The following is a 137,614-nucleotide window of genomic DNA, read 5'->3' on the forward strand; positions in this document are numbered from 1 at the left end:
TGAAGGTGAATCAACTTAAAGAAAACTATTCCAAAATAGAAGAATCTCATTCTTCTCTTGCGAAGAAAAATTCCTTTCTTATTTCTTAAGAGAAAAATCTTCAGTATCGACTTAAAGGTTTAGTTGGAGATAAATTTGATGACGCAATGGACCGTTGGGAGAATATTTGTTTGTCCTTGATTCAACACCTTATTTCTCAAAAGGAAGGTAGTCATAATAATTTGACTGCCTTTACTATTTTTTCTTTGTCATATCTTTTTGAGTTCTTCATCTTATTGAAATTTTGTATTCTACCTTTCGCAGAGTCTGAGAAAAATCTTCATTCTTCCATTTCTGATCTGGAGGCTAAATATGCAAAAATTCGCAAAGGAATTGCATTACTTGTCTCTGTCCTTACTGGTTCTCGCAACCGAGCAGAAAGAAGACTTGATTATCTTGCTTATTTTAAGGATATTCAAGATAAGAATCATCAGAGAGCACTTCTTCGTCAAGTTCATCTCCAGGATGAAGTCCTTGTAAATGATATTTTATTGTCTAAATCTCTTCCTCCTACATCAATCGAACCCTTGGAAGTAGATGATGATGAAATTCCTCGTCCTGCTGATAGTGATTATGATTATGAAAGTGGTGCAGAGGATAACTTTTTGGAGGATGGAGAAGAAATTCCTTCTAAGGAGGCAACTGTTGGTGTTAATGAAAAATAAATCTCTTCTAAATAAGTAATTCTTGGCGATAACCAAGGTGCTAATCAAGGCGAAGATCATAATCGAAATGAAAGAGAACATGGTGCTAATCAAGAGGCTGGCGATAATGCGAACATTGGCGAAGAATGTCTATTATCTCCTTCTAATGGAATTAATACTGAAGCATGAGATTCTTGTCTAGTTCTATCTTCTTGAATTGTCTCATCTTTATAACTTTTTGCGAATAATATTCTTCAACCAACTTTGGAATCAATTTTCCCTTTTAGTATTTTGCTGGTGAGAAAGATAATGCCTCTTGTTTATTGATTCCCATATTTGCCTCTCATTATCTTTCTTGCGAAAAATAATATGTTATGAATACTTATAAATATGTGGTCTTATTTTGCCTTCCTAATTAAAGGTCTTATTATGCCACCTCTTGTCATTGCGACAAAATCGCAGGACGTTCTTGCACTTTTATGCAAGAACCCATTGATCTTGTCTTAACTTTTTCTTTTGTATTATGGCCTCTTCAGGAATGTTGCGACAATATGACAGGCCTAAATATTCTTGCGAAAATAAAGCCCCATGACATTGCCGTCTTGCGACGAAATCGCAGGACGTCTTCGCACTTTCATACGAAAACTCATTGATCTCGTCTTATCTTTTTCTTTTGTATTATTGCCTCTTCAAGATTGTTGCACAAATATGACAAGCCTTAATACCCTTGCGAGTAAAAAGCCTCATGACATTTGCGTCTTAAGACACTTATCAGGTCCCTAATGGAGGGTGCCGCCCTTATCTCCCCCCTGGATGCCCCTTCAAGGAGGCGTACTTCTACCATACAAGGTTAGCTCCTCCCATCCAGTCTTAACAACAACCAGTTGTTTTCGCAGCCTTTTATCCTTTTTACCTATAGGGCTTATGGTTACGAGACTGCACCCTAAGTGGGGTTTTCTTCGGGTCGAATGCAATATAAGCCAAGACTTGTCAAGAATGGCAAGGTACGCTTCAAACGCCCCTGGCACTCTTGACTCAACCGTGTACCTCAGCGCCTTGATCAGATTCTGCACTCCTTGGAAGAGTCCTTATTACCTTAGTCGCCCAACCTAAGTCATATGCTTAAGCTGAGAATCCAAGGTGCCTCTGCCGGATGGGATTTATTGACCCCAAATCTCCATGACTCAGGTTCCGGTGGCGGTGTAGCCTTTCCCTGAGCCACGTAACAGGTACCCCCTTATATGACGTACTTTAGGTCTTACATTTTCCTCTTGCGAAATTTTATTCGCGAACTAGGGTGTACGCCATAAAGGTTCGCCCCTTTCTTTTATGTCATTGTTCTATAATTATCTCTGCGAAAGTTTCGCACACCATGATCTTGTTTTGATATGAATAATCTTTCAATTGTTCTTTCATAGTTCATAACTTCTGAAAGCTTCTTACGGATAATATCTTTTTAAATACAACCTGTTCCATGATCTGTCAAGTCTATGACCAACATCTCTACCTTCTGGATCCATTAATTTATAAGTTCATGTTCCAATTATCTCCTTAATGATGTAATGTTCGTCCCATTTTTTCGCTAATTTTCCACCATTTTCTAGCTGATATATTGGTGTCTCTCGCAGAACTAAATCTCCTGGTTGGAATTCACGTACTTTGACATGTTTATTATATTCTCGGGATAATCTTCGCTTATAGTTCTCCATATGTTGTAAATATCTTTCTCTTTTTTCTTCTAATTCATCAAGTTTGTTTAACATCAAACCTGCACTAAGATTTTTCTCCCAAGCTTCTCTCTTTGTTGTTGGAATAACAACTTATGTTGGTAACACCGCTTCAACTCCATATGTTAAACAAAAAGGTGACATTCCAGTAGCTTCTCTTCTAGTTGTATTATAAGCCCACACTGCATTATGTACTTGTTCGCACCATGCTCTGTGATGTCCTTCCAATTTATTCTTTAATATATCTGCAATTTTTTTGTTTGTTGCTTCTACCTTCCCATTAGCTTGGGGATACAAAGGAGTAAACCATTTGTTTGTTGTTTCGCACACTATGATTTTGTTTTGATATGAATAATCTTTCAATTGTTCTTTCATAGTTCATAACTTCTGAAAGCTTCTTACGGATAATATCTTTTTAAATACAACCTGTTCCATGATCTGTCAAGTCTATGACCAACATCTCTATCTTCTGGATCCATTAATTTATAAGTTCATGTTCCAATTATCTCCTTAATGATGTAAGGTTCGTCCCATTTTTTCGCTAATTTTCCACCATTTCTAGCTGATATATTGGTGTCTCTCGCAGAACTAAATCTCATGGTTGTAATTCACGTACTTTGACACGTTTATTATATTCTTGGGCTAATCTTCACTTATAGTTCTCCATATGTTATAAAGCTCTTTCTCTTTTTTCTTCTAATTCATCAAGTTTGTTTAACATCAAACCTGCACTAATATTTTTCTCCCAAGCTTCTCTCTTTGTTGTTGGAATAACAACTTCTGTTGGTAACACCGCTTCAACTCCATATGTTAAACAAAAAGGTGACATTCCAGTAGCTTCTCTTCTATTTGTATTATAAGCCCATACTGCATTATGTACTTGTTCGCACCATGCTCTGTGATGTCCTTCCAATTTATTCTTTAATATATCTGCAATTGTTTTGTTTGTTGGTTCTACCTTCCCATTAGCTTGGGGATACAAAGGAGTAAAATTTCCACATTTTATCTTAAATGCATTAAGTAACATTTCAATGTTCTGTCCTTCAAACTGTTTCCCATTATCAGATACCAACTGCGCAGGAATTCTGAATCTGCAAATGATATTTTCGAATATGAATGTAAAGATATCTTTGTCGCGAATATGTTATACTGCCTTCACTTCTGTCCATTTTGTGAAATAATCTGTTGCGATTATTAAGTATCTTCTTTGTCCAGAACCTGGTAAAAATGGCCCCACAATATCTAAACCCCATTTTCCAAAAATCCACATATTGGTTGAAGATGACAATGGTGCTCCAGATGCATTATTTTCTTTCCATGCCGTTGACAATTTAAGCAACGTCTTGATATTTTTTTTTGCATCTTCGTGCATGTATGGCCAGTAATAGCCTTGCATTTTTTCTCTATGTGCCAAAGATCTTCCCCCGCTATGATTGCCAGCATCCCCACTATGTAACATTTTTAGCACTTTTTCTCCTTCCTCTCGTGTCAAATTCTGAGTGATGGTCCATTAAAGGATTTTCGGTATAGCATCCCATCTCTTAATTCATAATTTCTTGCGCGACTTTTTAACTTGTGTGTTTCCAATCTATTTCTTGGTGTTTCTCCTCTCGCCAAATATGCCTGAAGTTCTGTTCTCTAATTTGCGATATTGTTCGTTTGTTCTTCTTCTTCACCGTCTATTATCATCACGTACACTTCTTCTTCTTCTTTATTGATTGATGGTGACATAAGTGTTTGTATTTTTATGTATCTCATAGTTGGATCTATCATCATGCTTGAGATAAAAGCAAAAGCGTCTGCGAGTCTGTTATCCTTCCTTGAAATGTTCCTCCATTTTATTTTTTGGATTTTCGCTGACAATTCTTCAACAAGCTTCTTATATTTCTTCAAGGATGGTTCATTTGTAGTACACTCTCCCTTTATTTGGCGAATAACTAGCTGCCAATCACAAGTGATCCTGGCATTTTCTAGTTTCATTTCTATTGCGAACTTCAAGGCATGCATCACAGCTTCATATTCCGTTTCTTTATTGGTGGATGTGAATTCCAATCTGATTGAAAAAGCCATCTTCACTCCTTCTGGAAAAATTAAAACAAATCCAACTCCATTGCCTTCTCCATTTGATGATCCATCTACCAATATCTCCCATCTATTTGGTTCCGTTAATAAATCCTTTGGATCTCCGTGTTCTTCTTCTATATCCATCATTTCTTCTACCGCTTCATCTTCTTCTAAAGGAAATTCTGCCAAGAAATCTGCAACAATTTGTGATTTTGGTGAAGACAAAATTTCATATTTAATGTCAAAGTGGCCTACTTGTGCATTCCATCTCTCCACTCTTCCTGATCTTTTAGAATTCTTCATCACTGGTTCAATTGGTACTTTTGTTAATACCTTTATCTTGTGCGCTTGAAAATATATGCGGAGCTTAAATGATGCATAAGCTAATGCTAAGATTAACTTCTCAATCTTTGAGTAATTTTTATCGGCAGTATTAAAAGTTTTGCTAATGTAATATATGGATTTCTCCACTCCTGCGTCTATTCGCAATAACACAACACTTAATGCATGCGACGTCGTCGCAAGATAGATCAATAATTCTTCTCCTGATTCTGCCTTTTGTAAAATAGTTGTATTCATAAGATGTTCTTTTATCCCTTGAAAAGATTTTTCGCATTCATCAGTCCATTTGAATTTCACCCCTTTTTGAGTATATCGAAAAAATATTTGCATTTGTCTGATGATCGCGAAATGAATCTCTCCAACGAAGTTAAAAGTCCATTCAACTTCTGTACATCTTTTATTGTTGCGGGTATTGGCATGTCACGAACTGCTTGCACTTTTTCTGGATCAACCTGTATTCCTTACTTTGATACAATGTAGCCTAGAAATTTTCCCGATGCAACTCCAATAGTACACTTCTCAGGATTCAGTTTAATGTTATATTGCCGCATTTGTTCGAAAATCTCCCTCAGGTCCTGTACATGGTCTTTGGATTCTTTACTCTTTAATAACGTGTCATCCACGTATACTTCTAATGTTTTGTGTATCCATTTCGCGAACACCTTCTCTACCATTCTTTGATATGTGGCTCCTGCATTTCGCAAACCAAATGGCATTTTCGTGTAACAATATAAACCTCTTGGGACGAAGAAAGCAATATGTTCTTGATCTTCTTCAACGAGAGGGATTTGGTTATATCCTTTGTACCCATCTAAAGACGATACCCTATCATTTCCCGCTGCGGATTCCACAATTTGAGGAATATCTGGTAATGAAAAACTATCTTTAGGACAAGCTTTGTTTAAATCGGTGAAATCTATGAAAATCCTTATTCCTTTGTTTTTCTTTGGGACAATGACCATATTCGCTATCCATTCTGGGTATTTAGCTTCTCTTATGATTCCTGCATCAAGCATTTTATGTAGTTCTTCTTCTATTTGGGAATGGTAAGCTGTTGCGATTTTTCTTATTCTTTGTTTAAATGGTCTCACATTCTTGTTAATCTCCAACTTGTGACATGCAATTGATGGATAGATTCCCGGTATCTCATCCATGCTCCCTGCGAAATCGTCTTTATATTCTCGCAAAAGATTAACAGTTCTTTCTTCTTCTTCTTCTACATCCATCTTGGTTCCAATTCTCAATATTAGAGGTTCTTTTATAGTCCCAACGTTTACTTCTTTTGTTGGTTCTGCGACAGTGTAACTGGACTTGGATTCTCCCATTGGTGTTGGTTCTTTTATTGTTTTCACGGGTCCTTCTCCATCTTCCGAAATTTCGCTGGGTATTCCCTAGCATTCTTTTTCCCTTATCATGTATACTCTAAATTCTTCTTCTTTCTTTGCCAACTTTCTGCGAAATTGTTTCCTTTTTGCTTGTCCTTCATAATGCTTTACTTCAATTTGATGAAATAATTTCGCAACATCTCCTCTGATTTTACCTATTCCATTTGGTGTGGGGAATTTAATACATTGATGCAACGTCGATACTACAGATTTTATCACATGTATCCATGGTCTTCCTAACAACATATTATATGGCGATTCCATATCCACCACACATAGTGCCACGTGTGTTTCGATCTTTCTTAGTGGGATTCGTACTACTATTTCTCCTTTAGGTTTTGTTGTGGATTTTCCAAAGCCATGAACAAGATATGTTGAATTGTACATTTCTTCATCTTTAAATCCCATTCCCCTGAACGCATGATAGAATATTATGTCCACCGAACTTCCTGTATCGACTAAAGTTCTATTCAATATCCATTCTTCCGTGGATTTTGTTGTTGTCCCCTTCTCTTTTCGCGTAATAGGCACTGTAATAACCAACGGAGATGTGTGGTTCAAATTTTCTTTTGGTATTTCTGCCGCTATGAATGTGATTTTTTTTCTTTTCCCAATCTTTCAAGGATGATGTCTTTTCTACTGCCATAACCTTCCTTCCTTCAAAATTTCGTTTATGTATTCTTCCTTTGATGTTTTCATGGAATTCATTAATCATTGTTTTTGTTATCATATTTGGTGTAGAACGTTAGTACTAGGAATCACACAATGTATAAAACTTCTCAAAGGAAGAATATCATTATTCAAAGTCCGTCTTCTTTTCTTTTAGACGAGGACATATATAGGCCTTATTAGGCTTAAAGACAATATCTTCTAAGATTAATGCAAATAAAAGGAAATCTACCCAAATACGATATCATGCAAGATATCTCTTATTTCTTAACAAAAATAACAAACATGCAGATATTCTTGCATGGTTAACGAATATTCTTTCGCTGATCTCTTCCTTTCAAATAAGATTCTGCCATATCTTGCACTACATCATTCTCCCCGGGAAAGAGGAAATTCGCCCTCGAATTAGGCAGGTTAGGAAGATCATCATCGGACGAGTCGCCGTGGTAGGGAATTAGATGACGCACATTGAACACATCAGCCGTATGAATATGACTGGGAAGCTTCAGACGGTAAGCATTTGGGTTGAGTTTTTCAATTATTTCAAATGGACCAATCTTGCGAGGACCCAACTTGTTGTATGTACCCGCCGAAAAACGTTCCTTAATAAGCACAGCCCAAACGAAATCACCTTCCTCAAATTCAACATGACGACGATGCTTATCAGCGGCCGTTTTATATTTGGTAGAAGAAGCTACCAAATTTTGAGCAGCAATCTCATGAATGTGGTGAAGATTCTCCACTAACGCATCCGCAGTGGTATGCACCCGGTGTAGGTCTGGAACCGGTGCTAGGTCGAGTGAGGAACGAGGGTTAAACCCACAGACCACTTGAAAAGGACTAAACCCTGTGCTTCTATGAATTGCTTTATTGAAAGCAAATTCAGCTTGAAACAGATGTTGATCCCATTGCTTAGTGTGAGACCCAACCAAACTACAAAGTAAATTCCCAAGAGAACGGTTCACTACCTCTGTCTGCCCATCCGTTTGTGGGTGATAAGCGCTGCTGAATTTTAGCTCCGTACGTAATAATTTCCAAAGACATCTCCAAAAATGACTAAGAAATTTAGAATCACGGTCAGAAACGATGGATTCCGGAAGACCATGCAAACGGTACACATTTCTGAAAAATAATAGCGCCACATTAACCGCGTCCGTAGTCTTCTTGCATGCTACAAAATATGACATCTTGGAAAATCTGTCAACTATAACAAAAACAGAATCCATTCCATGTTGAGTGCGCGGCAAACCGACGACAAAGTCCATACTAATATCAGTCTATGGCTTCGAAGGAATTGGTAACGGCATATAAAGACCCGCATTCGTAGCTGACCCTTTAGAGATCTGACAGACGTGACAACGGGAGACAAATCGTTGGACCTCCTTAAACAGACGCGGCCAAAAATAGGAGAAATAGATCAGTTGGAATGTTTTGTCACGACCAAAGTGACCTTCGTTATGTATCTCCTGGATGATCTTCAACCTCAAGATACATGACGGGATGCACAGTCGAGTACCTTTGAAGATAAATCCGTCCAGCAAGGAGAATTGTGTATTATTGCCAGCACGTACAGCTTCCAATATGACAGAAAAATATGGGTCTGATTGGTATAATGTCGCAAACAAGTCAAACCCCAATACTTCAGTCCGCAGGGATGTTAAGAGGCTCCGACGACGACTCAGACCATCTGCCACACGGTTTTGAGTACCAGCCTTGTGTTTGAGGACGAACGTGAAATCCTGCAGATAGCTAGCCCACTTAACCTGGCGTGCATTCATCTTGTCTTGATTACCTATGTGCTTGAGAGCGTCGTGGTCAGTAAACAAAACAAAGTCGGAATGAATCAAATAATGACGCCAGTGCTTGAGAGTCTGTATGATGGCATAAAATTCCAATTCGTACGTGCTATAATTACGTTTGGCTCCATTCAACTTTTCACTGAAAAAGGCGACCGGCTTACCTGTTTGGCTTAAGACGGCACCAATACCCACCTTAGAGGCGTCTGTATGAACCTCAAATGGTAAAGAAAAATTTGGTAAAGACAATATAGGGGCAGAACAAAGCTTCTCCTTCAGCAAGATGAAGCTTGCTGTAGCTGCGTCTGTCCAAGCAAACTTGCCATCCTTCATGCAGTCGGTGATTGCTGCTGCAATAGTGCTAAAGTGGGGAATAAACCTTCTATAAAAGGATGCGAACCCATGAAAGCTCCTGGCTTCATGAATTGTTTGCGGACAAGGCCAAGTACGCACAGCATCAACCTTCGATTCATCCACGGAGATACCATCCTTGGATATTACGTATCCAAGAAAAAAAATGCGATCTGTACCGAAGACACACTTCTTTGTAGCGGCAAAGAAATTTTGATGGCGTAAGACTACTAAGACCTCACGAAGATGACGCAAGTGCATATCCAAGTTAGTACTATAAACCAAAATGTCATCGAAATAAACGACCACAAACTTACCCAAAAATGGTTTTAATACGTCATTCATGACACGCATAAACGTACTTGGAGCATTGGAGAGACCAAACGGCATCACCAACCATTCATAAAGTCCTTCCCTAGTTTTAAAAGCGGTCTTCCACTCATCTCCAGGCCGTATACGAATCTGATGGTAGCCACTACGCAAATCCAATTTGCTAAAAATCGTCGCACCATGAAGCTGGTCCAGGATATCATCCAGACGAGGGATGGGAAAACAATATTTTACCGTAATCTTATTAATAGCACGACTGTCCACACACATGCGCTATGAACCGTCCTTCTTAGGAATGAGCAACGCCGGAACTGCACAAGGACTAAGACTCTCCCTGATGAGACCCTTGGCTAATAACTCCCCTACCTGACGCTGTAGTTCCTCGTGTTCTCTTGGGCTCATACGGTAATGAGATCGATTAGGAAGAACCGATCCTGGTACTAAGTCTATCTGGTGCTGAATAGCACGAGATGGAGGCAACCCCTCCGGAAGGTCAACAGGAAAAATGTCTGCAAAGTCCGATAATACTCCCTGGATACATGACGGAACCTCCACAGCCGTCGCAGATGTAGGAGAAAGACCACACAAGATGAACACAATACCCTCATCCATCATCTCGGTCTCAAACATACGCCAAGACAGAAAATTGGAAGCCAGGTTAGAGAGTGGTTTGTGCACAGCCTCCTTGGCAGGGACTAACGTGATGCGAGTCGATTTGAACCGGAATGAATATGTGTTTATTTTACCATCGTGCATTACCTCCCTGTCGTATTGCCAAGGTCGTACCAATAGCAGATGACAAGCATCCATAACCACGACATCACACCACAAAGCATCTTCGTATATAGAACCAATGGAAAACTTCACAAGACAACGTTTGGAAATAGTTACCTCCGAACCTTTACTCAGCCAGTGAAGAGAGTACGGACTAGGATGTTTCTCTGTTGATAACTTGAGCTTTCTCACAGCTTCTTCAGACACCACGTTCTCACAGCTGCCTGAGTCAATGATCATTCGACAGACTTTGCCTTCTATGGTGCACGTTGTCTGGAAGATGTTCTTTCTGAGCCATGACTCGTCAGCGTCGACCTTCGGCGTCAGGAATGATGGTCGAGAAATCATCAAGCAGTCACCTTGGTCCCCTGGCAGAAATACTTCATCGAACTCAGTTGATGTCTCCTCCGCATCAGCAAAGACATCATCAGCAGCAGTAGTCTCTACGAGTAAAGCTTTGCCAGGTCGACCAGCCTTACGACAATCGTTTGCCAAGTGACCAGGATCACCACATCGGTAGCATTTAGGACCAGGCCTCTGAGACGTACTAACATTCTGTTGAGCGGAAGCAATCTGTGAAGGAGCAATAGTAGGACGGCCAACAGCTGCTCTAATTGACTTACGGGATAATTGCTTTTCCAAACGCAGAGCTCGTTGGTGAACCTCAGACACAGAAAAATAATCAAACATATTTAGTGTGTCCTGGAAAGTCTCACGCAGACCACCTATATAGCGGGATACAAGCTGATCATTGGTTTCTGTAATACCTGACCGAGTGACCAAATCATAGAACTCTTTCGTATATTCATCAATGGATCGAAAACCCTGACGAAGATTTCGTAAACGAATATACAGTTCTCTGGTATAGTTAAATGGCAAAAAGGCCGAACGCATACACTTTTCAAGCCTTGCCCAGGAAGAAATAGGAGGTTTACCTTTCTGAATTCTAGATGCTTTCAACTGACGCCACCAAACAGCAGCCCTTCCGCGAAAGCGCGTATCCACAAGCGGAACCACTCGATCATCAGGAACCCTCTTAAATTCCAGAACTTCCTCCACGGTAGAGAACCAGTCTATACAATCTTCCGGTGATAAACCGCTACCATGAAACTCAGGAATCTCTATGCGGAATGACGATTCCCAACTCCTAGAAGCACGCTCACGCCCAGCAAAGGGGTTTTCAGTATCAGTATCGTCATCGGTTCCATCCGAATTGGATTCATCCGTAGGAGGACGACGGCGCTCATGTCGTTGTAACAATGTTGCTACTTGACCGGCGAGCTGCTCAACCGTGCGTGATAATTCATCGTATCTAGTTCTCTCCATCACCTCATCAACTAGAGCTTCGCGAGGACCACCCTGACCTCTACCACGAACCATGTTGGAAGGATCGATACCCAGATTCTGAATACCAAATGGTGTAGACCGTTAGTACTAGGAATCACACAATGTATAAAACTTCTCAAAGGAAGAATATCATTATTCAAAGTCCGTCTTCTTTTCTTTTAGACGAGGACATATATAGGCCTTATTAGGCTTAAAGACAATATCTTCTAAGATTAATGCAAATAAAAGGAAATCTACCCAAATACGATATCATGCAAGATATCTCTTATTTCTTAACAAAAATAACAAACATGCAGATATTCTTGCATGGTTAACGAATATTCTTTCGCTGATCTCTTCCTTTCAAATAAGATTTTGCCATATCTTGCACTACATCAATATTACACTCCAATCTTTTGTCATGTTCATTGATTCTAATCATTTTTCTTTTAACTGGTTCGCTGATTTATTTAATCACTTTCTTGATTTGAATAATTTCAACAACAATCTTCAACTTTCGATCTTCATCTCCCTGTTTCTAGCGCCATTATGTAGTTGCAAGAAATCCTACACTACACCCCTCACAAGATTTCATTAACATTCAACTCATTTTAGATGAACAATCTTAATTTTATTGATGAATCTTTAAACAATCTTACAAGAAAAGATAAAGGAATCAAGAATAACCACTGCTCTAGGTTTTCTCTCTCCTATTTACTTGCTTCTCACCCAGAAAAAGATCTCTCCCTTTCTTTTACAGCTGAACGACTATTTATAGGGAAGTACATAGTGGATGACAGCTAATCTGTCCTTTATTTTCGGATATGGCTTGCGACATTCTCGCAACCTTACAAATGTTAATCTCGCAAACTTTCTAACTTTCGCAGGACTATCACATCTTTCTCATGATTTTAGCTGACGTCATTTATTATGTCGTTTCTGAAATTGTTCTGCGACGCTGTTGTGTTGTGTTGCTGATAATTTCGCTGAGATATTATCGTTGCGAGATTATGATCCTACATTGCTATCATTTGTAAGAACTATGAAAGTAGTACTGCCACTTCTGGCTCCCATACTGCAACTACTTTGTTGGTCTCTTAAGCTTTGTCTAAGTTTTTCTATTAAAAAAAAGAACTCCTATCTCCGTAATGGGAGGGACCATGCCAACCACCACACCATTTGGTGATTGGCCACAATCACTATTTCAGTTGGCTGGGAGCTGGATACTTCCTGACTCGGATTGGGCCAAGATAAATATTGATGGAGCAGTCAAGGGACTCCCAGAAGGGGGAGCTTATTTGTCTGAACTTCATGGCACCATGGATGACCAATTTACCATGCCGTTTGCAGCGAAGATGAGGGTAATGCTAATGGCAGTAAGGAGTAAGGACTATGACGGCACAGCAGTCAATGCAAGTATGAAACAAAAACATCACAAACTTGGTACGTTCAATTCAAAAGAAAACCACCTCGATGCTTGCTATGATTGCACGAGTACCCGCCTGATTCTCATAGCGAAAATAAATCAGGCATCAGATATTTTAGCAAATCATGTAGCATATAAAAATTAGGAAAATGTACAAAACAGTCCTATTATTAGGACCCGATTCACAAAAGCATCCTACTGTTACAAACTATTAACAAAATGATCATACTTCCGTTAAACAGAGAGTTAAGTGGTGACTCACAGTTAAATATGTTAATGAAATTACCTATGTGTCCTTCATATTTATTCCTTCATACACAATTTTAATTTTCACTTTCATTATAATTTTTTTGACAGTGGTGCTATTTGTAGGTGGTGGTGGTGCCGCTTACATATCGTTACACCGCATTCAGGATCGTAAAACCGCATTCAGGTTCGTTACACCGCATTAAGGATCGTTACACCGCATTCACCCAAAGGGTTCACCGCTTCTCCTTCGGGATTTAGCAGAGATTCTTAAGCTTCCACCACCACCACACCGCTTCATCACCACCACTTCAACCAATTAGTTAACTAGGAAGGGTATTTTGAAGGAGGGTATTTTCGAAAAAGATAATACCGTTTTATTCAAAAATGTTACATCGGATAGAGAAAGACCATTTTGTAAATGAATTACAAAAATATGATCATTTTATGACCGAATTACAAAAAAAAATATGACCATTCTGCAATTAGCGCTAAAAATTAATAGAAAAACATATACCACGATATTTGGGATCAGGTTGCCCGCCTCTAAAAACTTTTTAGTTTTAAAATTCACTTTTCTTGTTACGCTTTAAAAAATCAGAAAGCTGCTTTCAAAGAATTAAATGTCTTTTCTTGATAAGATTTTCAAGAATTGAAATGTCATTATACTGACCATACCTGTTTAAATAGTGTTCTCTTAATCTTTCTATAGTAAGGATTGGTGGGCAGCAACCACGTAATGCATGGTTCATCGGTTGTTTTCAAAAGGGCCAAAAGAAAATTCAAGCCATTCTATTCATTTAAGGATGTGACAGGAACAAATGAATATTGCCTCCCATTATTAATAGTAAAGCATTTTAAATCGGTGGTCAATTAAAGAATTTCTTCATAGTTGATTCTTTTGGAAAGACTCGTTGTCAAAGGTTCTCTTCTCTTTCCTCATAGTCGGTGGAATCCAACCTATTCCAAGTGTGGAAAAATCATGCAATGTCAAGTCTAATGACTTTCAAGTTGGGGTTTTCCACAGAAAATCCAAGCAAGATTCCACCGTTTCGTGGAAGGGTTCGTGGAATCCATCTGAACGCCAATAAGAATAGCCTCAAACGCTATTAAGAATAGCGTTTTTTTCTTGTCCGTAGATTTAGGATGAGTTGTTGAAATCTAACGGCTGAGAGAAAAACGCTATTTTTAATAGCGTTTTTTTAGCGCTATTAAGAATAGCGTTTTCACTATTCCACCACTACACTTGCACTTCCATCCACGGTTCCAAATGCTGAGGTGGCGTGGAAGATGGAAGATGGAACTCTTCCACCATAAGACTTGCTCTAACCCGGGATATGGAGTAAATCTCCAAAACCTGGTTCTTCCCAATAATTACCTAAGTATGCAGCATGTCAGTTAATGTCTCTTGGATATGGAGGGAGTGGAGGTAAGTGATGAAATGGTGGGTCTCTCAGCTAAACTTTTGGTTTCAAAATTTGCATGCATAAAATGTTGGTTAAACTTCAACATAGAAGTCACTAACAAGCTGGTTAGGACAAGATTAGGAAATTGATGTAATCCTAAGGGAATTAGAAGTCATCTAGTTCTAAGAAAAGGAAAGACATGTAATAAGGTAATAGGACTAGGAAAAGGAATTCATAGTTCTATATATATATATATGATCACCAAAGTTGTGGTTGATCATATGAGCAAGATTAGAGCTTGTGTTTAGTTTTGAGAGATTTTCTAAACATCAATAAAGAGAGTTGTCTTTGTATAAGCTAAGTTTCATCTTGCAGTTGCCATTAATTGGTATCAGAGCTTGTTTCTGAGCCATGGAAAACGAAACCACCATTGCGGGTGCAAAACAGTTCACGCCACCATCAATACAAGTTTCAATCCTCAACGCCACAAACTACACAGTATGGGCCATGAGAATGAAGGTACTGATGAAAATCTAGAAAGTTTGGGAAACAATTGATCCTGGTACATTGGACCCAGACAAAAATAATGTTTCCATTGGATTACTCTTTCAAGCAATACCAGAATGTCTTGTTCTACAAGTTGGTGAACAGGAAACTTCAAAGAAAATTTAGGATGCAATAAAGGCACGTAATCTCGGAGCTGATCGAGTTAAAGAAGCCCGTCTGCAAACCTTAATGTCTGAATTTGAAAGAGTGAAGATGAAAGACACTGATACTATTGATAGCTTTGCAGGAAAGATATCAGAGATAGCCTCAAAAGCTGTGTCACTTGGACAATCCATTGATGAAGATAAACTGGTAAAGAAGTTTCTCAATAGTTTTCCAAGATCCAGGTATATTCATATCATAGCTTCCCTCGAACAAGTCTTAGATTTAAAGAAGACTAGCTATGAAGATATAATTGGAAGATTGAAAGCATATGAAGAGAGAATCCTTGATGAAGAAAACAATGGAGAAACTCAAGGAAAACTCTTGTACACAAACTCTTACCAACAAAACTCTGCGACAAGAGGAAGAGGTGGTAGAGTAAACAGAGGCCGAGGAAGGGGAGGAAGGTTTAACTCACAAGATAGAACAACAAGTCAGAATGATCAAAACCAAGGGAAAGAAAAGAAGGATAGATCAAACATTATTTGTTAAAGATGTGATAAACCAGGACACTTCTCCTCTGTATGCCCTGAAAGAATACAAAAGATGGAAGAAGCAAACAAGAATGAAACAAGGGAAGCAGATACAGCTCTTTTCATGCACGAAGTTGTATTCTTAAACGAAGGGAAACTAATACCAAAGAACTACGAATCAAAGGATGGAGAAGAAGGAATCTGGTATTTAGATAATGGAGCCAGCAATCACACGACTGGTAAGAGGCACTACTTTTCTGAACTCAATGAGAAAATCAAAGGAAAAGTGAAGTTTGGGGATGGATCTTCTGTAGAAATTGAAGGGAAAGGATCAATTTTATTTCAGAGCAAGACCATAGAACAGAATCTTGTCACAAACATATACTTCATCCCAAACTTACAAAGCAACATTGTAAGTTTAGGACAAGCTACAGAAGTTGGATGTGATGTTAGAATGCGACAAGATTATCTAACAGTTCATGACCCAAGTGGAAGACTTTTAGTTAGAGTCTCACGCTCACAGAATAGACTCTACAAGATAAGTCTCATTATTGGAAGGTCATTGTGTCTGAATATGAGACTGGAAGATCAGACATGGAACTGGCACGCAAGGTTAGGACACATAAGTTTCAGAACCTTAAAAACTATGTCTCAGAACAAGATGGTTCGAGGGCTACCACAGATAAACGATGAATCAAGGATCTGTGAATCATGTTTAGTTGGGAAACAAACGCGTCAAGGTTTTTCAAAAGCAACAACATTCAGAACCTCAAAGCCATTAAAGCTTCTTCATGCTGATTTATGTGGTCCTATTACACCATATACACCACAACAAAACGGAGTGGTGGAGAGGAGAAACGGGACTCTAATGGAGATGACAAGAAGTTCTTTAAAGGCTATGCAGGTACCTAATTATCTATGGGGAGAAGCTGTAAGACACTCCACATACATAATAAACAGGATACCTACGAAAGCTCTGAAAGACATGACTCCATATGAAAGTTTGCGAAAGAGAAAACCAAACATAGATAATTTAAGAGTGTTTGGTTGCAAAGCATACGCAAAAGTTGATTCTGCAACTCTTAAGAAACTGGATGATCGATATCAGACTCTTGTGCATCTAGGAATTGAGCCCGGATCCAAAGCTTACAGATTATTCAATCCAACAACGAAAAGAGTAATAGTGAGTCGAGATGTGGTATTCAATGAAAAAGCAAACTGGAACTGGAAAGAAACTAATGATGGACCAAGTAGGGATCCAGGAATGTTTCACATGAGATGGGGTCAAGTAATTGATGAAGGCAAAGGACCCATAATCATCAATACCAATGGAAACAATGATGTTAATCAAGAAAAAGAAGAGAATAATGAAAACACTGATAATAACGAAGAAGTAGAAGAAGAAGAAGAGATCGATGAAATAACTCAACCCATTCCACTGCGAAAATCAACAAGACAGATACAAAAGCCACAATATCTGGAGGATTATGTTCTTCAAGCTGCAGAAGAATGTGAGATTATGCTACTTTCTGTTAATGATGAACCAAGGAATTTTCAGGAAGCAAAGGTCTCGACTAAATGGACACAAGCATGTAGAGAAGAAATTATTTCAATCAACAGAAACAAGACTTGGTTTCTAGTTGATAAGCCAGGTGGGGTAAAAGTGATTGGTCTTAAGTGGATCTTCAAAATAAAACGGAATGTTGATGGTACTGTCAATAAATACAAAGCAAGGCTTGTAGATAAAGGATATGTACAAGAATCAGGCATAGATTTTGATGAAGTTTTTGCACCAGTTGCTAGAATTGAAACAATACGCTTATTAATTGCAGAGGAAGCATCAAACTCATGGGAAATTCACCACTTAGACGTTAAGACAACATTCTTATATGGTGAATTGCGAGAAGATGTGTATGTTGAACAACCAGAAGGTTTTGAAGTAAAAGGACAAGAGCATAAGGTTTATAAGTTATCAAAAGCTCTATATGGTCTAAGACAATCTCCTCGAGCCTGGAATACAAAGTTAGATCAAATCTTAAGAGAAATCAGATTTGTTAAGTGCTCTAAAGAAACATCAGTATACAGAAGAGAAGAAAAGGGAACGCTTCTTGTGATTGCAGTCTATGTAGATGATCTATTTTTGACTGGCAACTCCCTTAAGGTGGTCAATGAGTTCAAGAGAGAAATGTCATCAAAGTTTGAGATGTCAGACCTCGGAAAACTCACTTATTACCTTGGCATAGAAGTCCATCAAGGAGTAGATGGGATTCAGATTAAACAAGAAGCTTATGCAAGGAGAATTCTGAAAGAAGCAGTACTTGAAACTTGTAATCCAACTAAGATACCAATGGAGTTTGGACTTAAAGTTTCAAAAGCACAAGAGGAGCCTGAGATTGATCTAACAAGTTATAGAAGAAATGTTGGATGCCTTAGATACTTATTACACACAAGACCAGATTTGTCTTTCTCTGTGGGAGTAGCAAGACGTTATATGCAGAGTCCACGAAAGTCTCATGGTGATGTAATAAAGCAGATATTGAGATATCTAAGAGGAACAATCAGATGTGGATTGAAGTATGGTCGAGGAGGATCAAAAGAAATTGTTGGGTATAGTGACATCAGTCATAATATTGACCAAGATGATGGAAACGGTACAACTGGTCATATATTTTATCTAGGTGAAGCACCTATTACATGGTGTTCATAGAAGCAAGACACTGTAGCCCTCTCATCCTGTGAAGCTGAGTTTATGGCTGCAACAGAAGCAGCTAAACAATCAATATGGCTTCAAGAACTGTTGGGTGAAATCAGAGGAAGAGAACCTGGAAAAGTTCTCATCAACATTGATAATAAGTCTGTAATTGCACTCACTAAAAATCCAGTGTTTCATGGGAAGACGAAACACATTCACAAAAGGTATCATTTCATACGAGAATGTATCGAGAAGGAGATCATCAACGTTGAACACATACCATGAACTGATCAGAAAGCAGATATATTGACAAAGGAATTAGCTCAGATCAAGTTTGAAGAAATGAGACAATTGATTGGAGTACAAGATATGTCACGGGTAAGGTTGAAGATTAACGGGGAGAATGTTGGTTAAACTTCAACATAGAAGTCACTAACAAGCTGGTTAGGACAAGATTAGGAAATTGATGTAATCCTAAGGGAATTAGAAGTCATCTAGTTCTAAGAAAAGGAAAGACATGTAATAAGGTAATAGGACTAGGAAAAGGAATTCATAATTCTATATATATATGATCACCAAAGTTGTGGTTGATCATATGAGCAAGATTAGAGCTTGTGTTTAGTTTTGAGATATTTTCTAAACATTAATAAAGAGAGTTGTCTTTATATAAGCTAAGTTTCATCTTGCAGTTTCCATTATAAAACGTTTTCATAAAATAATTTCATCATTCATAATTCTACTCAAATACTTGGATTAGGAATCAAAAGAAATACGTTTTTTTAACAAATTAAAAGATAAATCATAATACAGAGTTGTAAGGTTACACTTTATCAATCTTTTTTTTTTTTTACTTAAATCTGTCTAACATAAACAAAAGTAAAATAAGCCCTACATAATCTTGTTCAAAGCATACCCATTTTTGTTCGACAGGTTTAGAGTGACAACCTTCAATAAACTACTCATCATAAAAGTTGTAATACATAAATTTACTCTTCAAATTCAGATGCTCTTCCAGTCTTGTTATGCTTCCTTGTATACCTTTGGTTCCTCAAAAACTTTGGATCCATTCCTTTGGTTGAAGTGTGTTTTTGCTTCTTAGGTTTCTTAATTCCATTCTTGTGTGCCTTATGAGACTGGTTGTGAGCTGTGTGATTGTTTGACTTGGCCATTTATGTGTGCCTTACGATACTGGTTGAAGTGCGTCTTTGTTATACTCTTTATCAATCTCCTCTCTTCTTCTTTTTCTTTTTCTTTTTTCTTTCCTTTCTCTCTGCTTCTTGCCTCCTTTCTTTCTCTTTTCTCTAATAGGGATTGTCAAGATACATACGATAACCATAGGCTACATCCAGTTCCAAATATGCTCTAGTGGATCCAACTGTTGTAATATTGAAAGTGGTAGTAAAAGTTTGTTGCTCGGACTTGTAAAGATTTAAAAATAAAAATATATACACAATATTTGTCACAATGGGCGAGAGGTACTGGGACTAGGATTCCGCCAATTTCATTTCTTAAGGTTCAAATAATAATTCTTTTATCAATAATAGCTCGAAAAATATATTAAATATATCGACTCTAATTTATTGCCAAGATTGATTCTCAAAATATTAGGTGTAAATGTTAAGCATGGGACATCAAATCATCTAAGCTAAGAATGACCCATCAAATCAAATCACAACTAATTAATTTAAATCATAATTTCAATTAAAATTAATGCAAAAGTCATGAAAAGAATTAAATATAATTACCCAAGTGTGAAATAAGGCTTCCTCCTTCATCCCAGTATTGGGGTTTAGCTATTCATATCAAACACACACTCAAAATAATAATTCAAGCTCACAAGGTGTTCAAAAGATTGAAAAAGGATAAAAACAGTGGATCTACGACCCACGCTGAGCGTCCAGAAAACAACGACAATAATTTGATGCTGTAAACAACGACACAAGCCTACTGTTGTTGGTGCTGCTGAAAATAAGACTGTCCTGGATTGTCTGTTCTTCGTGTTCTTCAAGCTCTTTAATGGCAGCAGCAGCAGCAGAACCCGTTCTTGGATATCGATTGTTTCTGCTCCTCAGAGGCTCTGCTCGACCCCCAACTCTCGACAACCTCTCTAGTACTCCAAGGGAACATATTTATACACCTACAACTCGTTGAATCTCCCTCAATTACTCCATATAATCTTCATTACTCGGTGTTTAAAGAAAATATCTTCCGAATATTTTCTTCTCTGAAATGATTCTCCACGCGTTATAAGCTGTATTTCTTTCCTTGTTTAACAACTACACACTCCTTCCTACTGCTCGGGACATCAATCATGCACTTAACACGCTAAAAATCTTCTCCAAATCACGCAATCCCGTGAACTGTTCTTATTATGCTCGTGCTGCCCTGATTTCTTCTTGTGAGTTATTTAGCCAAATTTGATCGATATAAAGACCCATAACCTTCCTTTCTAGCCCATAAGAAGATACCCAATGAGTTTCAGCCATTGAATCGGCCTGCCACTACTTCATTTCTTCGATCGAAAATTCTCCTGTGCTGTGAACATTTTTCCCGCCAAAATCGATATTCAAATGAAGAAGAGGGGTGTCCCCCTATCCTGAACTGGGGTGCGAATAGAAGCTGCCTTGGGGTGACCTGGGGTGACCTGGGGGTGCCCCTTAGTAATTAGGTTACCCCTTATCCAAAAGAGAGAGTCTGAATAACACTTGTCCTCCGAGTGCCAAAATCAACTTTTCGAGCCGAATTTTCTAAAAATATTTATTTCCAAAAAATACCTACAAATACATAAAATAACAAAATTAGTACAAAATCGAGTGCCAACAATATATATTATTGAGATCAAATTAGACACAAAAATGTGTCTATCAAATACCCCCAAACTTATTATTTGCTAGTCCTCGAGCAAAATTTATTCTTGAAAAGTGACCGAGTTAATCTCGGGTGGGTTTATCTGAGGTGTACCCACAAAAACCAATACTCCAGACCCTAGCTATCTACGCAGAACCTTGGAAAGCACTAAAGAACCTCCTTGGTTGGCATACAATTGTTGACTCTAAGAGGAAGAACCCTGATGCGAAATTCCAATTGTTGTACACGAGTTTGCACTCAAGCATACTAAAATTCATATAAGTGACAGATCTCTACAAAGATAGTTTCACGATGGACATCATACTCGGAGTCAGACTAATCACATGAAAAGATTAAGAAGATGGAAAAAGAAAAATGTAGATGGTTGAAAAGTGAACGGTGTTTCCCATATCTGTCTGAAGGCCTATGCCTAGGTGAACCTAACCTAAATGACTGAGATACCGGTCTGACTAATATTAACACACTGGCATATACAAGGGAACCAACGACCAATAACTTAAATCTAGATCAACAAACTGGCTAATACAAGGGAACCAGCAGTTGACTACACAGAACAATAACCATTTTTTTTTAACTTAACGGCATGAATAGATCTTTTTGATCCAAGCGCATGCTTCTTGTCAGCAGATTACACGATAGTTCCCACGGGTCCTGCATTCCACGCTTGCTTAGGCGACGGAAACAGGTAGAACACATACATATTGTTATCCAAGTGTTAGTATTTATTCCGATTGGTCTACTGGTCTGGTCTAAATTTTTTTTTTTTTTTTTTTTTTTGAAAAGGTAACTCAGTCACTCTATTTCACCCTAGCAAAGGTAACAACTTGAAATTGTGTGCCCCACCAAATCACTTGAAATAAAAGAAAACTAAAAATAGAAAGTGAAAAGGACTCGACGAGATATGGCGAAACTATCATGTTATTTCTAACACCTGAGCTCTGTGCTTTTATGAATAGACTCTATAGATGTTTCCATCTAGTCAGATTGGTTCCTCAACTCCTAAAACAAAAATGTTTCCATCCACTTAGATTGGTTAGTGCTATCCTTAATAGGCGTAAATTTCTAGGCTCTGGAGTTTATTTATTGCAACTAAAAAGTTTCTCCCATACCCCCAAACTTAAATCTAACATTGTCCTCAATGTTCTAAAGATGAAACTAAAAGCATGAACAAGGAGAAACTGTTACCATTTGAAGCGGAAGAGTTAAGGGAAGATATTACCTTGTTGCATGAGCATTGGATACCTCCCAAGAAGTGCTAAGTTTATAGTCTTCAGCCAGACTTAGGAAAGGATCAGTCAACTCGGATCGTATAATAGTAGCCGGAATAACTGTGGGTCTTTAAAACCAAATAGATCTGACCAAAGGAAATTGCAGTAAACCAAGAAAGTGAACAAGACTAGCGTGCCCTTACCTAGTTTCCTGATTAAGATATTTATATCTAATTTTGGTTCAGGTTCAGGTTCTATGAAAGGGTCTAAATAAAAAAAATTCCTTGGATGCATTTCCTCATAGATTGGATCCAAATTACTAGGTCCTAGAGTCTGGAAAAACTCAAATAAGAACTTAGAATCACAAAATAATAATAACCTAAATAACTGAGGATCCTCTAAGTCAATAAGGTTTGACTTACATAATTGACCACAGTGAGAGTAGTGGTCATTCTTAAGCAAATGTGTCGACTCTATTTTCCTAAGGCATTTAGGTTTAGTCTCACAACTTAATATTCGACACATTTGAAATCTATATGTTCCCAGATTTGGAAGAAAACTATTTGGTGGGAAAACAAAATCAATCTTGGTATTATTTCCTGGGTTAACCACATCAACCAGAGGATGGGTTTCTAACAGTTGAGACTCTTGTTGGATATCATTAGGTTCTGGAAAACGAATACGAAGATAGTCTCGTAAGATGGGTGAGGCATTGATGTCAAGTCCCAAGTGAGGGATATTTTTAAGAGTTAAAGAACATGGAGAATGATAATCACCCCCAAACTTAGAGTTTTCGGCGTCTCTAGGTAGACTGGTCATAATCTCCCTAATTTCTAGGTCATCAGATTCCTGAAAGTGGGCGATTGATTTTTCTAAGTCAGGTTCATCCCTGCTAATCTCTACGAGTTCTTCTAAGACTATTTTTTCTAAATCGTTTGACTCGAAAACAGTACTCTCAAGATAAACTGGTTCCTCTAAACCATCATCGGTTTCGTAATCATCGTCTAAAACGGGGGTATTTCTAGTCAAATCCTCGTCCTTTTGAATAGGTAAATAATTATTAAAATTATTTGGATTTGAACTAGAAATATCATTATAATCATAATCACCATCCTCCTCCTCATCATCATCACAATATAATTTTTGATATTCACGAATTCTCAAGCTTTGTTCCCAACTACATGGTCTATGTTTATAATATTTCTCATAGATCGTTAGAGGTGATTCCTCAATAAAAGTTGGAGTATCCATATATCGCTGCCCACGCATATATTCACCAAGAGTCATTTCCGAAGACGTCTCTTGATAACGAGAATTTCTAGACATATATTCTCGCAACGTCATCGCAGGTGGCGTCTCCTCAAAAGGATTCATCACTGAAGAAATATAAACTACAGAGGGATTCTATACAATCACAAACAAGACCGACTCGACTCCACCAAAGCAAACCTAAATATTTCTAGCAAACAAAAAGCATGATGGCTCCACTTAGATTGTTTTCTAGACCAGCTTCTATTCCTTCGAAAAGGAATTCGTTACAATTTGAGCAAACCCCTCTGGAATCAATCCGAGTCAAAGTAAGTTGAATTGAGGCGAGGGAAGCTCAGTGGAGCTTTGATACCCAAGGCCTCACCGCTATCACAAGGCGGCGCAGTCACGCATTCAACTCACAGAAACCATATGAACTTTGGAGTGTGCTTAAGAGCAACCAATATTTTTCGAACGAGTTTACTATTAAGCTCTTACCCTATCGGTCTCGTTCTATTCCAAATTTTAAGCTTGGGTTCGCGTTTTTCGTTTTCCTAAGCGGGCAAGATGGGAGCGGTGATGAAATCCAAACCCTTATCTTGTATTGGCCAGGCCTTGCCTTTACTAGGAAATAAAGACAGTCTGGTTCGTCCTCAACAATTATCACCTTAAGGCAGACAGTAACCCGCTTGCAGGAGAATTCGCGGGTGTTTCGATTGGACTTACTCTCCCGTACCAGACGGCGATGAACCGTTGTCGTCGATCTCGGCCACGACTCCTATGTCGTGTGGCGAACCCGAGGGGCCGAGACGAGATAGTAATCGTCGTCCTTCCATGCACAAATTATATAATTTTATTTTTTTTTGTGTTTAATATACCCTTCCGTAGGGTTTAAAAAAAACAAAGTCCAATTGTCCAAAGTCCAAGTCCAAATAAAGAAAAAAAAATTAACAGTTTTCCTCACACACTCTAAAATATTACAAATACAAATTAAATCCTAAAATTGTCCTTTTTTTTCTTCTCTTTTCGCTTTAAGATTTTCCTCTCCAAGTCCTTAGTTTCACTTTGATATGCAAAAATAAAGACAAAAAGAAAACGTAAAAGGAACAACAATTCTAAAAAAAATAATAAACCTAAAAAAAAAAATTCAATCTATATACAAGTCCGCGTCGGCGCCATTTGTTGTAATATTGAAAGTATGTATAAAAGTTCGTTGCTCGACTTGTAAAGATTTAAAAATAAAATATACACAATATTTGTCACAATGGGCGAGAGGTACTGGGACTAGGATTCCGCCAATTTCATTTCTTAAGGTTCAAATAATAATTCTTTTATCAATAATAGCTCGAAAATATATTACTATATCGACTCTAATTTATTGCCAAGATTGATTCTCAAAATATAGGTGTAAATGTTAAGCATGGGACATCAAATCATCTAAGCTAAGCATGACCCATCAAATCAAATCACAACTAATTAATTTAAATCATAATTTCAATTAAAATTATGCAAAAGTCATGAAAAGAATTAATATAATTAACCCAAGTGTGAAATAAGGCTCTCCTTCATCCCAGTATTGGGGTTTAGCTATTCATTCGAACACACACTCAAAAATAATAATTAAAGCTCACAAGGTGTTCAAAGATTGAAAAAGGATAAAAACAGTGGATCTACGACCACGCTGAGCGTCCAGAAAACAACGACATACTTTGATGCTGTAAACAACGACACAAGCCTACTGCTGTTGGTGCTGCTGAAAATAAGACGTCCTGGATTGTGTTCTCGTTTTCTTCAAGCTACTTTAATGGCAGCAGCAGCAGCGAACCCGTTCCTGGAATATCGATTGTTTGCTCTCATAGGCTCTGACTACCCCCCCTCTCGACAACCTCTCTAGTACTCCAAGGGAACATAATTATACACCTACAACTCGTTGAATCTCCCTCAATTACTCCATATAATCTTCATTACTCGTTCTGTGTTTAAAGAAATATTTTCTTCTCTGAAAGATTCTCCACGCGTTATAAGCTGTATTTCTTTCCTTGTTTAACACTACATACTCCTTCCTACTGTCCGGACATCAATATGCACTTAACACGCTAAAAATCTTCTTTCAACATCAATCCCGTGAACTGTTCTTATTATGCTCGTGCTGCCTGATTTCTTCTTGTGATTATTTAGCCAAAAATTTGATCGATTATAAAGACCCATAACCTTCCTTTCTAGCCATAAGAAGATACCCAATGAGTTTCAGCACATGAATCGGCCGCCACTACTCATTCTTCGATCGAAAATTCCTGTGTTGTGAACATTTTCCCGCTAAAATCGATATTCAATGAAGAAGAGGGGTGTCCCCCTATCCGAACTGGGGTGCGAATAGCAGCTTCTTGGGGTGACCTGGGGTGCCCCTTAGTTAATTAGGTTACCCATGTCCAAAGCGAGAGTCTGAATAACTTGTCCTCGGGTGCCAAAATCAACTTTTCGAGCCGAATTTTCCAAAAATTTATTTCCAAAAAAACCTACAAATACATAAAATAACAAAATTAGTACAAAATCGAGTGCCAACAATATATAGTATTGAGATCAAATTAGACACAAAAATGTGTCTATCACCAACATAAGGGATTATAGCATTTTGTGGACTTGGTACAAGTCTGGCGGCTGATCGTTCGGCTTGATCTCTGTAATTATCCCAAATTACTCTCTCCACCCGCTCTAATGGAATTCGGCATCGATGTCGCTTGCCGGCTGGTGAGGTCAGACGAAGCACAAGAATCTTTCTCTTACCCATCTTTCTTAGAAGAAGGGATATGGAGTGAGGATCCTCATTCAATACGAATGAGCCTCACTCATTTTGGTCTAATTTGGTGCAGCTATGGGCAATGATTAAGTCCACTTTCCCCCATAATCACTCATACACTCATTGAGACGAGTGAGTGTTGGAAAGTCTTCACTGAACGGGTGATGTTCAGCCTCCCAAGAGAAACAGCGAAAGTGTGCCGTTTATTAGAGAAACAAATGGAGAAACGACTTATCGTTAGCCGTTTATGGTAATTTTCATCTCCAAGCGGCAGATTTTTAGCCTCTTAAGCATATCTTTTAGTTTTTCAATTTAGTTTAAACTCTTTTACTGGGTCCCACAGAGATTTTATAAATAAAAAAAACAGAATATATATCTAGGAGGCTGAAAATCTGTCGCTTAGTGTGATTTTTTTTTGTTCCCACGGTCAGAAACCCCTCCTTCACCTAGTCCCTCATTCATTTGGGCAGTGAATGAGTGTTAAAAACACTCATTCCATAGACCTTGCTCTTAGGAGTATAAGCCCTGTATTGAGGAGATGACAGAATAACTTAGGTCTTGGAGCATAGAATTCCAAAGTTGGGTTGGGATTATAAGGCATTCCCAAAGGAATTGAGGCGGCTCAGATTCTAGATTCATGCATGTTTTGAAATCTAGTTTTAAATCAACAATTAAGGCTTTAAACAAGGCGCGGAATTTTAAGAAAAAAATAAGTTTTACGGTTAGAATTCTGTAGGATCAAAATTTCGCAATGACAATGTTTCAGCGAAGTTATCAATGACATAGCATAACAGCGTCGCAGAACAGTTTCAGAAATGATAGAATAAATGACGTCATCTAAGGTCACGAGAAAGATGTGATAGTCTTGCGAAGATTAGAGAGTTTGCAAAATTAACATCTGTAAGGTTGCGAGAATGTCGCAAACCATATACGAAAGTAAAGGACAGATTAGCTGTCATCCACTATGTATTTCCTTATAAATAGTCATCCGAGTTGTAAAGAAAGAGAGAGATCATTTTTGAGTAAGAAACAAGTAAATAGAAGAGAAAAAGTTCAGAGCAGAGGTCATTCTTGAATTCTTTATCTTTCTTGTAAGAACATTCTAAAATTAATCAATAAAATTAAGAATATAAGCCTAAAATTAGTTGATCAACAATGAAATCATATGAGGGGTGTAGTGTAGGATTTCCTGCAACTACATAATGGCGCTAGAAACAGGGAGGAGTTGAAGATTATTCTAGAAAAAAGCTAAAATTGATATTGAGATTTGTGAAAATTTAAAGTGATTGATTAAGAATTTCTCATAATTTCTTGCAATACTGTTAGCATTGAAGAAATGGCTAGAAGAAGAAATACATTCGAACAACCGACTACTATTAGAAGAAGCAAAACAATTGCTAGAAGAGAAAGAAGTGAAATGGGAGAATCTACTAGAATGAGAAATAGTAGAGAAAATCAAATTCAACCGACAATTCAACAAACACTAGTTCAAGAGAGGAATACAGATTATGATAGGGTGAGCATACACACTTGGCGATCAAATTCAGCAGAAGAAATAAAAGAAGAGCAACAAAACAGAAATTATAGACAGGAAGAGAGAAATCAAGAAGGATGAAGGAATAATTCATGGAGGTGAGGAAATTGGAGCGTTAGAAACATTGAGACGAAGAATACATGAAGAAAGAAGAGCTGAGCAGAAGAACGTGAATTTAACAAGGCAAAATCACGAATTAAGGATGGAGAATATAAGACTACAGAATAGAAGATCGAGAAGTATTACAAAATCATATTCAAGATCGACTAGAAGAGAAATGAGGCGAAATTCACCCACAATCAATGCTGGAAAATATTCAAGAAGAAATATCAAATCCTAATGAAGAATATCGCGAAAATAGAGAAAGAACTGATGATCGTTACATTCCACAAAATGAAACTTTTGATGATGGGAAATTGGAGGAAATCAAGAGAACGGACAAAATCAGGACAAAATAACCAAGATGGCGAAGGAAATCAAGAGGAAGGGAAGAATTTTACATGTGAGAGAAACTCAAAGAAATCAACAGACAATTGAAGAAGAAATTGAAAGACATATGCTGAACAAGCACGTTTAATCTGCGAACGTGAAAGATTGAGAGCGGAAATGGAAGAACAAGAGCTTCAGGAGACAATTCGCCAGAACAATCATGACAATCGAGAAAGAAGGCGTACAAAACCGGAATAACGATAATCTCAATGAGGAGTATGATAGAGTAAAGAGAATGGCTGAAAGACAGCGAATTGAATTGATAAGAAATGAACAAAATTATGGAGGGGAAAATGAAAGACATCATCATTTGCGAATTCAAGATAGGATGAGGAAGAGAATCGCAGAAGAAGACGAGATGAGGATAATGAAGAAGAGATGCAAAATTTCGCGAGAGAAGATAGACGTGAACGCAGAAGAAGAGAAGCAAAATTAAAGAGACCAATGGATCAAGATTCAGGTGTAAATAAACAAATCTTGAAAGAATTAGAAGAAATGAGAGGAATGCTAAATAACAGAGGAGAAGTAGGTAGAAACAATTGGATGAAGCAATAGAAGAAGCTGCGAAAACTCCATATTACAAGGGAAGTACAATTAGGAGGAATACCACCGAAATGCAATTTGCCCGCATTAACCAGCATTTTTGATGGAACAACTTGTGCAATTCACACATTAAAGCTTATGTGAGGTGCATGTTACAATGGGAAAATCATGATGCGGTATTGTGCAAATATTTCGCATCCAGCTTAACAGGAGAAGCGTTAAAATGGTTTGAAGTTTACCAAAGAATACAATAACCTCCTTCAATCATTTGCAGACTACATTCTTGGGAGCATACATAAGTAAATTCCTCACGACCTGGTATAAAGATGTGTTTGGATTAAAACAAAGGATTGGCGAAAGTTTGAAACACTTGACTAAAAGATGGAGAACTATGTGTAGCGAAATGGCTGGCCGTGTAGATGAGAGATATCTCATATTATCATTTATCAATGCTATGTTTGCAACAAACCTATTGTATGTCCAAATTTTCAGAGTCAAGAATACGATTACAATGACTGAATTGCGAGAACTTCAAGAAGAATACATTGCTAGAGGAAAGAAAATGAAATGGAATCATATCCAGTTGCGAACACCAGCTCACAAACAGCGAATGCAAGCTTATTACCCAAGCTAATAAACACAGTGGCGAATACTTCGCAAGTACAACAAGAGAAGGTGACAAGTAACAATCAAGAAATTGGTAGCTATGGGAGCCTCAAGAAGAGTATGAAAGAGAAAGAAATTTCTACAATCGTGGAGGAAATAACAAGATTCAAAGACTCGATCAACCGCAAGAAACTTATGGAGGTCAAAGACAAACTAATAAGGACAAGGAGTCACAAGGTAATATGGGAAGAAATCAAGATGCCACCTCTAAATGCAAGTGTGGAGAAGATATGGGAAGCTATAATCTTGATGGAAAATACCAACACCATGGAACATGGGAACGGAACCACCTCCAAACCACAGAAGTCATGAATTTTGTTCTTATCATCATTTTCATGGACATACCACAAATGATTGCAGAAATGTAAAAAGAATTATTTTGAGAATGATAGATCAAGGAAAACTAAACGACTTTCTGGTAGGGCATCGCAATCTCAACCATTACCACCACCACCACAGAACATCACAAAGTGAATACGATGAAAAAAAGAAACATTCTTCATAGAAGTTGGTGCAAAAGCAAAAAATCTATTCTGTCACTCTATCGTACATTCATATAAGACAATTGAAGATTTTCATGATAATGTTTTGAGTAGAGTGTTCGCAAGAGATAATGATGGAAGAGAAATTATGAATATTGCGAAAATCTCGCCATAGAGGAATGGCAGAAACAAATCATTTTTTTACCGCAGAAGAAATTCCCGAAGGAGAAGAGGTGCATGACAATCCATTGGTAATAAAATTAGAAATTAATCCAAAACCGAAAGAAGATGAGGATGATGAAGCTGAAGATTCATGGGCAATCAATAGAATTCTAGTCGATACTGGAAGCTCTGTGAACATCTTATTTTATCATACTTATAAAACCATGGGTGGAAGAGATGATGATCTTATACCATCAACATATAAGATATATGGTTTTAATGGTACTGCTAACAAGCCTAAAGGGGAGGTTACTATGCAAATTCCATTGAAGGGAATATCTTCTGAAATCTCATTCTGTGTCGTTGATGTAGAATCACCCTACAATGCATTAATTGGTCGACCTTGGCTACATGGGATTCTAGGTGTAGCTTCAACTTTCCACCAATGCATCAAATTCCCTCACCCCAATGGTGTAGGAATCATAAAGGGAGATTGGGTTGAAGGAAAGAGATGTTACGAAACTGAGATAGAATCTTGCGAAGGAAGAGCAAACAAGAAGGAAAACTGGCGACACAAAATCAAAGATGTACAAAGAAGTGAGAGGTTGATGGTGGATACAATCGAAAGAAAGGAGAAGAGATGTTGCGAAATTAATGCTAGCTCAGAATAAAAAGATGAACATACCACTACCAAGGAAGCAGTAGCAGAAAATAATAAAGACAGAGGATGGCAAAGGTAATAAAAACAAGAAATGTATGAATGATTAAGTTGTTGCGATAATCTCGCAATAAGTAAAATTCTCAAAAATACATTTGATTGAACAACAAAATTGAGATTGCGAAATTCAGATACAATATAATGATTTGCGAGACTCTCGCAGAGATAATGAATTTTACAGAAAATAATCAGAGAAGAATGACAAAGAGAAAGAGGCGAACCTTTATGGCGTACACCCTAGTTCGCGAATACAATTTCGCAAGAGGCAAATGTAAGACCTAAAGTACGTCATATAAGGGGGTACCTATTGCATGACTCAGGGAAAGGCTACACCGCCACCGGAACCTGAGTCATGGAGATTTGGGGTCAATGAAGCCCATCCGGGAGAGGCACCTTGGATTCTCAACTTAAGCATATGACTTAGGTTGGGCGACTAAGGTAATAAGGACTCTCCCAAGGAGTGCAGATCTGATCAAGGCGCCGAGGTACACGGTTGAGTCAAGAGTGCGGGGCGTTTGAAGCGTCCTTGCCATTCTTGACAAGTCTTGGCTTATACTGCACTCGGCCTGAAGAAAACCCCACTTAGGGTGCAGTCTCGTAACCATAAGCCCTATAGGTAAAAGGGATAAGAGGCTGCGAAAACAACTGGTTGTTGTTAAGACTGGATGGGAGGAGCTAACCTTGTATGGTAGAAGTACGCCTCCTTGAAGGGGAACCAGGGGGAGATAAGGGCGGCACCCTCCATTAGGGAGCTGATAAGTGTCTTAAGACGCAAATGTCATGAGGCTTTTTATTCGCAAGGATATTAAGGCTTGTCATATTTGTGCAACAATCCTGAAGAGGCAATAATACAAAAGAAAAAGATAAGACGAGATCAATGGGTTTTCGCATGAAAGTGCGAAGACGTCCTGCGATTTCGTCGCAAGACGGCAATGTCATGGAGCTTTATTTTCGCAAGAATATTTAGGCCTGTCATATTGTCGCAATATTCCTGAAGAGGCCATAATACAAAAGAAAAAGTTAAGGCAAGATCAATGGGTTTTTGCATGAAAGTGCAAGGACGTCCTGCGATTTTGTCGCAATGACAAGAGGTGGCATAATAAGACCTTTAATTAGAAAGGAAAAATAAGACCACACAGGAATGAGATTTTGAAAAGAAACAAAATTCATTTCGCAAAAGGTTGCGAAATTATACAATAAGAATTTTTTTATGAAATCTCTCATTTGGATTCAAATAACAGAGGAAAGTATGGGAATGTATGAAATTAGAAAGTGTTATTTGTCTCCATATGAGAGATTTACCCAAAAATTCAAGAATTGATGATTATATTGATTAACTATATTGCAAAGAAGAATTGTTTTAATTTACGCAGGTCAAAATGAAAGAAACACAAATATACAGAAAGAAGAAATAAATGTACAAGTATTACAAAGAATCAAAGAAAGAAGTAAAGACTATTTCTTGGATAATCCTTCATTATCTTCTCCAGACTTTTTTCCTTCTTCATCTGGGTCAGAATCTTCATCACCATCAGAACTTCCATCACTATCAGATTCTTCATCGTCAGCTTCGCTATCAGAGATAATCAAACTAGGAGTATTCGGTGGGATTTCTTCTAAAAGACAAGGATAATCAGAATGTGGGATATTATGATCATCACAAACCATTTGGATGGTTTGATTGCGAAAATTCATAGCGTCATTCTTAAAATTCGCAATTGTGATCTTGGTTTGATTCTTTAATCTAGAATACTTTTCGTTGCGAGAAGAAAGATTCTTTGCGAGTTCCTCCTTTTCAGCTTCAAGTTCTTCAATCTTTTCACGATATTTATTTTCAGAATCTGCGAACAAAAGACAATCAATTATTAACTTGGTGAAAATTCATAAGAAGCAAAAGATTAGTAAAGAAGAGCAATTAGCAACCTTCTCTGTCGGAAATCATATCTCTAATCAAGGTTGTATGTTCAACTTGGAGACTAACATTTACGCCTAAATCTTTTCTAGCATCATCTAAAATTTTCGCAGCCCAGACAAATTCATCCTCACTACTTATGAGAAGACGAGAACGAATTTGATTTCCCTTTCGCAGAGTTCAATATTCTTGCGGTTAGCTTCATCTCGTTCAAGTTGAACTTCAAGGAGAGCCTCTTGGAATTTCGCCAAAGCCTTGGCACCTTGATCAGATATACGATCCTTATCATCTATGAGACCGCTAATTTTGGTTCTTAACTCATTGGTTTTATCTTTGGAATCAATAAGGAGACGCTTGAATCTGTTGGCTAATCCTAAACTAGATCTATGATCAATTTCTAAGAGGCGAAATTTCGATCTAAGTTCATTTAGAGAAAGAGATGAAATTATATCATTTGAGAAGCTATTTAAGGAATTGTTAAGACGTTCAAGAAGCGTATCATTATCCAAGGAATTAGGAAATGAGCGAAAAAGGGTAGCTTCATCAGAAAGACCATAAATTTCTGCAAAAAGGATCATTTAAATAAGATAAAACAACAGGATGAATGAATAAAGAGAAAAGAGAAAAGTAACATACCGTAAAGATGATTGTTAGCTTGTTGAAGACTAGAAATTTTGTTCTTACACGAGGAAGAATCAATTTCTAATTGTCTATTTTTCTCGCGAAGACCTTTAACTTCAGCTTTCAATTCTTCATTCTTTTTGCGAAATTGAAGATTCTTCTTTTCAAGATTTTCGCGTATTCTCTCTAGATCTGAGGCAACAACAAAAGAAGCTTTTCCAGCCTGCGAAAATATATAAAAAATATTAATATAGAAAGAGATTTTGAGTTTTAACAATGAAGAAGAAGTAAAAGGATAAAAGTATACCAGACTATTGAGAGAATGCAAGAAGTCGAGAGTCACTGATCTAGAAACTCCACGAAGAGAGCTATCACCATCTAGTAAAGGAACATCACAAAGGGTAGCGAGAGCTTTGCAGGTATTTGCGAATTGGCTATCTCCCATTCCTTGTAGAGAATCATAAAAGAGACCAGATAACTTATCCATAGAAGATTCAGGTGGAGAATCTTCACTTGCAACAATATCATCGTTGTCCTCATCACCCTTATCACTTTCAGAATTTTCATGAGGAGGAATATTTGAAAGGGAAGAAGAACGAACTTTCATTATCTTTGGAGGAGGACCAGTTAATTTTTCCTTGCGAAGAGTACCTTTACCTTTATCACCAATCTTCGCAGCATCAGCAGATTCTTCTACTTCAACAATAATCTTCGCACACGGATAGAAATAAGAAATGGAAGCATGGAAGTAACAGTACTATTTAAAATCATAAGAGAAAATTTCTTACCTCATCTGTGTATGAGCGAAGAGCTAACAGAGTACTAGATTTCCCAGTCCTATTATAACTATCTTTCAGTTTTTGGATCTGCGGAACGTCGCAAGAGTTAGCGAACAGAATAGAAAAAATAAATAAAGAAATATAAAATGAGTTAAAGGGGAGAAACATACCTCTTTCTCCTTCTCGGTCCAAGAGAAAACCCAAGGTTGATATGCAGCGAGATTCGCAGGAAGAACGTTTGATCCAGCAATGTTGGGTCCCTTTAGCATTAAAGGAAAAACACACCATTTATCATCTTTGGATTGGCGAGGAGTTGTGTTTTTACCAGAATGCCAGTCAATATCTTGCATAAGAATTTTGGCTTCATCAATATTAGCTTTCCTTTTTAATTGAATACCCCAGCGAGTATTCTCTTTCTTCATGGAGATAAGTTCGTAGTTCTCAAAGAAATTCGCCACTGTATACTTCTCAGCAACTATCTCTAGGTTTGCGAATTTTGGATCCCTAAGTTCTTTGGAGTAAAAAGATCCTTTACCAGCACCACGATTAGCGAACTCTAGCATCAGGCGGATGCAGTCCCCTCTTAGTTGGAAGATGGCTCGCGAAAGTCCCGAATGAGCAAGAATTTCATAAAATAAAGGAAGATCTGGGTTATAAAGAGGAATAGGGAGACCTGCGAGAATCTGACCTAGCGAAATTATGATTGATTGATCATCACAATATTGATCAGAGAAAAGCTTGACAGAAAGAATTGATTTGGCATTCTCACCAGGAATGGTGGAGAGTGTGAAACCTTTATCAGCAAGATCTTTTTGGACATCTTGTAAATTCTTCTCATATCTATGACCACTTGGAGCCATGTTTGAATATAGAGTATGGGAATGTATGGAAAGTAAAAGGACTGAAGGAAGAAAAAATTACAGCAGCAGAATTTGCAGAAGAATAACATAGTTGCAGAGATGAGAGAATAAAAATAGAAGAGAAAGTAAAAAGAAAAGTGGGAAAAGGGGTAAGAAGAGTATATAAAGAAGATTTTTTACTCGAAGAAATAAACACCATTAAGACGAAGAGACATGAACGGTTGAAAAGTAGCGGTTACAGAAGACGTGTCAAGAAATAAATGGAAGAGAGAGTACGTGTGATAAATCTGGAAGGTTGAAAAGTAGCGGTTACAGAAGATGCAAAATTAACATCTGTAAGGTTGCGAAATTAACATCTGTAAGGTTGCGAGAATGTCGCAAACCATATCCGAAAGTAAAGGACAGATTAACTGTCATCCACTATGTATTTCCTTATAAATAGTTATTCGAGCTGTAAAGAAAGAGAGAGAGATCTTTTTTGAGTAAGAAACAAGTAAATAGGAGAGAAAAAGTTCAGAGCAGAGATCATTCTTGAATTCTTTATCTTTATTGTAAGAACATTCAAAAATTAATCAATAAAATTAAGAATATAAACCTAAAATGAGTTGATCAACAATGAAATCATATGAGGGGTGTAGTGTAGGATTTCCTGCAACTACAAATTCTCTTAAAAATTCACAAAACTTACCAAAACTCTTGCAACTGCTTTGAAACCAAAGCACGTTCGTATTAGGCTAATTAGGTTTATCGGTAGGAAGATCCCAATCTGTTTTGGTTCATTCAGCGAAAGTTTCAAATTTGGGAGTTTCTTTTTAGTTCAACGATCGAAAATCTGAGAGGAAAAAAAAAAGAATTGTTCACTGGAAATTTAAATTTCAAATTCTCGGGTCTTAGTTTCAGATCCGGTTTTTCTAATTGGGACAGGGTTTATCGCTACCCATTTGCAAAATGGGTCTCTTAAGAGGATAAAGACGATAAAAAAGGGGTACAGTTTATTGGTTAAAAAAATATTTACTTTCAACTTACTTTATCCATCTATTCGAAGGGTATTAGGGTTTTTACAAAAAGAAAAAGCATAGTACGTTATTGGTGGGGGATAGACAAGACCCTTTTATACACGTGTCGTAAAAACAACGGTGTACCACTATTTAGACAGCTTGTTAACTAGACGTGTCTCACCTCGGCTGGTGTACAACAACTTAGCCTTTGCATTGGCTAGAAACAGACCCAATAGGGGTAAAAAGTTCCTCTCTTTTCAATTTACTTTTAATCTGCCTTACAAAAGAAAAACAAGAAGGTAGAGAATAGGGGGATTCAGTTAAAGATGTTCCTGGAGAATGAATACTCATTCTCATTCTCTGAGTGCTCAGCTTTAAAGAATAGAAGCTTCCTCATAGTCCTTTTCTCTCTATTTTCAGTCATAAAGTTTCTTCAAAACTTATCTTTAAAGGGGTGATATAAAATGACATGGTTATATTGACATAATCACGACATGGTTTGGCCATTTTTCTATAAAATCCAAGCGACAATGTATTTGAAGCTAATTTTTTGATGACATATTGCTCTTATATAGCTCTACATTCCTACCCAAAATGAGAGCATTCCGAGATGTATAAGACTACCATCTACCATTTTGAACATCAACCGCCGAAGATTAACGGTTGAAATTAAAATTTGTGGATGGTGAAGTTTCGTGTGTCGAAATTCTCTCTTTTTTGGCAGGAATATAGATCTATAAAAGTGGAACATGTCACTAAAAAATTAGCTTCAAACTCATTGTCGATTAGATTTTGTAGAAAAAGTGGCCAAACCATGTCATGATTATGTCAATATAGCCATGTCATTGGATTCTACCTCATCTTTAAAAGCCGTTTTATACTTTTACTTAGCCGTAAGAGTTGAGATCTTTTCTCAGTGTGAAAACTGTGGTAAAATGATTCCATAGTCACAAATTTTAACTTTCCCTAAGATGAACGGTACCCCTGCCCCTGTGGGAAAGGCAACATAAAAAGAAGACTTTTCAAAACCCAAAAACTACCCTTTGATGTACCTGCTCTTAAAGGTTTTACACCTGAAAACTCAATCATAGGAAGGATTTTTTCATCCTCTTCTTTTAACAAAACCCACGTTTCTAGAGCCTTGAAATTTAGATGGGTAAATCCACTAGTTTTAAAATAAAACAAATTGGGGTCAACGTTTTCCTGATCTCTTTTGCTGATAGGGAAATTTCCTGATCTCTTTTGCTGATAGGGAAATTATGGTTGGAATTTTAACAAATGCTCCTTGGCACCTTTATGGTGATGCTTTTCCAATTACTAACTGGTTATCGGGAATGCAAATAGAAAGAAACATTTTAAAAACTATTGTTGTTTGGGTGAAATTTCTTTATTTGCATCATTTCCATTTTAATGAATACATCATAGCTCAAATAGGAACCACTTGGGTTTTGTGATCAGTATTTCCCCTACAAATGCAATCCTTTTGCCTGAACATGATGTTTTTGCTCGAATTGATATTAACATTGAAAGACCTCTGGTTACAAATGCTAGAGTTAAGGTCGGCAATAACCCGGAAACCACAGTGTCTTTTATCTACTTAGACCTGCCATTTAGAGTTTGTGACTATTGTCATGGTTTAGGTCACATCGAGGATGGTTTTGCTATTAAATATATCTTTCCATTGGAGGATATTTATGATGATGGACCGATCTCAGGCTCGGAGCCTGAGTCACAGAGTTGGGCCACCGATTTCAAAGTGCTCATTAATGAGCAAATCGATAGAGAAACGGTATCAGACGCCGCATATGGGTTGCCAACTTATTTTATTTCACCAGACTCGGTGTTGTAACCTTTGGAATCTCTCCCATCTCCCTCTTCAATCAACTCAGTGCAGATTATTTCTTCTGATGAGGATGGAGAAAAAAAGAAACTTTTGGATCAAGTGGATTCAATATTGGGTAAGAGACAGCGCTACTGGGATTCTCCTCGTCATCGCCTTTTCTCTCCAGCTTGTTCTTACCAACCCATCTCAGATCTAGATTTCAAAGCTCAGAGTACAGGCTTACTTCAAGACGTAATGAATCAAATTCTATCTTCTCCGGATAATGCGGATGATTTTTTACCCTTAATAGACGCAGCAGTTATGTTGGAAGATTCGATCGAAGAATTCTTCACACCAGAGGAAGATTTGTCTCCGAGTAGTCTACCAAAGCCGGCTTTCTGCATCACTTTCTCTGATTCTTCTGAACCAAGTAGCTCTCTTAAGCCGGGTTTTTCAGTTTCTATCTCTGATTCTCTAGTTTCTATGGATTCCCCATTCTTCCATGGCCTCAAATAGAGCTGTCAACGGGGCAAGCTAGGGTCAACCCGACCCTAGCTTGACAAGCCATGGACGAGTTAGGGTCAACCCTAGCCCTAGTATTGTTCATGTACAAGCCCAAAACCCCAACCCTAGCACTAGATGGGTTGGCTCTGACGGGTTGCGGGTTGGCTTGTCAAATGGGGTGGCTGAAACGTAAAATCACTTAAACGTATAAAAAACTCAGTGGGCAGAGGGATTCGAACTCATCCCATCTTGGTTCATATCTGAAAACTATAGCCACTCTTCCATTTCGTGGTTGTTGATTACTTTTGCTTGTTATCTTATACATAATGATATATTTGTGTTGGTCAATGTTTTCCAAAATGCTAAGAAAGCACCCACTACTCCGTAACCCTAAATCAAATGAAATTTGGATTGTATTAAATCAATTAAGGAATAAATGAACTTTGATTTCTAACAAAAAAAACTCTAAAATCATCCTAAAATTCCTAAATTAGTAAATTAAAATTCCTAAATTAATAACTCACACGAAATTGACGGGTTGGGGGTAACCTGCGGGTTGACCCTAGCCGGCTTGTGTTTTACTAGGGCTAGATATGACAACCCTAACCCAGCTTGTTTAGACAATAGGCCAAGCCGAGCCGGGTTGAAACAAGCCAAGCTAGGTCCAACCCGCAAGCCAGGTTAGAAATTGACAGCTCTACCTCAAATGACTCCTTCACTATTGATGTTGAAAACTCATTTTTTTCTGCATCCCAGGAAATTTCAAATTTTCTTGCATCTAATTATGTTTTTGAAACAAATAATATTAATCAATTTGGGACTTTTGCTGAGGGAACATCATCACAATCTAGGGATACCCTCTCCATAAATGAAAAGATAGAACAATTGAAAGTCAATGCTGCATACAAGGGTAAAGGGAAGAGCCATGTATGTCTCATTCATTTCTATTTTACTGGGAATTTTATAACTTTGACAACTCAACATTTGTCATCTAACTTTTCTTCTAGATTCTTAAAGCTAAATTTTCTTGCTCTTATTCATTCTTAGTTTTTCTCACATTCTTAGGATAGACACATACAAGATTACTGAGATCACATCTTCTAGTTTATGCAAAAACACCAAATTTCTTCTACTTTAGACTAACTGTTGTTACAATCACAATAACAGACACTTAAGATACTAACGTATAATTTATTATCTAATTCTGGTAAGATTGGCTTTTATCTATTGTTGTTAACCTAGAGTTACTTCTGAATTGCTATCATGAAAATTCTGTCTTGGAACACACAAGGGTGTGGCCAGAAAAAGACTCAACAACATCTTCAATCTATTTTAAATTTTGAAAAACCAGATGTTTTATTTTTATCAGAAACTAAGTCTCATAGGAGATTAATGAGAAACATTCTTTCTTATTTCCCTAACACCCACATTGTAGACCCGGACGAAATAGCTGGGGGACTAGAAATTGCTTGGGTGGATGGTTTTCATTTTGAAGTGGTTCAATGGAACCTTAACATGATTAACATCATTGTTAAAAACAATTTTCATTCACAAGAATGGCTACTAACTTGTTTTTATGGGGCACCAAAACATGAACATAAATTAGAAGTCATGGGATACTTAGAAGATATAACACAGAGGGTAAATTTAATAAAAATGACTTGGTTAGTGATAGGGGACCTAAACATAATCTTTAATAGTGAGGAAAAATTAGGGGGACTTCCCTTTAATAGGGAAAAAGTTGAACCTATCTTGAATCTAATTCAAAGAACTGGTCTGGAAGATTTGGGATTTAGTGGAAATATCTTCACTTGGAGTAATAAGAGAGAAGGTACTGCTAATATTAAACAAAGGCTAGACATGGCTATGGCTAATGCAGAATGGAATATTGAATTCCATGATGCATCACTTCAACATTTGGTAGCCATAGGTTATGATTATGGACTTATTAGTCTGTCAATTAACTTTAATCAGGTCAAGCTTAGTCCAACTTTCAAATTCTATGATACTTGGCTCAAGGAGGAGTCATGTTTACAAGTCATACAAAATTCTTCGAGACAGGAAATAACAAATAACCCTGACATGGATCTCTTAAACAACATTCAAGCTCTAGGTGACAATCTAGGAATTTTGAAAAGAGATATTTTCTGAAAACCAACAAAAAAGATCAAAAATCTACTAAGGATAATTGAAAATCTAGAGGCAAAGAAACATAGTGAAGCAAACACTAGAATGATAAGTAAAAATCCGCTAGAAATGGAATCTTTGTATGACACACAAGAAGAAATTGCTAGACAACAATCTAGGAATAATACTATCGCCTTAGGCGAAAGAAACACTAAATTCTTTCATGCCACAACTCTAAAGAGAAGAAAGAGAAATAACATAGATTGTTTACAAGATAGTCTGAATAATGTAGTAACCTCTAGAGATGAAGTACAAGTAATCTTAACTTCTTATTTTTCGGATCTGTTTAGGGAGACCTCTGTGAATGATGAAACAAACATCTTCTCACTTCTTCAACCTAGTGTTTCTCTTGAAGAAAACGAACAACTAACAGCTATCCCTTCCTCTAAGAAAATTTGGGATGTTTTAAAGAAACTTAAATCCAATAAGGCACCTGGGGCTGACGGATTCCCTGTTAGTTTCTATAAACACAATTGGGAAACAGTTGGACCTCAAATGGTGGCTGTTATCCAAGACATCTTCAAAACCAGGAAGCTAAATCCAGGTTTAAATAAAACTTTCTTATTTCTTATTCCAAAATCTAAGAACCTAAAGAACCCTGATGAATTTAGGCCAATTGGTTTATGTAATACCCTATATAAGGTCATTGCTAAGCTATTGGCAAATAGATTCAAAAAAATCTTGGAAAAGATCATTTCACCGCTTCAATCTGCCTTCCTTTCCTCAAGACAGATTTCAGACAACATCATTGTTGCTCATGAAGTAGTGCATTCCATGAAAAAAAGTAAAAAAAAAAACTGGGAACATAGGCTTAAAAATTGACTTGTCAAAAGCATTTGACAGGGTCAATTGGAGTTTTCTTATTAAGACTTTATTTGCCTTTGGTTTCTCTTCCGATTGGTGTGAACTAATCTTTCAATGTATTTCCTCTTCTTCAATTTCTGTCCTTCTAAATGGTAATCCCTGTCAGGAGTTCATTCCAACAAGAGGAATCAGACAAGGGGATCCTTTATCCCCTTATCTATTCATCTTATGCATGGAAGTTCTCTCTAGAAAACTTACCCATTTAGAAAATATCAAGAAGGTTCAAGGAATTAAACTAACTCCTAAATCGACTCCTATCTCCCATCTACTTTTTGCAGATGATCTTCTCTTATTTACTAAAGCGGATTTAGGTAGTTGTAAACATCTATTAGATGCCATACACATTTTCAGTATAGCCTCAGGACAAGTTATAAATTTCTCTAAATCCGGTTTGTTTTTTAGTAAAAAGGTTCATAAAAAACACCAAGGTATCATCTCTAGACTTATGAAGATAAAGAAAATCAACATAAAAGATACCCATTTAGGAGTGCCTCTGTTCATAGATAAATCAAAGCTTAAGACTTTTGATAACATCATTGAAAAGATGGAACAAAAAATCAAGATTTGGCTAGCTAAAATCTTATCGCAACCTAGCAAAATAGTGTTAAACAAATCTGTTATGTCTAGCATGCCTGTATTTAACATGGGCTGTTTTGTGCTACCAAAAAAAATCACTAAGAGAATAAATGATATACAAAGAGATTTCTGGTGGGGAAAACACTCAAATTCCAAGGGTAGCTACATTAAATCTTTTGACTTTCTCTGCAAACCTGTAAATCAAGGAGGTTTAGGCTTCAAAGAAGCGAACAAGATGAACCAAGAAATCACCCGATCAACAGGAACAAGAAATTGTTGAATAACCTCGAAGAAACAAAAGCGGTAGAATTGCTAAGTCTTTTGGCAAAGATTTTGTAGCTTGTATGTCAGAGGATGAACCTCAAACATTTAAACAAGTTATGGCTACACCAGAAGCTTCGTGCAGGAAAGAAGCCACTGATAGTGAAATCGATTCCATCATGCAAAACCACAAATATGAGATAGTGGATTTACCTCTAGGTTGTAAACCTTTAGGTAATAAATGAGTTTTCAAACGAAAATTGAAAACTTATGGAACGATAGACAAGTATAAAGCAAGACTAGTTTTCAAGGGCTTTAGACAAAAGGAAGGTGTAGACTACTTCGACACATATTCATCGGTTACAAGGATTACATCCATTAGATTGCTTATTGCAATTGCGGTATTGTATAATCTAGATATACATCAAATGGATGTTAAAACAACTTTCTTAAATGGAGATTCAGAAGAAGAAATCTACATGGAACAACCTGAAGGGTATGTGGTACCCGAAAAAGAAAAGAAAGTTTGTAAGTTGGTGAAATCGCTCTACGGGCTAAAGCAAGCACCAAAACAGTGGCATATAAAGTTTGATAACACATTATTATCAAATGGGTTTGAAATCAATAAGTGTGACAAGTGTGTTTACACAAAAACAACACCTACAGGGTTTGTTATTATATGCCTATATGTAGACGACATGCTGATTATGGGAAGTAATTCATAAATTATAAAGTCTACAAAGAAGATGTTGTCTAGATATTTCGATATGAAATATTTAGGTAAAGCAGACATCATTCTTGGAATTAAAATTTCTAGAACTCCGGAAGGGATTAAATAATCTCAAGAACATTATGTCGAGAAAATTTTAGAGAAGTTTAATAAGAATGATGACAAAGTGGCTAGTACACCTTTAGACATGACTGCCCGTCTCTTCAAAAATGAAGGACATGTTGTTGATCAATTAGAGTACTCACGAGTTATTGGCAGTCTAATGTATCTAACGAGTTGTACTAGACCAGACATAGCATGTGCAGTGAGTAAATTGAGTAGATTTACAAGTAATCCTAATAACACTCACTGGCAAGCCATAGTAAAAGTCTTGAGGTACTTGAGAAAGACAAAGGATTATGGGTTGCATTATACAACCTATCCTGCGGTTTTGGATGCCAACTGGATCTCATACTCAGATGATACTAAAGCAACATGTGGCTATGTATTTACTATGGGTGGGGATGTAGCATCGTGGAAATCATCCAGACAAACGTTGATATCAAGATCAACAATGGAGGATGAGTTTATCGCACTAGATAAAGTGGCAGAGGAAGCAGAATGGCTTCGAAATTTCCTAGAGGACATACCAATATGTCCTAAACCGGTGCCTGCAATAAACATTAACTGTGATAATACATCAGCCATTGCAAAGGCACATAGTAAGATGTATAATGGTAAGTATTTACACATACGTCGAAGACATGATACCATTCAACAATTGATCTCTCAAGGAATTATATCAGTGGAGTATATAAGGTCCAAGGATAACCTAGCGGATCCGTTTACAAAAGGGTTACCTAGAGAGGTCGTAATTGCATCATCAAGGGGAATGGGATTATTGCATAATATAGAGTAGTATTTATAGCAGACACCCAACCTAGCGATTGGAGATCCCATGGTTATCTAGGTTCAAAAGGGACAACCAAGTTATAAATTTATACTCACCGGAAACACTGTGAGAGGTTACTCTTTTTCCCATTTCTATGATGAAATAGTGTTGTCTGTCAAGAGAGAGGTTGAGAATTTCTCTTAATGATTCCTATGGCTTAGTTTTTACTAAGAAAGTATGGAAGGATATTTTTTAAATAGGAGATCACCTATATGAGTGAAAAGTGGTGCCGCTTCTATGATAATTATAAGGCTAATTTAATCTAGAGCACTCATGAAAAACCAACATCGTTCAGGGCCGAAATGAACACAACCGAGAACCGAATTTGTAAGGAAATAAGCTATGTTGCATTTACTGCATCGGTTTACATTATAAAGTTGAGCAGTTCAAGACATCGCGTTCACTGAGCAACTAGTAAACCCGGTATATGTTCACTATGGAAGATTCAAAGCCAAAAGCTATCTCTCCTTATGTAGTGATGTTCCGCGCACAACTCTCTAGTGTCTGCATTAGAGATTAGGATTAACATTCTGCATTTTTCTATTCAATTTCATTCATGTGGGGGATTGTAGGAAATATGTACTAAGTTGGCCACTTAAGTCTATTTCCAAGGATGAATGAGAATTGGGTTTAGTTGGAAACATACATCAAAAATCAGTTAGAGAAATTGATTAGTATGGTTCATGTTGTTAGGAAACATTCATGACGGTTTGGATGAATAGATGTGTCCCGAGTGAAAGCTCGCAAAGGATTCAACCAAATGTTGCCTTGGTTAAAATAAAAACCCATCTCTTTCTTCCGGTACAAAAACAGAAGAAGATATAGAAAACCAGAAAAACCTTGAACTTTCTCTGCAATTTTCAATTGAATGCATTTCTTGTGTCCGTAAGAGAGTTTGTGCTACAAATTTCGTGTTTGATGTTCGGTGTAATCGAAGTGATGCGAAATACATCGAGGTATTGTCGAATGTTGAAGACATGTGCCATTAAACTGTAACAACATTCTATACAGGCATCAAATATCTTAAGCAAAGAGACTACTCGCCTCAGTACACCCATTTGTTTGGTTACTGATTCGATTGTCAAGGTGCACATTTTCCCTCTCTACTTGTCTAATTATTTTTGTTTGATTTTGGAAACAGTTTGGTTGTGATTTTGGGCTTTAGTGTACAAATTGTGTTTCCAACTTTATAATTACTGTGCTGCTTGCGTTTAATAGTATATGAGATATAATCAAAACCTAGGATTGCTAATTGTCCAGTCCTAATTAGTCTGCATACAGAAGTGTTCGTCTTTATGCCAAGGAGGACTCATATTACAATTGTTACAATTGTTGGAAAAACTGTTTTGCATGATAGCACAAACGAACGATAACCAAGATTAGTATACTAATTTTCCAACGGTGACATTTAAACTTCCATTCCATTATATGCTACAAAAAGATTGAAATAAAGAAAATTAACAAATGGAAATAAAGAATAAGGAATAAAATAAATAATCCACTGATCCCACACTCTTAAAGCACAGTTGACCATTGACCACCCTTACATTACCGACTACCCATTTGTAGTTTTTGTTGAGTTAATAATGGTTTGCAGCGTCTAAAAATTTGCAGCAGCCGTCTTGCCAGTACAAAACTATCCGAGGAAGAATCATGAGTCCGTTTCTGTTTCTCAGCTGCACATCTCGAGTATCCGAGCGATGACAAATCCAGGAAGACACGTGAGGCTTTAATGTTTTGAGATGATTACTAAAAGCCAGGCCAATAAGTAAGTGAGGTACCCATTTGTAGTAAGACATTAAAGCCAAATCCGGTTTTGAAATTATTTTTGCGACTCAACCAAACTCAGGTGTTTGGTTAGGCAAAAAAAATTCTTAGCCGAACTGTTCTTCGTATTCTTCATTTTTAAAAGTTCGGTTGTAAAATTAGGGTTTTTTTCAAAATTATCCTAACCGAACTTACTACTGTAACCTCCAAATTCAACATATTTTGATGACTACGGCTCAAAATTTCAATCAAAAACGAATTAGAAGTAATGGGTTTGTGGGAAAATATTTATGGATAGGTTTCTTTATAAAAGATTGTAATTGACGATGAAAACTCAATGAGTCGACGACAATGAAAATTTGATGATTTTGATTAGATTTGTATACGATCAGGTTTAGATGATCATATATTGATGAAGAAGAGAAGAAGAAAAATTGTAGAATAGAGGAAGAAGAAGTTGTAGATTAGTTTTAATTTTAATTAGGTAAAAGGATAAACTAGTCATCTCCACCTTTTAGGACACCCCTTATAATTATAGGGAAGGTGGCCTCATCAAATTATGGTCCCCTCAAAAAGCCCATGGTCCCCAAAAAATGATTCTTTCTATTGACTTACCCCCACAACCACTACCTGAGTTGCACAGACGCGGACACATAGATGCGGACACGACAAGACGCGGACGCGGACACTACAAAATTCTCAGAAAACTAGGACGCGTACACGTATATACATATTTTATTTATATATTATTTGTATATACAATCATGTATTTATACATCAAAGTCAAGTGTTTAGATCCTAAAAATTAGAAAATGATGCTACATGTGTATAAATTTCAAAGGAAAAAGAAGACATCGTTAGTTAATACACGCCAAAGGTCAAGCAATTAATCACTATTAAACACATGACACAATCAAAATGCATTCTTAGAGCAACACATACCCAACAAAAGATATACATGATGTCATTTCCAATAACAAAATCCTAATAAAAACCTAAATAATTGATCTAAATGATTGTCTGTCTTAATTTAGTTAATAATAGTAAAAATAAAGGAAGAAGTTTAACAGAAAATGAAGGGAAAAAACGCGTCAAATCCGAGTTATTGGTACGTCCAAACCAGACGCGCGCAGGACGCACAAATTGATCCGTCGGACACGCGTCGTGTCGACGTCCCATGCGCGTCCCGTGTCCAACGCGAGTCGGACGCGGACACGGCTCGGAAAATGGAGCGTCCGTGCAACCGAGGCCACTACATATGCAACATTAAATAAGTGTTGGGATATATGTTTTTTAAAACATTAATTAATTTCCAAATTTTTATTCTCTCAATTAAATGACTTTAAATGTGACCATTATTCTTTCCCTTAAAGAGTGAATTTATTTTGTTTTAATACTAAAAACAATTTTTTATTGAGTGAGTTAATTAAGTTAATTAACATCCTAATAATGTCTTTCATTTACTCACATTTATCTCCTAAAAATAAGAATTTTTTATAAAAAAGGATTAGGAGAATTTTATAAGATTTTTCTAATGAGTGAGTTTTCTAATTTGTTTCATGAGTTTAAAATCAAAATGAATGTCTTGTGAGAAAGAAAAACAAGCATGTGATCATCCTTGGTTTTTCTAAAGAGTTCTGAGCAAGAATGAAGTGTAGAAGTTTCACATCCTCTCATCGTGCAAGAGTGATTGTGAAAGAGATACTGATCTCGGCTGTTTTATCCTGGGGACGACGCGCCATTGAAAAACTGCTTGCACAATCTTGGGCAGAGCCGCGAAAAGTCTTAAAGAAAGCGACCTAGTCCACGACTCAACCATAACGTTAATTGTTTCGTATTTGATTTTATTTGTTATGCATGCATAAGTCAGCAATGATTCCAACAATAAGTGAGGCCAAAGAAATCAATTTTCGCCCCCACACTCGACTAATACAGTATGTCACTACAGTATCAGATTCAATTGTTGCATTTAATATGCAGAAAACAGAAGGAGATACGCAGGCAGATAAAAAAAGAACAACAGTCTGTCATCTTCCATTAATTAAAGATGGACTGATATGGAATCGACTCATACGAGTCTTTAATATTAATCCCACGCCTACCTACCAACAGTGGTTCTATTTCAATGTTTTGATTTATGTATTTCATCACTCAAAAAATCTAGGAAATTTTACACGATTGAAAAATTAATTTCAGATGCATATATATGTTTGGAAGAAGATTAATGGTAGAGTTTAACCTCGATAAATCTATTTTATTTGTTTTTAAAAATGGAGTTTGGATGGAAAAGCTGCACAAATGATAGAACAAAAGAAATACAAGCTGGTTGAAAAGGAAGATTGGATTAAATCTATTTTAATGTTGTGGGATTTGGATTCAAAACATTTTCTGTAACAATTCAAATTAGTTATGTATTTTTCATCGGAAAATCTTTTCATTCGTCGTTAACAAGACTTTGCAATCTTTTGTATGTTTTCTTAATAAATTTTCGAGCATAATAAAAAAAAAAATCAACATGGACACAAAGGTCAATCCTTGCCAGTCTTAGGGATGGGACCGGAGCCCATCAAGACCCACCCGCTAAACACATGAGACATTACTTTTAATGTTTTTACTCTCAATTTGTCTTTTTTTTACGTTAAATTGTTATCCTTTTTCTTTAAGAAAATTTCAAATATATATAATAATATCTATGTTTATGGAAAAAAGATACTACTATTTTTTCTCATTTCAACTTGGTTGGAAAAGTGATAATGACTCTTTTATAGAAACAGAGAAAAAAAATATAAAAATCTGCCACTTATTTCTGCTTTTAATGAATCACAAGCCTAAACTCATAGGAATAAAAATACCTCAACAGATTAACAGTCATAATCACCGTTTCCATGGACATACTTGAGAGTTGAGAACAACTTGAAAGTCTTTTTTTGGTAACCATGTGACCTTTAAAGTCTGAAGGACGTACTCTGGTGAAAACACTGTTGGCATATATGGCACAAAAAAAATGTAAACTTTAAAAGGATGGCCCGACCAAAAACAATGAATAAATTGAAAAGCACTCTACTGATTAAGATGGAACAACAATCTGTTGGAATATTTTCAACACCGCTTACCAAAGGGGGGTCCTGGGGGGCATCGCCCCCCAGGCTGTGGTCGACCTGACAGGTCAGGTCGTGGGGGTCCAGGGGAGACCGCCCCTGGTGGGGGTTTCAAGGGGGCAACGCCCCCGGAAGAATTTTTGAACTGAAGGTTTTATTTGGCCGATAAAAGCCTGTTCGAAAATTTCGAATCCAAAAGACACCATTGATGTCTGTTGATGAAGGAACCTGACGGTTCGTGAATAGAAACACCTATTCCCAACAGGTGCAAAACCCTTTATAAATAGCTTCTCCCAGTTTCGTTTAAGATATAAGAAAAATCAATCTGTTTTCTCTGTTTCAAAAAGCATCATCAGAAATCAGAAATCTCTTTGTGTGTTCTTGATTGAATCAAGGGGTACAAACCTTGAATTTAGTTTTCGTTGCAGGGCTTTCATTGTATCCTGAAGGCAATATTTCGCATACCTGTTGTAATCGCCAATTGTTATTGGGAGGGTAGAAATATTTGTCTAAAAGAAATTTATACAAGCCTTGAAAGTTTTGGAGTGCAACACTTTCTTCTCTGATTCATTCATCCTTTGTGAAACCCAATTATTTCCAACACAATCATCTCATTTCTACTGATTAAGGAGTTTATATATTGTTCTCTCAATCTTTGTGTCGTAAGGATTGGTGGGCAGCAACCACGTAATGCATGGTTCATCGCTTGTTTTCAAAAGGGCCAAAAGAAAATTCAAGGCATTCTATTCATTTAAGGATGTGATAGAAACAAATAAATATTGCCTCCCATTATTAATAGTAAAGCATTTTAAATCGGTGGTCAATTAAAGAATTTCTTTGAAAGTGATTACAATCACATCCAAGTCATTTTCACTGACTAATTTAATCATATTATTTCTAACTTTAAGCCTTTTGCGTAAAAAAAAAAAGAAAGATATAAATTCTAACTTTAAGCCAATACATTATGTCAAGTTGTTATGTCTTGACTCAGTTTAGAGTTTGGTCAAGTAGTCCATCCTAACCTTTGATCTGGTCTTTTATAGGAACAGAGTGGTTTTGGTCTTCTTTTCGTTTGCAACGAATCTGATTGTTTCCACCAACCTAGCTAGATGTTAGACGATACTGATTTCATCAAATATCACATTGATGGTATCTACTATCTATCTCTAGGAAATATTTTGACAACTCGTAGAATTTTCTACCATACAATCGGAAAACACTAAAGCTGGGACGGATAATATGGACCAGATCTGGGACAATGGAACCAAAACACTAAAGCTGGGACGGATAATATGGAAGAACCATCAGACCAATTGATGGCTCTCTAAAAAAGAATTCGCTAGAAACAGGGATTGAACCTGTGACCTTGTGGTTAAGGGCCACACGCTCGAACCAGCTGAGCTATTCCAGCTTTGTTAAAAACTGTAAATAACTATTTGTACAAGCTCCAAGTCTTGGATGAAATCATTCGGATTGTTTTGGACATGTAAATGTTTGTCATTTCGTCATGCTCTCAAGGAATCACACATCCAAACACGGCCTAAACTTAGGAGTAATAATACCTTAACAGAGTAATTAAGAATTATAATCACCATTAACATGGATATACTTGAGAGTTGATTACAACTTTTAAAGTTTTTTAGTTTTGGTATTCAGTAAAAACTTTGTTGGCACAGAAAGGTGGACTTGAGAAGGAAGGCCCGGCCAAAAACAATGAATAAATTGAAAAGTACTCTACTGATTAAGATGGAACACCAAAAGAAAATTAAATCCCAGAACGGACAGACTGTAGTAATTGTCCAGAAAATAACTTTGAAGGTGAACCAGAAAACGAAAGTAGTGTTGGGCTAAGTAAACACGTTTGCTTGTAAGATTTTTCTTACGTCATTTGCTTGGAAAAATTCAACTTGTTATTATAAAAACAAATTGCTTAGAAAAACCAAATTAATCACAACCACTATTTCAGTTGGCTGGGTGCTTCCTGAAGCTGATTGGATTAAGATGAACAACATTACGAGTCAAGTGACACCCAAAAGTTACTGACGGGGAGTTTATTTGTCGGACATGAATCATGGCATCAATAATCAAGGCTACAGCAGCCTATGAGGATTACCATGGCTTAGCAGCCTAGACTTGGTCTATGTTGACTGCTCAACAATCGACACATCGAAAATATACTCCACAAACTTGATACGGTTTATTTGACACCAAAGAGAACCACCACGATAAGGACTGGTAGGCTGCAACCACGTAATGCATGGTTTACCAGTTGTTTTCAAAAAGGGCCAAAAGAAAATTCAGGCCTTACTGATAGTATGGCATTTTAAAATCCTAGGATCGCACGGAACATGAAGATTTAGGGTTAATGTTAACGGGATTGGAGTGTTTAACCTCTTGACCAATGGAGTCTCGCCAAGTATCCTTTCCAGGTGTATTCTATAAACTCTTTAGAGCATCTCCAAGTAAGGGTGGATCTATTTATTTTTAGTGACACATAGGATTTTAAACCCCCATTTGCATAAATTCATCTCCAACAGTAGGGTCCTACAAGTTAGGAGGGACCAATTACTAATTATGAAGGTGTTCAAGAAAGTGTTATCTACACCTCCGGTTGCACCTCCACGTCATGTTTTTAACCAATTTTCTTTTAATTCTAAGGGTTAAAATTCTCAATGTTGGAGATGGTTTTTTAGATATGAGGTCCTATATTTACTCTATGTGTAGACCTCATAAATAAAAGGACTAAATAAAAAATTCACGTAGGATTTTTTACACCTTCTGTTGGAGATGCTCTAAGCGATATGTAAAAGAAAGAAATAATAATGCACCTGAATGAAGAATATTTGGAGTTGGCTGGGTACTTTCTGACTTTGATTGGGTCAAGATGAACATTCATGGTGCAGTGAAGGGACACCCAGGAGATAGTGAGGGAGCTTATATGTCGGAACTTCATGGCAGCAATAATCAAGGCTATATATAGCACTGCACAGCCTCTGTGGATGTGGATTATCATGGCTAAGGCGATAATATGAGATCAGGTTGTCCCCGTTTTCTTGACTCGAATTCGCGTTAAACTGACTCTATGGGTGCAACACACCCGCCGATAACAAATTTTAAGTTTTAATTTTCCTATTATGCTTAGAAAATCAAAAAGCTAATTTCAAAGAGTTAAATGTCTATTCTTGAAAAGATTTTCAAGAATTAAAATGTCATTACACTGACCCTATAACAACATTTGTTCGAGTCTTTCTATGGTAAGGATTGGTAGGCCGCAACCACGTAATGCATGGTTCATCAGTTGTTTTCAAAACGGCCAAAAGAAAATTCAAGCCAGTCTATTTATTTAAGGATGTGAAAGAAATAGTAAAGCATTTTAAATCTTACAGTCAATTAAACAATCACATCCAAGTCACTAACTAATTTAATCATAGTATTATTTTCTACTTTAAGGGCTGTACATTATTTTCAGGTTGTTCCGTCTTGACTCCATTTAATCCTCTGGTTTGATCTGGTCTTATTATGAATAGAGTGGTTTTTTTTTACTTCTTTTTGTATGCAATGGTTTCCACCAACCTGGCTAGATGCTAGATGATACTGATTTCAAATATCACATTCATGGTATCTTCGAGATACCCAAATGTTTACGTTGAGGATAATGATCACGGCCATTAGTGTTAGCAAAATTTCCACGGCAGTTTCAGCATATACAAACAATGATGCCTCTCGGTGTAACATGCTAGTACTACATATTAGAAACCTATTTTGAGGCATGCTAGATTTTTTTGAGGCATACTAGATAATGTCAAAATAGGATCACTAAATAAAAAACAACATCACTCCCCATCCACCATTTTTGATAATGGCATAACTATCCTTATATAATTAGTGTAAATGATTATGATTAGAATTGATTAAGTATGAATTTTAAAGATTGATTAAACATTAAATTATTAGTGGTGAATTAGTAGAAAAGTCAAATTTATGTGAGAGAGTTGGGATTTTTGAGAGGAAGAAAAGGAAGTGAAGAAAAAAAGCTTGGGTTTTGACTTTTGAGATTTTAGTGATTAGAAGTGACCAAAATGTGTGATTCAAATCAGAGGTAAACTTCTATCGAGGTTTAATTTCCTTTTATAAGTTGAATCTGCCAAAAAATTGAATTTTTAAAACCCAGATCTGCTGACCAGATGAACAGTTCGGATGATAACTTTTGAGCCGAACCTCTGTTTTTTTGAAATTATACCTAGGTTCGGCTGATAACTTGTCAGCCGAACCTAGGTATAATTTCAAAAAAAAAAACAGAGGTTCGGCTCAAAAGTTATCAGCCGAACTTCACTCAGAAACTGAATCATCCACTAGGTTCGGCTTGAAAAATTGAGGTTCGGCTGGAAATATTGTAAAGTCGCATTAGCCGAACATAGTGTTTCTCTAAATCATACACTAAGTTCGGCTCAAAATTGATACTGCAAGATCAGCCAAACTGATCTTCTGAAAACCCTAATTTCATCTTTGAAATCATATTTTACCGATCAAACAAAATAAAATCAATCAAAAACAAGATGGGTTTGTTACGCATACATTCTAAAATACATCTAAGAGCAATTGAGATTTGGATTTCGCATTCCAACATCGCTCACTTCGATTCGTGTTTCCTTTGTTTGATTAATTTCTTTATTGAATTGGAGTCCTAGATGTTTAAGTTTAAAGTTTATTTTGATTTTTAATTTTAGGTTTTTGAGGATAAGGGAACTATGACAAATAAAAATTATTTAGGGATATAAAGGTAATTACACTACCTTTAGACACCCCTTATAAACCCACCCTAGATAATATAATGGATGAGTATGCCTCAAAAAAGAATGATTTTTTAGGGACCATGGTTTTTTTGAGGGGACCATGGTTTTATTAGGCCACCTTCCCTATAGTGATAAGGGGTGTCCTAAAACGTTGAAATGACTAACCTACCCTTAACCTAATTTAATTTAAAACCAATCTAATAACCACCTATATATATATATATATATATATATATAACCACCACCACCACCGCCCACCACAGCCGATTACCACCACCACCACCTCCGATTATCACCACCACCAACCACCTCCTCCCACCACCACCACCACCGCCTATTTAAGAAATGTAACAACATCAATGCAATCACAATTAAGTTATGTTACATGATAATTTTATCGAGTATAAAAGACGCCAGCCGCTGCCTGATTCTGCCATGGGACCACTCCAGAGGTATTTTCCAACAAACCCTTCACTTTAATTTGATTTTGATTGCTTCAATCGAATAGAAATCATCAAAATAGGGTTTTAGTAGGAGTTACAGAGCCATGTTCGGTTAGGCCGATTTTCCAAAAAACCCTAGTTTACCAACCGAACTTCTTGAAAATGAAGAACACGAAGAACAGTTCGGTTCTATTGGATTTAAAACTAAGTCACCGAACTCTCTGTTCGGTTGTTTCGCAAATTTTTTTAAAACTACAAAGTAACCGAACTCCACCCTTAGAACCGAAAAAATAACAAATCCAGTCTAACCGAACTGTGTTGTTGTGGCCACTATCTTGAGTTCCAAAATAACCGAACTTAGCCAATAGAGTTCGGTTTTTTCGCAAAAAATTTTAAAACTACAAAGTAACCGAACTTAGCCAATAGATGCTGGAACTTCACTTTTTTTTTTGTTTGTTAAGTTCGGTAACTGCACAATTTTATCGCAGAAACCGAACTCAAAATTCGGTTGGTTAGCTGTTAGGTTCAAGTTTGCGAAAGAACCGAACTTTGTAAACTTATATACTCTTATATTACGTAAAGTTCGGTTAGATCAAAAGTGCATGCAGTTTGCGAACCAACCGAACTTTGTACACCAAAGTTCGGTTAGTTGAGAACCAACCGAACTTTGTACACCAAAGTTCGGTTAGTTGAGAACCAACCGAACATAACGCTGTAACTCCTAGAAATTATATTATTAGAGAGTTCGGTAACCTGCGTGTTTGGAACAAGTAACCGAACTACACTTTCAGATGAGTTGGGTTACTTGTTCATCTCACGGGGCAACCGAACTACAACTTCAGATGAGTTCGGTTACTTGTTCTTCATATAAAGTAACCGAACTACAACTTCAGATGAGTTCAGTTACTTGTTCTTCATATAAAGTAACCGAACTGTTCAAAATCCAATTCAAATCCGGATCATTTTGAAGATTAACAAATATTCTAGGAGAGGATGGAGACGAAGAATCAGATGAGTTTTCATCATTTGAATACTCAAACTTAGTGAATTGGAAAAAAAATCTATTTTCCATGTTTTTCTCCTTCATCTTCTCTAACTCTACTCTCTCAATAATTCTACGCAGCTAATAATAAACCCATCTTTTAATTTAATCTCACTAATTGTTTTTAACTAAATCATTCACTAATCATCACCCAAAATTAATCAGAAGGGTAATTTAGGTATTAATATAAATATCTAGAGAAGGGGTGACCTAGATTTACTTCTAATGTCTTTACCCAAAATAAAACCATGATCCCCTCAAAAAAACCATGGTCCCCAAAAAATCGTTCCAAAAAAATGAGTGTGCCTCAAAATAGGTTTCACATACTAAGTACTAACATTTGGTGGAATGGTTTTAGACTCAGGCCCAAATAAAAAACTTAATTCTCAGGCCCAGAGTTATAAAAGAGGATAGCAGCCATGTTTATGTGTCCTCTGAAAATATTGCTGCACACATACAAACAAAAGGAAAGCGTTTTTCTCACATTCATAAAACCAGAAGAACTTGTTGCATGCACCGAAAATTACAATGTGATCCACTACTGCAGTCTACAATGCGCAATGTGAGATGCAGCAAATAATGCAACAACCAACCCAGTACTCAATTTTTACAACTTACTGAATGGAAAACTCAAAGGGATAGAAAAGAACCGGAAGTCATAAACAGTTAGAGACGCACAAGCGACTAAAATTGAAAACTCCCCGACTTATTGTCTAGTCTTGTAAGCCTATAAATGGCGTAATCGTTGTAGTACCTACGAACATTCTATGTACATTGTACTTATATACTGACATGGCCTAGTATGATAAGAAACATACCCAAATCTGCATAAAAGAATCTTAAAAGAGTGGATGATTGGAGAACAACTTACTTGATCTCCTAGCTTAATCTTAGACTGCTCGTGAATTGGTCTTCCAGTGACTGGTTGTGTTTCCTTCTCATGCTATTGTTCTTCTTGATGTGAATCAGTTTGTCATAAACACACCAAGGGAAACTAAGGAAATGTTCCCGACTCTTCTCTTGATGGTAGCATCCGAGGTAACTTGGATGATACGTGACGTAATACCACGCTGAAGCCTTTGCATAGATACCGTCATCTTCCTGAGAACCTGAGTTAGTCCTACTCTTTTTATCGAACCATGTCCTTGCTTCTTTTTTTAAAGCTCTAACTGCCAGACTAATTGATTCTGCGTCCCTCCTCATATTAAATGATTTGGACAACTTCATTACACTCCCACCAAGGATCTCAGCCTCCGTTTTGATCCCGTAATAATCCATCAGGTTAGCCAACTTGTAATCAAATTCTCCTTTGTGTAAGAAAGCATCTTCTAAGTAATCCTCTAACCCATCAACTTCCATATCTGTATCAAATAATTTCTTCGCCACCTCCAAAGTGAAGGATTTTATATGGCTGGTGTGGGGAGCAATATCTTTGACCTGCCTAAACAGTTTGCCCATCACTCGCTTTGACTCATAAGTTGGTCTATCAAGCTTTTCCATGAAGTCTGGGTATTCTTTGACGCGTAAATGAGGAGGAATTTCTGCGGGCACACCTGTCTTAGGGAAGTCGACAGCAATTGAAAATAGCTTGGCGAGTTCTATGCATTCCTTACTCTCTGCCTTCAGCTGCTCCTTATCAGCAAAGGCGGTGTGGGTATTGGCGATGACTCCTAAGCTGTCATTTATCATGTAATTTGCGAAGTACTCCTCAACTTCCTGTAACAAACACATCAACAACCATCTATACATAAATCTGGCAATTCAAAAAATGAAAGTTTTCATAAAAAGAGAATCATGGTGAATGTCTTTACTTTTGAAGCGCCAACTTCTACATACTATATAGGGAAAAAGAGAAACAACTGTTGTTTGTTATCTTTTATAAAATTTTCCCTTTTCAGTGAAAAAAGCTGTTGTTTGTTTTGTCAGACAAAATACATTTTTGTCTTTCCGAAACAAGAACGAGTATGACCAAATCTAAATGCGCAACAAGATTGTTTACAAAAATCATAAAGTGAATAACTCATACCTCAATCTGAACATCGTGATGTAATTCAATAGCAGGTGATGCATCATAGTCCATGGGCTCGACTTGACGAAGTGGAATAAGTTCTTGGTCCCAGCAGACAAAGTATACGTCACCATCCAAATCACTCCCAGAACACTCATTTGGATGGGGTCTACGTCAAAATGTCAACTAATATCAGCAAACCTTTAAAGGGAACTTTCAAAAGATTTCACGAATGTGAAATTCGTTCATATCTATAAAATACAACACAAATTAGTTACTGGTATGCTCTCACCTTTGCCCTTTTTGAGGAAATACAACACAATCCACCATATGGTGCAATGCTGGCACATTGACAGCCTGCAAGACACGCATATCACCAGGGTGCAGGCATGGATTTTTAGCAACGACTACCTTCCCAAGTACAAGAACAGTGTCTGTTGGTCCATTCCCATTAAGCATAGAGAAGGAATCCCCACAAAGTTTATTGCGACCAACGCGAGAAACCTGGACAAATACCTGTCCATACTCCAAGTTCGCTGTTTCATCTAGACATCCCATCATTGATCTTCCCTTTGGAACAAATATCCATGTCCTAGTCCGCAACTCTAACAGCTTCGCCGCTCGAAATGTTTGAAGCATCATTGAAAGGAATGGCTCTTGATCAGGCTTGTAACCACACAAAAGCATTTCCTTGAGGATATTTGTGGTTTCTGCTGGTGACATGATCTCAAGTGCTTCGTACGCCTTTAACAGGTCGGTTAAAATTGAATCCAGTTGATCGACTGCTTCTTTTTGCTTCTTTTCAAATACGTAATCACTGACGCCTAGAGTAGACAAAAGGCTGATTACCTGACGATTGAGGAAACACGGTTGAAACTTGCTCCACGACAGAACATCTAGTTTGGTTACCTTTGACTTGAACTACGCATGCTTGGTCTCAAATATAACTTTTTCACTGTTCTTGGATCTACAGCGACAACACCTTTGTATCCACCATACCTAATTTGAAAGGCAGACGGCGTACATTTCAAACCACACTTACTTGTCACCTTATGTGCAAATTCAGAAGAAATCTTTCCAATCCCATCAGAAAATGTGTATACAGTTCCATTACTTTCAATCTCGACATCATCTATCTTTTCAATTTCATCCCTAGAAACACTTAATGTTTCTGTTGAGGAACCAAAAGATTGTCCTAGTCTGGCTGCATATTTTGCCACATTTCTAATCTTGCGAAAATCACCCATCCAGTCCCTGATACTAGCTGCTGTTAGCGAACCTTTTGAAGCAAACATCCATGCAGAATTACCACGTAGCTGACTTGCTGAGAAGGCAAGAAATTCAAACTTCTTATCACCAATAACTACGCCATTATGCAAAGTAGAGAGTATCCTTTCATAAAGCAAAGTGTGCTTTTTCTCGTCATTCATTGTTGCACGCGCAGATAAATCAGTTGAACGGATTTTCTCTGAGTCTTCATCAACAAAAGAAATACGGATAAAATTATCGATGTGTTCACTATAATAGCGTAAAACTCTGTTGGAAACATTAATCTCTGGACCCAGAAAGTATACTTTCAAGGGTGTTACTTGCACCCTGCGAACATATACCAGCCCATCAGACAAGGAAATCGAAGTTGATCTAGGAGGGTTTGCTGATAAGCTGTACTCCAAGTACTGCCCAGAAAGCCAGTTAACAGGTTCATAACAACAGTCTTTCAAGTGAAACAGTTTCTCCAGGGCACATATTATGTAGTTGACAGAGTGAGAGAAAGGGTCAACCATACGGAAAAATTTTGCGTCAAGCGTTGGACCAGAAAGGCAGCCAGTCTGAACCAAGGAATTAACCTTAAACAGAATATCATATCGCAGCTTATGTCCGTCAGGAGGCTCAACAAAAGGAACTAGATCCAAGCTTCGAGAAACTGGCGAACCGGGCTGCATTGTGAACAAACCCTCATCTTCCGTATAATAATGGAAATTTTCACGGAAGTTTGGAAGCTTACAGCCATATGGAATTTTCAAACACATTGCGGAGGACTGCCCAATAGAAAACGATTCAGTGAAATCAGTAGTTCTTACCCACTGATCATCCAATGTATGCATAAAATATTGTAAATCCCTGCCTGGATTTCCTAACGAGGAGAGTGGTTCCACATAAACTCTAGGAGCAGCATTCATCTGCAAACATTAATCTTTATTAAATTAGTGGTATAGTGATGACAAGTACTGTTTTATACGCCAATATTTATACATAAAGGAACAGATAGAGTCTCGATTATCGTCTGACATTGTATGAAGTAAAAACATTGGTTGCATCTCATTCAGGCAGGATAACTACCACTGAGATTTAAAGTAACCACCAAAAAATATTAACCAGCATGTCAGTATATTGGTGTCAAATTGTTTCTAAAGCTAATTTCATAAAGAATTTGTGAATCTTGCATGCTTATTATCTTTTAAGAGAAAATGTTTTAGCACAATGAGAAAATGAAAATATGCTAACACAACTATCTGCTCAAGGAGTGTAAGGAGGACGGCATTAACAAGCATTATGGAAGAACGAACTTATTTAAAGAACTCAAACCTGAATTATGAGAAATTGTGAGTTTAAGTTCTTCGGTCGGCGCAACTGGATTTCCCAAATGCTCTCGTAAGAAAGTTCAAGCTTATAGTTCACAGGCTTTATCTTCAAGGGATCTTTATAAGACAAGAGACAGCACAATTTACGGAATCCAAACCCAAAATCCACTGAAACGTCCTTAGTCTTGCAAAGAGTATAAAAACAATCATTTGAAACCTGGCATCCAAAATGCAGAGTTGGAACCTTGAGATGGAACATCGAGACCCTAGGCTTGGGTATGATATCCCGATCCCTGTCAAAAACTTTGAGATAAGATGTGTCATAGTGTAGGCGTTGGGGTTGACTAATCAACAAAGACATATAATCAGCATTCTGGGTAGTTGTGAACTGTATATCTGCATATGCTCTGGGGTTTGGCCCCTTATTTTTTGGTATCGTAACTTGTAGAGCATACACAGTTCCCTTGCCGGTGTAATCCTCTAGGAAGTCCTTGACGAGTTCCGCTGTCACATAAGCAGGAAATCCATAAATATGAATTGTCCTTCCCATATTGGTGGTGTCTCCTGTTGCATAACATAAAGCAAATTATCATGGGGAAGATATATTTCCACTTCTCAAACAATGCACTATACGTAATATACTTAAACAAAATATTCTGCAGGCCGTGATAGAGAATTTCAAAGAAGAGTAGAATTTCGGACCCTTTCCAAATAGCAGCAAAGTAAAATGTTATTTCAGTTGAAAATTGTCTAGTAGAAAAATGATTGTCTTTAAGTTGATCACCCTGACAATGGACAAAAGATACTGGATACTTCAACTAGACAAGAAACTCCACTTAACGAGACTCGATACCCTGACGAACATTTTTCTAAATCTTACCCATCTATCAAATTTGATTTCCTAGAAATTGAGACTTTGAACATAGATTAGTGCTCCTTAACTTGTAAGCGAAAGATGAAGTAAGTAAATCCTTACTGAAAATTGAAAAAAAACTCAAAGAAGAGTAGAGATTTCAGACCCTTACCTTACCTTTGATCAAACTTTTTTTTATCTGTTTGAACTAAACTATTTCAACCAATTGTGTTATTTCAGTTGAAAAATTGAAACTCCTAGTACAAGAACTTGTTTTCCAACATGCAACAATGAATTGGTTAATACACGGTTGTCTATAAGTTGATCATCCTGACAATTAACGAACTCCACTAGAAGATTTTGGATCATATTTCCAAAATCTATCTACCTATCGAAGTTAGGCTTGATCATAGTTTTCTCTAACTAGTAATGAAATTTCAAAAGACAAAATCAATCAATAAACCAAAAAAAAAAAAAAAAAATCATAGATAGTAGATTGTATTTTACCTTCTTCCTGTTACTCCTCAGATAGAAAGAATCCTCGAATAGCTAGTTAGATCAACTCTGAAGCCATAAGTAACTTCAGTGCAGACATATATACATACACAGTGATAGTAACCCAACTTTATAATACTAAAAGGGGACCAACGAGGAATCTTAAAAGCAAATTACGTTGTTTTGCTTTTTTCTCTGATTGGGTTGTGAACTATTCACTGTCATCATCTTGTCGTCCGGACAGTCAAGTAGAAGTCAATAAATAATAGTTTCCGGATGAAATGGGACCATAATGTTATTTTGGCCCATACATTTCCCAATGGGAAACTTTTAGTACAATTATTGAAATACGGTGACATCGGCAAGATGTTCCCCATAAGCGTCATTGTTTTGTGGTGGCCAATTCCGTAACACACCCTGTAATTCTGAATCATGAATTAATGAATAAGGGAGAGAAATCATGAATTAAGCGCCATTCTGTGACAGTGCATCCGAATTTTCTCTTCTCAACCCATGACATTTTTCAAGTCTTTGTATACCTTCGAATTTTCTCTGCTCAGTTCTAGGGTGGATTCCCATCTCATTCCTCTGGGAAGATGAGGGAGTTAGACTCTCCCTCCCCCAATTCATGTTGCAACTTGTAATAATATTGAATCAAAAGTAAAAGAAAATTTTATTTACAGCCACCAGCACTTGGCCATAAAACATAAAATTATAAATACAAATTTTTTAACCACCGACCCAAATTAAAGAACAAAATTAGACTACACTACCTTTACTTTACCAATAAAGAAATTGAGTACGTAAATTTGGCATAGCTCAAAGAAAAAAAGAAGACAAGGCCCAAGAGTCAATTTACCTTCTCATTAATGTCCAATATTACAGTGAAGCTAAATGGATAAAGTCAAATGTTGATGGGGTAGGCATCCTATGCTCAAATCCATAGATGCAACACGGGTTTACCTTAAGAGCAACCACAGTCATGAAACGGACCAAAAGCCAGACTAAAAACCAAAAATTTTTGGTATTTTGGGTGACCCAAGCGCAGTGGGATAACACCAAATTTGGTGAAGCGTAACTTACACTAACGCCCGATGCCAGACGTAACTTATACTCACGTCTGTTGATGAAGCGGATTTTTATTATGCGTTTGAATGAAACGGAGGTATAATGCCCGCTTGATTGAGGCGCAAGTATAACTAACGCCGGATATGGGACGGCGATGGAAAGTGCGTCTACTGGGACGGAGATGAAAAGTGCGTATCACTCGTACGGAGATATAAAGTGCGTATGTTTCGGGCGTTAATGGATTATGCGTATGTTTCGGGCGTTAATGGATTATGCGTCTGGGTGAGACGTTTATAGAAGAAGCGTCTGAGTGGAACGTTTGTAATACCTGCGTCTATGTGGGACGTTTGTAATACGTTCGTGTGAGAGGGACGGTTGTAATACGAGCGTCTGAGTGGGACGTCTGTAATACATGCGTCTGAATCAAGCGATTGTAATACGTGCGTCTGAGTGAGGCGTGCACGGAAAATCCGTCTGGATATAGACGTCATTATCTCTTCTTCTCCTCCTCCTTTTACATAAACAGTTTACAGAAGAAAAAAAAAAGACGAAAACAGACGAAAAATCTAGGGCAAAACCTAAATCGAATGTGACGGAAATTTGATTGGGTGCGGGGAAACGAGTTCTTGCGAAAGAAACGAGTAATCTTATTCGTTAATTGGGTGCGGGGAAATTTGATTGAAGATTAAAGGTATGATTTGTTTTTGGGTAATTTGTTTTTGGTTGGATTGAAGATTAAAGGTATGATTAATTAGGCTGTTTTTGGGTGGAATGAGTGGATTGCATGTTGATTTCATTAAGCATAACCGTGTTTGTTTGATTTCATTAACCATATAACATGAGGTTACTGTTACTGTTCTTTGTTTGATTATGTTTGATTATGTATAGAATGATTTGAGTGATAGAATATGAATAATTTGTTTGTTTGATTATGTATGAATAATTTTACTGATAGAATACAAAGGGGAGATACAAAATGTTGTTGTTGATCTTCACTGATAGAATAATTTTACTGATAGACTAAGTTCACTGAAATCCATTAAACATGAATTGTTGTTACTCACAAAGGGGAGATACAAAATGTTAAACAGTTGTATTATAAAGACGGTGTCTAGATTTTTTCTGTAAATTTTTTTGATCTTCTATACTGTAAGTAAATAAAATATAATCTTGGGGTTTATTTACTGTAAATTTTTTGGATTTTCTATACTGTAAATTTTGATCTTCTATAATATAGAATAGAACTTTTTATGGATGCTGTAAACTCAGAAAAAACAATTACTAACTTGTATTTATATCGTGCTCAGATGTTGAGCAGAATAACGTCGAGATTTGCACAAGGAAAAAAGATGAATAATAAGAAACGCAAAGGTAAAGGTCCAATGGAGCCTGAAATAGACCCTAATGTTGGAGATTTGGAAGTTCCAGATACCGGGTTCGATGAAGATAGCGAAGATGAAACAACACCGTCCGTGGTATCCCTAGATAACTACAATTGCCTGGAAGATAGTGACAAACACGCTTCTACAGATATTACATATTCAAGCGATCCAAAATTCAGGTACCAACATCGTGGTTCACTCTTTTCGGTCATTGTTTATTATAAGGAGATAACAAAACATAGTCCAAAAATTAAATACATTATCGACAAGGCAGGATGGGGACGTTTATTAGCCATGGAAATAGGAGAAGCATCACACCCAGTGATTGATTATCTTGTTGAACGTTGGTGGGATACAACGCATACTTTTCACTTCCCTTTTGGTGAAATGGGATTCACGCCGCTTGATTGGGTAGTGTTGACAGGATTGAGTATTGGAATTGGGGATGATGTTCCGTATAACCCAGTCAAGTACAAATTTGATTATGTCCGTGAGCATGTTTTTCCAGAAATAGAAGAACCCTTAGATTATGAAGATCCCCCAATCTCTGGAAAAAAACGCCCCCCGGCACAGTGGATTTTAGATGCAATCACAATTAAATTTTTGACTACGTATTTCAAAGAAGATATCTTGGCTCCTGCAATGATATTAATGTAATGAATCGTTCTTATATTTTTCGAAAACTTATCAACGGGAAAACACCACCGGTGAACTTTGAAGTAAACGGGCATGCATATGATATGGGATATTATCTCGGTGATGGCATTTATCCACAGATTGCTACTATTGTGATGGCCATTAAACAACCAGATACACCGAAAAAATATAAATTTTCATCGATGCAAGAGGGAGCACGGAAAGATGTAGAGCGTGGATTTGGTGTACTGCAACAACAATTTGCCATTGTCAAACAACCTGCACGAATGTGGAACCCGGATGTGCTTGCCTATATAATGAAAACGGTTATTATTTTACATAATATGATAGTGGAGGATGAGCGTCTTCCCGGTGATTGGCCACATGAATATGACTCACGTAGCAGGTCGGCACCGGTGAATATATCGAGGGTAGGTACTGAGGAACTTTCCAGAATGAGAGCTGCACATCGGCGTCATGCTATACACAATAAAGAAACACATTTTCGCTTGCGTCAAGATTTAATCGAACACATATGGTCAAATTTTGGAGATAATTATTAAGTTGGGATTGAAATATGTTGTATCGTATTTCTTCATCGGAAAATATGTTGTAACGTTGCTTACTAATGTACTATTTATCATATAAAAATTAAAATTCACTAAAATTGACTAAAACTCACTAATTTTTTTATTAATGATAAATATTAAGGTTCAACTAATTCGGTCATGCTTTAAGATTGGTTTCTTTTGCGTTGTAGTATTTCCATCTTTCGAAGTTCGAAGTACTCTCTTGTTACAGGGTCCAATGTAGAGACATCCTTCAACATTATGGCCAAGTCATCGTCCGCTTCTTTCTTTAAATCGAGTTTTTCTTGCCTAGCTTGTTTCGCCGCAAACTTTGCCGCAGACTTAGCTTGTATTGCTTCAAACTCAGCTTGTCTCTGTCCCATCTTCATTAGTGATTGTGCTTTGTAATGTTCATTGAAACTTTGCTGCTCCTTAATTATATCCTCTAGCATTTCCTCCTGGGCATTGGATTTTGCTCTCCCTGTTTTCTTTAGTTGTTTCGATGCTTTCTTCCCCAACTGACGCTTACGTGTGTTCTCTATATCTCCAATATCTAGATCATCACTGGACTCGCCTGGAATTGTTTCCTCAATATCAGCGTTTTCCTCACCACTCTGAGAATCTTCCATTTCTTGGCCTGAATCAAACACAAACGTCGACCGTCCTGAATATTTGATACTATCTTTTAGAATTTCGTAGCACTCTTCGTGCTTAAATTTTTGGTTACCATTACTTTCTTTGAATCGCTTTCTTATCTCTTCAACCTGTTATTATTTTCAATACTCATCAGTTCCAATTACATGTATATAATTATTAAGGGTGCAAAAATTGACGATTACTTACCCTCGAGACTTCATTCCATCCGCTATGATATTCACCATCAACTTCCAACACTTTTGCAGAATAAAGTGAAACCTGTCTACTGATTCCCTGAAATCGACTCTGGATAGAAGTCCAAGTACGTTTTGGTTTACAAGGCAGGGCTTCTTCCAACTTATCTTTGATCCGACTCCATAATACTCTTTCTGGTTGATCGGTTCCGGTAGCAGAATCTTGAGATATGGCTAAATGGATTCTACATATCATTGTATCTTCTTCTGTTGTAAAATTGGGACCTCGTGGTGCCATATTTCTATATTTCTTGAAATAGAAATTATAAATGATAAGATTATGCAGAAATAAGTTTGTCAAATGCTATATATAGATATACGAAAGAGCCGTTGCAATCTATCAAACGGTCGGAAAATCAGAAAACCAAAATCAGAATTCCAAAATATAACCGTTGGCGCACGTAATACATGCGCCTGGTACGGACGCTCGTAATACATGCGCTCCGAACAAACGCTCATAATACGAGCGTCCGTCCCAGACGCTCGTATAACATGCGTCCACACCAGACGGTCCTAATATATGCGCCCATCCCAGACGCTTCTAAAACATGCGCCCACTCCATACGGTCGTAATATATGCGCCTCACTCATACGCCCATAAAACATGCGTCTCACTCATACGCCCATAAAACATGCGTCTCACACAGACGTTAATAATACGCCCGTCTCCTACATACGGTCATAATACATGCGCCCGGAGCAGGCGCTTGTAGTAACTGCGTCCAAACCAGGCGTTTTTAATAACTGCGTCTGCTATGGGGCGTAGGTTTTATCTACGTATGGCCCGGCGGTGTTTATAATAACGCCTAACTCAAACGCTCTATATACATCCGCCCCATTATCATACGTTATTTATAAGTACGCCCGATGTGGAGCGTCCACTATACTTCCGTCTGAAATCATACGCCCACTATACTTCCGTCCCACTATAATCATTTTAGTCTCGGTTGGCGACCACATTTGGTCGCAAACCCTAATTAACTGGACTAAATATGGTTTTAGTCAGTACCACTGCGGCTGAATTTGGGACCAAATTTGGGTATAGTCCCCAAATTTGGTCATGACTGTGGTTGCTCTAAGAGTACTTACAAATGAACCCACCAACCATATTCATAAGTTTTCTCAAGTACTTACAATATGGTGAAGATAAAACCAATTATATTCCCATGTCAATCAATTAGAAGTGATCAAATATTTGCAAAGAAAGGAAAGACGTTAGACGTACCAGTAAGACATAATTGCAGGCTGATTTACAATGCTCTCACATCCTCCAAAGGAAAGGGCAATGTATGGGGTTTTTAGTGCATCAATGCATGTCTTGTAGTTTCCAAATCTCCATCAATCTGCAAAAGTTGCATGTTGTGATCAGGTAAGTAGACCTGGAAACCACCACATTGCAAATGCAAATAGCTCAGACAAACATCCAGCTCATAAATTTTAGCACTCACCTCAAAACTGACGACTCCTGCAAACCCTGCCATTTGCTTCATGGCAATTTTGTGTTCCGGGTGACTTGGCAGACCGGTATAATGAACACGTTTCCGGGTGACTTGGCAGACTGGTATAATGAACACGTTTCAGCTGAAGATCAGATCAAGTTAGCATCCTTACAAGATGAGCCTGCTTGAAAGAGAAATTATTGTTCTTATTTACCTGTTCTATTGATTTTCAAATTTGATTAGACTAGGATGTGCCTCTAAAATCTCGGTTATCCTCAATCCTGTTATGTTATGCTGCTGTGCACAAAGATGCAGTGTCTTCATGCCTCGGATGACTAAATAAGCGGCATTCTGATAACGTAGAGCATTAGTATCATTCTCAATCAAGTCTTTTTTGCAAACTAAATCCACATGGGAGGTCAAATTAACAGTATCATTCTCAATTAGACAGCTATGCTTTATTTAATTTGCAAGCTTAATAAACATGAAAGGTCAAACTAGCTGTTTAAAACAAATAAGGTCATTTCCAAATTCTGGACTACAACAAAATAACAAACTGATGAATTTTTGTGGGTATTGGTTTCTGAACAAAAGCATGTAACAAATTGCTCTCCGGATTCAGAGTCCCACCCAAAACGTGATGCAACTTGTGAATCTTAGCAGTCACTTCCTCAGAACCACTTATGCAACCAGTGAGAACCTGAAAACAGAATTTCATTTGTCACTCACTAATTCATCTTATACTTTAAAAGAAACCGAAGGCAACTAAATGTCAAAACTTACAAGGTTAAATCATAACTTACATCATTGTGTCCTCCAATAAACTTCTTTGCCGAGTGCAGAACAACACAAACCAGTGTGCCTTTGCTGTGGCAAAGCTTTGAAATCAACTAAATGTCACACATCGGAGGTAAGGCTTAGTTGGCGATTCTGTAAAGAGAAGTGTTACCTGCATATAGATTACGCCAGCAAGTATCAAACGATCATGTCCCCCAAGTTAGCCAAAACAAGAAAATTTTGAACAACAATCTCCTATTTTGAGTACTCACATTATTCTTATGCAGTGCAGATTTCAGGCCATCCATATCGGCAGGGTCAATGACATGGACCTGCATTAGGGAAATGATAAATTTAGATACTTCATAAAAACATAAAAAAATAAGTCTGGAACAAAACGCCAAATTGACATAAAGGTCTAATAAGGCAAGTAGCTGAAAATCCATATCTTGTCTACAGCCAAATCCACTGACATGATTAATTAAATCCAATGAAGAAGCACAAAGTTTGTTAAGGACCATCACAATTGAATTGTCAATTTATGAAGCATGTCATCTCTAACTGCATCAGCACTAACAGGATCCAAAGAAAAAAAAAGTAAGGGAAAGCATACCGTTATATTCATGTCGGGAACAAGAAAATCGTCAATGAAAATTCTCATCTTCCTATAGCAATCCGTAGTTGTTATTATATGCCCACCCTTCTTTCCCAATGCAAACATCATGACCGTACTAGCACACATGCCAGATGACATCAAAATAGTTGATTCTGCCCCTTCAAGCGCACTGCCCCAAGTAAATAGAACAAAATACATTCAGCCTCCCATAATATACGTAAAAGACACTCGAGCAATAGCTACAATTGTATTGATACTCATCGCACAGACAAACCTTATTTGGTTTTCTGCAACTATTGTGGTTGGGTTCCCATAGCGTCCATACTCAGAACTTGTATGGCATCTCTCCTATCAAGACAACAACAAGTTAATCAACCAAAATTCCACGAAAAACCTAGCTGACCTAAAGAAAAATCACTCAGTTATGTTGATGAAAGGTGCTAATATAGCTGTGATTGACTTCCAAGCATTCTACACACTGACAATTGCATAAACCTCAGATTGAAAATAAAACTGAAATTCTCTGAATAAAATTCTCTTCCTATCTAAAATTCTCTGAATGTACAATTGTACATTCCTCTTCTTTGAATAAAATTCTCTCTTCCTAAAAAAAATAAAAATAAATAAGAACTGAAATGAAATGAAATATGAGGAACGGGAGATTTGCATTAAAGATTTAAATTCTGTAAATTCCATTAATTAGCAGCTAATGGATGAATCAGGTATTCCACCCATGAACAACAAGGCACAAATGGTATGATTTAATTCAAACATAACCTCTGAATCTTTGCAATACAACACAATAGAAAACTAATCTAATCAGCAACATCTAGTTGTAGCAGCTCAATCAATCAAACCACATGTACATTTTTAACCAGGAGAAATCTAGCATAACAATAAAGTGCAAAAAGAAAAAGGGAATGGCCTTCAAAAAAGAAAAAGATTAAAAAGAGTGCAGTGGAGACCTTGAAATCGATGATTTCATTGGAGTTCTTGAACCAGTGAGCAGAAGTACTGACGACTGGAGTAGTGATTCCATCTGTAGCAATTCCATGACCTATCAGAACATACTTTTTTTTTTCTTCTTCATAGATTTTTAAGTGGAGAAACGAAGTTTTTCATGAGAAAACTGTTGGTGGTTGTCTTGAATTAATGGAAGAGAAACTAGGATGATTTTTGTTAGAGGGAGAGCAGAAACGGATCCGAGAAGAGCGAAAATCCTAGGCGATCCCCTAAATATGATCTGTCCAATATATTTTTCTGACTTGAACCAAACAGTCCCTACTAAATACCCCGTAAACCACACAGTTCCCTCCCACACTCCCCAAACAACACCTCCACCACCGGTATCTAAGAACCCTGTGAAGACGGTGGTGATAAAGTTTTTTCCTTTCAGTTGGTTAAGGAATGATTTGGGAGTATAGGGTAGTTTGGTCTGAATCAGAAAAATATATTGGACGGGTCATATTTAACGAGTCGACTACGATTTTCGCTCTTCTTGGATCCGTTTTTGCTCTCCCTCTAACAAAAATCAACTAGGATGTTTTGGGGGCCAGGTTTAGCTAACCTTATTCACGACCGAAATTTAAAAGGGATTGATGGGTTATGAAGCATTTTCTTGAAACTAACGGGGAGGTAGTCAATTGAGATTTATATAGACTTTCATGGAGTTTTTATTTGAGTGACTCCCGGAGATTCTATAAAAATATAGAGATTTCTAAAAAATTGATATTCGTAAAGAGTTTCTGTGATTTGTAGAGACAAAAATATGTATAATATTCAATCAAAACTTCAAAACATCTACCGGTTACTTTATTATGCACGTTAGAATCTAAATAAATGTACCATGAATACCTGGTAAAATACGTGTTCTTTGTTAAAATAAATCTCGTTGTTGCCTTATGCATATGTTTTCATTTTTTATTTTATTTCACTCATCCCACATTCATTTTATTTTCTATGCAATCTCGCCACAAGTTTACTCCGCAAATGGCCCGTTACTTGTTCATCAGCTCAAAAAAAAAATTACAAACATAAATAAAAATAAAAATTGTTCCTACTCTAAAAAAAAAAAAATTCCCCAAGTTTTCAAGTCTCCAGAAATATCACCTGTTGAGGAGAGATTTCTACCATGCCTATTTTCCTAAAAAAGTCTCTCCAAATTTCTGAAAACAATAAATCAATGACTTTCAATTCTCATTCGAATAACATGGATGTTGGAGTGACTCTTATGAAATCCTAATTCAATAACATGGAGTTTCAGAAAATTTAAATGACTTTAAAAAAGTCTCTAACCAATAACAAGAGACATTAGGAGACTCATCAAAAGTCTCAATGGACTAACAGTGGATTTGAGAACTCTCTGAAAATCATTTGAAATCTCATTTGACTAGCCCACTGTAATTTAGCCATTTTAAAAGATTAGGATGGGTCCGGGTCCTCCCAGGTATCACTGGACCCAGACTCGGACCCCTACTTATAAAAGTCGGGTTCGGTTCCTAAATTTTTGGACTCAGAACCGAACCCGTTAAAAAACCCGGGTACCCGTCGGTTCCGGGTACCCATTGGGTATCAAGAAAACTATGAAAAAGAATTCAAAAACTTAATATCTTTCTCTTTTTTTGGCTTGAATATAAATATTTTTTACAAAAATTTATTATTGTTTCTTTATTAATGTATTAAATAAAGATTAAATGTAAGAAAAAACGAAAAATGAAAAAAAAAAAAAAGTCTAAGCCAAAACTAAGAAAATACTTATAATTTTGCTAAAAAGATGAATAAAAGTTAGAATAACCATGTACCCATTACCCGTGGGTACCCGACGGGTATTATCCGTTTGGACCCGTTAAGATTCGGGTCCAATCGGGAAATTACCCGTCGGTTCCGAGGTTGTTAATGGATCCAACTTTAGGACCCGGACCTGGACCCATTTTCATATGGTCCGGTTCCGGGTAATGGGTACCCATTGTTAGAATACTGGCATCCAGCTCAAAACCAATTGGAAATGAGTGGAGAGGCCCTAAAGATTATAAACCGCAGGATCTTAGATTGCCCAAACAATGTGGGACTAATAATCTCAACACGCCCCCTCACGTGTAGCCTCGTTGGGTCTAACACGTGGAAATAAATCGGGTGACGCGGAGTAAAGGTGCGGTCAAATGACTCGACACAAATAGCCTGCTCTAATACCATGTTAGATTACGGGCATCCAACTCAAAACCAATTGACAATGAGTAGAGAGGCCCTAAGGATTATAAACCGCTAGATCTTAGATTGCCCAAACAATGTGGGACTAATAATGTCAACACGCCCCCTCACGTGTAGCCTCGTTGGGTCAAACACGTGGACAAATAAATCGGGTGACGCGGAGTAAAGGTGCGGTCAAACGAATCGACACAAATATCCTGCTCTGATACCATGTTAGAATACGGGCATCCAACTCAAAACCAATTGGCAATAAGTAGAGAGGCCCTAAGGATTATAAAACGCAGGATCTTAGATAACCCAAACAATGTGGGACTAATAATCTCAACACGCCCCCTCATGTGTAGCCTCGTTGGGTCAAACACGTGGACAAATAAATCGGGTGACGCGGGGTAAAGGTGCGGTCAAATGACTCGACACAAATAGCCTCCTCTAATACCATGTAAGAATACAGGCATCCAACTCAAAACCAATTGGCAATGAGTGGAGAGACACTAAGGATTATAAATTGCAGGATCTTAGATTGTGCAAACAATGTGGGACTAATAATCTCAACACCCATTGACAACCCTAAATTTAGGATCAAAACGTGACGGGTTACGAATAAAATTGGGCTTTTTACAAAAATAGGCCTCTTTTTTATATGATTTACAAAATTAGGCCAGTTCTTTTATTTCTTACAAAACTAGGCTAATTATGAACAAAAAAGGTGGATGGAAAATTAGCCCAGTTAAGGGGACCTAAAAAAACCTAATAGTCCTTTGTATCGGCGATTTAAGCCTGTATTGTTGATTTAACTCGGATTAATTAGGATAGCTTCAAAAGCATTTTCACCTGGAAACTGATCATTTCCATTTGTAACAACCAAATTCATCTCCTAAAATTTCACCATCTCAGCTCAATTTTTGTCTGCAATCAAAACAAATCCACGGTTATATTGACACATCCTACTGCCATCTCTATTTCCCTGAATTCAACCTAACATTCATCTAATTATGCAGCCAAATCAGTTCAAGTACCACCATAGAAGCACCATTACATTCCTTTTCTGTATTGCTTCATTATCTCAAGTCAACAACATCAACAGACTCAAGCCAACACCCCATTTCTCTGTAATTAACAACAACTGCTCAACTTCTTCTTTACATTCTCAGCAGTGCACCTGCATCTTCACTAGAATCGGTTACACAACTGCAATCTCAACCATAAACTGGTAGCACAATCTCAGACCCACTTGCGTCTCAACTCATTTAATCTTCTCTATTGTTCCTAATCATTATTCGTTATTCATTCACTCCCTGCAGACCAACAACAAACACACTTTCCAGAATTTGCATCAACTCAACAGCACCAGCATCTTGAGTTCCATTAATAGAACGCTGTAGAACCAAATCCAATAACAATTTCCGTATCTCCAGTTCTTCCTTTATCTTCTCAAATACCAGTAGCAACATCTCATTTCTGTGTCGTCTCGTTGAATAATCATGTCTAGATCTTCCTATTATTGTTGAATCTCTCAACACCCCACAACAACAGTGAAAACAAACTAGTTTCTCAGCTGAAACTCAGATCAAATCCCTCAGTATTCAACCACATCACAACTCAAATCCGCATCTGAATCTCCACCTTCTCAAAATACCCATGATAATCAACGAATTTGATTACAGATAAATCCGCAACAACAGCCATATCTTCAATTGTAGAGAACCCTCTTAAAACTCAATTTCTTCTCAGTAGTTTCTTACTTCAAACCCCCATCAACCAATCTCTTTCTCAGCAGAAACCACCCATGTCAGTAACAGCTCCAACTTGGCTGCAAAACCCAAACTTGATTCAAAATTCCTTCTTTGGTCTCTCAAACCCTTGAATCTCTTCAACGATTCTCGACCATAACATCAGATTTAAAACCCATCTTCACCAGAAAACACACCTTAGTTTGTTGCCTGACCTCAAGCTAACTCAACCTCATTCTTAAATTCGTAACAATCCCTAAAAATCCCTCTCAAGCTCTACCAATTCATCTATCTAATTTCAACATCTGTAGATGACTGAAAATAGAAACAAATTGGGGAAGAAATGGTTTTCTTCTTCGAGGTTTAGGGAAATGATATTTTATATTGGAAATCATAACCGTTCAAATATCTTAGAGATTTCCGAATCTTGGATTTAGGCTTTCTGATCGACACATGTGGGCGAAAATAACACACGTACGGAAAGGGTTGTACGTAGTTTAATCAATTAGATAATCCAACCTTTGGTTATTGATATTAATTGATTGACACTTGAACATTGGTTTTTGGTACCGTTCAAGTTGTTTCACATAATAATCAGGCTCGCGGATTTCTATCTGTTTGATTTGCTGATTACATTGTAAAACAGAGATACAACTCTTGGATATATTTCCATTGATTGAGTCTGACTGTCTAGTTGATTCTCTTGGAATTATATTGGAGTTTTCCACACAAATTGCTCAGCGAAATATTAGGTGAGGTTGTTAGACCCCCGCTTTTTCAGAGTTCATCAGCAGTGATAGTATTATCATTGATAAGCCTTCCAACAACATAAGTAGCCTGATAAGGGGACACTATCTTAGAAATATAGGGTTTCATTCTTCTGACCATAATTTCAGAAATAATTTTATAAGAAGTATTGCAAAGCCCAATTGGTGTAAATTCAGAAGGAGTAGTTGGTTTCTTTGTTTTGGGAATAAGAGAAATATATGTCATGTTCAGGACTAACTGTGTTCCACTGAGTCTTATAAAAGCGTTCTTGAAAACCTTTTGGTCCAGGTGCTGACCAATTTTCCATACTCTTTAGAGAAACTGCAGTGGTGCGAGTATAACCAAATATTAAAGACAAAAAAAAACGACCAAATTTGAGTTTAGTCTGGTGTGTGACGCTACGGGTAAAAGACTAAATTTGGTCGAGCGTGCACTATACGTTCGTCTGGTGTGGGGCGTAAACTATACGTATGCCCGATGAGATTCCAAAAAACAAAAAAAAAAATAAACAAAAAAAAAATGGGGCGGAGGTATAAACCCCTCCCAACCAAAAGAAAATAAATAAATAAATGGGGCGGAGGTATAAAACACGCCTGGTGTGGGGCGGGGACTTTATGCACGCCTGGTGTTGGGCGTTCACTATACACCCGCCTGGTGGTGGGGCGTTAACTATACGTTCGCTCGACTATATTTGGTTTTGGTCTTGGTCTTGGACCAAATATAGTCTGGGATTTGGTCTTTGGTCCGGATTTTAATCGACAGTCTGTCCGCTGTGTCTCGTTTTTTGACCAAATATTTGGTTATACTCGCTCACTGTGGTTGCTCTTAGAGTAGTTAAAATCTCCTCATCAGTTGGAGGAGAAAGTAGGATCATGTTATCCTCGTCAGTAATTAAAGTTGACAGAAGATTGAAATGATGTTATTGAATAATATGAGACATAGAAGTACTTATATCTTTAAAATGATTAGTTAACAGATTAGATAAATCACCTTTGAGTATAACCAATTGCCGTCAGAATCTTTTAATGAGTTTGTGAGGGTAAATCACCCGATGACCACGTGTCAACATCTCAAGAGATGATATCATGATGAAATGATAGGATAGAAGCACCGAATCATCTGGTGAAAAGGTGATTTCGTCTGAATCGAGACACCTGATACAAGCGTCACATGAATGATGCGTGTAAGGAGCAGTCTAATCTGCTCAGACGGTCAAGTCTAAAAAGGAGCGGACTGCATTTAATGAAGAGATAAGAGCGGATCTACATCGTGATGGAAAGCTCGGACGATCTATACTACAACCCAGAGGTGATGCAACACGAGGCTCTACAAGGAAGAGCTACACGATGGCGAGTAGAGAAAGACAATTCGGGAGGAGAACCCAGCAAGCCATCATGAGGGACAGTATAGAACTCGCCCGAAGCAACCAAGACGATGTATAAAGACTCCACCAGCTCGACGAGGCCAGACCTTCACGAGCTTAGTTTTCCTATAAATACCAGTCTATGTAGAAGGAGATGGACAATTTATGTATTATTATATGGTCTTTCTCCAGAGAATTCCTGAGAGAGATCTAGATAGAGAAAGAGTAAGAAATCTGAGTGATATTTGTAGCTCTTTCAAGTGTAAGACCTTATAATCAATAAAGAATACATCTTCTTCCCGTGGACGTAGGTCTCCATTGCCGAACCACGTTATATACTTGTGTTAATCTTTACATTTCATGTTCTTTATATCTTGTTTATCTTGAACCTTGAATGTTTAGATAATTTATAACCTTTAGATTTACTTGGGTGTATCCATCAGAAAAGATGCAACCACATTTTGGCGCTAGAAACAGGGAGGTATGAAGATTTAATCTACCTCGCTAATACAGATCTATATCATTTTCATAATCTCCGTGATAGAAATGGTTTTCATACCACTAAGTAGAACTCTGTTAAGGTTTATGAGTAGAGCTCGGACTCAAATATGGTCTACACGATCTGAGAAATCTAGAAGACCCTCAAAATCAACAGATCTAAAGGTTTTTACTAGTTTTCCATAAGATTTTTCGTTCCTTTACGATTTTCTTTACCTTCCTCGAGATGCTCAGGAGAGTTGAAGATCTGAGTAAAAATGGAGTTTAAACACTCCGGTGCTCAAACGATCTCCTCCATAAAAGAGCTGGGAAGAGATATAGTGAAAATATCTTCATATGAAAGTTGAAAAGACAAACTTTTCATGATGTTATTCATCTTCAAAAGAACTCAAGATAATCCACAAACTTCTTCTTAGAAATCTAACTCTAAGTGAAGAGGAAGGGTTAACTAATACATAATCATTCATCAAACTCAAAGTTTGTTCAAAATCAAAAGTTTAAAGACAATGAGAAATATTTCCTAAAATGGAAAGATATGCTCAATTATCATTATTTGATTTTTTCCTAACAAAGGTATGACGTGTAGAAGGAGGTGTTTTTCTCGAAAGGGAGACAAACAAAACGCCTTTTTTCCATCACTAAAGCCTCATACAAGTAGGGAATGTTTTGACATTTTCACATGTCTCCAAAATTTACTGCAAAGTCTTCCTGTACTAAACTGTTCAGTTTGAACTATGACTTAGTAATTGCACGTGACCTGCAAATCTAGGGTCCCACTTTTCTGGTAGAAGAGACAAATTAACTATTACTGCATATATCGCAGGTAAGGCGATGGTGACGCGGCGATCTGCTTGCACGATCCAAGGTGAAAACGGTGGAACCTAGCCAGAGGGACTAGATGACATCGAGTCAGGTGAAGCCATGAACAATGACGTGATCCCAGGAGAGGGACAACCCAATGACCATTATCGGGAAGGATTAACTGAAAATTCTATCTCCGAAAAAGAAGGAAACCCCTTCGAGAGACATGATGATGTCCATCTATCTCAACCAGGAGGGTTGAACCATTTGCCAAGGCAAACAACGAACACTGGGGACAAGAAGGATGATCCTTCTACCCTCGGCGATGCCAATGCTACCATCGCAGCCATCCTGAAAGTACAAGATGCTCGGGATGAGAGAATTAAGAAACTAGAGAGATGTAAGAGGAGTCTAGAACGTAGAAACCGCAGGCTGAAGCATAAAGTGAAGAAAAATGTGCCACTTGCTACCATTGAGGAGACTCCCGAAGAGGAAAATCCATTTGAAAATTTACAGGACGACGAGCGAGTCCTTATCCCTAACACCTCTAATGAGGAAACAACAGATCGCTTTCCCAAAGGAAGACGAGGCGTTCTAAACCGGGAGGACAACCCATCCGAGGGATCATCACACATTGATCCCAAGCACAGACGAGAGAGGAATATAAACGATGAAATTCAAACTAACTGTGAGGCCGAGAATCTCTCAGCTGCAAATTCTAGACGAGGGGAGACCTCGAAGTCGATTCGTTCCAAGATTGTATCGTACGCCGAACAATCGGACGAGGACTCTGGACGATCAAGATATCGCCAACCAGAAGCTTCTTTCTCGCCCGAGAGAGCACGGGGAAGGAAGAAGAAGGCTGAAACAAGACACAATGATGACCAATGACAAGCCTGATTCTGTCAGCTCGAAGCGATGTGCAGAGAGCACACAGGGAAGCAAGAAAGTAAGAAATTAACAGAGGTAGTACAAGAGGCAGGAGAATCCCCCTTGTCCAAGATTTTGTTGGTTCAGCCATTTCCAAGGAAATGTTCGCTTCCAACATTCACTACCCCATTTACAGGTACCGACGAAGCAATTGAGCACCTTCGATCATACCGAATGATACTGACCCAATGAAACCAGTACGACGTGGTGATGTGCAGGTTCTTTCCCGTTAGTCTAAAAGACGAAGCCCTGATGTGGTTCAACAATTTACCAAAGGCGTCGGTTAGGTCATTTGACCACCTATCCGAGTTATTTCTAGAAACATACATACATAACATCCGAGTCAATCCAGGGGTGGACATGTTATTCCAAATGATCCGAGGACCAAACGAGTCACTCCGATCGTTGGTAGATCGCTGGAGGAAGCTATGTGTTGAAATCGGACGAGTCCCAGAGGCCTACGCGATCTTGCGGGTTCAAGAACAGTCATAGAAAGACAGATCCCATTTTTGTCCGCATGTACGAAACCATGCCTCGCAACCTGGGGGAAATTGAGAGAAATACAAGAGGACTACATAGCCCTCGAAGAACTCCAAGATGGTACTTATGACAAACTGGTAAAAGGAACCAGTAGAGGAGAAAATATGGTAGAACCACAGGACCCTCAGGCACCAGTCCGAGGAGCAGGGCGATCCAATAATGGACCAACCCAGTTCGATAAACATCGGAGTGGAGGATGGAAAGGGAGAGACCAAGCCCAGTCGAAGAAAGGAAAATTTGTAGACCCAGTCTACACGAAGTTAAACACTTCCATATCTGAGATCTTCAAAAAGATCGGGGGAAAATATAAAATCACATATCCATGGAATAGGGGACAGCATCCCGATCGGGCCAAAAACATAACAGAGTTTTGTGAGTTCCACCAATTCCATAGTCACACGACAGACTCGTGCAGAGACTTGAAAAAACATGGTGCAGGACATGTTCGACGAAGGCAAGCTTCATGAGTACATCGCGCGACCAGAGACTCAACTAGCCGAAGGCGCACCCATACATCCACTACACGAAATTCCCGGATTCGTAACATCAGTTCGTAACGGTTTTGCGGCCGTTACAAAAAGTCCCGTTACACAATATTCGTAAAAAGCTGGAACCGTTACTAATTTTTTGAAAATTCGTAACAATGCCAAGCCGTGCAAAATTGTTTATAGGCATGCGAGTCACACGCTTGGTCACACTTGGGTCGTAACACCTTTAGAATGTGCGTATGCCATTAACATGCGTGCTATTGAGTTTCATCTACACCGTTTATTCCTAAACTAATATCTTTACCATTCATTTATTCTCGAGATGTGTCTTAATCATAAAATTTCTATCTAACCCTAGTCCTCTCTCGAAGGTCTTTCTTTTCTTTTTTCTTCAGACGAAAATCTCGAGCCAGAGAGGCGAAAAAAAGAAACCTCTTTCCCTTCTCAGTTTCTTTCGTCGATGTCTGGATCAATCCTCTTTCTCTTCTCTTCTTTTCTATTTTATCTCCTTCTTTTCGGAAATCATAGAGAAAGTAGAAATTAGGGTTTCAATCTCTATTTTATGACAAATATGAATCAATGGTGGTTGATGGATTTCGGAGAAATTAGGGTTGGATTTCGGTGAAAAGGGTATTGGTTCCTCTTTAATTCAAGGTATTGATAAATCTAAATAGATTTTATCTTTCTTCCAAGGCTGGAAATTCGATCTATAGGTTTTTTTTTCCAGTTTTGAATCTTAATTTTCGTTTTCTTCTTTGTTTTCTGATGATTGGTGAAGCAGATGTAAGAGAGGGGTGTTGTGATCGATAGATTCTGATGCTATGAAGAACATAGGATTAGAATTCAGATTTCTGCTGATGATTCATGGCGAGAAAGAGATGAAGAACTGAATATTGAATAGGTATTTCTTCTGGTGATTGAGTTACAGAGATGGGTTCAATTGATTTTAGGGTTTTGAACTAATTTGGATTGAGCAACTGATGGTGATTTAGGGTTTCTAGAAGATGGATCTATGCTCGATTTGTGAGAAGAAGAATTGGCAATTTATGTTTGCAATTGGGTCATTCTCAGATTTCGGTTAAATCTTAAACCCTAGCTTCTTTTTCTTGAATTTTGTTTCGAGACTTTTTTTTTTTGTTTAACTGTGTGTATTGGTTATCTGTTGATCCAACCCTTGAGCAGTGGGAGAAAATCAGGCAATGAGATCGCAGGTGTGGCTACCTTTCTTTGACAGTGCTTATCAGGTATACTCAAGCTTACCTGGATTTCAACAATTGTTTCATGTCAAATTGTTTGATTTTGAATAATAATTGTTTCATGTTAAATTTTTTATAACATAAGTCATGATGACAATTCCATATGGGCACTTACTGAAAAATATTTTTGGAAACAGGTTATGACAACAAGACAAATGGTTTCGTTTGAGTGTCACGGTACCAATTACATCTTCACAGTTAATCAGGCTGCGGTAGAGGGGGGAGAGAAATCGAACTACCTCGAGAGAGGGATGATACCAAGTGAAACGTATTTTTTCTTTGAAGCATCCAATGCGAGTAGTATCAAGGTCGTGTTTCATTTCCCTCATAACATGCGAGTGGTATGCAGATTATTAACCAACGTGAAGACGCCAGCAGCAACATTATCCGGCATAAGGAGTTCAATCTCCCGTCACTAGGTATACGTGGTCTGATATCTTCCAAAGAGCATTTGCTTCCCGTGTTTTTCCTGCCCATGTGACCAATAAGAAATCTCCGCTTAGACGAAATTAGTCTTTTCTTATTTAACTGGTTATATGGGCCTCTCGATACTGGAAAGACCCTTATGGCTCGTCAAATTGGTCAAATATTAAATGGAAAGAACCCAAAGGTATATAGTCGACTCTCTTGCTTCTTTTTTTTTTCGTACTTATATATAGACTTGAAGGATAACATATTTTGTGTGAACTATGTGGAGATTTTAAAATTATTTCTATTGTTCTTTGGTTTTCAGAAAAAGTATTATGAATAGATTTTGCATTTCGTTTCAGTGTTAATCTATATGTTAAACCTACAAATCCCTAAATTGATTTTTATGTATACTCTAGATTGTGAACGGTCCTGAAGTGTTAAGCAAATTTGTCGGAGAGACTGAGAAGAACGTTAGGGATTTATTTTTTGATGCTGAGAATGATCAAAGGACTCTAGGTGAGAAAGGAATTATATATAACAAGTAAGTTTGTCTGTGACAATGAATAATTCTTCACTTTATGCTTTCAGGGGATCAAAGTGAGCTGCATGTTATCATATTTGATGAGATCGATGTTATCTGTAAGGTAGGGAGCTCACAAACCTGTAGATTGTTTTTTTCTTTCTGTTACTTATACATGACTTGTCACCTTAAGGCAAACTTGATAGCAGCAGATCCTATAACTTCAGGCCACTTGCTTTCTTGTTTTCTGCATCTGGTATATGCATTATGTAGTTGATTGGATGAGGAGAGTATAAAAGTAACCATGGATGACTTTCTGCATGCTCTTCACGAAATCATTCCTGCTCTCAAGCCGTTTGAGATTGTTCATTTTCTTCTGTCATTTTGATGTTTAACTTAACTATTTTCCTTACAGGTCAATGATGGTCGATTAAGGACAAGTGGTGAGGCTTCTCCAAGGAGTACTAAGAAAGATTGGGTATAGTGGATGAGGCATTTTGTTATTGAGCTTCTTAAAGAATCCCAATCTCCATCTTTTTTTCCTTGCCTTGTGCGGGGCTTGCGCAATTACAGGTGGTACCTAAATGTTTTATAAAATTTCTTCTGGTTTCTGTGCATCTACTTTTGGTCCTGAGGATTGACTTTGTAATTGCAGACTTTGTGAGTTGCTTGGCTCAGTTGACGATAAATTTTTATGAGAAGCTTCTAGTACCTGGTCTCAAAGTGGATGGGTGAAAATGAGAATCGATTCTTTAAGTGGCCAGCGCGGGGAAGGAAATGAGAATGAAGCTTCTCGACGGATCAAAACGGAACTTCTTGTACAAATGCAGGTATTTGTGATGCTAAATTGTGAAATTGACTCCTTTCTAGTTTAATATGTGATTGTTGGCCCTGACCTAATTATGTTGCTGTTAACGATTTAGAATTTTAATTTTTGTTGAAGACGCTATACATGTGTTCAAGGATAAATTCATTACTTCCAACATCTAAGTTTACTTGTCATAATAATGCAGCCTGTTGTATTTTTCAGGATTGCCTACATCTAGTTTTCTGATGCCCAAGCTTCCAACAAAAGCAAAGCCTGCAAAGGATATAAAGCTTAGTTGCGGTTATTGAATAATGTTCTATTTCATCAAAAAGGGTGGAGAACAAAGCAGCTAAGATTTGTAAGTTCCATGTATTCAAGTTTTGTAGGCAGTTAGTAAGTTTCTATGTGTTCCCTTAGAAAATTGATACTTAACAAAAAAAAAAGTTTGGTACTTAGAGAAACGGTGCGGATATGATGTGGTCGGGCCGCATACTCAAAGTATGTGGCCCCTTTTCCTTTTTTGACACGTATATAAAGTAAAAAATAAAGTGAAAAACAGTTTTATTACAAAAGTATTTAACTAACTTTTTTTAGTTAACTTCTATTTTTTCTCAAAAAGTGAATGTTTTGCAGGGATTTGGAGGGGGCAGGGTTTAAGTTTATATACGTGTTAGAAAAATAAAGGGACCGCATACTTTGAGTATGCATCCCGACCACATTGTACCCGGCACCTTAGAGAAATTTCAGTTCTTCTGTAATTTATATGTGGTCAGTTCTTTTGTAATATAAATCTAATATGAATTGAATGAATGTGATATGAATAGATTAAAAAAATTGTTGTTGAGTGTGGACGATGAATGTATGCAGGGTATTGAATTTAGAACTCCGGCTTATTTCCGGCAGTTCATTTTCAGTAATTTTTTTGATGTTACAAAAAAGTTCGTAACGGCTTTAGTTGTTACAATCTGCCACGTAGTAACGGCTATAAGTTGTTACAATCTGCCACGTAGTAATGGCTCGAGGACATCCCGACAACTCTGTTACAAAAATATTCGTAACGACCCTGAGTTGTTACCACGTGGAAAAATAGTAACGGCTGACATCTATTAGGAGGGCCGTTACAACCCAAATTCGTATCGTCCACAAAGCCGTTACGAAAAAATGTAACGCCCCGTTTTGCAACAGGAGGCAGCCGTTACAACCCGTTTTAGTAACGGCTCAGGTCTGTTACGGATCCCAGAATTTGGTGTAGTGATCGTGTGGAAATTCCTCGTGAAGCACAGTACTTGGGATGCAATACAATCTCCCACTAGGCTGTCACAACTCCCATGCATGAAGGAAATATCACAGGAAGAATTCATAAACGCAACTTCGAGGGCGACGAGGTTTTCAGCGTAGCAATCGAACCTCCCATGCAGGAGTGGATGAAAATACCTATCAGCTTCTCAGCATCCGAAGCACCTGATGGAGGACGAAACCACAACGATCTGCTAGTAGTCACGATGTCTATAGCACTCCCCGAACACGAGGGAGAGAAGGATAAACCCAAGGCACTGCCTTGGGCCATGCCTAAAATACTCATAGACGGAGGAAGTTCTGTCGAAATCCTGTTTTATGAAACATTCAATCAAATGGGTCTTAGAGACGAATGCCTAATACCCTCAACCTATAACATATTTGGCTTTAACGGCTCATCAACCCGCCCAAGGGGCGAGGTCACTCTAGAAATTCGGGTAGGCAAGATCCTTACCCTAACCACTTTCTGTGTAGTGGATGTAATTTCCACCTACACGGCTATTGTCGGGCGGTCCTGGGTCCATGGGATCAAGGGAGTCGCCTCGACTTACCATCAAAGGCTAAGATTCCCAACTCCAGATGGGATCGCCAAGATCATAGGCGACTTAGGCGAGGCCAAGTACTGTTACAACATGGACATACAAAATAATGAAAACAGAGTGAACTCCTTTAAGGCAAAACCGAAGAGAACCAGCAAAACTGAAAACCAGGTTGACATCGTCACCTGTATGGTAAAAATAAGCGAGATAGGGAGTCATAGGGGGTCCCCCCTTCGGATGACGTTCCCATCTTGGACTTACAAATAAAACCCTTATAGCAATCAAAGCGTCTCTCCGATGTCGGAGAGCGCCAGCCGGATTACTCGGAGAACTCAGAAGCAGAGGAGATTGAAGCCAGTATGATGATAACCCTGAAAGAAGTCGAAAAAATACGAATGCATACCGATCCCTATAATACTTTCCAGGAGAGCAGATTCTCACTCCCTAGCACTAGTCAGCTTATAGATATAACTTCTTGGCATGGACTATTATCCCTAATATATGGATACTCGGGTTATAGCCGAACCCACCATATTAACAGTCAATGCATATGAGCTCCTGCAAGATCGTGCAAAGGAGCCAACATGCATCAGACACCAAATACTTGGAAGAAAAAGGAAGGTTAGGTCGACTGGCCTCAAACCTAACCTGGACGCTTGGCCATGGATCAAGAAAGATATCAATATTGGCGGACCACCTCAAGCGAATCCAAGACATCCAGAACACCCGGCCATGGTTACAGACTACTTTACAAGATGGATAGAAACCTCAACATCCGAGCACAATAGCTCAACACGAGCCAGGAACCAACCCATTGCCGCTATGCTAAAATTAAAGCTAGACGAGCAGAAGGATAGCTGACATAGTCATTTATACAATGCCCTATGGACATATCGGACTATCCAAAGAAAAACAATGGAGATGATTCCCCTCGTGCACAACAGCTACGAAGAAGCGTTCACATCATCCAGAGCACTAACCCTAGTAAAGGAGACGAAGCTAAGAAAATAAACCCGAGATCGAATACGGCGATAACTGAGCCAAGTGATCTCGGGGAAAACCAAGGAATGATTCCACGAAGAGCGGAAACCCACCATCGGAAACTAATCTGAAAACACATCAAACGTGTTCGTCAGAGGCAACTTAACCCAGGCGATAAAGTCTGGCGCGAGGTCCCACCATACCAGCGTGAGTTTGGAAAGTTCACTCCCACTTGGGAAGGGCCACTAACAATCATAGCCAAGATAGACAGTGGAGCACACAGGTTGCTCAATCCAAATGGGGAAGAACTAGAACACCCATGGAATACCAAATATCTCAAGCAATACAATGCTTAAACAGCTCATCGCTTAGAAAGATATATCATGAAAATGGGACAATACCTCCTACTTGTAAAAGGTCATGAAACCTTACTTGAATGTACTAAGGGCTCATAAGCCCTCTTTTGGGAATAATAAAACTAATCCTTTTGTGTACTCTTCTTATTTATTTTCTTATTTCACCTTTTTCTTTTCGATTTTCGTTTAATTTTTTGCTTTAGCTTTTCTTTTTTACTTTCTGCATATAGCATCATCATATAATCATATCATAATTTCCAAAATCCCATCAAGACCATGGCACGGTGCTAGCCACACCTTCCATTCCACAACGAATGATGCGATTAAATACCTAAGCTGCCCGAGACGGACACAAACCTAAGGCAATGCCATCTATCCCATTGGAGCAAGATGAAGCGGGGGACACCCTAAGCTACCTAAGACGGAAATAGACCTAAGGTAATGCCATCACGATTATGAATCGGATGATGTCCTGCCATAACAAGAGATATCCAGAATCAAGGAACTTACCTTTGGCTAAGGCAGGAATCACTTGACCGAGATATCTCCCTCTAAACAATGGTACACAACCACCTAACCATGGGGCAACTGTAACCTAAACTGGACACTATTAAAGCCAAAAAAGGAGTGTGCCATACTCAAAATCAACACTGTAAGAGATGGCTTAGCAAACTAAGGAACTGATCATTCCTTGGCTCTGTAACCCATGGTTGAATCCAAAACATGCACAAAATCTCCCGGAAGCCACCAAAAATACACACCATGTGACACAATTTAACAAAAGAATTTGTCATTCATATAAACAACTACTTCAAAAGAAAGTATTGATGCCTCCCACACATGAGGACTTACTAAAGTGTAAGTAGCAAAATAACGCCTCCAACATATAGGAGAAGACTTGGTTAGCATACTAACTAATCCAAGCAAATATTTCCTCGCTAGGAGCACGAGGACATACCAACAAAATAGAGTTTGTTAAAAAGAACAAAAAAACAAAAAAAAAACACATCACCTCCACAACATGAGGCCTAACCTCAAACTAACAGCAATAAAAAGTTTCTCAAAGAAAAGAACTGCACAAGCAAGAAAATCCACAAACTTAAGCTTGTTCATCATTAACAACACCCTGATCAGTGTCCATCTGATCCTCGCCCTCGACAACATCAGGAGCAATTTGCTCGGGCTCGCGCTCGACGGGTTGAAGAGGAACCACCACATTGGCAGCAGCAGCAGCGACCCTTTGACGCTCACGAAGGACGGCGGACTTTCAAGCCTAGGTTATTAGGACCTTGTACTCAGCACGAAGGTCGTTCAACTTTTGGTTCTTATCAGCACGTTCAGCCTCCAGCTCCTCCTTGTGACTGTTCACCAATTCATTAAGCTCTTCATCAATACCTTGCCTTGTTGCCTTCACTTCCTCCAATTGCTTCTCCAACTTTGCATTGCGCTTACGAGCCTCTGCAAAAAAAAAAAGATAGTCAATACCGCATAACTAACAAAATCCAGGTGATGGGAAAAGTCAAAGCCACTAATAGGCAACCTTCATGCTCAATCAAAACACAAGATGAAGTCTGTTCCACTTGGGAATTTTGATTATCTAAAGCACTAATTTGCGCCTACGCAGGAGTTATGGCAACATCTCCAGCCGGGCACGATAGCATGTGCCTATCATGATCTCTCTCAAGTTGAGCATAGTCTCGCTTAAGACGAGCCAATTCCTCTCTATCATCTTCCGCCGCAATAGTAAAAGCTGATGATCGGATTGCCACTCAATCAATCCATCCTTTTGAGCTCGCAGAAGCTTAACCTCATCTGAACGAGCCACAACCATTTTCTTAGCTTTATCTAACATCACACGAAGTTCAATAATCCAATCTGGATGAACTTCCACATCTTGATGAAGTTGAGCATTTTCATCTCTCAAAGAATCAATCTTGCACTGACAAGAACTCACATCGAGCTTCAGATTGAAAATTTCCCTAACATGTCTATGGCCATTATTATCTATCTTCTACTCTAAACGTTTGACGGTAACTACCAATAGAGGGACTATTTCAGAACTCTAAAACCTAATATGAAGTCGAAGAAATTGGACAAAGGAAAACATAAATACTTTTCAACTTCTTCTTATCCTGACGAAAAGACAAGGCTTCCTGCTTGGCCATTTCCACAGAACGGCGAAGATTCTGGTTTTCATGCTCTACCGTCCTAATTCGCTTCCTTCCTAGCAACACGAGTCTCGGACAGCATCCCAACCCTCAGATTGTTGCTCTAGCAAAACAGACAACAACACGAGTTAGATAAGCCTTTAATTGGAGCAACAACATACTAAAATGGACTATTACAACAAAAAGCCAAGATTTTAACACATACCCATTGCACAAGCTGATGCTGAGCGGACTCAGATAGAGAAGATAAGATACGAGCTTGCTCGTCCTCGCTCAGCTTAGCATACTGTTCCGAGCAACACATCTTCATCGCCTCGGACTCGCCACCAAATATGGAGGTAGACGAACTAGAAAGACCACTGGAGCAGGAGGAAAACCACTAGCAAAAGTACTTGGTACGCCACCACTCGGAACCACAGGTACAATGTCCCTAACACCACCGCCAGCCCGAGCACATACATCGGGAGTAACACCCTGGTCAGCGAGATTACTCGCCTGGGGCATCCTCGCATCCGATAAATATCAGTGCTACCAGGATTGGTGGGATCATCCAACAAGGCTTGGTCAAGATCATCAAAAAATGCATCACCAAGATCCACCATCTCACCCTCACCAAACAAAGCATTAATGTCGACGTCAAGAGCGTGCTCTTCAATCACATGGGGTTAGATGGCCCAGACCATCAGCAATTCTCCTTTTGCACACACACTCAATAACATCACATGCTATGGCATAAAACATGGGAAAGGTATACACGCTAATAACAAGTATATTTTATACCTTAGCATCCTCAGCGCACGAGCAGTCTGTGACAAGCGCCTACGAGAAACGACCCATTTGAGCAACCACGACTTATAAGCCAGAAAAGATCATGCATCTCGGGATCCCGGGAAAAGCATCGCCAACCTCATTCCAGCCAAGATGTAAGGCCCCACAATGCGAATAGGAGCCACATACCATTTGGGGTCATGAGTCTTACGAAGTGTGAGTTGAGTAGAATGAGGAGAGTCCAAATCGGACATAAGAACAGGACCTTGGATAGGTTTTCGAGATCGAGATTTACCCACCCCAAAGCCTTCAAAAGTATCGGACTGTTGGCACCAATAGTTCTCCACGTAGGTCGCAGGCGTATACAAATTTTTCTGCTCTGAGACGAACTCGTTCAACTCGTGATCAGTGACCTTGCCTAGGCTTCGCCGAGCGCACTCTCGAGCAATCCGATCAAAATTACCATTGGGCTGAAATATAGATCGTTGGGGGTTAAGCTTAGTGAGTGCCTCGTACTGGAAAGGATCAAGCGGGCAGTACATAGGAAGACGGAGCCCAGCATCAAATTGACCCACCGCCACGATGATCTCGTTGGGACCACAAGGGTTATTCTCAAAAAGCTGCTTTGATAGAACACCGTCCTGACCCTCCGGAGTGGCAAAACTGATGTCAAATCTTTGAAGATGATGTTTAATCCTCACCATACTCAAAAAATCGGCGTCAGACATACCCGAAGAACGGTTAGTGCTCGGAGTCCTCATCGGCCCCTTACCAGTATTATAGAAGAGAGATCGGAACTTGAACCGGTAAAAGCAACCGGCGAAAAAATACCAAAAGGAGGCAAAGACGGAAATGTTAATCTCCACAGTAACTTCGCAATTGAGAAGCAATGGCAAGAACTATTGATAATCACACAAACAGTAGAAACCATTAAAATGGCGTAAACCACCGACGAAAACGAAGAACAGTGAGAAGAATAAAGGAAAAGAACCTTACCGTCTCTGAGGTCGAGAGGGAGAGTTTCTCACAGACATATTAAGCTTCTTTATAGGAACAAGAGGTTAAAGAGAAACAGCAAAAACAGAGAGAGAAAGAATGAAAAAGTTCTGAATCCTGAACAGAAGAAATAAAGACGACATTCTCTTTTCCCAAGAGATTTTATAAGAGACCGATGAATAACCAACCGGCGCCTCAAATCCAACAGGTAAAAGTGCAGAGGTGGCGAAAATCTTGGACGTGGCGAAAAAGACAGGACAATTACAAAGTATTCTTCCCATCATACCCTTGGAAAGTTGCAAATAAAATGAACAAAATATGAGGGTAAATCACCCGATAGCCACGTGTCAACATCTCAATAGATATCATGATGAAATGATGGGATAGAAGCACGAATCATCTGGTGAAAAGGTGATTTCGTTTGAATCGAGACACCTGCTACAAGAACATGAATGACACGTGTAAGGAGCAGTCTAATCTGCTCAGACGGTCAAGTCTATAAAGGAGGACTGCATTTAATGAAGAGATAAGAGCGGATCTACATCGTGATGGAAAGCTCTGACGATTTATACTACAACCCAGAGGTGATGCAGCACGAGGTTCTCCAAGGAAGAGCTACACGATGGCGAGTAGAGAAAGACAATTCGGGAGGAGAACCCATCAATCCATCACGAGGGACAGTATAAAACTCGCCCGAAGCAACGAACACGATGTATGAAGACTCCACCAGCTTGACGAGGCCAGACCTTCACGAGCTTAGTTTCCCTATAAATACCAGTCCATATAGAAGGAGATGAACAACTTATGTATTATTAGATGGTCTTTCTACAGAGAATTCCTGAGAGAGATCTAGATAGAGAAAGAGTAAGAAATTTGAGTGATATTTGTAGCTCTTTCAAGGGTAAGACCTTATAATCAATAAAGAATACATCTTCTTCCCGTGGACGTAGGTCTTCATGGCCGAACCACGTTATATACTTGTGTTAATCTTTACATTTCATGTTCTTTACATCTTGTTTATCTTGAATCTTGAATGTTTAGATAGTTTATAGCCTTTAGATTTACTTGGGTGTAGCCATCAGAAAAGATGCAACTACAGAGTTAATATTGTTTCTTGCGTTTTTTTCTCTTTGTTAAAGTATGGAAGTATTTGGTGTTATTATCCATGTATTTCAAGAAATTATCTCTGGATTTTTGCTTATGAAAGTCATGTTGTATCTGGTGTCATTTCTTAAGCTCTTCATTTATTTCAAAAGCTTTGGAAGTGTTGTATGTTGAGTGAGGTAGTCGTTGTATTTCAGACAGTTGATTTTGAAGCATATCAACTTTTTGATGAATGTCACCAAAATGTGTAATGTTCTATCTAGAGAGAGCAATTCTAGTGAATTGTAATTTTTTGATGAGCTTAAAACCTGCATACCCTTGTACTTCTTTTTCCCAAGCTTGAACTATCTCAAAAGCGCAAAAATTGTCATGCAACCATGTTTGAAAAAACTTGAAAGGTTTCCATAACTTTGGTTGATTATAATATGTAACCTTCATTATTGGACAATGCTCACTACCATTCTGAACAAGATGCAGTAATTTAGAATCAGGGAAATTTGTATTCCATTATGAATTACCTAAAGCCATATCAATTCTTGATCTCTTTTTGCCCGTCCCCAAATTGTTGCTTTTCCATCTATGCTCCTTACCAATAAAACCAATATCTTCTAGACTAACTGATTGAAGAATAGAATTTACCCATCCATCACCTGAAGAAGAAGAAGAAGTGTTATAAGTGATCAGATTTATATTTACATCACCCAAAAGAATACATAGTTTTTTTTTAATTACAATAGCCATGCATACAATAAAGAAGCTATTCAGGTTGACTTGGATCATCTTGAATAAGATCATGAATCATGTTTTCTTCACAATTGAGAATCTCACAACTGAATCGATCCATTTTTCCACATAAGAATTAATCCTCTAGAGAGACCTACTGGTTCATGATATTTAATACTTGGATAATTAAAAGAGACTAATAAAGGCGTTAACTTAGCTTTTTCTAATTTGGTTTCACATAAAAAAATCATGTCTGGATTTTGAGTCCTAATTAGATCTCTTAGATGGTCTCTAGTATTTATGTTTTTAAATCCTTGGACATTCCAAGAAAGTAGTGTTGTGATAACCAAGGTATAACAAAAAAATAACTTAGATGGTCTCTAGTATTTATGTTTTTAAATCCTTGGACATTCCAAGAAAGTACCTTCATAGTGTTGTGATAACCAAGGTATAACAAGAAAATAAGTGCCAATTTTTTTGTTACATTCATAGTGTTGTGATAACTAAGGTATAACAAGAAAATAAGAGCCAAATTTTTTGTTCTGAGGGAGAGTGTAATGACCCATCTCTCCACCGATATTGTTCCCACTTAGCAACTGCGGTTATCCGACAGTGTGGGGTTTTTAACGAGCGGAAACTTCCCGGGAGGTCACTCATCCCTGGATTACTCCTGCTCGTACACGCTTAACATGCGAGTGGTATGCAGATTATTAACCGACGTGAAGACGCCAGCAGCAACATTATCCGGCATAAGGAGTTCAATCTCCCGTCACTAGGTATACGTGGTCTGATATCTTCCAAAGAGCATTTGCTTCCCGTGTTTTTCCTGCCCATGTGACCAATAAGAAATCTCCGCTTAGACGAAATTAGTCTTTTCTTATTTAACTGGTTATATGGGCCTCTCGATACTGGAAAGACCCTTATGGCTCGTCAAATTGGTCAAATATTAAATGGAAAGAACCCAAAGGTATATAGTCGACTCTCTTGCTTCTTCTTTTTTTCGTACTTATATATAGACTTGAAGGATAACATATTTTGTGTGAACTATGTGGAGATTTTAAAATTATTTCTATTGTTCTTTGGTTTTCAGAAAAAGTATTATGAATAGATTTTGCATTTCGTTTCAGTGTTAATCTATATGTTAAACCTACAAATCCTTAAATTGATTTTTATGTATACTCTAGATTGTGAACGGTCCTGAAGTGTTAAGCAAATTTGTCGGAGAGACTGAGAAGAACGTTAGGGATTTATTTTTTGATGCTGAGAATGATCAAAGGACTCTAGGTGAGAAAGGAATTATATATAACAAGTAAGTTTGTCTGTGACAATGAATAATTCTTCACTTTATGCTTTCAGGGGATCAAAGTGAGCTGCATGTTATCATATTTGATGAGATCGATGTTATCTATAAGGTAGGGAGCTCACAAACCTGTAGATTGTTTTTTTCTTTCTGTTACTTATACATGACTTGTCACCTTAAGGCAAACTTGATAGCAGCAGATCCTATAACTTCAGGCCACTTGCTTTCTTGTTTTCTGCATCTGGTATATGCATTATGTAGTTGATTGGATGAGGAGAGTATAAAAGTAACCATGGATGACTTTCTGCATGCTCTTCACGAAATCATTCCTGCTCTCAAGCCGTTTGAGATTGTTCATTTTCTTCTGTCATTTTGATGTTTAACTTAACTATTTTCCTTACAGGTCAATGATGGTCGATTAAGGACAAGTGGTGAGGCTTCTCCAAGGAGTACTAAGAAAGATTGGGTATAGTGGATGAGGCATTTTGTTATTGAGCTTCTTAAAGAATCCCAATCTCCATCTTTTTTTCCTTGCCTTGTGCGGGGCTTGCGCAATTACAGGTGGTACCTAAATGTTTTATAAAATTTCTTCTGGTTTCTGTGCATCTACTTTTGGTCCTGAGGATTGACTTTGTAATTGCAGACTTTGTGAGTTGCTTGGCTCAGTTGACGATAAATTTTTATGAGAAGCTTCTAGTACCTGGTCTCAAAGTGGATGGGTGAAAATGAGAATCGATTCTTTAAGTGGCCAGCGCGGGGAAGGAAATGAGAATGAAGCTTCTCGACGGATCAAAACGGAACTTCTTGTACAAATGCAGGTATTTGTGATGCTAAATTGTGAAATATTGACTCCTTTCTAGTTTAATATGTGATTGTTGGCCCTGACCTAATTATGTTGCTGTTAACGATTTAGAATTTTAATTTTTGTTGAAGACGCTATACATGTGTTCAAGGATAAATTCATTACTTCCAACATCTAAGTTTACTTGTCATAATAATGCAGCCTGTTGTATTTTTCAGGATTGCCTACATCTAGTTTTCTGATGCCCAAGCTTCCAACAAAAGCAAAGCCTGCAAAGGATATAAAGCTTAGTTGCGGTTATTGAATAATGTTCTATTTCATCAAAAAGGGTGGAGAACAAAGCAGCTAAGATTTGTAAGTTCCATGTATTCAAGTTTTGTAGGCAGTTAGTAAGTTTCTATGTGTTCCCTTAGAGAATTGATACTTAACAAAAAAAAAGTTTGGTACTTAGAGAAACGGTGCGGATATGATGTGGTCGGGCCGCATACTCAAAGTATGTGGCCCCTTTTCCTTTTTTGACACGTATATAAAGTAAAAAATAAAGTGAAAAACAGTTTTATTACAAAAGTATTTAACTAACTTTTTTTAGTTAACTTCTATTTTTTCTCAAAAAGTGAATGTTTTGCAGGGATTTGGAGGGGGCAGGGTTTAAGTTTATATACGTGTTAGAAAAATAAAGGGACCGCATACTTTGAGTATGCATCCCGACCACATCGTACCCGGCACCTTAGAGAAATTTCAGTTCTTCTGTAATTTATATTTGTTCAGTTCTTTTGTAATATAAATCTAATATGAATTGAATGAATGTGATATGAATAGATTAAAAAAATTGTTGTTGAGTGTGGACGATGAATGTATGCAGGGTATTGAATTTAGAACTCCGGCTTATTTCCGGCAGTTCATTTTCAGTAATTTTTTTGATGTTACAAAAAAGTTCGTAACGGCTTTAGTTGTTACAATCTGCCACGTAGTAACGGCTATAAGTTGTTACAATCTTCCACGTAGTAATGGCTCGAGGACATCCCGACAACTCTGTTACAAAAATATTCGTAACGACCCTGAGTTGTTACCACGTGGAAAAATAGTAACGGCTGACATCTATTAGGACAACCCAAATTCGTATCGTCCACAAAGCCGTTACGAAAAAATGTAACGCCCCGTTTTGCAACAGGACGCAGCCGTTACAACCCGTTTTAGTAACGGCTCAGGTCTGTTACGGATCCCAGAATTTGGTGTAGTGATCGTGTGGAAATTCCTCGTGAAGCACAGTACTTGGGATGCAATACAATCTCCCACTAGGCTGTCACAACTCCCATGCATGAAGGAAATATCACAGGAAGAATTCATAAACGCAACTTCGAGGGCGACGAGGTTTTCAGCGTAGCAATCGAACCTCCCATGCAGGAGTGGATGAAAATACCTATCAGCTTCTCAGCATCCGAAGCACCTGATGGAGGACGAAACCACAACGATCTGCTAGTAGTCACGATGTCTATAGCACTCCCCGAACACGAGGGAGAGAAGGATAAACCCAAGGCACTGCCTTGGGCCATGCCTAAAATACTCATAGACGGAGGAAGTTCTGTCGAAATCCTGTTTTATGAAACATTCAATCAAATGGGTCTTAGAGACGAATGCCTAATACCCTCAACCTATAACATATTTGGCTTTAACGGCTCATCAACCCGCCCAAGGGGCGAGGTCACTCTAGAAATTCGGGTAGGCAAGATCCTTACCCTAACCACTTTCTGTGTAGTGGATGTAATTTCCACCTACACGGCTATTGTCGGGCGGTCCTGGGTCCATGGGATCAAGGGAGTCGCCTCGACTTACCATCAAAGGCTAAGATTCCCAACTCCAGATGGGATCGCCAAGATCATAGGCGACTTAGGCGAGGCCAAGTACTGTTACAACATGGACATACAAAATAATGAAAACAGAGTGAACTCCTTTAAGGCAAAACCGAAGAGAACCAGCAAAACTGAAAACCAGGTTGACATCGTCACCTGTATGGTAAAAATAAGCGAGATAGGGAGGTCATAGGGGGTCCCCCCTTCGGATGACGTTCCCATCTTGGACTTACAAATAAAACCCTTATAGCAATCAAAGCGTCTCTCCGATGTCGGAGAGCGCCAGCCGGATTACTCGGAGAACTCAGAAGCAGAGGAGATTGAAGCCAGTATGATGATAACCCTGAAAGAAGTCGAAAAAATACGAATGCATACCGATCCCTATAATACTTTCCAGGAGAGCAGATTCTCACTCCCTAGCACTAGTCAGCTTATAGATATAACTTCTTGGCATGGACTATTATCCCTAATATATGGATACTCGGGTTATAGCCGAACCCACCATATTAACACAGTCAATGCATATGAGCTCCTGCAAGATCGTGCAAAGGAGCCAACATGCATCAGACACCAAATACTTGGAAGAAAAAGGAAGGTTAGGTCGACTGGCCTCAAACCTAACCTGGACGCTTGGCCATGGATCAAGAAAGATATCAATATTGGCGGACCACCTCAAGCGAATCCAAGACATCCAGAACACCCGGCCATGGTTACAGACTACTTTACAAGATGGATAGAAACCTCAACATCCGAGCACAATAGCTCAACACGAGCCAGGAACCAACCCATTGCCGCTATGCTAAAATTAAAGCTAGACGAGCAGAAGGATAGCTGACATAGTCATTTATACAATGCCCTATGGACATATCGGACTATCCAAAGAAAAACAATGGAGATGATTCCCCTCGTGCACAACAGCTACGAAGAAGCGTTCACATCATCCAGAGCACTAACCCTAGTAAAGGAGACGAAGCTAAGAAAATAAACCCGAGATCGAATACGGCGATAACTGAGCCAAGTGATCTCGGGGAAAACCAAGGAATGATTCCACGAAGAGCGGAAACCCACCATCGGAAACTAATCTGAAAACACATCAAACGTGTTCGTCAGAGGCAACTTAACCCAGGCGATAAAGTCTGGCGCGAGGTCCCACCATACCAGCGTGAGTTTGGAAAGTTCACTCCCACTTGGGAAGGGCCACTAACAATCATAGCCAAGATAGACAGTGGAGCACACAGGTTGCTCAATCCAAATGGGGAAGAACTAGAACACCCATGGAATACCAAATATCTCAAGCAATACAATGCTTAAACAGCTCATCGCTTAGAAAGATATATCATGAAAATGGGACAATACCTCCTACTTGTAAAAGGTCATGAAACCTTACTTGAATGTACTAAGGGCTCATAAGCCCTCTTTTGGGAATAATAAAACTAATCCTTTTGTGTACTCTTCTTATTTATTTTCTTATTTCACCTTTTTCTTTTCGATTTTCGTTTAATTTTTTGCTTTAGCTTTTCTTTTTTACTTTCTGCATATAGCATCATCATATAATCATATCATAATTTCCAAAATCCCATCAAGACCATGGCACGGTGCTAGCCACACCTTCCATTCCACAACGAATGATGCGATTAAATACCTAAGCTGCCCGAGACGGACACAAACCTAAGGCAATGCCATCTATCCCATTGGAGCAAGATGAAGCGGGGGACACCCTAAGCTACCTAAGACGGAAATAGACCTAAGGTAATGCCATCACGATTATGAATCGGATGATGTCCTGCCATAACAAGAGATATCCAGAATCAAGGAACTTACCTTTGGCTAAGGCAGGAATCACTTGACCGAGATATCTCCCTCTAAACAATGGTACACAACCACCTAACCATGGGGCAACTGTAACCTAAACTGGACACTATTAAAGCCAAAAAAAGGAGTGTGCCATACTCAAAATCAACACTGTAAGAGATGGCTTAGCAAACTAAGGAACTGATCATTCCTTGGCTCTGTAACCCATGGTTGAATCCAAAACATGCACAAAATCTCCCGGAAGCCACCAAAAATACACACCATGTGACACAATTTAACAAAAGAATTTGTCATTCATATAAACAACTACTTCAAAAGAAAGTATTGATGCCTCCCACACATGAGGACTTACTAAAGTGTAAGTAGCAAAATAACGCCTCCAACATATAGGAGAAGACTTGGTTAGCATACTAACTAATCCAAGCAAATATTTCCTCGCTAGGAGCACGAGGACATACCAACAAAATAGAGTTTGTTAAAAAGAACAAAAAAAACAAAAAAAAAAAAACACATCACCTCCACAACATGAGGCCTAACCTCAAACTAACAGCAATAAAAAGTTTCTCAAAGAAAAGAACTGCACAAGCAAGAAAATCCACAAACTTAAGCTTGTTCATCATTAACAACACCCTGATCAGTGTCCATCTGATCCTCGCCCTCGACAACATCAGGAGCAATTTGCTCGGGCTCGCGCTCGACGGGTTGAAGAGGAACCACCACATTGGCAGCAGCAGCAGCGACCCTTTGACGCTCACGAAGGACGGCGGACTTTCAAGCCTAGGTTATTAGGACCTTGTACTCAGCACGAAGGTCGTTCAACTTTTGGTTCTTATCAGCACGTTCAGCCTCCAGCTCCTCCTTGTGACTGTTCACCAATTCATTAAGCTCTTCATCAATACCTTGCCTTGTTGCCTTCACTTCCTCCAATTGCTTCTCCAACTTTGCATTGCGCTTACGAGCCTCTGCAAAAAAAAAAAAGAGATAGTCAATACCGCATAACTAACAAAATCCAGGTGATGGGAAAAGTCAAAGCCACTAATAGGCAACCTTCATGCTCAATCAAAACACAAGATGAAGTCTGTTCCACTTGGGACTTTTGATTATCTAAAGCACTAATTTGCGCCTACGCAGGAGTTATGGCAACATCTCCAGCCGGGCACGATAGCATGTGCCTATCATGATCTCTCTCAAGTTGAGCATAGTCTCGCTTAAGACGAGCCAATTCCTCTCTATCATCTTCCGCCTGCAATAGTAAAAGCTGATGATCGGATTGCCACTCAATCAATCCATCCTTTTGAGCTCGCAGAAGCTTAACCTCATCTGAACGAGCCACAACCATTTTCTTAGCTTTATCTAACATCACACGAAGTTCAATAATCCAATCTGGATGAACTTCCACATCTTGATGAAGTTGAGCATTTTCATCTCTCAAAGAATCAATCTTGCACTGACAAGAACTCACATCGAGCTTCAGATTGCAAATTTCCCTAACATGTCTATGGCCATTATTATCTATCTTCTACTCTAAACGTTTGACGGTAACTACCAATAGAGGGACTATTTCAGAACTCTAAAACCTAATATGAAGTCGAAGAAATTGGACAAAGGAAAACATAAATACTTTTCAACTTCTTCTTATCCTGACGAAAAGACAACGCTTCCTGCTTGGCCATTTCCACAGAACGGCGAAGATTCTGGTTTTCATGCTCTACCGTCCTAATTCGCTTCCTAGCAACACGAGTCTCGGACAGCATCCCAACCCTCAGATTGTTGCTCTAGCAAAACAGACAACAACACGAGTTAGATAAGCCTTTAATTGGAGCAACAACATACTAAAATGGACTATTACAACAAAAAGCCAAGATTTTAACACATACCCATTGCACAAGCTGATGCTGAGCGGACTCAGATAGAGAAGATAAGATACGAGCTTGCTCGTCCTCGCTCAGCTTAGCATACTGTTCCGAGCAACACATCTTCATCGCCTCGGACTCGCCACCAAATATGGAGGTAGACGAACTAGAAAGACCACTGGAGCAGGAGGAAAACCACTAGCAAAAGTACTTGGTACGCCACCACTCGGAACCACAGGTACAATGTCCCTAACACCACCGCCAGCCCGAGCACATACATCGGGAGTAACACCCTGGTCAGCGAGATTACTCGCCTGGGGCATCCTCGCATCCGATAATATATCAGTGCTACCAGGATTGGTGGGATCATCCAACAAGGCTTGGTCAAGATCATCAAAAAATGCATCACCAAGATCCACCATCTCACCCTCACCAAACAAAGCATTAATGTCGACGTCAAGAGCGTGCTCTTCAATCACATGGGGGTTAGATGGCCCAGAACCATCAGCAATTCTCCTCCTTTGCACACACACTCAAATAGCATCACATGCTATGGAATAAAACATGGGAAAGGTATATACACGCTAATAACAAAGTAGTATTTTATACCTTAGCATCCTCAGCAGCACGAGCAGTCTGTGACAAGCGCCTACGAAAAACGACCCATTTGAGCAACCACGACTTATAAGCCAGAAAATGATCATGCATCTCGGGGATCCCGGGAAAAGCATCGCCAACCTCATTCCAGCCAAAGATGTAAGGCCCCACAATGCGAATAGGAGCCACATACCATTTGGGGTCATGAGTCTTACGAAGTGTGAGTTGAGTAGAATGAGGAGAGTCCAAATCGGACATAAGAACAGGACCTTGGATAGGTTTTCGAGATCGAGATTTACCCACCCCAAAGCCTTCAAAAGTATCGGACTGTTGGCACCAATAGTTCTCCACGTAGGTCGCAGGCGTATACAAATTTTTCTGCTCTGAGACGAACTCGTTCAACTCGTGATCAGTGACCTTGCCTAGGCTTCGCCGAGCGCACTCTCGAGCAATCCGATCAAAATTACCATTGGGCTGAAATATAGATCGTTGGGGGTTAAGCTTAGTGAGTGCCTCGTACTGGAAAGGATCAAGCGGGCAGTACATAGGAAGACGGAGCCCAGCATCAAATTGACCCACCGCCACGATGATCTCGTTGGGACCACAAGGGTTATTCTCAAAAAGCTGCTTTGATAGAACACCGTCCTGACCCTCCGGAGTGGCAAAACTGATGTCAAATCTTTGAAGATGATGTTTAATCCTCACCATACTCAAAAAATCGGCGTCAGACATACCCGAAGAACGGTTAGTGCTCGGAGTCCTCATCGGCCCCTTACCAGTATTATAAGAAGAGAATCGGAACTTGAACCGGTAAAAGCAACCGGCGAAAAAATACCAAAAAGGAGGCAAAGACGGAAATGTTAATCTCCACAGTAACTTCGCAATTGAGAAGCAATGGCAAGAACTATTGATAATCACACAAAGACAGTAGAAACCATTAAAATGGCGTAAACCACCGACGAAAACGAAGAACAGTGAGAAGAATAAAGGAAAAGAACCTTACCGTCTCTGAGGTCGAGAGGGAGAGTTTCTCACAGACATATTAAGCTTCTTTATAGGGAACAAGAGGTTAAAGAGAAACAGCAAAAGACAGAGGAGAGAAAGAATGAAAAAGTTCTGAATCCTGAACAGAAGAAATAAAGACGACATTCTCTTTTCCCAAGAGATTTTATAAGAGACCGATGAATAACCAACCGGCGCCTCAAATCCAACAGGTAAAAGTGCAGAGGTGGCGAAAATCTTGGACGTGGCGAAAAAGACAGGACAATTACAAAGTATTCTTCCCATCATACCCTTGGAAAGTTGCAAATAAAATGAACAAAATATGAGGGTAAATCACCCGATAGCCACGTGTCAACATCTCAATAGATATCATGATGAAATGATGGGATAGAAGCACGAATCATCTGGTGAAAAGGTGATTTCGTTTGAATCGAGACACCTACTACAAGAACATGAATGACACGTGTAAGGAGCAGTCTAATCTTCTCAGACGGTCAAGTCTATAAAGGAGGACTGCATTTAATGAAGAGATAAGAGCGGATCTACATCGTGATGGAAAGCTCTGACGATTTATACTACAACCCAGAGGTGATGCAGCACGAGGTTCTCCAAGGAAGAGCTACACGATGGCGAGTAGAGAAAGACAATTCGGGAGGAGAACCCATCAATCCATCACGAGGGACAGTATAAAACTCGCCCGAAGCAACGAACACGATGTATGAAGACTCCACCAGCTTGACGAGGCCAGACCTTCACGAGCTTAGTTTTCCTATAAATACCAGTCCATATAGAAGGAGATGAACAACTTATGTATTATTAGATGGTCTTTCTACAGAGAATTCCTGAGAGAGATCTAGATAGAGAAAGAGTAAGAAATTTGAGTGATATTTGTAGCTCTTTCAAGGGTAAGACCTTATAATCAATAAAGAATACATCTTCTTCCCGTGGACGTAGGTCTTCATGGCCGAACCACGTTATATACTTGTGTTAATCTTTACATTTCATGTTCTTTACATCTTGTTTATCTTGAATCTTGAATGTTTAGATAGTTTATAGCCTTTAGATTTACTTGGGTGTAGCCATCAGAAAAGATGCAACTACAGAGTCAATATTGTTTCTTGCGTTTTTTTCTCTTTGTTAAAGTATGGAAGTATTTGGTGTTATTATCCATGTATTTCAAGAAATTATCTCTGGATTTTTGCTTATGAAAGTCATGTTGTATCTGGTGTCATTTCTTAAGCTCTTCATTTATTTCAAAAGCTTTGGAAGTGTTGTATGTTGAGTGAGGTAGTCGTTGTATTTCAGACAGTTGATTTTGAAGCATATTAACTTTTTGATGAATGTCACCAAAATGTGTAATGTTCTATCTAGAGAGAGCAATTCTAGTGAATTGTAATTTTTTGATGAGCTTAAAACCTGCATACCCTTGTACTTCTTTTTCCCAAGCTTGAACTATCTCAAAAGCGCAAAAATTGTCATGCAACCATGTTTGAAAAAACTTGAAAGGTTTCCATAACTTTGGTTGATTATAATATGTAACCTTCATTATTGGACAATGCTCACTACCATTCTGAACAAGATGCAGTAATTTAGAATCAGGGAAATTTGTATTCCATTATGCATTACCTAAAGCCATATCAATTCTTGATCTCTTTTTGCCCGTCCCCAAATTGTTGCTTTTCCATCTATGCTCCTTACCAATAAAACCAATATCTTCTAGACCAACTGATTGAAGAATAGAATTTACCCATCCATCACCTGAAGAGGAAGAAGAAGAGTTATAAGTGATCAGATTTATATTTACATCACCCAAAAGAATACATAGTTTTTTTTTTTAATTACAATAGCCATGCATATAATAAAGAAGCTATTCAGGTTGACTTGGATCATCTTGAATAAGATCATGAATCATGTTTTCTTCACAATTGAGAATCCCACAACTGAATCGATCCATTTTTCCACATAAGAATTAATCCTCTAGAGAGACATACTGGTTCATGATATTTAATACTTGGATAATTAAAAGAGACTAATAAAGGCGTTAACTTAGCTTTTTCTAATTTGGTTTCACATAAAAAAATCATGTCTGGATTTTGAGTCCTAATTAGATCTCTTAGATGGTCTCTAGTATTTATGTTTTTAAATCCTTGGACATTCCAAGAAAGTAGTGTTGTGATAACCAAGGTATAACAAAAAAATAACTTAGATGGTCTCTAGTATTTATGTTTTTAAATCCTTGGACATTCCAAGAAAGTACCTTCATAGTGTTGTGATAACCAAGGTATAACAAGAAAATAAGTGCCAATTTTTTTGTTACATTCATAGTGTTGTGATAACTAAGGTATAACAAGAAAATAAGAGCCAACTTTTTTGTTCTGAGGGAGAGTGTAATGACCCATCTCTCCACCGATATTGTTCCCACTTAGCAACTGCGGTTATCCGACAGTGTGGGGTTTTTAACGAGCGGAAACTTCCCGGGAGGTCACTCATCCCTGGATTACTCCTGCTCGTACACGCTTAAGTGCAAAGTTTTCTGTCAACTCTGGAGCCAAATGTGCTGAAAAGGCATCAGTGTTAGGATAAGACAAACCATTACTTATATTCCATTTGGCCAACCACTACCGAATATTGGGGTATTACAATACCACCACCTTAAATTGTAGCCGTCCTCGGCTCTAGAATATATATTGAATCCAAGATCTCCGACGTTCCCTTCCCCTCATAAGACAAGCACCTGTACCAACCTCGTCCAACGTACCTTCCCACCCTCGATAGGTGAACCGTCGTCGGATCTGATACCATTTGTAATGACCCTTCCCTCCACCGATATTGTCTCCACTTAGCCACCGCGGTTATCCGACAGTGTGGTATTTTTAATAGGCATCGTTGCGGCATCCAACAACTTTCCAGGAGGTCACATCCATGGATTACTCCCGCCCGAACACGCTTAACTGCAAAGTTTTCTGCCAACTCTGGAGCTAATTGTGCTGAAAAGGTCCCAGTATTAGGAAAAATCTACAGTTAAGCATGCTTGGGCGGGCCAATTGTTCCTGCCGGTGAACCTGATATCATGATTACTATCAGTTGGGGAAAATGTGTTGGTCTACCTACAGTGAAAACTATCAGTTTGCACCAAAATGTATTGACCGTACCCTCTCGACAATAATCTTTTTTGGGGTTCTTGTTGTGGATACAAGAAATGGATCAGTCAGCTGGAAAGAAAAAACTTATTGACATACTTGTAAGCGTACTAACTCGTTACTAGTGTTTCTGTTTTTTGTTTATCTAGCTTGTAAGTATAACAGGCTCTAAAAGATCAGCATTGACGTTTGTAACTAAGTATTTTGTTCTTTCCCTCAACTCCTTGAAGAAACCAGTGAACTATTAGATATCAATCTTTTCAGATAACACAAAGGAGACAAACCCAGAAAGTATTCGTGAATATCAACGTTGTAGATTTGCAGGTATTGAACTCGTGGATAACTAATAAGCTGCATAGTTACCACCCTGAATTCTCACCTCAGTAGGCCTTGTAACTACGAGTGTACTGCAACCTGATTTCTAGTCTGGCGTCTATCTATACAAGGGACGTTCTGATTTGATCAATTAGGCTTTGAACCTCAAAAGGACGAATAAAAGTAACCAGTTGACAAGGGGGTTACTTCATATCAGTTTAGGTTTTGCCATTTTCGGCCGTGTACAGTTTTCCTAAATAAAAATGGAATTTGATTTCAAAAGAAAAGAAAAATTAAAATTAAAAAGAAGTTAAGTTATTATCACAAACAATATGGCCCATGAAGGTCGTTATTAGCACGACGCTCTAACCAACTGAGCTAATGGGCCAATTTGTTTGTAAGAACAGAAACAATTTAAATAGTAGAAACTAACATTTAGTCCCAAAGTTAGTGGGCTTTAGACACTCTAGTCCAGCGTCCTCAGGCCTAGTACTCCCTAGTCCAAAAAAACCCCGTGTAAACAGTTTGGTCCAAATAACGAGTTAGTCCAAACTCGTAACGATCCAAACTAATCCGTTACCATATATAATTACCCTTCCGTATGAGCATACATGAATAAGAATGAGTTTTTTATTTTTATAATTACCCTTCTGAGCATTCTGTCATATATTGGTACATGCGTACATATTTTTACACTAAAACTTTCTCTTTGATAAATGCATGGGTTGTTTTGTTTGAGTCAATGCTTTATTTCTATTGTTTTCTGCAGATGTATACATACTTATATACTAGTATGGTCTCTCATGATTTTATGTTCTGTCTTGCGGATATGGATGTTGAATTTGGAATTTTGAAGGTGTGTACATAATTTTACACCATTGTGTTGTCTCAATATTATATGGCATGCTTTATTGGTATGCATATGTACCCTTATCCACCTTTTACATTAATTTTTTTTTTGGTAACAGGTGCATGAATCATTTGGTCACAGTTAATGAAGATTGTTGGACATGGATACGATGCAAAGATAATTACCTCTTGATTATTCTATTTATAAATGGTGGATGTCACTAGGGTAAGTTTCTTTACCTTCACAATTGAACTTGAAACCTTATTTTGAGCATTTTCACCCTAGTAATGATGCAGATGATTTTCGGATTGATGATATGTCATACTTCAAACTTGTTAGGAATTATATGATTTTATATGTTATAAATTTAGGGACTCAACCTCAAAATATTTTATTCAATATGGGTAGTGATATTGTTGCTTAGGTACACGATTCAAGTTGTATGTGTGTATAAAATGGTGCACATTGTGCTGTCTCATTTATATATGGCATTTTATGGGTACGGATGTGCACAAGTTGATTGTTTTGAAGATGTGGATAGTTCTGCAACTAAGTGTACATAGTTGTATACATGTTTATTATTTTTAAATTTGCGCATAGTTCCGCAACTTTATGTTGTTTTGCTTTTTTCAGACCATTTCATTGGTATTTTATGTTTTATTTTCCAGGTTGAAGATTATCGTATTGATGTCTAAGAGACAGGTAAAAGCTCTTACGGATAAGATCATTAGTCTCATATCCAGGTCTCCATTTGGAAGACGAAGAACTCAACACAATAAAATTGTTAGAGAGAAGTAAAGAATACCTATGATGTGCACTGAGTGCTTTACTTACCCCTCCCTTGATGATTTAGTATCCTTCTTGCTTATGGTTTTGTGCTTTTTTTCTTTCATGTATCTTGTTAAAATGGATGATATATATTATCCTATTTATTTGAAGAATCTAGTTTGGTTTTTACTTCAATACACGTGTCTTTATTTCTGCAGGTATGAATAATATTTTGACATGTCAGTACATGTTCAACAACATGTACATTTTAATTTTCTAACCTGTCAGTAGATGTGCACCATCATGTACACATGATATTTTTTTTACCTATAATATACCCTGTAAATTTGATGCAAATCCACATTCAAAACATCATTCACACTAGTAATAAGATTAATTCAAGGTTTACTAGTAATAATACTTGTTTAAGAAAGTTAAGAAACATAGTTGTCAAAAGTTTAACAAAGTTACAAACAATTTAAGAAAGTTTCAAACAACAATCAAGTAGTTGCTCTCCTACTTGCACGCTAATCTTGGTATTCTTTATCTTTTGCGATATTTTACGGTTTGGCAGGATCACCGATAGGTTTCTGCAGGTTCTGATGCTACCATCTCCAATAAGTATGTACACACCTACAAAAATCAGACAAATCCAACTTCAAAAATTATAAAACATGTCATATATCCATGAGATAGCTTACTAGTGTACTTGTATGTACACCCAACAAATCCAACTTCAAAAATTACAGGACCCGCGACATTCGTACTCACGAAACGGATCATATATCCATGACATAACATACTAGTGCACAACTATGTATACACCTACATAAATCTTACAAATCCAATCTTCATGCTCACACAAGAAAGGTCATATGCCCATGGCAAGATACAACAATGTATAAGTATGTACACACCTATAAAAATGGCACAACCTAACATTCAAAACCACAAAATAGGTCATATTCCCATAAGACGATACATCGGTGTACAAGTATGTATACAACTACAAAAATTTGACAAATCCAACATACATGCTCATACAAACACATGACATATGTCCATGACATGATACATCAGAGTACAAGTATGTACACACCTATAAAAATGGAAAAACTACAACATTCAAAACCACAAAACATGTCATATCGCCCATAACATGACACAACGACGTACAAGTATGTAACTCCTGAACAAATCTAACAAAAACATCATGATGCCCACGAAATAATCCATACATCCTTGAGCTATCATACATGTGTACAAATCTAAACACAACCACAACTAATTTAAGTAAAATAGAATTCATACTCACATTATAGTCCATATACCTCTGAAATAACATGTTGTTGTACAACTTTGTGCACAACTAAAACAAATCTAACAAAAACAACATTCATACCTACATAACAATCCATAGACCCCTGAAATAACATTACAATGTATGAATTTGTACACTACCACAACAAATCTTTACACTACCAACATTCATGCCCACTGAACAATCCATACATCCCTGAAACAGCACTGCGGTGTACAAAACTTTACACTATTACAAAAATTCTAACAAAAACGACATTCATACACACAAAACAGTCCATACATCCCTGACACAGCACTGCGGTGTACAAATCTGTACACTATCACAAAAAATCAAACAAACACAACATTGACACACATAACAAGCCATACATCCTTGAAACAACATGTCATTGTACAGATCCGTACACTATCATATCAAATCTAACAAAAATAGCATTCATACACACATAATAGGCCATACATCCCTGAAACAACACGTCGGTGTACAGATCTGTATACTATCACAACAAATCTGACAAAATAGCACTCGTACACACATAACAGTCCAATATATGAAAGTAGCTGATGATCTTATCTTTTGTTACTTGAATAGATGTTGAATCTTCTTTTGTTGTTGTTTTTTCTTCTTTGAAGGTCTTGATTTCTCTTCAATCACCGATTTCCTTTTAGATAATGATGGTTTTGGATCTTTTACTACCTGATTAGATGTTGAATCTAATGTTTGTCGTCGTTTTGTTCTCTTTAAATCTCTTGATTTGTTTTAATTCATTGATTTCGATTTAGATGATGATTCTGGACTATTTTGTTGTTGTGTCTTCTTCACCATGATGTTACTGCTGCTGCGATGTTCATCCATAGCTAGGTTTTTGATTTGAATCTTCACTAGTTTTTGTTTCTTTTTCTCTCGGTTAAATGATTATTTTGATTTATTTTCTTTTCGTTTTTTTCATCTAGTTTTTGTTCAGGTATTGAGAAAAATAACGGTTTTAATTCGCAACACATGTGGATTACAAAACGTGTGAAGGATGTTAATGTCTTTGCATCTTTTTTGGACTAATATGTACCTTGTTGACTCGGGATGGACTAAACAGTACTTTTGGACTGGTTTTTGGACCAAACCGTATTTTTCCCATTTAAATATTATTTAGTATTATAGCAAGAGCGAGTTTGCAGCTTTCGCTCTTCCCAGCGTGATTCCGAACTCTTTCTAATGTTACAGAAAAGTACTAATTTACAATCAAAACTACAATGAATGGCTTGGGTATCTGATATATTGGAAAAATCAACGGCTTTCTAATGTTTCCATGCAAGCATTATCATATGGCTAGTTCAAATCCTCGTGAATGATATTTCCGGCCATAGCTTGATGGTGAATCTTACTCATCTTTATCGTCATCATTCTCATCGTAGTGAAAAGGCAGTGGTACTGATTTGAATGCCCTATACTTGCCCACATTGTTCAAATGCTCATTCTCTAGCCTGAAACATCAACCCATATATATTTAGTACAATTGCGTTGCTGAGAGTAATGCACTGGCTATAATGATAAAAGTGAGGTTAATGTGATTGCATTTTTAATAAATTTAAGCTTTAATTATTACGCACCTAAAGAAATTCCATATCCCGCGCCTAATGATCTCTAAACAAGCAAAGATGGTGACCATAGCTTCCATATGTAGAAAAGAAAGTTTAAAATTGAATACAGTTTGCAACCAGGCGAATCGAAGCAAGATATTGAGTGCCTGCATTTGAATTCCATAATGTTGTCAGTGATGTACAACTGTATATTAAGTCATTCGAGAATATCAGCTTATTAGTGTCAGTGGTAACTTACGATGGCTCCAAAGTAAACATTTTGTTGCGGGATAAGAAGTTTATCTCGCAAAAACCGATTCTTGGAGTTCTTCTGGAAAAGTCCCCAATCTAGAACAATATCCCAGTAAGTGCTAATAACAGCTGAAATTACTGAACTCAGTACTGCCAGTGTGAACCATGCTGTCGTGTTATTCAATTTATGAGCTGCTCTGATGGCCACAGCAACGATTGTTGAGAAGTACTTTATTGCATTATATCCTTGCATTGCGTCTTTCTCCTCAAATAAACGGCGCAGGCACTGAAAAACAGAACAAGCTATTTAGCATCAGAATGCTGGAAATATTATCTACTCTATTCATGGTTCAGCATAGGTCCAAGTTTTGATCTAAAGAGGAAAACAAATTTAGCGAACCTGAAATAAACGGAATAAATATGGTATTGACCCCACGATGAAGTTGAAAACTTTAAATGCATCGCTCTTCTGGCAAGAGCTATCTCTGGATTTGAAACCGCCCCCGCCATAATAGCAAATATAGTATTCAATACTCCTTATGGCTTGGACCTGAAACAAAGAAGAAGAACATAGTAAACTTTAATTGTTTCCAGATAACCAATTTTGACGTGTCGATAAACACGGTGTGAACACCAAGAATAAGGATCTAACCTGGCTAGTTAACTGATCTGCCAAGAAAAAATCTGGTAGGACAACCTGAAAAGCAAGAAAAATATCAATATACGTACTGTTCCTGCTGTGTGACATTTCTATTTCTCAATGGAATGTAGTATGTGATTTACCTTGTAAAAGGGAGCACAAATACAATGGAACAAACAAACGAGTAAGAAATATCGACTTGAACGGTATACGATATTGAAGGGGCAAACCGTTACTGCAAATACAAACTGCACAGAGAGATATTTGCATATGTTAGCTTAACTAGTTCATCATTTGATTAAAGCTGGAACATCTCTCGGAAAGAAAGAGATGGTATCTTACAAGGACTAACAGAAGCGGGACTAATTCCGTCAGGGTCTTGAAATCTTTGGTGTTCTTGTCCATTTGCATATCTAAGTTTGCGAGTACGCTTGCCAGTGCAAGTGTTGCAAGAGCTGAGCTTATGAGGAAGACTTCCCTATAGCCCAATTCAGTTCCTTGCTTGAACCCAAATATGAATGGATAATTAACCCGATAACGTCTCCAGACATAGATATTCATCCCGTACATGAGCATATGAAGGATAATAAAACCAAATAAACTACAAACAACAAGTATTCATTGCGTAAGCGAGCATATACGAAACTATGAACAGCGTATTACAGAATCCTTATCAAGTCAGAAGGGGGATTTTCACTTACCTGTAAAGGGGAAACAAAGTTTCCATGTACTGCGTAGTCCCTTCCGTCCCTAATATGTTACGAGCACGCACAATCAGTATAAGAGCTGCCAAGAGAGCTAAAGCGCATCCGGCAAAGAAACCCAGGGAAAATGTAGTTCTATGCCTTTCTCTCTTTGCAGCTGGTCTCAAAATTCTTATGCCTTTGCTACGATTTGCATTTGTGAAGTGCTTGATAAAGGTAGCTTCCACTCTCTCCATAAGCCTAGTAACCTGAAATGCGCGACAAACCAAATAACAAAAATTAATTCATAGTGATTGGGAAAAGGAAGACAAACGCAGACTAACAGTGCAAACTTACCCCATCAAAACTGCCAATGTAGGAGTTATCCACCATGTGTAAGTAAGATTTCGATGCGTTTCTTGAAGAGATCTTGTCGTACTTCTTCATGATCTTTGAAAATGCCAAGACATTCAAAAAACTGTTTCGTCCAGCAATTAGAAAACAAAAAGAGCAGGTTCAATTAACCTGTAAACAAGATATGATTCATGAATGTAAATCAACATAACAACGATAAATTACCTGAAACTCTTCAAAAGTCGAAGCTCTGAATACAACTCAACGAAAGCTTGTTGAAGTTGCTGTTCAACTTTATGTAGGTTCTTTCTTCCATAAGTAATTTCGTTGTTTTTAAGCATTCCCTTTATGGTTGATCGTGGTGTATCAAGTGTATTGTTGAAGGTCACATGATTAAGGACGTCTAATGAAGCTGGTCTACTAACTGCATCCGTACTAGTTGAATCAGTGAATCGTCTGCCACCACGAACAGAATCATCCGTACTAATAGCATCCATATGCGGCATTGCTGCATAAAAATCAGCACACATTCAGTAACTTGATTACTTTGAAATATGAAACTTATTTAAATATAACGACATATCTTCCAGATCAGAGCTATGTAATAAGGGACGATCTAGAAGTACCGGTCGGAGAAGGAAGTGCTGAAATAGTGACAGTGGCCGGAGAAGCAACTCTAGGTGACGTAAGTGAAACAGCAGCAGCAGAAGCAGCAACACCAGAAGTTAGTTCATTCATCTCGACTGACCAATTGACGGAATGATGATTAGTTCCATCTGGATTCTCAACTTTAATCCTGAAAGCAATCAGAGCGTCCATTTGTTTGTTCAACAAATCAGCTTCTTTCATAACTTCCTCAACTTTGCTTTTGTAAAACTTGTTCACTTTGTTGAATTCATCATCTAATCTTCTGAAATACACAAGTTCGTATTCAGCTCCAACGTTAGATGACTTCAAAAACTTGGTTTCGTAATGATGATCATGATTTTGTTGATTATTATCAACAGCAGTAACTAGTATGACTTGATCTTCAATATCCCCATGATCTGCTTCTCCTGATACTTTAGGACTTCTTAAATTACTGTACCTTCTGCTAAGACTAGTAAGACCACTAAAAGATTTGTACAGAGACATAGTTCTTTTCAGGGGTGATGAAGGATGATGTGGTTTATTTTTATGATTAAAATCTTGAGTATCTTTTAAAAGGGTTTTCAGATAATCATAATTCATGTAGGCTTCTTGCCATTCCGGTACCATTTGAGACTTGAACTCCATCCCGAACTTCATCTTTAACAACTTTTAGCTCAGTTAACACCGCAAGAGTTGTTCTATATTTTGCTCAGATATATAGAATCTCCCGTGCCTATAAAAAAAACAAGGAAATGAATAGAAAAAAGAATAAGTAGATAAGAAATGTGATGAGTTTTTTCTTCTATGTCTAGCAAGAAAGAACAGAGAAACACGGTACATCAAGTAATGCTATCAATATATTCAAGAAAAACTTCCGAGATAAATAATACTCCTAGAAAAGACAGTAATCTAGACGTACGTGGATAAAATCAGATCATCAGCTAGCTCACTTGTTCAGATCCTAGAGTTGCATCCCATAGCGACAACCCAACTAATCCAGAGGCTGGATTTGGAAGACTTTTCTGTTGATTTCTAGGCGGGGTTAAATAATTAATACACTTACCTCCGCAACTACTAGTGTACTATTAAGCCCAATCTAACTAATTTCGCCCCCATACCTGATTGATATGTCTATAGAACAGTAACAGACTTAAATTGTTGCATGCAGAAAACAATAAGATACGCAACGAGTACATGAAATATATCATCATATTATTCGCAGAAAAAAGTAAACTTGAAAAAATAATTTTGAGTTGGGACTCTGTCACCGGTGTTGGCTGCTTTCCTTCCTAACAACCTATATCACAGTATAAGGTATTATTCTGCAATCAACTAGAAATATGTGTCTTTGTTGATTTAGTAACCACCAACCACTGTTACAGGTGGAATGAGCGAAACAGAATGGGACTGCAGCTAACAGCATTAAAAGAAGAAGACCGACAAAAAGAAGTAAAGACTCAAATGGTAAAAGGGTCGCCAAAAAAAAAAAAAAAACTAAATGAGTCAAGCCACATTCATTCATAGTACCATACAGCTGACCAGCTATAACCAGGCTGCGGCTGCCTCACTCACTGTACCAAAGACATTAAGAGCTGCCTGTAGTACCCCACCTTAACTAGGGTGATAGACTCTGTGGGCAACTGGGCATGTTACCGGTTCTTATCTCCTTAAATGCACCACAAACCAGCACCGTGATAGAATTAAACATAGGGGAAGAACATCTTTTTGTTTTTCAACTAACTTCTTTGGAAGCATTCTTGTCGTATCAAATCACTCGGCGGTAGTCAACAATAGCCGTCTTACAAATTAAGTGACCATTTTTGTATTATAAATATTCATTACTGTAATATCCAAAGATATAGCACTAATCAATAATAGTAATACAAAACGACTGAAAAAAAATGTTTGAATGCTTCAACTGTTTTTTTTTTTTTGTTTTGAAAGCTCAGAAATTGAAATAATAAATACTCCCTCGTTCCACTTTAGATGATTGTTTAGGGTTATTTTCTTGTTCCACATTACTTGATAGTTTTCATATTTTTCCCACAATACACTAATAGCAATTAATGCTTGAAGACTTTTCTCAAGGGTATAAGTAGAATTTTTTTATATCTCTCTCCATTTCTTAATCTGCGTGAAAACTCCTAAAACATCATCTAAAGTGGAACGGAGGGAGTAAACATTTTTCCTGGAACAAAGGTAAAGGTTTTGGTCATTTATTCAATGAGTGTCCAAATCATAGAAAATACACTGGGAATAAAGGTCTTACTGCAACTCATGATGAAATGTCTCATCGTTATGATTCAAATGAAGATGAAAAATCAAGTGTTGCACTCCTTGCTGAAAATATTAATTTTTATAATTGTAGCAATACTCACATCAATCTTGATATTTTTCCTGGAGAAACTTCTTCAACTATATTGGAGGATAAATTGGATTTTTCTGAGGATAAATTGGATTTTTCTCTATCTACTGGAAATCCTATTGCTAATGTTTCAGGTACCACAATTTGTCTAGCAGCTTGCTCCCCTACGGTGTCTCAACCATCCTCCACTTTGACATGTTCTTATTGTACCCTTAAGGGTCACAGACTCTCTTATTGTTTCAAGTACAAGCATAAAGTAAGATATGTCAACAAACTTCAACGGAGAGCAAATCGATTAGCAAACAAGCTTAAACTTGTTCAAAAGTCGACTGAGGTATGTAAACAAATTTCCTCTCCGAAAAAGAACAAGGTCTAAGCATTTTGTGGAAGAAGTAGTTAGGAACTCTTTCCAAAAACTTCAAGGTGGACAAATCATTGTTCACCCCAACACAGCATAAGTGTGTTGGTTATGCATCTTGTCTTAAGTGCCGGATTTCAAAGAGACAAGAGTTAAGCACATTCAGGTCTTAAAAAGAAAGTTCTTCTCTAGCATTTTTTTTCTTTTGTTTGTTTGGTTTAAAAACTGGTTGATCTTTTCATATCATAAATTGGTATTGGAATGGTCTTTCCTTTTTGGAATATATACAAAAATAGGCATGTTTTGGTACCGAAAATGCTATATAGACAGCTTTATAACAGCTGAGTGACCACAACTTTGACGTGGCTATCCTACGTGTATTACATGTCATAATATTCACTATTTTTTCACTAGAAAACTCGTGTTATTTCTTCTTAGTTCTGCAAGGATTCATTATAATTTAGGGTTTCTTGTCTTGATGAGAAGATTAAAGTGTCAATTCTTAACCTTAATGATGAATTAGACATTTGACTTTGAGGTTTCTGTTGTGATCTGTTAATAATTCAAATTCTAAACAGAGAAAAATAATCGATCAAATAAGACTCAATCAGTATGATCATCATATATATATAACGGCCATAGAAATCAAAATTTCGAAACTACTGATAAAAATCAACAAGTTAGATGGTTTTGAAATCAAATGCTGCAATTAGTATGATGAGATGAAGTTATATAGAAGGGTAACAAGAATTAAGATCTCGAATAATTCAAATCCTTAGAGTTTTACCAACTATAAGTTTTGATCAAAAGCTTTTGTCTGTATATATACTGGTTTGTTAAATTCGAACTTCCATGGATAAACCCCAAATATTGTATGAAACTACCATTTAGTTTCAAACACTAACCAAGTTCTCAACAACAACGATATTCTTTTAAACTCTAGAAGTATTATATGCGATTTCTTAATCCGGAAGAATGATACGATGAAGAACTCCATTAGTAATTTCTGATTAAAAATGAAAGTTCTTTTCGCTCTCTCACTTTTATGTATTATTTTTTAGTTTTTTGGCAACGTGGATAGAAAGGAATACAACTCTCAGCCACGATGATTGCAACGTCGGAAATCGCTGTCACCCCGCTGTTATACAACGGGTCAAGTAGCACGGTTGGTTTTGGTACCTCGTTTTCAAATCTAAGCCACTTTTTTATTTCTTACAAAACTAGGCCAATTGAACGGATTCCATCTCATTCCGTTATCTCAGTCAATATCTCTTGATGGCAGGTCAATATCCCACCAAAATCTCGTTCATGGAGATCTCTTTAACTGGCTGAGATTACTAAAATGCCCTCTCCTTACGTGTCAGTAGTATAGTTATTTCCTCTCACATATTTCGATCTGAACCCCTAATCCAAGATCAGGAAATCTCGAAGATTTTTGAACGACTGTAACTTAATACAATATACATCATTACCCTAAAATCCATTCATTCAGTTCCTCATTTCCTGTTCTTCTTCACATCTCTGTTCTTCACCATCCGTTTCCGAAAACAAAAGAGATTAATGTAGAAAATCTAGGGTTTGAGATGATTTCAGAGAAAGATAGTGGTAGCTGCAGAAAGGGTGGCGTATGTTGAAGGCGAGCTGAGAAAAGGGTTTTGATTGTGGTTACAAGGTTAGATAGGGATGAGTTGCAGTTGATTTGAGAGATGGTGATGAAATACAAGAAGTTGATGGTGGATTTGAGTTGGGTTTGGGTCGGATTTGCAATCTGACTCTAGTTGGAGATGTTACAAAGAAATTAGGGATGTGTGGTTATCTGCGGTTAAGATGAAAATATGAAATTGATGAGGAATTGAAATGATTTTTGGTGATGAGTTTGCTGATTGAGAGTATTGGTGGAGGAGATTCAATAGTTTAATTGTGATGAGAATATGGAGACATGAGTGGTTGCTGTTGAATCAGTGAAATGATAGGTACAAGGTCGTGAAAGGTTGGGTTTCATAGAATTGGAGATTCGGGCAAAATCAGTGAAGAAATGGGTTGGTTGTAAACAACACTGAGTACTCACTTTGTCGGTGGTTTTGTGGTGATGTACGTCCAAGTTTGGTATTGTTCAGGTTCTGGAAATGATTATGAATGTGGGTTTGTTATGAAATGTAACTTTGCAGATCAAGAAAGACATAAGGAGGAGCTAAGAAATCAGCAAGAAGCTACCTTCTGACGCACTGAAACTGGAACACAACCTGTTTGCCGAATTTCCTGAATGACGAGAACACAGAATGAAACGGGAGAGTGAATGAAGACATATGTTGTATACTTGAGATCAGCAGGTGGTGTACATCTACAGAACACGATTTTGAGTAGAAATTATGGGTGGTGCTCGAGTTCAATTGCGAGAGTAATTGCTACAGGAATTCAAATTCGAGGGAGATAAGAAGTTGTGGAAGTAACTAAAGGGGATCTGTGACATGAAAACAAATGGGTTCTCGCATTTGAATGAACATGGAATTTGGTGTTTGTATTGTGAAAAATTGTGTTAGAAGGCGGTATTAAGGTAATGTAATATTAAATGGATAAGGTTATAAAAAAGTAGGGACATATTTACTGTTGAATAAGGATATATTTGTTGGGTTTGGAAAGGAAGGACATATAATTAATATATGATCACGGGATGGGATTAGACTTACATGGTTTTCCATGTCAACTAGGGGTGAGTATGGGCCGATATGGACCGGTTTTTACCTCATCCGCATCCAATCCAATCCACTACGAGTTTCAAATTTGGCATCCGCATCCAATCCAACATCCGACGGATTTGCATCCAATGGATACACGAATAAACGAATTGGGTGCGGATAATCCAATGGATTTGTGTTAATTCAAATTTATAATGAAAAAATAAAACAAATATAGATGACTTTTTATAGAACCTACACATTTTATTTACGTATAAAGCTTTGGATAATTTACTTGAGACTGATTGCATCACAATGGATGAGTATTTGAGCATAAGTCTAAAAGCTTCAGAGATGCCTGGTTGGCAGAAATTGTTTGTCAGTTTGAAAATCGATGAGCGTCATGTTGCCTTTGTACACAAACTTTTAAAAGAACGTTGAGAAATCTTGAATTGAGCTGTGGCAATCGGCAGAGGAAGGTGGTTTTGCCTGTGAAGGGTAATGATGGTGATTCATTGGAAAAGATGCTGATGCTGAGTTATTTCAAAAATGTTTAAGAATGATTGAATGGGTTGTATGATTGCAATTGCAGGTAAGGATACTAATGGGTTTTGAGAGCAACAACAACTACGTTATCCGGGAGAAAAAAAATGCACATCAGGTGTTTGCTTAAATGCCTGAATGGTTTATTCACTATCAAGAGTTGTTAGTCTTGTCATCGCCAGGCAGTGGTGAATGAGTGAGTCTTGGATAGGATGTTGTGGCTGCCAAACATGAAGAAAATGAACTATTGGCAAGCTAGCTATGGCTTGTATGGTTGACGAGAACATATCAGAAGTGGCCTGAGACTGTGATCAGTATCTCGAGGTGGTTTTGAGTTGAGTTTTGCCGATAAGTGAGATGATTAAGAAAATGGTGCTGAGAATGGAGGAGCTTTATTTCTTTTAATATATGATTTAAGTTGAGAAAGAACAAGGCAGAAGTGGGTTGAAGTCATGGTGGTTATGGATTATATACACCCATAGATGGGTTAAACTGAGAATGATGCGTTCTCTTTGGTTCTGAGAATGATGACACGGAAATGGTGGTGATTACAGTACATACATGGGTTGAAATGAAACGATGCCCCAAGTTAAATCAGTGACATAGACTTAAATCATCGATTCAAAGGACTGTTCTGTCATTTTAAGTTCACTTAACTGGGATAACTTTCCATCCATTTCTTTTGGTCAACTTATACCTAGTTTTGTAAGAAATAAAAAAAGAGGTTTAGTTTTGTAAACCATAAGGCCTAGATTTGTAAAAAGCCGTTCCTTTTTGTTTTTTCTTTAAAAGAAGGGTTAAAATCGACAATTATACCCTCTTTAGGGCTGATAATTGAGCGTACGTGAATCCTCTTAGTTTGTATAAAGGTCTCGTAACCCTACATTCCTTTTTACTTCTTTGAAAACTCTTTTCTGTCACAAGTTTGCTTGTGGAGCTTGTTCTGTGAATCTCTTACAAACCCATATTTCTATGGAGACTCCAAACATCATAACTTCTGATGTGAAAGATGTTAATATGATTGTTAAGCTGTCAATCATGAAGGAAAAAAATAGATCTCTTTACCGTCAAATTTGAAAAGAAAAAGGAGGAATGTGAGAAATCCAAGGGTTGTCCCTTCAAATCTTTAGAAATTTTCTGGTGTTCTTGAAGAGTTGAAGGAAATAAGAAAGGAGATGCAAAAATTAAAGACTTTTGTTTTTAGGACTCTTGAAATTCAGAAGGCCCTGGTTCGGCATCAGTCAAGAAGGTTTGTTGAAATTAACTCCTATCTTCATGAACCCTATGTTCCAATGGCTGTTAACGACAAGGAGTTCGGGGACGATAAAGAATTCATCAAAGGTCGTAATGTCTAGGAAACTTCTTATGATAATTTATTCTTGTGTTTTAAGAAGGATAACTAAGGTTTGGAATAGTCATTATTGTGAGTACACATAGCTATTGCCAACGTTTTTAGATTTATTTATTTAAATTCTAAAGTTTATTTGGAAGATGATTTTGCAGTATTAATCTTTATGGTTTATATATTGCAACTTGTTATGGGATATGTGTGTTTGCGTCCGTGAACTATGATTGTCCCATAAGTGCTCAAAATTTAAGTCTATCATACATCATTATGCAAATATTGATAAAAGATAGAATGAACTCTTGACAACAAAAGTTAAGCCTATTATGTCATTATGCAAATATTGATGGAAGATAGGATGAACTTTTGTTTACAAAAGATTAAGTCTATTATATGTCTCTATGCAAATATTGATTAAAAATAGAATGAATCTTTGAATATTCCGCAGTTATGGTCTTTTCTTGATCCACTTCTAGTGCAAATATTGTGTGGCTCCGTAAGTTTTCTTAAGTTGAGCATTTCCGATTAAATTAATCGTGGGTTCTCTTGTGGTTAATTTAATTGAGTATTTTGGATACAAATTCATGTTTCATGTGATTTGTTAATGTCCAAAGAAATCCTTCTTTTCTTGTGAAATTAAGGTCACTCTTGTTGTTCTTTTGGGAATGACATTTTATGGGGGAGAGTTCTTATTTGAACTTGTGCTTAATTGCCAAATATTTGTGGGGAGTGCGGTTGTGGAATATTGTAGGGGTTATCTTGTATCTGTATAAATTCCTTGATGAATGCATTTAGTTTCGGTTATATGATTGCATCTAAACAAAGTTGGTATGTGATTCTCTTTTGATCATGAAGTATCTCTATGAAAATTTCATTAGGATCCCACTAGTTTCGTACCTTTGCCAATTTATATTGACAAAAAGGGAGAGAATTAATGTATAGTTCACACTAGAAATACATATGTTTACAGATCATTATGTAGGGGGGGGGGGGTTTCATGTGAGATGAAGTATTGACTAAGGGGGAGTGATACATATCACCATAGTATTGTTGTCAAAGTTGTGATACAATTGGACTTTGACGCCGTGTAATAATACTAAGACACTGTATAACAATAAGAAAACAATCTTGTGTAATTATTGTTATACCTATGGATCTTCAACAACTATGATGCTGAGTTGAACACATTTAGAATCATTGAAGTACTTGGAAGTGATGAAGATTTCAAGTAATGTTGAAGAACCAAGAAGATCAAGCATTTGTATGAGAAGCTACAAAGTTTATTTATTTTGTAATCCTTATGTATTGATAGTTTCGTCACTAAAATTTACAAAGGGGAGATTGCTAGAGCACTGCTCGGTCGAACTCGCTAGCGTTGCTATCTCAAGCTTGTTTGTCAAGTTTAGTTGCCAAAACTATAAGTCTTGATTTCTAGTCTACTTATAGCTAAGTCTCGGAATAGGATAGTAAGTGTAGTTGACCTTTAGACTCCACGATGTTCTTCGAATAAAGACGAAGAACAACTCAAGGGAACTTGTGGAACTTCATCAACAAAATGTATGTGGAAACTTGAACTCATCTATCACTCTATCTCCTATTTGAAGCAAAAGTCGTATTGCTATATAGACTTCAATTATACACATTTGATATTTCGAGTCGAGTTTATCTCGCTTATCTATTTCTATAAATATGTGTTGGTAAGCTTTCGCTTTAACCAAGTTCATCTTTTATTGTTGACGCAATTCAAAAGATGATCATGTGAAAATCGCCTTATAAAACCTTACATGATTTGTGTGAGATAGTCATTTGGTGTAGACTTGGAATGTTTCATATTGATCATTCGATCACTTAAAAATTGCTTTGAAGCTAATAGCTTATGTGAGACAACTATTCGTCTTCTAAGAATGTTTCAATGATTGAAATGAGGATTTAAAATATATAACCATGTTTTGATATAAACATAGTGTACGTATTCACATTTGTGTAAATTCCAAAACCGTGAACCATAGTATATGCGTACTGGATGGTTGATGGAAGTCCGGGAACTAAGTATGCGTACTCGTACGCGTACCGGCGGTGGTGGTTCTGGTGGCGACGGTGGTGGTGGTTCGAATTGGTGTTGAAGCTTCATAGAAAACAGTGACGGTTGCTGCTATGGATTATTAATGGTGGTTGATGGTTTTGATGGTGGATCTGAAACTACAGCTGATGACATGGTAGCATTTTTCCATCAGCATGGATAAACATCCATTGTTGATCCAACTAAAATGGATAAACTTATACTGTTGATCCAACTGCAATGGATAAACTTCTACTGTGAAATGGATAAACTTCTACTGTTTATCAAGGGTATATCAATTTCAGTTTTATGCCATTTACTGTTGATCCATCATCATGGATAAACATCCACTGTTGATCCAACTGAAATGGATAAACATCCATTGTTGGTCCAACTGAAATGGATCAACTACTGTTGTTGATACAAAAATATCTGAACCAGTGGTGGAGGTGGCGGCGACGACGACGGAATAGTGGTGGTGGCGGAAATAGACTAGTGGTGGTGGAGGACTTGTTGGTGGTGAAGGAGTGGCGGTGGTCGCGGTTGGTAGTTTAGTGGTTATTGAACGGTAGTGGTGGAATGGTAGTTGAATGTTGGTGGTGGTGGTGGTGAAGTGGTAGAGAAAGAAATTTGTTCCATTTTGAAATAAAGAAAAATATTAGGAATCTAAGTCCGGTTTATCAATTGGTTCATGTTCACCTTGATTTATCAAAAGACGAAACAAAACTCATAGGTATATCTGTGGGAGACATATTTATCTATTCAATAGATTTTTCTGTGTGATACAAATTTGTTTATCAATTCTTCGACTTTGGGTCGTAGCAACTCTTAGTTGTGGGTGAGATCAACTAAGGGAATCAAGTGCGCATATTCCGGCGTGGTTCAAGAGGCGTAAAGAACACAATTGTGCCTTGATCAGTGTGAGATTGGTTAGGGATCAACTACATTCTAGCCCGAAGTTAACTTGGAGTAGGATAGTGTCTGTAGCGGCTTAATACAGTGTGGTGTTCAAATCTGGACTAGGTCCCGGGGGATTTCTGCATTTTCGGTTTCCTCGTTAACAAAATTTCTGGTGTCTGTGTTATTTCTTTTCCGCATTATATTTGTTTATATAATTGAAATATCACATGTTGTGCGTAATTCAATCAATTAGATAATCCAACCTTTGGTTGTTGATATAAATTGATTGACACTTGAACATTGGTATTTGGTACCGTTCAAGTTGTTTCACATAATAATCAGGCTCACAGATTTCTATTTGTTTGATTTGCTGATTACATTGTGAAATAGAGATATAACTCTTGGATATATTTCTTGATTGAGCTCGCTTTATTAGTGGGTGCTCTCAGAATTATATTGGAGTTAGTCCATACAGATTGCTAAACGAAATATTGGGTGTGGTTGTTAGACCACCGCTTTTTCACTTGGCCAATGTGCATTGTGATGAAGGGCGCTTGATGGTGATTACCTTGGATGCGGATATCGCTCGTTGTCGTACGTTCATAGCCGGCTAAGTTGTGGGTCGGGCTGTGAGGGTTGATTTATTTTTGTTTCATCGTCTTTGTTTATACTTCGCTGTCATTTTCTATATATTTATTTTGGGGATATCTTTTATTTTGTGTGTCTCCGTCCGGGGATTGTTATTCTGTATGTATATACTTTCATGCTGGTAGTTCATTTGTCCCACAATTGCTAGTGTTGTTTTTCTATTATTTGTTTTGGATGGGGCGTTACTTTCCCTTCTCCCTCCCCTTCTTTTGCTTCTGATTTGTAGGGGGTATGGTCAAACGTTCCTACCCCTTTCCTTCCTCCCATTCTCCCTATTTTTTCTTTAAGAGGCGTTGTATAATGCTTGAGGTGAATCGGGCTGAGGCGGTTTCGAACGCCCCTACTCACCCTTTCTTTTTGTAGAGGGTGGGTGGGATAGTTTCAAGCACGCCTACTCCACCTTCTTTTTCTTTTTTGGGTGTGTGGGTCGGAAGGTGTAAACGCGCCTACTACTTCTTTTCTTTTGTGGAAGATGGGCGGGTTGGGTGGGTGTAAACGCGCCTCTGGTATATGAAAAACGCGCCTGCTCCCTCTCTTTTGTGGGGGGTGGGTGGGGTGAGTTCAAACGGGCTTACACCCCCTCCCCCTTTTTTTATTTTTTTTCTCTTTTTTTTTCTTTGTGGATGGGTGGGAAAACACGCCTACTTTCCCCCTAGTATATGTAGTTTTCGCAGTCTTATTAGTTGACTGCGCATTTTTGCATCTCATGACCTTTTGTAGGTTCGTTAGCCGACCGGACGCCTTTGGTATTTCCGTAGCCTCTTGTAAATTTGTCATCCGACCGGGCGTCTTTGGCACTCCCGTAGCCTTTTGTAAATTTGTCAGCCGACTGGGCGTCCTTGGCACTCCCTTAAACTTTTGTAAATTAGTCAGCCACCGGGATCCTTGGCAGTCCCGTAGCCTTTTGTAAATTTTTCAGCCGACCGGGCGCCTTTGGCACTCCCGTAGCCTTTTGTAAATTTTTCATACGACCGTTTGGCACTCCCGTAGCATTTTATGGATTTGTCAGCCGACCAGGCGCCCTTGGCACTCCCGTAACCTTTTGTATATTTTTCAGCCGATCTGGGACCTTTGGAACTCCCGTAGCCTTTTGTGGATTTGTCAGCCGACCGGGCGCCTTTGGCACTCCCGCAGCCTTTTTTGGATTTGTCAGCCGACCAGGCGCCTTTGGCACTACCATAGCCTTTTGGTATTCGTACGCATTAGTGGTTGACAACCTTAATCTTTATTATGTGGAGAAAGTTCTTGTACATTAGGTGTCTTACGCGTGAAAACTCTTTAGCCATTTGACATTGATATGCGATTTAACCTTGGTACCGTTCATTCGTCTGAGCTTATAGTATCCGCTATTTGCTACCTTTCTTACTTTAAACGGGTCTTCCCAGTTTGCGGCTAATCTTCTTGTGCTGGCATTTCGTTGCACGTGAGGGGAGATTTTGAGGACTAGGTCGTCTACCTTGAAAGTTCTCTCTCTGACACCCTGATTGTAATAGTTAGTTGCACGCTTCCTACATTCTTCTGCAAATCGCTCTGCTCGTCCCCTCATTGCTTCTATCGTGTCTAGGTGTGCGAAACGACTTACTTCATCCGGTGTAGTGTGACTGGACATCGCTACTCTTGTTGATAGTACCGCTAATTCGGAGGGTAGTATAGCGCCCTCGTCGTAAACTAGTGAATAGGGTGATGCCCCCGTTGAGCTACGTCTCGAGATTCTGTACGCCCATATAGCGCGAGCGATAATTGTTCGTGCCACTCTCTGTGGTGATCGTGTACCGTTTTTCTCAAGATTCGGAGGAGCGTCTTGTTGGTTGCTTCCGCCTGCCCATTTCCCTGGGGATAATAGGGGGTCGACGCGTGCAACCTCGAGTTTTATTGTCGAAGTAAATCTATCACGTCCTTGGTCACGAATGATTTGGCATTATCTGCCCTGATTATCATAGGCGCGCCGAATCTTTAGATGATGTGCTCTTTGATAAACGCGGTCACAGTTGCTCTCGCGTAACATTAAAGGGGTATCGTTTCGACCTATTTGGATGCGTATTCAGTGGCGGTTATGATGTACGTCTAGCGCTTTGAGGACGTTGAGTTAATCGGACCTATAAGGTCCAACCCCCAAATATGGAACGGCCACGGTGTTACAATACTGTGTCACTAAGTGCGGGGGGCACTGATTAATGTCACATGCATCTGGCAGCTCAAACATTTTCTAACATGCTCGGCGGTATTGCTTTCCATGGTTGTCCAACAGAATTCTCCTTCATAGAGTTGTAGGAATAACTTTCGCATTCCTTGGTGATCGACATTGTGGGATTGGGTCATGACTTCGATCGCCTCCTGATCAGACAGGCGTCGTAAGATCGCGTTGTAATAGCTTTTTCTGTAAAGTACATTTTCATTCATGAAGAAACGCGCCGCTTTCTTTTGAATTTTTAGCGTTGCTTGTCTTTCGCTAGGTAGCTTACCATGTTGGATGTAGTCGATGTATGGTTGTCTCCAATCCATTCCATCGGGTGTGAAAACCTCTGCAGGTTGAGGTGGAGCTAGGCAAACGATACAACTATCTTGGAGGGATGTCGCTTATACTGACATGCTCGTCCAATACACTCCTGATCTTTGAAGCTTTCTGTAGAGATGGACGGTGCCAGTTTGTCCACAGGTTTCTGCGTCCAGTTCCTGGAGTATTTTCTCCGCCTCCCTTTAATTTACGCATCTTGCGAGGGTTCCCCCAGCAGGACGATAGTATTAGGCTCCCTGAATTACCACAAATTGTTTTAGTGCTTGGGTGGGCAATATTCAGTCGTCATTTATTCTGGTTAGGTCCTTGATATACATTCTTCTTCATTCATCCGCCTCGTCGAAAGATATGTCCTCCTTCCAGGTGCTGTGTAGCTCTCTTTTTCTTACCGTTAGCCTCATCTTCACCGTATAATTGCATCTTACTTTCCAGGGTTTCCAAAGCATCCGCGTGTCGGTTCCCACTCTTGCCTGTGTGATCCAGCATCGACCATATTTGGTGAATCAGGCTCTGGGATTCCGCTTGATAGGGTTCCAAGTGTGGTTCTTTGACATGGAAGTCGTCATTTACTTGATTTGTTACCAATTTTGAGTCTCCTTTTATCTTTACATTCCCCAAGTTTAGTTCTTTTGTCATTCTGAGTCCTAAGATTAGTGCTTCATACTCGGCGACGTTATTACTGCACGGGAAGTCCAACTTAAATGGATACGACTGTAGATCGCCTTGAGGGGCTTCAATTACTACCCTGGCTCCTCCTCTAGTTCCGTAGGATGACCCGTCAAAAAACTTGATCCATGGTTTGTCGGTTTCTATGGATACCACCTCGCCAGGTATGTATTCATGTACCTCGTCGTCTCCTTCTCCTCAGAACATAACTATCAGAACGGATGTTTCCTGTCCACGCATTTCATTCGATCGTTGATACTTGAGATCGAATTCAGACAATTGGAGCAACCATCGAGCAGTCCTCCCTGTCAAGACGGGTTTAGAGGATCGATATTCTATCGGGTTCGTCGTGGATACCTGATAGACACATTTATGTGTCTAATATATCTCATTTGTATATATTATTAGTGCTCGAATTTGTACTTATTATGGTCTTTTATGCTTTTGTAGGTGTTTTTGGATAAATAAGGCTTTGCGGCAAAATTGGCTAAAAATGTGGCCCTTGGATTGCCGTTGATAGTGTACCGGAAATACCCCGGAGGAACCCTGAAAAAGTGCAGAAAACATCCCAGAAGAATTGCTAAAGGCACCCCTAATTTGGATAAGGGGCACCCAATTTCAGGGCATGTACTAAAGGGACACCGGAACTGGATAGGGGGGGTCATCTTCAAAATTCAAAACAGAAATTGGCGGGAAGAATTGGCTGCAGCAACAACAGTTTTGGAGTTGAATTCTTAGCGAGTTCTGAGGAGATTAAACGGGTGTATTTGGTACCTACGGACTCTAGAAGACATAACAGGCCTAATGCAATCGTCTAGACCCATCCAATTAGGCTGGATAAGTCGGAATAATTGATCAAAGTCCCAACAGGATACGGCTTCTCTGTTTAGGGTTTGAGATTAGTTTGAGAGATTTAAGGGATTGTCTTGCGTGGGATATACTTCAAATAAATTGATTCCAAGTCCTAGAAGATATTTGAGACGATAGAATAGCTAAAAAAACAGTGGAACGCAACAAAAAGGGAATTATTCTCCCAACTGCCCGTAAAGAGTAATGGGCATTTTCAACGATTTCGATCGAGTTTCTAGGGGATTTAAAGCCTATAAATAGTTGTATTTATATCATAGAAGGGTTAGAAAACCTTAGGAAAGAGTTTAGAGTTCCGGATAGACGAGAAGAAGAAGTTACAGGAGATATTGTTGCTGCTGCTGCTACCATTGAAGATCCTGAAGAACACGAAGAACAGACTCGCATAGTCCTTCGTTCTTCAACAGTTTTAATATCAATACCCAAGTGTCGTTGTTCTACAGCAGTTTACTTCTATCGATTATATTCAGCACTTACCCCTTTGTAACAGTGACGCTGTAACACTTCTACAGCGTTGCTAATTCCTGTTTCATCTTATATACATCAATAAAAACACCTATTTTAGCCATGAATTTATCTTGTGAGTGTGTTTTTGGGATGAGGAGCTAAACCCAATCCTAGGGGTGATGGAGGAAGCCATTCTTCCAAAAGTTATGTGGTAAAATTCATTTAAATTTATTTATGCAATCCTTTTATGATCAATTGCACCGAATGAAAATTGAATAAATGATTTTTATTAATTAATTGTGTTTTCTCTTGATGAAATATGCTTGGTTTATTGCTTTTGATATTTCATGCTTGCGATTAAAATCTGATTTAGGCAATGATTAGAATCACAATTGTTTTTGATTTGAATTATAATGTCTAGAATTGCATGATAATAATTATTATTGAATCACATGAATTTTGGTGAATGGTGAAATCCTAAACCCTGGTCTTTCCATAATATTTACTTCACCTTTGAATTTAATTTGTTTTATCTTTATTTTTATTAAGTGTAAAAATTATTTCCTTCACAAGTCTGAAAAGAACCCAGTTTTTACCACAACTACAACAACCATTTTGAAAAATCATCAAATTTTTGGCGCCGCCGACGCGGATTTGTGTTTAGGTAGCATTTTTAGATTTTTTTTTTAATTATTTTCATTTGTTCCTTTTTACGTTTCTTTGGGTGTGTCTTTGATTTGCAGGTTCGAAGTGGAATACTAAGGACTTGGGAACAAAAAGCTTAAAGCTAAAAGCTAAAAGAGAAGAAAAAAAAAGACATAATTTTTTTTTTTAGGATTTAATTGTTATTATTATTATTATTTTTGTATATAGCTTTTATTTTTTTTATTTTTTTTTTAGAATTTGTAAATAGGCTTTATTTTTCATAATTTTTGGACTTTATTCTGGACTTTTGGACATTTTTTTTTATTTTTTTTAACCCTACGGAAGGGTCTTATTATTAATAAAAAAAATATTATTAAATTGTGTGCAGAGAAGGACGGTGATTACAATATCACCTCGGCCCCTCGGGTTCGCACACGGCATAGGAGTCGTGGCCCGAGTCGACGATAACGGTTCATCCCCCGTCTGGTACGGGAGGTAAGTCCAATCGAAACACTCGTGAATCCCCTGCAAGCGAGTTACTGTACTCCTTAAGGTGCTAATTGTTTGAGGACGAACCAGACTGTCTTTATTTTCCTAGTAAAGGGCAAGGCCTGGCCTAAACAAGATAAGGGTTCGGATTTCATCACCGTTCCCTTCTTGCCCGTTTTAGGAAAACAAAACCTAACGCGAACCCAAGCTTTAAAATCTGATTAGAAAGAGACCTATAGGGTATCGAGCTTGTTAGGAAACTTTTTCGAAGGATATTGGTTACCTTTTAAGAAATTTCAAAGTTCATGATGACTTCTGGGAGTTGAAACAAGCCGCCTTGTAATGCCGGTGAGGCCGTGGGTATCAAATCTCCATTGAGATTCCCTCGCCTCAGTTTCATCTCACATTAGCTCAGATTGATCTAGAGGGGTTGCTCAAACTGTAACGAATTCCCCTTCGAGAGATAGAAGATAGTCTAGAAACAATCTAAGGGAGCCATCATGCTTTTTGTTTGCTAGATAAAATAGGCTTGTGGTGGTCGAGTCAGCCTTCTTTGTGCTTTTTTAGAATTCCCTTGCAGTTAAAATGTCAAACTGGTATTATAATAGCCATCAGAATGAATATAATTATCCAACTGAACAATATGGACATTATTATGACCATAGTGTGAATAGTGGCTGGGAACGCCAACCTTTTGAAGGTTATGGATCATACCATGGTGAGCCCAATTACTATCCACACGTGCATCAGTCATACGAGCAAGAAGATTATAGTACTAGTTCTTCGTCTCTAGAGGATGCAATCAAACTATTGAAAAGTAGTCCTTATTATGATCCTTCAGTTCATATTCCTTCTCTAGAAGAGACTCTCTGGAATTTAGCTGAGTCATCACGTCAGTTAGCTGAATCGACGTATAAATTAGATGAGGTGAATAACGTAGTTATGGACGAAAGAACTGCAACAACAACTGAATCTGTAGAAGATATCCTCAATAGATTAACTCAAAACTTAGATCCTACACTAAGGGAACTTTCTTTGGAAGAGATCCTTGAGAGGATAGCTGAGTCGACACGTAGACTTGAGTTAGAGATGAACGAAAGTATTGCTCAAAATAACTTGAATTGCCAATATAGTGTATCCAATAATACCCTTGAGAATGAAGATAGTTTTTCACATAATCAAGATAACGAGGTTATAATTGGTAACACTACTTATTTATATAAGGTTCAATCATATTCGTACTATTATGATGATGAGGATAGTAGTGATGAAGAATCTGAAATATGTAGGCATAGTGATCAGGAATCTAGTAATCCAATTGAGCTTTATAGTGATTATATTATTTCTACTTCAAATCCAAATAATTTTTATGATTATTCACCTATTCAAGAGGACGAGGATTTGATTAGGAATACCACCGTTTTAGACGATGTAGTATTTCCTTTTGATTACGAAGCCGATAGTGGTTTAGAGGAACGGGTTTATTCTGAAAATGTTGTTTTAGAGTCTAGCGACTTAGAAACAATAATCTTAAATGAAGAACATAGACCCGTAGAGATGAGTAAAGATGCATTACCTGATAAAAACTTATAAGAATCAATTGACCACTTCCAAGAATCTGATGATCTAGAAATTAGGGAGATTGTGACTAGTCTATCTAGAGACACTGAAAACTCTAAATTTGGGGGTGATTATCACTTTCCTAGTGCTTTACCTTTAACTCTCAGAAAGTCCCCTCACATAGGACTTGATATCCATACCTCAACCATCTTACAAGATTATCTTCATACTAGGTTTCCCGAACCTAATCATGTCCTGAAAAAAGTTCAGTCGTTAGAAACCCATCCTCTGGTTGATGTGGTTTTCCCAGGCTATGATACCCAGATTGACTTTGTTTTCCCACCAAATAGTTTTCTTCCAAATGTGGGAACGTTTATATTCCAAATGTGTCGAATATTAAGTTGTGAGACTAAACCTAAATGCTTTAGGAAATTAGAATCGACACATTTGCTTAAGAGTGACCACTACTCTCATTGTGGTCAATTTTGTAAGTCAAATCTTATTGACTTAGAGGATACTCAGTTATTTAGGTTATTATTGTGCGCTTCTAAGATCATATTTGAGTTTCTACAGACTCTAAGACCTAGTGATTCGAATCCCATCTATGAAGAAACACATCCAATGAAAATATTCTATTTAGACCCTTTCATAGAACCTGAACCTGGACCGTAATTAGCGATAGCTATCAGGAAACTAGATAAGGGCATGCTATTATTGTCCATTTTCTTGGTTCACTGCAGTTTCCTTTTGTCAGCTCTTTTTGGTTTTAAAGACCCGCAGTTATTTCGTCTGTTACTTTATGGTTCGAGTTGACTAATCCTTTCCTAAGTCTGGCTGAAGACTTTAAACTTAGCACTTCTTGGGAGGTATCCCATGCTCAAGCTACACGTTAATATCTTTCCTTATCTCTTTTGCTTCATTGGTAACAGTTTCTCCTTGTTCATGCTTTTAATTTCATCTTTAGAACATTGAGAACAATGTTAGATTTAAGTTTGGGGGTATGGGAGAAACCTTTTAGTTGCATAATAAATAAACTCCAGAGCCTAGAAATTTATGCCTATAAGGATTGCACTAACTAATCTAAGTGGATGGAAGCATTTTGGTTGTAGGAGTTGAGGAACCAATCTGATTACATGGAAACATGTAAAGAGTCTATTCATAAAAGCACAAAGCTCAGGTGTTAGAAATAACATGATAGTTTCACCATATCTCGTTGAGTCCTTTTCACTTCTATTTTTATTTTATTTTGTTTTTAAACTATGTTACTCTAAGTGATTAGGTGGGGCTCACGATTCAAGTTGTTACCAATGCTAGGGTGAATTAGAGTGATTGAGATACCAAAAAAAAAATTGAGACCAGACCATTTGACCAAAAGGAATAAATTCAATAAAGTCGACCACTGGTACCCTTGTATATGCCAGTTGTCTTGACCTAGAGTTAGGTTATCGACCATTGGTTCCCTTGTATAATCCAGTATGTTGATATTAGTCAGACTAGTATCTCAATCCATTAGGATAGGTTCATTTTGGCGGAGGCCTTCAGACAGATATGGGAAACGCCGTTCACTTAGTAAACATCAAAACCATATATATTTTTCTATATCCATCTTCTTGATCTATCCATGTGATTAGTTTTGACTCCGAATATGATGTCCATAGTGCAACTATCTGAGTAGAGCTATGTCACTTTATATGAATTTTAGTATGCTTGAGTGCAAACTCGTGTACAGCAATTGGAATTTCGCATCAGGGTACTTCTTCCTGTAGTCAATAAGTATGCCAACCAAGGAGATTCTTTAGTGCCTTCCAAGATTCTGCGTAGATAGCTAAGGTCTGGAGTACAGGTTTTGTGGGTATATCTCTTGTAAGCCCTCCCGAGACTATAACTCGGCCACTAGAGACACCTAGGGGTTTAAAGGCTTATTGCATACGCTAAATGCAATCGACGATGCCTGCGACAGTGAGTTAGGATTTTATTTTGTAGTTTTGATTTGCTCGGGACTAGCAAATAATAAGTTTGGAGGTATTTGATAGACACATTTATGTGTCTAATACATCTCATTTGTATATATTATTAGTGCTCGATTTTGTACTTATTATGGTCTTTTATGCTTTTGTAGGTGTTTTTGGATAAATAAGGATTTGCGGCAAAATTGGCTAAAAATGTGGCCCTTGGATTGCCGTTGATAGTGTACCGGAAATACCTCGGAGGAACCCTGAAAAAGTGCAGAAAACATCCCAGAAGAATTGCTAAAGGCACCCCTAATTTGGATAAGGGGCACCCCATTTCAGGGCATGTACTAAAGGGACACCGAAACTGGATAGGGGGAGGTCATCTTCAAAATTCAAAACAGAAATTGGCGGGAAGAATTGGCTGCAGCGACAACAGTTTGGAGTTGAATTCTTAGCGAGTTCTGAGGAGATTAAACGGGTGTATTTGGTACCTACGGACTCTAGAAGACATAACAGGCCTAATGCAATCGTCTAGACCCATCCAATTGGGCTGGATAAGTCGGAATAATTGATCAAAGTCCCAACAGGATACGGCTTCTCTGTTTAGGGTTTGAGATTAGTTTGAGAGATTTAAGGGATTGTCTTGCGTGGGATATACTTCAAATAAGTTGAGTCCAAGTCCTAGAAGATATTTGAGACGATAGAATAGCTAACAAAACAGTGGAACGCAACAAAAAGGGAATTATTCTCCCAACTACCCGTAAAGAGTAATGGGCATTTTCAACGATTTCGATCGAGTTTCTAGGGGATTTAAAGCCTATAAATAGTTGTATTTATATCATAGAAGGGTTAGAAAACCTTATGAGAGAGTTTAGAGTTCAGGATAGACGAGAAGAAGAAGTTACAGGAGATATTGTTGTTGCTGCTGCTACCATTGAAGATCCTGAAGAACACGAAGAAAAGACTCGCTGAGTCCTTCGTTCTTCAACAGTCTTAATATCAATACCCAAGTGTCGTTGTTCTACAACAGTTTACTTCTATCGATTATATTCAGCACTTACCCCTTTGTAACAGTGACGCTTTAACACTTCTACAGCGTTGCTAATTCCTGTTTCATCTTATATACATCAATAAAAACACCTATTTTAGCCATCAATTTATCTTGTGAGTGTGTTTTTTGGATGAGGAGCTAAACCCAATCCCAGGGGTGATGGAGGAAGCCATTCTTCCAAAAGTTATGTGGTAAAATTCATTTAAATTTATTTATGCAATCCTTTTATGATTAATTGCACCGAATAAAAATTGAATAAATGATTTTTATTAATTAATTGTGTTTTCTCTTGATGAAATATGCTTGGTTTATTGCTTTTGATATTTCATGCTTGCGATTAACAATGAATGTTTTGAAAATCTGATTTAGGCAATGATTAGAATCACAATTGTTTTTGATTTGAATTATAATGTCTAGAACTGCATGATAATAATTATTATTGAATCACATGAATTTTGGTGAATGGTGAAATTCTAAACCCTGGTCTTTCCATAATATTTACTTCACCTTTGAATTTAATTTGTTTTATCTTTATTTTTATTAAGTCTAAAAATTATTTCCTTCACAAGTCTGAAAAGAACCCAGTTTTTACCACAACTACAACAACCATTTTGAAAAATCATCACTACCACAATAGTTTCGTGCGCTAAAAGGTACGGTAGTAGCTTGTGTACCGCATAGACGAGAGCTAGACACGCTTGTTCTACCCATGGATATCTTAGTTCCGCTTCACGTAAGACCCGGCTAACTTAATTAATAGGCGATAATCTGTTTCCCCCCATGTCTTGTGGCAGCACAGCCCCTATTGCTAAACTGGTAAACGTTGTGTACAAATATAGAGGAGCTCCTATTACTGGATAACGAGGCATTGTTTGAGATTCTCTAATGCCACACGCTGCGTTTCCCCCCAAACGAAGGCGATGCCCTTTCTCCCAAATAATCTTCATTCATCATCATTATTCTCTACGGCCAAAATTTCCATTTTTATCTTCACCACGCGTTAAACTTCTTCCAGCACGCTCCAATTCGTCATGTACACGCCTCAGATGTAGTTATACACACTTCTATCTCACGCCATGCACAGGAGAACACGTCTAATCCCGTGAAACACTTCTCCCGTTGATGTGATGCCCTGTTTTTTTCTTGCGAGTTATCTAGACAAATTTAACCGAAACAATCAACCATACCACGTCTGTTATGCTCAATCAAGTCTTCCCATAAAATTTTAGCCGTTGAATCACACTATAACCCCTCCAAATCACGAACTGAAATCTGTTTTCTAAAAATATATTTTCCCGCCAAAAACTAGAATTCAAAAGATGAAGATGGGTGCCCCTTATCTGGTCCTGGGTGCGGTTAGCAACTGCCTAGAAATGGGGTGCCGCTTAGTAATTAGGTTACCCCTTATCCAAATTGAGGGTCCGTATAGCAAATGTCCTCCGGGGGTGCTCCGAGCAACTTTTCGAGCCGAATTTTCCAACAATATTTATTTCCTAAAAATACATAAAAACACAATTTTAGTACAAAAATCGAGTTCCAACAAAACAGACATTGAGGACAATTTAGACATAAAAATGTGTTTATCATCATTGTTTGCCTATGTCCTTATATGCCACTACTGACTTCATTGAACCCTGATATATCTTGCACATTGTTTATCAAGTCTGTTAAATTGACCTGGCAATATTGCAGAGCACCATTTCCAACAAATATATGCTTCGTTTAATAATTTTACATTCAGCTTTATTAAGGTTGATTATGTATTGATGTTAATTGCCAAGTTATGACCTCTTTGCAGTTAAACTTTTAATGTCCAAACTTACTTTTTCTACATGTACTGGCAAGTTCTAAATTGCGCATGCCATTTCATTTTCTTGCTAGTTTTGGCTGCAGTTTGTGTTTATAGGGTTGGTATGCACTGACTGTTAGAAAGCATTATCCTTTTGGAACTTATAATGGTGTGAATTCAATATTTGACGAGATTTCTTTTGGTGTTTTTGAGTATGTGTAAACCTAGCATATAAGGTCTGACTTACTCTTCTTCTGAATGTAGTTTGGTACCTTCATGGATGCCGGCACTCTGTTCCCGATGGTTTCTCTGTTCCCTATGGTCTCATGAGGCTAACTGATGTCATGGTTGATGGTAAGATTGTTGTTCCTGCTGGATGTAGAAATGGTTGAAAGGGTTGTGCGTCTACAGTTCTTCTCTCACGCAAGCTAGTGCCAAGATCCTAATGACTGAAATTTTTGTTGAAATTATCAGGACTTGTATCACTTAAGAAACCTTAATAATTAGAAGTTTTTTTTAATGATTTTGGACTAAATTTATGAGTACAGTTCAATGTAATCGAGATGTCATTTGGTATTAGACGAATCAGGTTCTATATAGAATTTGAATTTGAGAATTTGAATTTCACTTGAATTTGAGAACTTAAGTAATTTCATTTGAATTTGAATTGCCATTTAAATTTCAGTTTAATTTGAGTTTCATTTTAGTACAATTTGAATTTGAAACAGATTTATTTCAGCCCAGTCAGAATAACTGGAGTCAGCTAGCCAGATCTGACTATTTTTTTATATTAAAAATAAATAAATGTACAACGATATCCAAATGTCGTGTGTAGCGGCACCCAGAAAGCATCGTAATTTTGGGGCATTCAGAAAGTGTCGTTCCAGAAAAAGACACTGAATCTACGGCACTTTCAGCAGCACCCCGAAAGTGTCGTTTAACTCGTTAAAACGACACTATCTGACTATCTTAAATCGTATGTTTTCCACTAGTGTAACTAGAATAGGTTTATGTTCATGCACTAGTAAACCGATTCTGGACTAGTGCTTTTGTATTCAAGAAGGACATCAAGAATCGGTTAAAGTATGCATAGATAAAATCCGACTCTCATAATCGTATTTTTTGGCAACATATATAAACCGATTGTTTCATTTTCGTAAGAAGAAAATATTTCATTCATTTCAAATCTACTCCTAGTGGAAGAGTTATAGTCCCGTGAGGGTTTACATAGACATCTACCCACAAAGTGTACACAAAAATTCCTAAAACTATCAATCTCCGTCGGATAAATCCAAGTCGGACTCACCCACCATAAAGTCTGGGTCGCACGGCGAAATTTCGGATACCATGAAGTGATAACTTTCATCAAATGTGAATTTTTTCTCCTTTTCCTCCAAGTAGCGCGCTTTCACAGCTTTATTCTACAAAAACACGACACAAACTTGCTTTGTTAGTTACAGATTGATGAAAGTAGATTGTGTAGAATAAACCATAAAAATACTTACAAATTGTTGAAGGGACATGCTAAAGTGGCCAGCGTTCAAAATCCATTGTTGGGTAGCTATAAAACCAACTATCGCATCTAGGATGACTTGGTGGCTATCATGGATTTATTGAAGACTTCTTCTCTTCGGGTTCCCATAATCTTTCCTAAATTTTTTATATATCTTCGCCCAAAAGGTCTTGGACGAGGAGTGGTCTACTCAACTTTAGGCGTACCATGCTTTGGTGATTGTCAAATCTTCTGCGGAGTCAAATGATGCCATTTCTTGTATGTGGAGGTATGAAATTAGTAGTTGTGGAGTATATGGAGTGAGAGGGAATAAAATGAGCATTTTTGAGGCAAATTAGGTCTAAGGATGAGGTCTCTATATATAGACAAAGACCCCAACGACTAGTTGAAAATACTGGGGGTACCAAAATATACCACCAACTTTTTCGTAGACAATCTGTATGGACAAACTCAACACAACTTCGAGAGCTAAACTCAACCAAGGAATAGTGTCTAGAGTTATATCTCTATCTCTTGCGATTAAAATGTTTACAGAATCCAATCCGTGAACCTAATCACGAAGAGATTACATGGATGGTACCAAAGACCAATGTCCAAGAATCAATCAAGTCGTATCCAACAAACTAGGTCGGACGTATCTACTATGATTGATTAATGCACAACCTGTGATATTTCAATTATAAAGATAAATAATATAATGTGGAAAAACAAATAACACAGACACCTGATGTTTTGTTAACGAGGAAACCGAAAAAATAAAAACCTCGGGACCTAGTCCAGATTGAACACCAAATTGTATTAAGACACTACATACACTAGCCTACTACAAGTTAACTTCAGTCTGGAATGTAGTTGAGCCCGAACTCAGTCTCATACCGATTCAGGTACAGTTGCGTTCCTTAAGCCTCTTGAATTCCAGCAGGACTCCGCGCAAATTATTCCCTTAGATGACGTCTCACCAACTAAGAGTTTCTTCAACTCAATTGAAGACTTTGAACCAATATGCCTCCCACAGATTAATCCTATATAATTGATTTCCTTTACGATCAAAACATATTTCGATCAAGGTGGTTTGGAAATCAATAGCAACATACAAATTCTAACTAACCTCAAAATACGGACTTATGCAACCCGAAGTCTAGCCTAGAAGCGTAAATCCAGAAGAGAAGAATTTCCTAACCATATCACATACCTCAGGACCAACTGTGTTCCATTGAGTCCTATAAAAGCCTGCTTGAAAACCTTCTAGTCCAGGTGCTGACCAATTTTCCATACTCTTTAGAGTAGTTAAAATCTCATCATCAGTTGGAGAAGCAAGTAGGAGTCTGGTATCCTCTTCAGTAATTAACGTTGGAAGAAGATTGAAATGATATTCTTGAATAATACGAGACATAGAAGTACTTATATCTGTATAATGATTAGTTAACAGATTAGATAAATCTTCTCTTGAGTATAACCAATTGTTGTAAGAATCTTTTAATTAGTTAATGTTGTTTCTTGCCCTTTTTCTCTTTGTTAAAGTATGGAAGTATTTGGTATTATTATCCATGTCTTTTAAGAAATTATCTTTGGATTTTTGCTTATGAAAATCATGTTGTATCTGGTGTCATTTCTTAAGATCTTCTTTTATTTCAAAAGCTTTGGAAGTATTGTATGTTGAGAGATGTAGTCGTTGATTTCATACAGTTGATTTTGAAGCATATCAACTTTTTGATGAATGTCATCGAAATGTGTCATGTTCCATCTAGAGAGCGATTATAGTGAATTATAAATTTTTTGATGAGCTTAAAACCTGCAGACCCATGTACTTCTTTTTCTCAAGCCTTAGTTATCTCAAAATGACAAGATTTGTCATGCAACCATGTTTGAAATTTTTTGAAAGGTTTCCATAACTTTGTTTGATTGTAATCTGCAGTAACCATCATTATTGGACAATGATCACTACTTTTGAAAGGTTTCCATAACTTTGGTTGATTCCAAGAATTCCAAATGATCTCTCAAATGGTCTCTAGTATTTATGTTTTAAATCCTTGGACATTCCAAGAAAGTACCTTCATAGTGTTGTGATAACTAAGGTATATAGCAAGAAAATAAGAGACAACTTTTTTGCTACCTTTGTAGTGTTGCGATAACTAGGGTATAACAAGAAAATAAGAACCAACTTTTTTTTTTTTTGGGGGGGGGGGGGTAATGACCCGTCCATCCACCGATATTGTCTCCACTTAGCAATTGGCTCCAAAGTTGGAAGAAAACTTTGCAGTTAAGCATGCTCGGGCGGGAGTAATTTAAGGATAGGTGACCTTCTGGGAAGTTATTGTTGGATGACCGCAACGACACCTGTTAAAAAACCCATATTGTCGGATAACCGTAATGGCTAAGTGCCGAAAATATTGGTGGAGGTACGGGTCATTATAAATAGTTTCAGAGCCAACGAAGGTTCACCTTCCGAGGGTGGGAAGATACGCTATACGGGGTTGGTCCAGGTGCTTGTCTTATAGGGGCATGGAACGTCGGAGATCTGGGCTTCAAAATATATTGTGGAGCCGAGGACGGCTCCAATTTAAGGTGGTGGTTTTGTAATACCCCAATATTCGGCAGTGGATGGCCGAATGAA

General features: G+C 37.9%; 5 protein-coding genes, 3 long non-coding RNA genes, 1 other non-coding gene and 2 pseudogenes across 11 annotated transcripts; 6 read left to right on the forward strand and 5 right to left on the reverse strand.

Moving 5' to 3' along the window:
- Positions 1-40,265: 40,265 nt before the first annotated feature.
- On the forward strand, positions 40,266-40,760 carry LOC113296575. Its single transcript, XM_026544877.1, has one exon. The coding sequence runs from the start codon at positions 40,266-40,268 to the stop codon at positions 40,758-40,760; it is 495 nt and encodes a 164-aa protein (XP_026400662.1).
- Positions 40,761-50,360: 9,600 nt separating this feature from the next.
- TRNAK-CUU lies at positions 50,361-50,434 on the reverse strand. The gene has a single exon. It is a non-coding gene; the product is annotated as a tRNA-Lys (tRNA).
- Positions 50,435-55,786: 5,352 nt separating this feature from the next.
- LOC113300374 lies at positions 55,787-61,359 on the reverse strand (annotated as a pseudogene).
- Positions 61,360-62,981: 1,622 nt separating this feature from the next.
- On the forward strand, positions 62,982-64,346 carry LOC113296576. Its single transcript, XM_026544878.1, has 2 exons — positions 62,982-62,998; positions 63,615-64,346. Exon 2 carries the CDS (start codon positions 63,615-63,617, stop codon positions 64,344-64,346), a length of 732 nt encoding a protein of 243 aa, XP_026400663.1. The 5' UTR covers positions 62,982-62,998.
- Positions 64,346-64,888, forward strand: LOC113296580. The gene has a single exon (XM_026544883.1). The coding sequence runs from the start codon at positions 64,346-64,348 to the stop codon at positions 64,886-64,888; it is 543 nt and encodes a 180-aa protein (XP_026400668.1).
- Positions 64,889-64,931: 43 nt separating this feature from the next.
- On the reverse strand, positions 64,932-66,818 carry LOC113300376. The gene is made up of 3 exons (XM_026549594.1): positions 66,794-66,818; positions 65,738-66,034; positions 64,932-65,658 (listed from the first exon to the last, which is right to left on the reverse strand). Exons 2-3 carry the CDS (start codon positions 66,020-66,022, stop codon positions 65,059-65,061), a joined length of 885 nt encoding a protein of 294 aa, XP_026405379.1. The 5' UTR covers positions 66,023-66,034; positions 66,794-66,818; the 3' UTR covers positions 64,932-65,058.
- An 838-nt stretch (positions 66,819-67,656) lies between these two features.
- LOC113296581 lies at positions 67,657-73,274 on the reverse strand (annotated as a pseudogene).
- Positions 73,275-79,394: 6,120 nt separating this feature from the next.
- LOC113293791 lies at positions 79,395-82,781 on the forward strand. Of its 2 annotated transcripts, XR_003332573.1 has the most exons (12): positions 79,395-79,595; positions 79,723-79,842; positions 79,934-80,018; positions 80,124-80,185; positions 80,335-80,465; positions 80,547-80,807; positions 81,025-81,124; positions 81,197-81,252; positions 81,544-81,701; positions 81,784-81,958; positions 82,159-82,294; positions 82,570-82,781. It is a non-coding gene; the product is annotated as an uncharacterized LOC113293791 (long non-coding RNA). The 2 variants fall into 2 exon arrangements; XR_003332572.1 differs by having other exon boundaries at positions 80,335-80,807.
- An 8,816-nt stretch (positions 82,782-91,597) lies between these two features.
- On the forward strand, positions 91,598-92,274 carry LOC113293864. The gene is made up of 3 exons (XR_003332625.1): positions 91,598-91,834; positions 92,052-92,151; positions 92,224-92,274. It is a non-coding gene; the product is annotated as an uncharacterized LOC113293864 (long non-coding RNA).
- A 301-nt stretch (positions 92,275-92,575) lies between these two features.
- On the forward strand, positions 92,576-93,684 carry LOC113293792. Its single transcript, XR_003332574.1, has 4 exons — positions 92,576-92,728; positions 92,811-92,985; positions 93,188-93,323; positions 93,598-93,684. It is a non-coding gene; the product is annotated as an uncharacterized LOC113293792 (long non-coding RNA).
- Positions 93,685-107,584: 13,900 nt separating this feature from the next.
- Positions 107,585-111,912, reverse strand: LOC113300377 (phosphate transporter PHO1 homolog 3-like). 2 transcript variants are annotated; one of them, XM_026549596.1, is made up of 12 exons: positions 111,533-111,912; positions 110,610-111,346; positions 110,209-110,491; positions 109,987-110,107; positions 109,648-109,898; positions 109,289-109,547; positions 109,090-109,194; positions 108,959-109,003; positions 108,707-108,856; positions 108,314-108,592; positions 108,085-108,221; positions 107,585-107,958 (listed from the first exon to the last, which is right to left on the reverse strand). In XM_026549596.1, exons 2-12 carry the CDS (start codon positions 111,268-111,270, stop codon positions 107,856-107,858), a joined length of 2,394 nt encoding a protein of 797 aa, XP_026405381.1. In that variant the 5' UTR covers positions 111,271-111,346; positions 111,533-111,912; the 3' UTR covers positions 107,585-107,855. The 2 variants fall into 2 exon arrangements, with proteins under 2 accessions (XP_026405381.1, XP_026405380.1); XM_026549595.1 differs by lacking the exon at positions 111,533-111,912 and having other exon boundaries at positions 110,610-111,441.
- Positions 111,913-137,614: the final 25,702 nt, after the last annotated feature.

The sequence above is a fragment of the Papaver somniferum genome, chromosome 7 (genome assembly GCF_003573695.1).
Source record: "Papaver somniferum cultivar HN1 chromosome 7, ASM357369v1, whole genome shotgun sequence".
NCBI classification, from domain to species: Eukaryota; Viridiplantae; Streptophyta; class Magnoliopsida; order Ranunculales; family Papaveraceae; genus Papaver; species Papaver somniferum.

Excerpts from the sequence above, each read along its gene's own strand:
- LOC113300376 (XM_026549594.1), bottom strand. The coding sequence starts at position 66,022 with ATGGCACCACGAGGTCCCAATTTTACAACAGAAGAAGATACAATGATA. Across the intron at positions 65,659-65,737 it reads GATGGAATGAAGTCTCGAGG|GTTGAAGAGATAAGAAAGCG; the intron begins GTAAGTAATCGT and ends AAATAATAACAG.
- LOC113300377 (XM_026549596.1), bottom strand. The coding sequence starts at position 111,270 with ATGAAGTTCGGGATGGAGTTCAAGTCTCAAATGGTACCGGAATGGCAA. Across the intron at positions 109,195-109,288 it reads TCCCGCTTCTGTTAGTCCTT|TTTGTATTTGCAGTAACGGT; the intron begins GTAAGATACCAT and ends CTCTCTGTGCAG. Across the intron at positions 108,593-108,706 it reads ATTTATTCCGTTTATTTCAG|TGCCTGCGCCGTTTATTTGA; the intron begins GTTCGCTAAATT and ends TCTGTTTTTCAG.
- LOC113296576 (XM_026544878.1), top strand. The coding sequence starts at position 63,615 with ATGTTGAGCAGAATAACGTCGAGATTTGCACAAGGAAAAAAGATGAAT.
- LOC113296580 (XM_026544883.1), top strand. The coding sequence starts at position 64,346 with ATGAATCGTTCTTATATTTTTCGAAAACTTATCAACGGGAAAACACCA.
- LOC113296575 (XM_026544877.1), top strand. The coding sequence starts at position 40,266 with ATGACTTGGTTAGTGATAGGGGACCTAAACATAATCTTTAATAGTGAG.